The following is a 140,547-nucleotide window of genomic DNA, read 5'->3' on the forward strand; positions in this document are numbered from 1 at the left end:
CCCTCTAGTGGAGGATGCCTGCCACCCTCATCGTCCCCTCTCCCCCTCCCATCCAGACTTCCTGGGCTCAAATTCTAACTATAAAACTCAAAGTAAGCTACTTAGCCTCTTTGTGCCCTGGGTTCCTCATCTATAAAATGAGGATGATAAAAATACTTATCGCATAGAGCTGTTGTGTGGATTAAATGAGCCCATGAGTGTCAGGAGTTAGGGGAGGGTCTAACACCTGACAAGTAGTCACTGAGTGTCACCTGAAACCACCCGTTTGGCTTTCCTATAAGTTCTTTCCAAGTCCTCTCAGGCTACGGCCTAAACAATCATATGATCTGAGTCTTACGACACCAACAAGTCACAGTTGAACTAACCACTAAACATCATCTATTTAAAGAGTCCGCTTCCAGGGGCACCTGGGTGGCTCAGTTGGTTAAGCATGTGACACTTGATCTCAGCTCAGGTCTTGATCTCAGGGTCATGAGTTCCAGCCCTGCGTTGGGCTCCACACTGGGTATGGAATCTATTAAAAAAAAAAGAAAGAAAGAAAAAAGTCAGTTTCCCACAGCAAGGTGAAGGGAATAATGCTGTCCTCCAACCTGCCGAGTGCACAGCTGCCCCTGGCAACATCCATCCTCAGAGCAGCTTTGCTGGTGCTTCCTTCAGATCAGTTAAAAGCCTCTCAGTTGTACATGACGTGAAGCCAACGCAAAGTGGCTTCATGTCAGGGCTTAAGCAAAAGAGTGACGTCATCGGACCATGATATTTGTTATCGATTACTATGCAACAGATTACAGAATCTGAGAGCTTAAAATAAGCATTTGTTATCTCACAGTTTCTGTGGATCAGCAATCCAGGCACGGCACAGCTGGTCTCTCACAAAGTCCTCGTCACGTCAGGGTAGCCGCTGCCAGCCTCGCCCCCACGGCTCTTGGCAGCCTCAAGTCCTCATCAAGTGTTGGCAGACATCAGTTCCTTGGTGGGTTTTTGCTGGCAGGCTCCCTGGCTCCTTGTCTTGAAGCCTTTAGCTCACAACACAATACTGGGTCCCAGCAAAGGGAGCGGGGTTAGGAGAGAGAGAAACAGAGAGAGACGCGCACACACACCAAGATGGAAGACACGATCTTGCACAACCTAATCTCAGAAGTGACACCTTAGCCACACCTGCTGCCACATTCTACTCAGTAGAATCAAGCCACTGCACCCATCCCACTCTCAAGAACAGGTGACTACAGTTGACTACAGGGACGCCTGTTTGGCTCAGTCAGTAAAGCATGGCACTCTTTTTGTTTAAGATTTTTTTATTTTTTAAGATTCTTTTTTAAGATTTTATTTATCGATTCATGAGAGACACAGAGAGAGAGAGAGAGACAGAGACAGAGACACAGGCAGAGGGAGAAGCAGGCTCCATGCAGGGGGCCCTGATGTGGGACTCGATCCCAGGACCCCGGGGTCACACCCTGAGCCGAAGGCAGAGGCTCAGCCACTGAGGCACCCGGGCGCCCAGCATGCGACTCTTGATCTTGGGACCCCTACACCAGCCTGAGCAAGGGGAGGAGTCTGTGGTGCCAGATGCAAACAACCCTCCCCATCACACACACACGCACACGCACGCACGCACGCATGCTCACACGCTCACACACTGACACACACAGGGGTGCTGTGGTAAGAGCTTCCTCTTTCAGCCCGAGAGCTGAGAGCACATCATCATGGCGGGCCCAAAGAGACATCCGGGTGGCGGGGCTCCACGGCCCTTCTCCAGTAAACCACGGAAGAGCCAGCCTCATGCATTCTCTTCTTTTCTGTGGAACTCTCTCCTCTTCCTGTTCTTGGGTAAGTCCCCGCTACGGCCACCATCTCTCTGGGCTGGTCACGTTCTTATTGGTAAGATCAGGAAACTCCTCTCCCGTGGTAATTCCCCTTGGGTTTCACTTTATTCCCAGATGTTTCACCTTTATCCCCAGACTAGTTCCTCTCACCCTCACACTTTCCTACTAAGAAATGCTGAGTGATGAATTTGTTCTCTGGATAATGTGGATAAAATCCACAGAGAGATAGAGGGGAATCCTGATGACAGGCCACCCCCTCTTTCCCAGGGACACATAGAACTGTTGGAGCTTCTTTCTACGTCCTGCCATGTTTATCACACATTCCAAACTTCAGGCTTCCCTGCGGGATCTGGAGATGGTCTCATGGCCCTGGGCTAAGTGGCTTCTCTCTGAATGTCCTTTTCTCCCCTCATCCTACCTCTCCATCAAGGCCCAAGTCCTACAAGTTTTTGAGAAACATCTCTCAGCAGCATGGCCGATGGCCAATGGGCAGAGCTGACCCAGTACCCCAGGGAGGGTCTCAGCTATCTGGTACAGTGACATCTACTGTCCCTCTGGACTCCTGTTTCCCCCAGGACCTTGGAGGTTAGCACAGGTAGCATAGGGGCCTGAGAACAGTGGGAGTTGGAGAGGTGGGCAATGAGGGGAGTTCTAGAAGGACTCCCAGATGATATATGGGGCAGGGCCTAGACTCCAGGCCTGGGTTCCAGTATGACCTCTTTTCATTTTCCATCTTAACTTTGTTCCCACAAAAACATCACAATTATCACAGCTGTTTATATCTACACCCAGCTCTTGGGGTGCTACTTGGTTGCGTTGGATAAACCTGAAGTTACCCAATCTACTGTCACCCAAGCCTCAGCTGACCAACAAGCAAATTTCAAGTCAAAGAGGCACTTCCCTCTGACTAGCTCCACTGGTTGGGGTATCCTCAAGCTTCACTGTTTTGGTCTAGCAGGGAGTTTCTTTGATGTCTTGTGTCTCCAAGGAATGGTTTCAGGAACTTAGGAGGCAGAAGGGTGAAAAATCTTTCCACTTTAGTATGTCAAGGAGAAAGAATATCCCATCCCCTTTTAGGGGAGCAAGAATTCCTGTCCCTTTCAAGGTCCTTCTAGCCAGAATAAGAATCAAATTGACATGAAACAAATTAACAGAACACAATCAAAAATTTTTTTTATTATTCATGAGAGACACACAGAGAGAGAGGCAGAGACACAGGCAGAGGGAGAAGCAGGCTCAATGCAGGGAGCCCGATGTGGGACTTGATCCCGGAACTCCAGGATCACACCCTGGGTCAAAGGCAGGAGCTCAACCGCTGAGCCACCCAGGGATCCCCAACACAATCAAATTTAATAGCACATGGGAAACCACACAGACATGGAAATTCCAAAGACTGTTGGGGCAAAATGTGGTATATATGTCATCCCAAACTAAGGAGAAGGGGGCAGGGGTCTGGGACTTCAGAGCAAAGGAATGTAGTTTATAGGGTGGAGAAGAGCAGATGTTGGTAATTAGATATTTGCCCCACCATACAGATGGGTCACTCAGATAAAATTTATCTCTGCTAATAACCCTTATCTGGGAAAGACCCCGAATTTAGATTCTTCTGTGTGGTTAAGAGAGGGGCAAAAGTATCTCTTGAGCCCACAGGGTCTTGATCGCCCTCAGCTCAGAATAGTCCATGCTCCAAAGTGGTGGGCCTAGTATCGGAAACATTTGAGATCAGATCTTTGCTCCATTATTTCCTAGCCGTGTGAGCCTCTGTTTCTTAAATGTAGAAGGTGATTAGTAAGACGTATCATGCAAGACTCTCTTCGAGATTAAAAATGATTAAAAATGATATATATAAGCAAGCGCTTAGCACATAGTTGGTGGAAACGGATTGTTATAATAATCACTAAGTGCATGATTTGGAAACTATTAAAGGTGGGGAAGCCAAATTCGGTTACTGAGATCATTGAATAAATAACCTTTTATTATTTGCCAAATGGCATAGTTCAAAATAAGATGGCCAATACTGGGACTCCTGTCACTGTACTGAGAGTCCTATAGCGTTGTTCCCCGTGACAGTAACAGGATTGGACCTATAGGAACCACATCCCACTCCTATCAAGTCTGTGACCCTTTGCTTAGCTTTGATGTGAGGAGAAACGGGTGCAGTCACACGTGCCCAGCCACGACTCAGGACCTTCTGGCCTCCTAGGATGGGGGTGGGCAGCGCTCTGGGCCACCACATTCTGGGGCATCTTGTTAATGGAATCTGGGCTCTGCAGCTGACCAACTCTGTAATCTCGGGCAAGTGGCGAAAACTTTCGAAATGTTAGCTCCTTGTCTGTAGAAAGGGGCTAATTTTCAGATAATTTTGAGGATCGAATGAGGTGATTTCTACAGTGTTAACATGCCGTAGCAATCATAAGCAGTGTCTTCCAGAAGGGAAGAGCTCTCTTTCGGGTAACTTCAAACGAGCATTGCACCAACCCAGCTTCTGCCTTCGGACTCCCCTCAGAATCCACCTCAACTGACCTAGCCTAGCTTTTCCTAGGTCCCGAGCTTGGTCCTCCGTAGCCACCTCTCTACAAAGTCCGAGTGCTTGACCGATACCGGTAGAGAACCACCTTCCCGCCCCCTAGCCCCGCACCAATCTGCACCAATCTGGTGTCTCTTCTATGTGTCTGCAGAACCCTATACCCTCTGGGCCTTCGGAGCACACCTCAGCCTCTTTCCACCCCTCTAGGCTGTACTTTGCTTTTCCTGTTTCTCTAACATTTTCTATATATTTTTCCCACCCAGATCCCTGGAGTAATCTGGGTCCTGAACCCATCTGATTTGATCTGGAATTTTCAGAGGACTCTCCAGAGCCTCAGAAGCCCTTGAATCTGGGAATCCAGACTGGGGTCACCCAGCAGACACTCCCAGGGCCCCTACAAGGAAATGAGCTGCCTTGGACAGATGCCGGGCCTGTGGAAGCTGTGGTAACAATGTTTATCGGGGATCTTGGTCTTTCCCAAGATGAAATCAGGAGCAGAATCAATGCTACTTAACTATTCCCAACCCCGAACCTTGTTCCTAAGGACAGACCAGATTTCCCTGGCCAAGGCAAAGCCAGTCTGAGATCCCCTGAACAATGAAGTAAAAGAAGGGTGAGACAGAGATGAGAAGTGTTCTTTTTGTTGCCAACATTTCATTATGAAAATTCTTGAACACAGAGAACACTTGAAAGAATTTTGCACTGAACACTCATGTGCTTTGCACCCCAATTCTACCATTAGTGTCGTTTCGCTTGCCTTCTCATGCCCCTGTCCATCTACCCACCCTGCTAGCCATACATCAACCTATCTTATTTTTTAAAAGACACTCCTCTTTAACTTTTTTTGTTCTTTATGATTTACAGCACTCTGTTTTTATTCCGTCTCTACTATATCCCTAAGGAAAGATAGTATAGGTGTGAACGTTTCTGTCTTATGGATGAGTAAACTGATTCTCAGAGAAATGCAAAAATTCACCCAAAGTCACAAAGCTAATTCCCTTTCTGGGACAGAAATCTAGAAAGTCTGTTTTACTGATTATTGTACATGCGTTTGTGGGACAGAGTGTTTCTTAAGTGAGGGAATGAATGAATGATTCTGTTTAGGCAACAAGCCTAGAGGGAGGAGGGCAGGAATTTCATTTCATTTCTCCACATCTGACATTTCTTACTAGTGCGTCTTTATTGAATGAGTGAATGAAGGCTGCCTTGAGGAGTCCAGCACCTCCACCAAGTCCCTCTTCTGTCTCTGCAGGGCCAGGAGCCTCTGGAAAGGACTCAGCCCAAATGGAGGTGCCAGGGATTCTAGAGGGTTCGGTGACTTTCATCCTGAACATTTCAATAGACAAAGAGTTGGAGCACGTCACCTGGAGTCGTCCCCAAAAAGCTCTTGCTTTTGCAAATGCACAAAAAGATATTATCATTATGGACAAAAGCTACCAGGACCGACTAAACATCAGCTTCAACAGTTACTCCTTATCTCTCAACAATCTGACTTTGGAAGATGCAGGACCCTACAAAGCCCAGATAAATTATAAGAATGCTAAAGTCACCACTGACAAGGAGTTTTTCCTGCATCTCTATGGTGAGTTCCAGAGACTTCTGTGGGTTTTTATCATTTATTGAAGAATTTTAAAATTTATTTTGAGATGGGAGTGGGCAGGGGGAGAGAGAGAATCTGAAGCAGACTCCACTTGGGGCTCAATCTTATGACCCTACATCATGACCTGAGCTGAAATCACGAGCCAGATGCTGAACCAACTGACCCACCCAGGCACCCCTCATTTTTTTAAAGATTTATTTATTTATTTGACAGAGAGAGAGAGAGATCACGAGTGGGGGGAGGCATAGAAGGAGAGGGGGAAGCAGACTCCCCATTAAGCACAGAGCTAGACATGCTTGATCCCAGGACTCTGAGATCATGACCTGAGCCAAAGGCAGATGCTCAATCGGCTGGGCCATCCAGGCATCCCTGATCTTTTATTTACTTTTTTAAAAAACTTTATTTATTTATTTGAGGGAGAGAGTGAGTGAGCATAAACAGGGGAGAGAGGGATCCCTGGGTGGCGCAGCGGTTTGGCACCTGCCTTTGGCCCAGGGCGCGATCCTGGAGACTCGGGATCGAATCCCACATCGGGCTCCCGGTGCATGGAGCCTGCTTCTCCCTCTGCCTGTGTCTCTGCCTCTCTCTCTCTGTGACTATCATAAATAAATAAATAAAAATTAAAAAAAAAAAAAAACAGGGGAGAGGCTGGGAAAGGGAGAAGCAGGCTCCCTTCTGAGGAGGGAGCCTGACTTTGGGCTCCATCCCAAGACCCCAGGATCATGACCTGAGCTGAAGACAGTTGCTTAACCGACTGAGCCACTCAGGTGCCCCAATTTTTAGAAGCAGATTTCCCCCCCACCCCAGGTGTTTACCCCTCTGGGACAAATAGGACTACCATGTTGGTCCTTTACACCCAGTTCTATGAATATAGCTGCAGAGTGAAAACACAACCAAAATATGTTTAGGAAGCATTTGTACTATCTTTTCTACAACTCTGTTAGTACCCTTTACCCACCTATACTAGCTTGCTAGGGTTGCCGTAACAAAATACCACAGACCGGGTGGTTTAAACAACGGAAACTTATTTTCTCAGTTCTGGAGGGTAGAACTCCGAGATCAAGGTGTCAGCAGGTTGTTTTTTTTCTTGCTCCTAGGTTTGCAGATAGTCACCTTTAAGGGGGGGTGGGGGGGTATTTATTCGTGAAAGACACAGAGAGAGAGGCAGAGACACAAGCAGAGGGAGAAACAGGCTCCCTGTAGGGATCCCATGACCCCGGGGTCATGCCCTAAGCCAAAGGCAGATGCTCAACCACTGAGCCACCCAGGTGCCCCACCAGCGTTTTGATATGTCCTCATATGGTCATCCCTCTGTTTGTCCTGTCTGTGTTCTAATCTCCCGTCATGCTGGATTAGGTCCACCCTAACAACCCCATTTTTTTAAGGATACTTAAAAAGTCTTTATACTTGGGGATAAACTTTTGTAGAAGAGAATTTTAAAAAGAAATGAGAAGTTTAGGGGATCCTTGGGTGGCGCAGTGGTTTGGCGCCTGCCTTTGGCCCAGGGCACAATCCTGGAGACCCGGGATCGAATCCCACGTCGGGCTCCCGGTGCATGGAGCCTGCTTCTCCCTCTGCCTGTGTCTCTGCCTCTCTCTCTCTCTGTGTGTATGACTATCATAAATAAATAAAAATTAAAATCGTTTAAAAAAAATGAGAAGTTTAAAAGTGCTCTTTTAAATAGTTTTTATAAATGAATGAATGAATGAATGAATAAATAAATAGTTTACTGGTTAATATACAATCCATATAAGTCATTCTTCTTTTTAAGTTTTTTTTTTAATTCTGGTTAGTTAACATACAGTGTTATATTAGTTTCAGGGGTACAATATAGTGACTCAACACTTCTGTAGATGACTCAGTGCTCATCATGATATGTGTAATCCTAATCCCCATCACCTATTTCTCCCATCATTCCACCCACTATCCTGCTGGTGATCATCAGTGGGTTCTCTATGCTTAAGAGTCTGTTTCTTGGTTCCTAATGAATGACTCCATTTTAACTTAATTATCTCTTTAAAGGTTCTGTCTGCAGGAGCCCCTGGGTGGCTCAGTGGTTGATCCTCTGCCTTTGGCTCAGGTCATGATCCCTGGGTTCCGGGATCGAGTCCCACATCAGGCTCCTTGCAAGGACCCTGCTTCTCCCTCTGTCTGTGTCTCTCATGAATAAATAAATACAATCTTTAAAAAATAAATAAATAAAGGCTCTGTCTCCAAATACAGTCACATCCTGAGGTACCAGGGATTAGGACTTCAACATAGGCATTTTGAGTGGACATGATGAGACATAATAGTCTGCCCTCTGACCCCCCAAAACTTATTTCCTTCTCACATGCAAAATACTTTCACTCCATCTCAACATCCCCACATCTTAGCGCCATCCCATTAGTGCTAACCCATTCCGCCATCTTAGTGGAGTCCAAAGTCTTATCTAACCATCCCCTAAAGATTTTATGGGTGAGACCTGAGGTATAATTCATCCTGTGGCAAGATTCCTCCTCAGCTGTGAACCTTTGAAACCCGACAAGTTATCTATTTTCAATGACAATTTATAATGACAGGACAGGCATAGGATAGACATTCATATTCCAAAAGGGAGCAATGGAAAAGAAGAAAGGAGTCATGGGCCTTGCTAGGGCAAGTCTGAAACCTAGCAGGTCAAGTTCCATTAAACTTTAGTTTTCAAGAACAGTCCTTGGCTCTATGCTCTATCCTCTCGGCCCCCTTGGGGTGGCAGCCCCACCTCCTTGGCCCAGGGCAGGAACCCTGCCCAGGAGGACATCACCCCACCAACTCCCCTGGGTCTGTCCCCTCTGAGCCCATGGTGGCAAAGGCCGTGGCAGCCCTGTCAAACTCCGAACTGTTCTTGAGGGCTCTTCTTCCCATTTCTTGAAGGAGAAGGCATGATCTCAGCTGAATAGCTCTATTGGTCCATCCTGGAGAATCCCACAAGTCTGACAGCCTTTCCTCTTTTTGTCCCATCTCTGTTCCTCTGGTCCACGCTGGCGGCATTTCTGCTGGGATGGCTGACTTAACCCATGAGTCACGTTGTAATCTCTCTAGCAAATGTTGCCTCGCCACATCCTTAGTGTTCTCCCCAGACACGCTTTCTTAGTTTCTGTAATACGGATAGCCTGAGGATTTCCCGAATTTTCAAGTTCTGGTGGTTCTGTCTTGCTCAGCACTTCCTTCTGCAGTGTGTGCCTCTTCTCCAAAATTTTACTACAAGCAGAAAGGAAAAACCACACGGTGCCCTCAATGCTTTGCTTAGAAATCTCCTTGGCCAAATACTCGTTTACCACTTAAATGTTCTACTTTCTCCAAAACACTAAAGCACAATTTGCCTAAGTTCTTCACCACACGAGCACAAGTGTCACACTTTCTCCAGTTTTCAATAACACATCCTTAGTTTCACCTGATTCCTCACCAGAAACACCTGTAATGTTCATATTTCTACCAATATTCTGTTCATGATAATACATATATAACTCTAGGATAGTAGAAGCTTTCTCTAAGGCTCTCCTCTTTTCTTTCTGAGGCCTCACCAGAATCACTTTTAAAATCCATATTTCTGGGGCACCTCAGTGGCTCAATGGTTGAGCATCTGCCCTCTGCTCAGGTCGTGATCCCGGGGTCCTGGGATCGAGTCCTTTGCCTGTGTCTCTGCCTCTCTCTCTCTCTCTCTCTCTCTCTCTGTCTCTCATCAATAAATAAATAAAATCTTTTAAAAAATAAAAGATATGTGCTTAAAAAAAAAAACAACTCCTGTCTCCAAATACAGTCCTATATCCAAATAAAATCATATCCTGGGGTGCTAGAAGTTAGGGCTTCAAGATATGAACTTGGGGAAGACACCATTCAGCCTATGGCACCATCTTTCTATCAAGTAGTTTGACCTTCTTTTATTGATTTGTCGAGTGCTCTGCATGTGTTAAAAAAAATGGAATTCTATGCAGTGAATAGAAGTAAAGTGAATGAACTCAGTGTGTACTGACATACAACAATTTCCAAGATATACTGTTAACTTTTTTAAATTCCAGCGTAGTTAACATACAATGTTCTATTAATTTCAGGTGTGCAATATGGTGATTCAGTACTTTCATACAGCACCCGGTGCTCGTCATAATGAGTGTACTCTTAATCCCCTTCACTTAGTTCACCCATCCCCTACCCACCCTCAGGCAACCATCAGTGTGTGCTCTGTAGTTAAGAATCTGTTTTTTGAAAAAAAAAAAAAAATTCTGTTTTTTGGTTTGGCTTTTTTATTCTTTGTTCATTTTATTTCTTAAATTCCACATAAGAGTGAAATCATATGGTATTTGTCTTTCTCTGACTAACTTATTTCACTTAGCATCATACTCTCTAGAACCACATCCATGTTGTTACAGAAGACAAGGTTTCATTCGTTTTTATATCTGCCTAATATTCATATATGTATGAATGAATATACATGTATTAGATACCATATCTTCTTTATCCATTCATCTATTGATAGACACTTGGGCTGCTTTCATAATTTGGCTATTGTAAATAATGCTGTTATAAACACAAGGGTACGTATATCTTTTCAAATTAGTGTTTTCATATTCTTCGGGTAAATACCCAGTACTGGAATTACGGGATCATATATTCATTCTATTTTTTAATTTTTTTGAGGAACCGTACTGTTTTCCACAGTGGCTATACCAGTTTGCTTTCCCACCAGCAGTGCATGAGGGTTCCTTTTTCTCCACAGCCTTGCTAATACTTGTTTCTTGTGTTTTTATTTTAACCATCTGACAGGTATGAGATGATATCTCATTGTGGTTTTGATTTGCATTTCCTGATGATGAGTGATTATGAGCATCTTTTCATGCGTCTGTCGGCCATCTGGATATCTTCTTTGGAGAAATGTCTGTTCATGTCTTCCGCCCATTTTTTAATTGGGTTATTTGTTTTTGGGGTGTTGAGTTGTGTAAGTTCTTTATATAATTTGGGCACTAACCCTTTATCCAATATGTCATTTGCAAATATCGTCTCCCATTCAATAGGTTGTTTTTTAGTTTTATTGATTGTTACTTTTGATGTGCAGGTTTTTTATTTTGATGTAGTCCCAGTAGTTTATTTTTGCTTTTGTTTTCCTTGCCTCTGGAGACATATCTATAAAAATGTTGCTGTGGCCAATGTTACAGAAATCACTGTCTTTGCTCTTTTCTAGGATTTTTATGGTTTCTAGTCTCACATTTAGGTCCTTAATCCTAATTTGTTTTTGTGTGTAGTGTAAGAAAGTGGTTCAGTTTCTTTTGCATGTCCCCTTCCAGTTTTCTTAACACTATTTGTTGAAGAGACTGTCTTTTTCCTATTGCATATTTTTGTCTCCTTTGTCAAAGATCAATCACCATATAATCATGGGTTTATTCCTGGGAACAATTCTGTTCCATTGATCTATTTGTCCATTTTTGTGCCAGGACCATACTGCTTTGATTTCTATAGCTTTGTCATATATCTTGAAATCTGGAATCAGGATACCTCCAGTTTTGTTCTTCTTTTTCAAAATTGTTTTGACTATTCAGTTCTTGTGTGGCTCCATACAAATTTTGGGATTGTTTTTTTTAGTTCTGTGAAAAAACAACTAGATTGTTTTTTCTAGTTGGTATTTTGATAGGGATTGTACTACACCTGTAGATAGATTGCTTTGGATTATATGGACATTTTAATAATATTTGCTCTTCCAATCCATGAGCGTAGAATATCTTTCCATTTCTTTGTGCCATATTCAATTTCTTTCATCAGTGTTTTATAGTTTTCAGAGTACAAGTCTTTCACCTCGTTGGTTAAGTTTGTTGCTGAGTATTTTATTATTTTTGGTGCAATTGCAAAAGAGATTATTTTCTTAATTTCTCTCTGCTGCCCCATTATTAGTGTATAGAAGTGCAATGGTTTTCTGTATGTTGATTTTGAATCCTGTAACTTTACTGAATTCATTATCAGTTGTAGTAGTTTTCTTGGTAGAATCCTTAGGGTTTTCTATACATAATATTCATAAATAGTGAAAGTTTTACTTCTTTGTTACCAATTTGGATGCCTTTTATCCCTTTTTGTTGTCTTTTTTTAAATCTATTTATTTATTTGTTTGTTTGTTTGTTTATTTATTACTTGACGGAGAGCACAAGCAGGGGGAGCAGTAGGCAGAGGGAGAGGGAGAAGCAGGCTCCCTGCTGAGCAGAGAGCCTGAAGCAGGGCTTGAGCCCAGGACCCTGGGATCATGACATGTGCCATAGGCAGACACTTAACCGACTGAGCTACCCAGGCGCCCCTCTTTTTGTTGTCTGATTGCTGTGGCTAGGACACCCAGAACTATGTTGAATAAAAGTGGTGAGAGTGGATAAGGATGTTTATCTAACCTTAGAGGGAAAGCTCTCAGTTTTTCCCTATTGAGTAAAATGTTAGCTGTGGGTTTTTTCTATATGGCCTTTATTATGCTGAGGTATAGTCCCTCTAAACTTACTTTGCTAAGGATTTTTATCATGAATGGATGCTGTAGTTTGTCAAATGCTTTTCTGTACCTACTGGAATTATCAAATGGCTTTTATTCTTTAAATGTTTGGTAGAATTGATCTGTGAAGCTGTCTGGTCCTGGACTTTTATTTTGGGGAAGTTTTCATATTATTGACTCTACTTCATTGTTGGTAATCAGACTGTTCAAATTTTCTATTTCTTCCTGATTCAGTTTTGGGAGGTTATATGTTTCTAGGAATTTGCCCATTTCTTCTAGATTGTCCAACTGTTGGCATATATTTTTTCATAACATTCTTTTATAATCCTTTATATTTCTGTGGTGTCAGTTGTTATTTCTCCTCTTTCATTTCTGATTTTATTTATTTGAGTTTTCTCTCTCTCCTCCTCCTCCTCCTCCTACCTCCCCTCTCCCACCCCTGGAGACTGGCTAAGGTTTATTAATTTTCTTGATCTTTTCAAAGAATCAGCTCCTGATTTCATTGATCTGTTCTATTTTTTTAAGTTTCTATTTCATTTATTTTTGCTGTAATATCAATTATTTGCTTTCTCTTACTGGCTTTGGGTTTTTGTTGCTGTTGTTGTTCTTTTCCTAGCTCTTTTACATATAAAGTTAGGTTGTTTATTTGAGATTTCTTGCTTCTTGAGGTAGGTCTATACTGCTATAAACTTCCTTCTTACAACATCTTCTCCTTCATCCCAAATATTTTAGACTGTTGTGTTTTCATTTTCATTTGTCTCCATGTATTTTTTTATTCTCTCTTTGACTTCTTGGCTGATCCATTCATTGTTTAGTAGCATGTTATTTAACTTCTATGTACTTCTGTTCTTTCCAAATTTTTCTTTTTTTTTTTTTTTTTTAAAGATTTTATTTATTTATTCATGATAGTCACACAGAGAGAGCGAGAGAGGCAGAGACACAGGCAGAGGGAGAAGCAGGCTCCATGCACCGGGAGCCCGACATGGGATTCGATCCCGGGTCTCCAGGATCGCGCCCTGGGCCAAAGGCAGGCGCCAAACCGCTGCGCCACCCAGGGATCCCTTTTCCAAATTTTTCTTGTAATTTATTCCTAGTTTCATAGTGTTGTGGTCAGAAAAGATGTACAATATGACTTTGACCTTTTTGAACTTGTTGAGACTTGTTTGGTGGCCTAGTATGTGATCTATTCTGAAGAATGTTCTATGTACACTTGAAAATAATGTGTACTCTGCTGTTTTAAGATGGAATGTTCTGAATCCATCTGGTCCAGTGTGTCATTCAAAGCCACAGTTTCCTTGTTGCTTTTCTTTTTGGATGATCTACCATTGATGTAAGTGGAGTGTTAAACTCCCCTACTATTGTTGTATTACTATCAATAACTTCCTTTATGTTTTTTTATTAGCTGCTCTATGTATTTGGGTACTCCCATGTTGGCTACATAAATAACAATTGTCATATCCTATTGTTGGATTGTTCCCTTTATGATTATATAGTGTCCTTCTTTGTCTCTTGTTACATGTGTTTTAGGGTTTATTTTGTCTGATATAAGCATTGCTTCCCCAGCTTTCTTTTCCTTTCCACTAGCATGATAAATGCTTTTCCATCCCTTCACTTTCAATCTACATGTGTCTTTAGGCCTTAGTCTCTTGTAGGCGCACATAGATAGGTCTTGCTTTTTTTTTTTTTTTTTTTTTTTTTGATAAATTTATTTTTTGTTGGTGTAGGTCTTGCAAAAAAGCAAGATCCATTCTATCACCCTTTGTCTTTTGATTGGAGCTTTCAGTCCATTTACATTCAAAATAATTATTGCAATGTACTTACTGACATTTTGCTACTTGTTTTATTGTTGTTTTTGTAGTTCTCTGTTTCTTTTCTTACTCTCGTCTATCATGGTTTGTTGGCTTTCCTTAGTGTTAGATTCTTTTCTGTTTGTTTTTTTGCGTATCTATTACTAGTTTTTCATTTGTGGTTACCATTAGGTTTGTATATAACATCTTCTTCATATAGCAGGCTATATTAAGTTGATGGTCACTTAAATTTGAACCCACTTTTTTACTCCTTTCCCTCCCACAGTTTAGGTATATAGTGTCATACTTTACATACTTTTATTTTGTGAATCCTTTGACTGATTTATATAGACAAACTTATTTTTACTGCTTTTGGGCTTCCTACTTTTCTTACTCCTACTTATGATCTTTCCTTTCCACTCAAAGAGTCCCCTTTAGCATTTCTTGTGGGGCTGGCTTAGTAATCATGAATTCCTTTAACTTTTATCTGAGAAACTCTTGTCCTTCCCTCTATTCTAAATGATAGCCTTGCTGGATAGAATATTCTAGGTTGCAGGTTTTTTCCTTTCAGCACTTTGAATATACCATGACACTTCCTTCTAGCCTGAAAAATTAGCTCATAGCCTTATGGGATCTCCCTTGTATGTAACTGTTTTCTCTTGCTGTTTTTTTTTTTTTAAGATTTTATTTATTTATTCATAGAGACAGAGAGAGGCAGAGACACAGGCAGAGGGAGAAGCAGGATCCATGCAGAGAGCCTGACGTGGGACTCTATCCAGGGTCTCCAGGATCACACCCTGGGCTGCAGAAGGTGCTAAACTGCTGAGCCACCAGGGCTGCCCCTCTTGCTGTTTTTAAAATTCTCTCTTTATCACTATTTTTTGCCGTTTTAATTACTACGTGTTTTAGTGTAGACCTCCTTGGTTTGACTTTTGAGGGCTTTCTGTGCCTCCTGGATCTGGATTTCTATTTCCTTCCTCAGATTTAGTAAGTCTTCAATTATTATTTATTCAAATGAATTTTTTGCTCCCTTTATCTCTCTTCTCCTTCTGTGATCCCTATAATGTGAATGTTATTATACCTGATGGTGTCATTGAATTCTCTAAGTCTACTTTCAACTTTTATTACTTTTTTCTTCTCTCTTGTTCAGCTTGATTGCTTTCCATTATTCTGTCCTCCAGGTCACTTATTCATTCTCCTGATTCCTCTAGTCTATTTTATATTCCATCCATGTATTTTTTTTTTAAGATTTGTTTATTTATTTTAGAAAGAAAGAAGAAAGAAAGAAAGAAAGAAAGAAAGAAAGAAAGAAAGAAAGAAAGAAAGAAAGAAAGAAGAAAGAATGAGTGAGAGGGTCAGAGGGAGAGGAAGAGACTCTCAAGCAGTCTCTGCACTGAGCATGGAGCCCAAAGCCAGGCCTGGTCTCATGACCCTGAGGTCATGACCTAAGCTGAAACCAAGAGTTAGACAATTAACTGACTATGCCACACAGGTGCCCCTCCATCTGAGTATTTTTAATTTCAGTTACTGAGTTCGTCTTCTCTGCTTGGTTTTTTTTTTTTTATGTTTTTTATCTCTTTCTTAAAGGTCTCACTGAGGTCCTCCACTCTTCTCAAGTCCAGTGAATGTCTTTATGACCATTACTTTAAATTCTCCACCAGAGGCACCTAGATGGCTCAGTTGGTTAAGCATCTGCCTTCAGCTCAAGTCATGATCTCGGGGTCCTGGGATCAAGCCCTGTGTTGAGCTCCCTGCTCAGCAGGGAGTCTGTTTCTCCCTCTGCCTCTCCCCTGCCCCCATTCATGCTCATTTTCTCTCTTTCTCTCTCTCTCTCTCTCAAATAAATAAACAAAAATGTTTTAATAAAATAAATTCTCCGGGCATATTACTTATCTCCATTTCTTTTATCTCTATTGCCATGAGTTTGTCCTATTCTTTCATTTGGGACATATTCTTCTGTCTCCTTCTTTTATCTAATTCTCTGTGTCTGCTTATATGTGGTAGGAAAGTCAGTTGTGCCTCCTGCTATTGAAAGTAGTGGCCTTATGTAGAAGAGGTCCAGGAGTGCCCTGAAGTGCATTGTCCCATTACCAGAACTTGGAGCTTCAGGGGTGTCTACTATATGTGCTGTGTATGCATTGCTGTTGTGACTGACCTCTTTTGTCTTCAGTCCAGTCATCTGCAATGATTGTCCTTGCTTGTTGTGGGCAGGGTTTGATCCTCATGTTGTTGTTAGTGGGCCAATCTGGGGCTGCCTGGGCTTGAGTTGAGTCAGACTAGGCATTTGCCAGAGATGCAATAGCAGTGAACCACAGGGTGCTTTCCTTGTTTGGTTCCCTGGGAAGCTTTTCTTTGGTGGGCATGGCCTGCACTCAGACCAGATGTTTGCCCCTAGCCCATTGGTGGGGCCACAGTTGAACTCATGTGTGTGTGTGTATGTGTGTGTGTGTGTGGTTACCTTCCCTTCTCCCTGGGTCAGGAGTCACTTTGGAATGGTGCTGCTTACACACTGCCAGGCTTGTGGCACCACTTTGGATGGGCTTTGGTCAAGATCACATTGGAGGGGCAAAACCACAGGAGAACTCAGGGGCAAGCTGAGCAGTGTCATCAAGATCTGCACCAGTTGGCTGCAGGGAGGGACCTGTAGCAAATGGGACCCAAGCAAGCTGGGTTGGAGGGGGGGAAATCTGCAGAAGTGGAGGTTGGGGAGAGGTATCTGGTGTTAGCAAGGTTTGCGTAGGTCTGCTGTGGGAGGGGACCTGGAATGGAGGCATGGGAAGAGGCATGTCTACAGGAGAATGCGGGGGCGAGTGTGCTGTTAGCAAGTTAGGTATTGAGTGTTGGCACTGCACTGGTTCCCACAGGTGTCCGTATGTCTAGGCTGAGTGGCGGGGGAGGGATATGATACCCACCAGCTCCTTTGTTCTTGGAGAAATCTCCCAACGATCTCTGCCCCTCCAGCACATGCTCTGAGATTAGTAAACAAATCTCTCTCCCATGTATTCCAGGTGTTGTTCAAACTGCTGCTTCTATGCTGTTTCTGCGGGGCTGTTTGTTGTGCTGCCTCTTTAAGGGCAGGGACTATTTCTTCTCTTCTTCCCAGAGCTGAGCCAGCTGATTTTTAAAGTTCCAGATGTGAAGCCCAGCTGATTGTAAGAACTCATGAAATCAGGTGCCTCTGATTTTCAAAAGCAAATGTTACAGGGATTTGTCCTCCCCGTGTGAGAATCTGTTTCTGTCCCTGCTCTGTACCCACACCATCCCTTCCTCCCACGGATAGTCCTGTGGGTCTGTCAATTTCCAACTGCATCTCTGCCCTTCCCACCCTCTTTGATGTGACCTCTTCTATACATTTAGCTGTGGAGAATTTGTTCTGCCAATCTTCAGGTCATTTTCTGGGCTATTTACATTGGTGTGGTGTTATCTAGTTGTATCCATGAGGCAAGGTGTGCTTAAGGTCCTTCTCTGCCATTTTCCCCCAAAAATCTAATTTTTATTATTTTTTTAAAGGATTCAGGACTGTATATATAGTATGCTGCCATGTATGTATCTATACCTAGAATATTTCTAGAAATATCAACAAGAAATTCATAATAGTAATTCCTAGAGAGAGGAAATGGGTGGTTGGGGACAAGAAAGCTTGCTGTTTAAATTATGTACACCTTTTTGTATCTTTTCAATTTTATGTATTACCAGTTCCCCAAAAAATCAAACTTAAACACCTACACACTGTGAATAGAGGAAAAAATGGAACAAAAGGGAAAGAAAGGACCAGGAAGAAGGTCTGGAAGCACAATGGTCATAAATTTAGACCAAAAGGCAAAAGCAACTCAAATTCTAGAGGCAGAGCTCCCTGCTCCGCAGTGTTTGGGGCTGACTCATTTGTCCATTTATTTACCAAACATTGCAGAGTGACTTTCATGAGCCAGTAAGGTGTTAAATGTTCAGGCACAGGCCTTGGTCCTGTCCTTAAGTAATTCATATACTGATGGGGAACAGAGGAGTAACTAGACTATTGTCATGTTGACTCGTGGAGATAACACCCATTCAGGTTTTGCAGAAGCATAAGAGAGAGGCACTGAGGTCTAGTATGCAGTGGAAAATGAAGAGAAAACTTCCCTAGAACACGATTCTGGCTTCTTCCTTCTGTCCCTAGGTCTTCTATCATCATCACCTTATTCTTTCCTGTTGCAGAAGGGAGGGATCTGAGCAATCTCCTCATTGCTGTTGTCCCTACAGAGCAGGTGCAGGAGCCTCAAGTCATCATAAAGTCTGTGAACAAATCTGATAGTGGCTCCTGTAACATTACCTTGATTTGCTTTGTGGAGAAGGCAAGGACAAGTGTTCTGTACAGCTGGACCGGGAGGGATGCCAATGCTTCTGAATCCCATGAGGGCTCTACTCTCACCATCCAATGGACGCTGTGTCACCCAGACCTGCCATACACCTGCACGGCCAGGAACCCAGTCAGCCAGAATACTTCCAGCCCTGTCCACGTCCAGCAGTTCTGTACAGGTATGGGCTCCATGTAGGTCCTCCAGGGGATTCCAGAAAAGGTCTGAGCAGATATGGAGTCTAAACCACCAGGGTTTGGGCAGGACACAGGTGGAGTCAGGCTTGGAGACCTTTCATTCTCTACCCTCCGGGAACTTTATATCCCACAGGAGAAGACAGGCTTGGAGACCCTTTATTCTCTACCCTCCGGGGCCTGAGAGAGACTGTCAAGGCTCTTGGGAACTCCCAGGGAACTGTGAAGCTCTAAGGGTAGAGCAAGGGAAGGGAAGAGAATATGGATGAAGAGGTCCAGTTTGTTCTTTGTTTGGGTGGAAGTGTCCCCTGAGGTCTCCTCAGAAGGCCAGGGAGGGCAAGAAAGGCCTGAGTATGCAGAAGGCAGAGCCAGGTGCATATCTGTCCATGACAAGAGCTCAGCGGGGATGCTCATCAGAGGAAGGGAGAAGGGGTGCGGGCAAGAGAGCCTATTAGGCTTCAACCTCCTTCAGGCAGGCTGAGGCTTCAGGGAAGAGAGCCAATGACTGAAGCCACAATGTCTCATCTCTGACTGCAGCTCCAGGAGCCTCCAAAGGAGAACCAATGGGGGAGACGGTGGTGGGAGTCCTGGGGGAGTCGGTCACCCTGCCCCTAACATTCTCGGCCAGTCACCACATAGAGAACGTCATTTGGATGCTTAACACATCTATTATCAGCAAAGAACAGAAAGAAATGGCAACAGCCGATCCACCCATTAAGTTCAAGGATCCAAACAAGAACTCTAGCCAAGACTTCTCCCTGAAGATTGACCAGGTAAAGATGGAGAACGCAGGGCACTACTCTGCCTATGTGTGCTCAGAGGCCTCCAGAGTCATCAAAACAAAACACATCACCCTGCTTGTCTATGGTGAGTTTCTGAGCTGAGTGCTCACCATTAAATTCCTTCCCTGAGATGTTTCTCCTCTTTGCTGCTTTTCCTGCTTCCTTCCCCCACCCCCGAACCTCTCTTCGTACCAAAGTGCCTCAGATCACTAGGATAGCTATCGAGTCCAGACGGGTCAACAATAGGGCAACATCTACCTGCCAAGGTCCCCCTTCTGCTGGGCTTTCAGTTAGGTCTGCACCATCTGACCTTCAGTACTTGCCCCGTCCTCCTGTATTGCTTGTCAAATGGGTCTGGGAACTCTTCAACCTGTATTTTTATAGAATATTATCATGTAAAAAAAAATTTTTTTAAAGAATATTATCACGTATGAATAAGGGCACAGCTGGCTGGAGTGAAATCAGAGAAGACTCAGGAGAAAGCTTTTAGTGTCCAAAGACCCCATGACCTCCACGCAGGAAGGCTGCTTAGCTCTCCCAAGCATGAGGGACAGAACTTGCAGTCTTCCTCTTCAGGCTTGAGCCTCTCAGGTTCTTGACTTTACAGTTGGGTTTACATTTGCCAGCTCCTTCACCTGTACCATCCAGACATGGTCATCACATCCCCCGCTTGGGTTTGTTGGTGTCTAAGCATCTGTGAAGAGTCACCATCCATGGCCCTGTTAAAATATGCTGGAGGTCAGCTAGTCCACATTTATAGCATATTGTGACTCAAATATTTTTTAAGAGGCAAGAAGATTAAATAATAATAATAATAATAATAATAATAATAATAATAATAAAGTGGGTACAACTGGTGCAAATCATATTTCTTTTAAATTACTAAATTGGGGCCCCTAGGTAGCTCAGTAGATTGAGCATCTGCCTCCGGCTCAAGTCATGACCCCAGAAATCTGGGAGCAAGCCTCATGTCAGGCTTCCTGCTCGTCAGCCCTGCTCATGCTCTGTCTCACACACACACACTCTCTATCACATATAAATAAAATCTTTTAAAAAACAAAGCTGCTAACATTCATTGAGCACTAACTCTGTGCCATTGTTGCTCTCACCTCTTTACACTTTATCTCTTGAGTAAAAAACTTAGATGATGGAGCCTCCACATGGAAGCCTTGAAGAATCTTCAAAGCACATGGAACATTGTGCTTACCTGTGCCGCTAGTTCTACACAGGGTATTGTGTAGGATGATGCGGTATCTTTCTTTTTCCACTCTTCTTTAATTCTTTCTTTTAGCATCTAGGCATCAAAGGACCAAAGAGGTGAAATGATATGTCTGAGATTTCCTGGCTACCAAGGGAAAGGCCAGGTGCGCTCAGAATGCCTGTGGCTCCTGGAGGCACTTTCCCAGCCTTAAGGCAGTGCCAGCTCACAACTTCATGAGAATATTCTAAATGAGTGAAGATGTGGTGACTGCCCAGCGGGCAGGCCTGACTCTGCATTAGGTCTGTCTTTCTCCTTACACAGGGAGGTTGAAGAAGCCAAAGATTACCTGGAGCCTTGAGCTTGCTGAGAATGACATCTGCAGGGTCAGTCTGACATGTTCAGTGGAGGACAGTGGACACAACGTGACATACAGATGGACTCCCCTACCAAAAGGAACTATCGAGTCCCAAAGAGGACCTCACCTCAATGTCTTTTGGACAAGTGGTGAAAATCATCCCAACTTCACGTGCATCGCCAGCAACCCTGTCAGCAGCAGCTCCCAGCAGTTTCTTTCCGGCAACATCTGTCCAGGTCATCCTTTACCTCTGCTCAGCCAGACCTCAGGGCCTTGGATGCTTGGATCCAAGTATTTGCATTCTGAGCAGCTTTTTAGGAATACAGTGAGGGAGTATGGGCTAGGGAACTTTATTTTTTTTTTATTTTTTATTTTTTTGGTGAGGGTACTTTAGAGCAATGCATTCCAATAGAAATAGAATAGGAATCACACATGTAATTTGTATTTTCTAACAGCCACATTCGGTAAAGCGAAAAGAAACAAGTAAAACTAACTTTAATAAATGTATTCTACTTAACCCACCAAATCCAAAATATCACCATTTTAGATTGTATTCAATACAATTATACTTGAAATAATTTATATTTCATGTTCTACTAAGTTTTTCAAATCCAGCATGTCTTTTACACCAATAGCTCATCCCAATTCAGGTGGAAAGTACTTGATCTGTATTCAGATTTCATAAAAGTTACAGTTGAAAAGGTACATTTTACATATCCAAGCTGTTCCAAACCTACTTATCGATTTTTCAAGAAGAAATTGAATGCCATATTTCAATTTCGATTTTTTAAAAATTAAATTAAATAAGCAATTTAATTCTCCAGTCATACCAGCCACATTCCAAGGGCTCATACCACGGCCTGTGGCTACCACACTTGGACAGTACAGTGTCAGAGGTTAGTGGAGATGAGTTGATAGAAATTGATAGGTGAAGGGCACCCAGGTGGCTCAGTTGGTTAAGCTTCTGCCTTTGGCTCAGGTCATGATCCCGGGGTCCTGGGACTGAGTCCTGCATCAGGCTCCCTCCTCGGCAAGAAGCCTGCTTCTCCCTCTCCTGCCTGCTGATCCCTCTGCTTGTGCTCTCTCTCTTTCTCTCTCTCTCTCTCTCTCTCTCTCTCTCAAATAAACAAATAAAATCTTTATTTAAAAAAAAAAGAAAAGGAAAGGGAAAGAAATTGATAGGTGAAGGAATGCAGACCACAAAGAAACACAGACTGTGAGTGGAAACTTCTAGTTCCTTTCTAAGGAAGTCCTAGTGTCTCTTACTAGATGCCAGGCACTATTCTAGGTCATTTTAGCCCAATTAACTTCACAATAATCCTACGTAGCAGATACTGTTACTATTCTCCATTACATAAAGACTGAGACTCAGAAAGGGTAAGGGATGTGCCCAAGGTCACACAGCAAAAGTATGATTAGAACCCTGAGTTCTGTGCTCTCTCTGCTCTAGAAGGAAGTAGAAAAAAAGGAAGGCTTGCCTAGGCTGTGACAATGCTAGATCAGGCTGGAGGATGGATTTAGAGCCCTGTTAAGTGGAAATCTTGGCTCTATCTTGAGCCTAGAGCTACCCTTACACCGTTTAGAGAGAGGAGCAGTGGAGTGTGATGGAGAAGGATGTGTCAGGACAGGCAGCCTGCATTCAAATCCTGTTCAGTTATTTAAAACTCTGTGACGCTGGGTAAGGCGTAGATCTCTCTACCTAGGAACAGTGTCTGCCTTAAATACTGTTATAGCTTCCATCCCAGAACAATGCCTGCTCGATAAATAGTGGTAGAATGAATGAATGAAAAGGAATATTTTCTGCAATAGCACAAGATTTTTACGAGCCAGGTAGGATGGCCATAATGCTTGGTCCATTGTTCCAATCTCCTTGTTATTATTTATATTAATTCATCCTTCTTTTTCTCTTCAAAGGGCCTAAGAGAAGCATGAAGTTTTACATTGTGATCTTCACGGTGATGGCTGTCATCGTTCTGTGCTTTGTGACCACCTGGTGCATTTGGAAGCGAAAAAGACCGTGTGGGTTTCTGAGATCATGGACACCTGCCAGCATTAGACCATATTCCTACGACCTTTGAAGGCTTGTCTGCCCTGTCACGATCCCCTCCTACCCTTCTTTCCCAAAACCTCATTTCTTCTCAGAGTGATGAGGGGAGGGCTGTTAGTTGGGACTCTAAATTTAGGTACAAATCATTGAAACCCAACTCAAACTACTTTTTTTTTCTTTTTTTTTTTTCAAACTACTTTTAAAAGGTGCCCGAGGTGTGATTTATTATTTTGGAACTCACATAATCAATCCGTGGGGAAGACAGGGAAGGAGCTGGCCTTAAAAACAAAGGTTACCAGAGACTCAAAAATCACCAGAGCTCTCCATCTCTCACCCTTACTTTCCGCTTTGAGCTGAGGGGCAGGGGTGGGGGTGGCGTGTGCCACAACACAGCCTTTGGTAGCTGCAGACTCCCACCTACTAATAGGTAAGCCACCAGGAAGAGAAAAAAGATGCATCCCTCCAACTGCAACCCGAAAGATTTCTGATTGGCACAGTCTTGGGTCATGTGACAATTGATTGGCCCAATCACTGTCTAACCCAAAAGGGTTAGCTATTATGATTGGCAGCTCCCTCAGAATTTCATATCTCAGTGGAATTGAAATAGTTCCCAGGAAGTAGATATTGGTAAGGCCGCATGGGATCCCTGAACAATCGCTGCAAGCCAGCAAACCAATCTGATGGGTGGCTACCACGGGGGTGCAGACGGCCGACAGGAGGCTCCTCAGCTGAAGATGACCTTAGGATTCTGTTCACCCTTTCCTGTGCGCATCTACTCACTCCAGGGTTCACCTCCTCCCTAAAGCCTTTTCCTTGGCTTTGTCTGTTTGACACTCAGAATCCGCCGCCTCTCTCCTCACAGCCCTATTGATAAACCTTCTCTTCTTAGGTTTGTCAGGTTCAGCCCCAACCTCCTGCCCCAGCCAAGCTGAAACCCCAGTGGAGGAACCAGGTAAAATCACAGTGACACAGGCTGTGGGGTCTCTGGGCCAGATGGAAGCTCCAAAGCCTGGCTATTTGTTCAGTGTGGTCTACCAACCAGCAACCTGAGCATCCCCCAGGAGCTTGTTAGAAATGCAAATCGTGGGCACCTCCCCACATAATGAGCTCTAGTCTGCATCTCAAGGTAAATCACATGCCTGTTAAAGTTTGATTATCAATGTGGTTTAGAGAAGGAACGTGGTTTGGGGAACAGAAACCACAACCAAGATGAACCCTGGAAAGATGGTAACCAGAGCCAGGGAGGCAGCTGTCCTCTGGGGTCTTTAGGGTTCCCCCAGTACTGATCATGATCCCTTGAATGTGGCCTCTGATGAAGACGGAGATAGTTGCCTTACTCTGAGAAGGGAGAAATAAAGGCCAGATAGAATGGTAAAATCTGTGGCAGGAACAAAACTAAAACCTAATTAGAATTAAGACCCATGAGACTATCTAGGACGTCTTTTACCCAAGAACATCACTGAGGGAGTGATTTTCCAGTTTTTTGTTTTGTTTTTTTTTTAAGGTTTTGCTTATTTATTCATGAGAGACACAGAGAGAAAGGCAGAGACACAGGCAGAGGGAGAAGGAGGCTGGCTGTAGGGAGCCTGATGTGGGACTCGATCCCGGGACCCCGGGGTCATGACCTTTGCCAAAGGCAGACACACTCAACCCCTGAGCCACCAGGGTGCCCTGATTTTCCAATTTTTGAAAAACCTAAGGAATGCTTTCTTCAAACAAAATACTGTGCAACACCCCAATAGCACAAAGTGTATAGAAGTGGAGCTATCTTGATGGGTGTTGGAGTGGTGAGCGGAGCTGCCTGCATCTTAACCACCTCCCCTTCCCATCACTCAATGTCCTCAGTTGCCACCCTGAACTCTAAGCTCTGAAGTTCTAAGGAATCCCCAAATTCCACCCATTCGGACAGACTCTGCTTTAAAAACACCCATGTAACCTCTCACGGAGGAGATACCCCAAGGAGATGGAACAGGAGGAGGGCCTGGGTGGGAGGCCAGCAGCTCAACTAATCCAACAGTGTAGGCTTTTCCGATGGGAAAGTGTAGCCAGGAGAAAGGAATCAAAAAGTGAGAATGAGGCTAAGTGGGGAGCTTCCCACCAGCTCCCTCCTCACAGCTGGCAGGGCAGACCCTGGCCTCCCCCAGCCCACGCTCTTGCTCCTTGGTGCCCTGGGCACAGAAGGAGGGGTAAAGAAGTGCTGAGACACCACTGTCACCCCTGCTCTTCCTCCCTCCCGGTGCCTTTCCTCGGCTCCGAAGGTCTGCCTCCTTAACCTCCTAGTCTCCTCTTCTCTATTTATTTTTTCTAAGATTTTATTTATTTATTCATGAGAAACAGAGAGGCAGAGACACAGGCAGAGGGAGAAGCAGGCTCCCTACAGGGAACCCCACATGGGACTCGATCCCAGGTCTCCAGGACCATGACCTGAGCCAAAGGCAATGCTGACCCGCTGAGCCACCCAGGCGTCCCATAGTCTCCTCTTCTCTAGATCTTCTTTCACTACCGAGGTTCATTGTGTCACAAAATTTTTGTTTATTGAATAGTTTTTTTTTTAATTGAAAAGTCATATATTCACATGGTATACAATTAAGTCTCCTTTCAGGGCAGCCCGGGTGGCTCAGCGGTTTAGTGCCGCCTTCAGTCCAGGGCCTGATCCCGGGGTCCTGGGATTGAGTCCCCCGTCAGGCTCCCTGCATGGAGCCTGCTTCTCCCTCTGCCTGTCTCTGTGTGTGTGTGTGTGTGTGTGTGTGTGTGCGCGTGTGTGTCTCATGAATAAATAAGATCTTTTTTTAAAAAATGTGTTTCTAAAAAAAAAACAAAAAAAATGTGTTTCTAAATCCTTTTGGGGTCTTTAATGCATTGATAGGCATTAGATATATTTGTGAATGTGTAATGTGTGTGTGTTTGTGTGTGTGTAGGTGACGTTCTTTTAATTACACATATGGGAGCGATCTATAGCATTTTTCTGAACCTTGCTTTTTTACCTTAAGAGAATATCCTAGTAATATTAATATATGTAAGACTGACTCCCATTTATTCCATCCTACAGATGTGCCTTAATTTATTTAACCAGTCCTCATTACCAGACACTCTCATTCCTTGTTACTTCCTCCCTAAAATAGTATAATAGTTTCTAACTGGCCATTCCTTCTCCAGAGTTTCTCTTTTCTATCCCTTCTGCTCATCACTTTGCAAAGCTCAACTCTGACTGCTCTAAAACCACCAATAGCTCCTTGTGGACTTTGTCTGTTACTCAAAAAGCAATAAAACCTAAGGGCCGGGTGTATGTGGTCTGAGATCAGACAGTCTTGTGTTCGAATCCTGATTCTGCTCATTAGTGATCTTGGGCAATTCAGTCTCGACGCATCAGTTTCCCTACCTTGCAAAATAAGTGCACCCACTTCTTAGGGTTGCTGTGAGTACTGAGTGGGTCAGCGACAACAGTGTGCACTCAATAGGTGGTAATTACTGTTATATTATCACTCAGGATTTAGTCAGACCACCCTTTACCTACTTTTTTCCTACACAAAGCCCGTAGGGAGCTATTAGGAGGAGTAGTTAAGAACATCAGGGGAAAAAAAAAATCAGTGCGAAGTTTCCCGAGCATTCAAATCCTGACCCTACCACTTACTCGGGCAAATATTTAAACCTTATGTGCTACAGTTTCCTCATCTGCAAAAAATATAGTTTTTGTTTTACAGGGTTTCATCCAGATTGAAAAAGCTTATTAATGAAAAGTGTTTAGAATGGTGTCTGACACATACTAGGCACTTGGTAAATGTGAACCATTATTTCTACACTCAGAAATAGAGTGTAGGCAGGTAGACATGCACCTAGTGTGCCAACCAGTTGTTCAAAACCGACACTCACTTCTGATTGTCCTACACCCAGCCATTGCAGTTGTTAAATATCTTGAATGCCATCTTTTCCCAAAAGAGAGGGTTTCACACCTGCCCTTAATCGTGGTGCTTCTTCAACCAAGAATAATCCGTCCCTCATCAAAATCTTGCCCCTCCATCAAGGCCCATCTCTATCCCACCACCTTCATCAGTTCTTCTCTGCTTCCTAACCAGAGCCCGTGTCCTCACATTTTCCTCACTCTTTTCATGCACCCTTACCAGAGCTGGGCTTGCATTCATTGATTTCTGTATGGATCTGACCCCCAGCAGGACAGCATCCTCCTTCAAGAGCAGGTCTAATGACGTTTGTGCTTTCCCAGAGTACACATCACGGCACTTAGGATGGCTTATCCAACAGAGCCAGTTGGGCTCACAGAGAGTTGCTGGGTTCATCCCGTGCCATACTCCATGCATGTTTACCAAGTGAAAATGAGTGAATGCTTCAAAGGAGGAAGGGGGGGCACCTGGGTGGCTCAGGGGTTGAGCATCTGCCTTTGGCTCAGGTTGTGATCCCGGGGTTCTGGGATCAAGTCCCACACCTGGCTCCCCACAGGGAGCCTGCTTCTCCCTCGGCCTGTGTCTCTGCCTCTCTCTCTCTCTCTCATGAATAAATAAATAAAATCTTTTTTAAAAAGGAGGAAAGAGTGGAATAGAATCCCCTGTGGGGAGACAGAACAACCTCTCCTCCAGTTCCTTAGGCTTCACCTGGGGTAGAAGTCAGTGCAGCTTGGATCCTTGCACAAAACAAGAAAGAGGTGGGGGCTGCCACACTTTTTACCCAGCCTGCACAATGCGTTTGAAACTCACCACTGGCCGCACATTGTGCAATATGCTCTCCCAAGGGTATCAGGAGTTGGACACGCTCCCTCAGCCTGCCAAGCAACAGACTAGGTCCACCTCCGACGGCAGTGAAACAAGTGAGGAGGACCAGGAAAGGACTGACACACCCAAGGCTGGAAGACACCAAAAGTATGCCTTGGTCAACCAGGAGGACACTGAATTTGACTCAGCATCTGAGGGGCAAGCAGAGTATGATCTCGTCACTCCGGAACGCATGGTGCCTGCGTCTGTGGCCCAAAACAGCACGGTGTATACGCAAGTATTCCTCAACTCTCGGGTGAGCTTTTTTGATTAGTATACGTTCCCTCCTCCTCCTCCACTTCTAGAACCATCCAATATCCTGGATGACTAGTGCCTCCAGACTGGGGGCCAGGACCAGCAGCACATGGGCAGATAACTGTGGCTCTATCCGTGTTTACCAAACCTTGGGGTCCCTTGAAGTGAAGGAGCTCGTCCTCAGCTCCAAATCTTGGGCCACTAATAAGGGAGGTGTTCAGCAAACAGAAGCACTGTCCCCATTGCACTAAGGCAGCCACCATCGTCTAAGACCTGAACCTGGTACAGTGTCCCCTCTCCTTAAGGGCTGAAGGGTAAACTCCAGAAATCTCTCATATGGTGATTATGGGTAGTCTGATGTTGGTCTGTTACAGGGAAAGACCTCGGTTCCTCAGCAGAAAGAGAATTCAGCCACAATCTACAGCTCTATACAGACACCTCAAAAGGTGAGAACAATTTTCTCTGTATCCCAAGGCTCCTAAAACAAGGAATTATTGTGCAGACCATTTTAATTGAAAGTCCTACACCCCCATGGCAAAGTAGCGTAAGTTCTATCCAGTATGCACCCCCTTGACATACTCCATGGTCAACAGAGATGCTTTTTTTTTTTTTTTTAAGATTTTATTTATTTATTCATGAGAGACACAGAGAGAGAGGCAGAGACACAGGCAGAGGGAGAAGCAGGCTCCCTGTGGGGAGCCCTATGAGGAACTCGATCCCGAGACCCCAGGGTCACGCTGTGAGCCAAAGGCAGACGCTCAACTGCTGAGCCACGCAGGCGTCCCAACAGAGACGCTTGAACAAATATTTCTGATTCACATCTGTTTGGTCAAAGGCTGGACATTTCGAATTAATTTAATAATGTTTTATATTGGTTATTCTTAACACTGACCAGAATGAGAAGCTGTAAACACAAATACTGTATGATTTATGTGTATTTCTAAATCTACTTCTAAACCTAATCTTAATCCACCAAAATGGTAATTTCCCAAAACAATTAGAAATTAGCTAATAGGGCAGCCCCGGTGGTCCAGCGGTTTAGTACCGCCTTCAGCCTGGGGTGTGATCCTGGAGACCCGGGATCAAGTCCCACGTCAGACTCCTGCATGGAGCCTGCTTCTCCCTCTGCCTGCTTCTCCCTCTGCCTGTGTCTCTGCCTCTCTCTCTCTCTGTCTGTCATGAATAAATGAATAAAATCTTTAAAAAAAAGAAAGATGAAAGAAAGAAGAAAGAAAGAAAGAAAGAAAGAAAGAAAGAAAGAAAGAAAGAAAGAAAGAAAGAAAGAAAGAAAGAGAAAGAAAGAAAGAAAGAAAGAGAAAGAAAGAAAGAAAGAAAGAGAAAGAAAGAAATTAGCCAATAGTCCAATGTCAAGATTTTTTTGAAAATGTGCTATTAACTACAACACATTGGTTTTATTTTGGTGTTAAAAGATCCCTTAATGGTAGAATTTACTATTAAATAATAAAAATAACTTTTACATCACGTTCATAAAACATTAACAAACATATTCTCATGGGATCCTTAGGACACCTCTATAAATGTGTTGTCACCCACATTTTCCAGCCAAAGAAGCTAAGATTCGCAGAAGCTAATTTTGCCAAAGGTCACACAAATAGTAGTTGGGCTTTCGGTATTAAAAACCACAAGGGGGATCCCTGGGTGGCGCAGCGGGGATCCCTGGGTGGCGCAGCGGGGATCCCTGGGTGGCGCAGCGGGGATCCCTGGGTGGCGCAGCGGGGATCCCTGGGTGGCGCAGCGGTTTGGCGCCTGCCTTTGGCCCAGGGCGCGATCCTGGAGACCCGGGATCAAATCCCACGTCAGGCTCCCGGTGCATGGAGCCTGCTTCTCCCTCTGCCTGTGTCTCTGCCTCTCTCTCTCTCACTGTGTGCCTATCATAAATAAATAAAATTTAAAAAAAATAAAAATTAAAAAAAAAAAATAAAAACCACAAGGAAGGCACCTGGGTGGCTCAGTGGTTGAGCATCTGCCTTGGGCCCAGGGTGTGATCCCGGGGTCCTGGGATCGAGTTCCACATCGGGCTCCCTGCATGTAGCCTGCTTCTCCCTCTGCCTGTGTCTGTGTCTCTCATGAATAAATAAATGAAATCTTCAATAAATAAATAAAAATAAATACCACAAAGACTTTTAAAACAATCCTGAATAATCTTTTTTTTTTTAAGATTTTATTTATTTATTCATGAGAGACAGAGAGAGAGTATGTCTCTGCAGAGACACAGGCAGAGGGAGAAGCAGGCTCCACGCAGGGACCCCGATGAAGGACTCGATCCCAGACCCAGGATCTTGCCCTGAGCTGAAGGCAGATGCTCAACCGTCAACCGCTGAGCTACCCAGGCGTCCCCAATCCTGAATAATCTTTTTTTTTTTTTTTTTTTTTTTAATTTATGATAGGCACACAGTGAGAGAGAGAGAGGCAGAGACACAGGCAGAGGGAGAAGCAGGCTCCATGCACCGGGATCCTGAATAATCTTAAATAATTAACCTTGATCTGAATCTAGCTGCCTGTTCTCTTTCACTTCCCTGAAAACATGGGCTCATATATACTTTTATTTTCAAATCTCCCCCAGAATTCCCTCTTTGTTTTTCATCCTTGTTTTAAGGTGTTCAAACAAGATTTTTTTTAAATATTTATTTACTTATTTTAGAGGTGGAGAGGGACAGAGCGAGAGGGCGAATCTCAAGCAGACGCCCTTCTGAGTGTGGAGCTGGACACAGGGCTTGATCTCACGACCCTAAGATCCTAACGTGAGCCAGAATCAAAAGTCAGATGCCCAACTGAGTGAGCCACCCTGGCGCCCCCAAACAAGATCTTAAAAAAGAAAACCTCTCGAAGTTGTTCATTTCTACTGCTTCCCTGTGACTAATGAATCAATCAATAGATATTTATTGAACACCTTTTGTTTGCCCAGAACAAGGCTGAGTGCTTTGGGGATTCAGATATATGTTTAAGGCACCATCCTCAACCTCGAAGGCCTGTTACCTTATCTGGCTTTCAGTGGAGGAAAAGTGGAACCAATTCAATCACCTGGGAGGGAAATAAAAACACATACTACATACTACTTGTTAGGTGTGCGTTCCCAAAGGTTTTCCAGACATTGGAAGTAGGGGGACATCAGTGCACACTGCACTGAAGTAGACAGGAAAGGCTTCATAAAAAAAATAATAATTTGGATTGGACCGTAAAAGATGGATAGAATTTGCTCAGGAAATGTTTGTACAGATATACAGCTCAGCTCAACCATCATCTACCTCATGTCCTGTCCTGTGGAATGTGGCCTCTGCTTAGCCTGTAAGGTACTTCACCTGAGGCCTTGACACCACATCTACGCTTTTCACTATATTCCCAAAGCTGTTTTCTACTCTGACCTGGCTCTTTGTGTTTGGGCCAATACTGGTCAATCGTAGAGTCACGGACATCCGAGTTTCAGAATGGCCTCGAGTCACCTCTGGTCTGGTTAGTCCTGCACGGTTCCCACACCACCCCAGGAACTCCAGATCCCTGCAACCACCCTCACTCACAGTCTAGGTGGAAATCAGTGCGTTTCCCCAGCCAAAGGTCTTGACAGTATGTATCCCTTGCCTTCAGAATTTTCAGGACCACGAATCCTGATTCTGGATCCCTTAAGGCCATCATTGCCCACTTGCTCAGGAAATCCACACACCCACTTTAGCTATTATTTTCTGACACATGACATCTCAAAGGTTTATGCTATTCCCAAGCTACTACTGACACTCTGTCTCCTCTCCTCCCTGCGTCAGCTCACATCTCAGCTGCTCCTCAGGGCCTTCCCTGAACAGCGAATCCTCAGGACCCTGGGAACACGAGGGCCTAAGGGTCTGGGCCTGGATGCATCACTTGGATACATAACTTCTACCACCTGAAATATCTTTATATAGATGTTTGTCTCCACGTCTGGGTGGCCCAGTCTGTTAAGTCTCTGCCTTTGGCTCAGGTTATGATTCTGGAGTCCTGGGATCGAGCCCCGCATTCAGCTCCCAGCTCGATGGGGAGCCTGGTTTCCCCTCTGCCTCTCCCCCTGCTTGTGCTCTCTTTCAAATAAATAAATATAATATATTTTTTATTTATATATATTTATGATCTATATGTAATATAAAAGGCTTTAAGAGCAAGCCCTTTTATTGTCAGTTTTGTAATCCCTTGACTTGCTATACTAAACCTCTCTCTATCTTCCTTACAGAGAGCCTAGCCAACCTCCCATTAGGAGATTCTCCACTGGGATGCTCAGGTTGCTCAACGGTTGAGCATCTGCCTTTGGCTCAGGGCCTGATCCCGGATTCCCAGGATCGAGTCTCGCATTGGGCTCCCTGCATGGAGCCTGCCTCTCCTCCCTCTGCCTGTGTCTCTGCCTCTCTTTCTGTGTCTCTCATGAATAAATAAATAAAATCTTTATTAAAAAAAAAAAAAGGAGATTCTCCGTAAATGCCTGCCATCAGCTTGATGGATTGTCCCACCCCTAGACCAGTCCATATGACCTGACTCCTACAGCGTGGACCAGTCTTAGCCCAGCTTGACCTTCCTCTCTCACCAGATGCTAGAGCCTCCCAGCCTTTATTAACCATATTCTTATGTCTCTTGGCTCACAGGTGGTGCCACCACCACAACAGAATGATCCTGAATCTCCTGAAATCCCTACCTATGAAAATTTCACCTGAAAAGAAAAGCAACTGCTGCTTCTACCCCTGTAGTTGGAGAGGCTGCTGGACAGTATGGGGCCTGGAGTTCCTAGAGACAGAAACACTTCAGAATTGCCTTCAGTGTCTCTACAATGCCCGGATCTGACCCACCCCCTTCCTGCTACCCCTATGACTTCCTGAGCCCATTAATAAATCAGACACAGGTTCCATCTTGGAGTCCCCGGCCTTCAAGACGTCCCCGCTCCATCTGTCTCCAAGAGTGCTCATACAGTTTCCCAATTCAGATACACACCACTCAGAGCTCTGCCAAGACTGGTCCAGTGTTGTTGCAAGGATCCTAGACCTTCACACCATCTTCTAAACATCTGCTAAAACGAATCGAACAGACATTCTCACTCACGGACACAAAGATCTATGTAAAATCATGTCCACTGCAATACCTTTTAAAATAAGAGGACAGAAATAACCTAACAGTCCATTTAGTAGGAATCCGGCTAAATGCATGATAGTGTACCCATGCGACAGCAAGCCCTGCTGCTTTTGTAAAGACAGGAAAGATGAGTACCTGCTAATATGGAATGAGCTCTAAGAATGGAAAGAACAAACTCCAGGGCAGTGAGTATCACATGCTACCAGTTGAATAAAGAAGAAATGTGAATATATATACACATATATATATATACATATATATACATATATATATTTATATAGTTATACAAAATTTCCGAAAGGAAATACAAAATATGTATTAGTGGCTGCCTCCAGGGACTGTACTGGGTTGTTGTTTTTACTGCATACTTTTTTGTAGTCTGCATTTCTGCTTTTAACCATATATGTGTATCACTCTTTTGATGTATTTTTAAATGCTTAAAATGCCTCTTCCATATAAGCTTCCCTTATTTACCCCCAAAGAACTTCTCTCCTCATGTGGTCTGTCCTCACTTGTCTCCAGGAGATAGCCAAGCAGCCCCCAGGGGAGAGGGACCAGGCAGGGCATGAGCAAGTGCAAGCTGTGACTATCTGCCATGAGACTGAATGGCCTGGGATCTGGGGATCTGGAATCATCTGCTCCAGTGTGAAGAAGACTGGGAGACACTGATGGTTTACAAGGAGTCCAGACCTCTCTCCAGTAGGTTAAAGACATGGGTTTATTGATGGGCACAAGTGCCCTTCGGTTACTACAGAGAGGTAAAGTAAAGAATATGGAAGGGGCACATAAATTTAACTCAGAAAAGAAATTTCAATTGCCTTTGAATAACCATTTTATATTAGTTTTATATTAAACTCCTATGTTAAATACAGAGTGGGGCAATTGAAGAAGCAGGCTCCATGCAATAGCCACTGCTCGGGGTCTCTGAGTAGGACCTCTTCCAGTTCACACTCATCGCCTTCCTGGGCCCAGCCAGAGTCTCAGCCCCGGTCACCACAGCCTTGCAGAAGTCTGGCCTGAGGACTCAGGGGAGCCCAGCAGACTGTCTAGTTCCCAGCTGCTCAGCCAGCTGAGCCCTTCCTCCAGCATATGCCATGGGGAGCACTCATCAGGGCTTAGAACTTAAATAGAATATGGTTTCTAATTGTGAAGAATTTGCGAAGAAGCTAAAATAGATTTCTAACGATGAGTTCTTGTAAATCAAACCTCATACCGGAGACAAAGCTGGTCTCACTGTCCCATTATCAGGACGGCATGGGCTCGGGGTGATTTTTCCATTCAGAGGTCAGCTTGCTTTGCGCCATCTACTCTCACTCCTGCCCACTCTCCGCTGTGACCAAGTGGCCAGAGGTAAAGGTTTAATATGTGGGGGGAAGTTTTTCCCCTATATTTGAGTAAAACCCCAGCCTCCTCCATGGAGAACTGCCAGCAGCTTGTAGCTAGTTAGTCCATCCTCACAGAGGGGAGCTGTTTCTCTTGCTCTGAGTCACCATTATCTTTCCTCCCTCTTTGGAAGATGGGCCTGGGCAAGGGGAGGGTCTAGAAATATGGTCATTCCAGATTAGAGAGGAGGAAAGATGAGTAACACGTTAGAAAACCAGGGGAAGGGATCTTGATGCTAATAATAACAGCACCCTGCATTTGCATAGCACTTGATAAACTTGCTGTGCGGCTTTGGATTTGCTTTGCGGTCTTTTAAGAACTACCCAACCTGTCTACCCGTTCTTGTCCAGTCTGTAAGTTGAGAGATATTATTTAACAGTCCTGCTCTTATTAGAAATCACTTTCAAAACAAGATACAGACTATAAACAAACTCCCGTATCCTCTCTGGACTGCGCCCCATTCTGTAGACTCCTGTGGTATCATCCATTGCGCTGATTCCCCCAAGCAATGCTGGGATGTGAGAGAGGGAACAGCTGCAGCAATTAGGAATATATGCGAAAGTTCTCCAGCTCCTTGCGGCTCAACCGAGCAGGGTTCTGGGCGTTGAGTTGTCTCTTTCCAACCTGTGAAAGAAAAGGAGAACTTCAGAACCTCCCACTTGGAGATCTTCATAGCAACCTTGGGAGGTATGAATTATTATCCCTATTTTACAGATAAAGAAAATGAAGCTTGGAGTAGTTAAATAAATAACAGGGTCAATGACTAGTAGGAAGTAAAGGAGGAGCTTGAAGCCAGGTCTTCTGGCTCCAATTCTAGTGTTTTTTTTTTAACATGACCCTGCCTAGATTGCGTTGGCCCACGCGGTGTCCTCTACAACCGTAGTCTGTCTGGTTGGCTTTAATGTGAGGCTACAGCTGAAGTGCCAGGAATCCCAGCAGCACCCATCCACCCTGTCCCTTGTGACCACTGGCAGCCTCTTTATTGGGCCTTGGAAACTCTGGTGTATCATGAGGCTAGTGGGTGGGAGTGCCCTCCATGCCCTAATTTCTCTGGTAAAAGTGGGAAGTATTATACCTACCTCATGGCACTCTATGAGAATTAAATGAGATAATTCGCATGAAGCCACTAGCAGGCTGCCAAATACATAATACGCCCCTAATAACTGTTGAGTCCCTATTTTCCATTACTTAAATGGCCTGATGGGAATATATTCAGCTACCAGGCTCAATGGTCACTCTATAGTGTCTATCCCAGCAGCAGCTCAAGATTACCTATGCCCTAGAATGGTTCCCAATTACTTGCTAACTTCAGAAAATCATTTAGCTCTACTTACCCTCCCTTCTCTTCACCCTTGCCCCATACACCCTTGGAAGGGACAGATGTCCAGTGTACAGCCCACAACTGGAGACTAGCTGGAGGACAGCCCTAATTTAAAACACAAGCTCCCCACTGGGTATAATGTAAGACTAATGAATCACTGACCTCTACCTCTGAAACTAACAATACATTATATGTTCATTAATAGAATTTAAATAACAAATAAATAAATAAAAATCTTTAAAATGGAGATAATAAAACAACAAAAATACATTTAAAAAATAAAACTCAAGTTCCCCATTAAGAGTCCAACCCTAATACATGATATGACCTTGAATTAGACCCTTGCTTTCATTGGACCTCAGTTTCTTTATCTCTAAAATGAAAATGTGGGTAAGAAGATCCCTCGGGGATGCCTGGGTGGCTCAGTCAGTTAAGAACCTGCCTTTGGCTCAGGTCATGATCTCATCAGGGTCCTGGGATTGAGCCTCACATTGGGCTCCATGCTCAGCAGGGAGCCTGCTTCCTTTTATTCCAAAATAAAACAATTTATTTTGTTGTTTTTCTGCTCATGCACGCGCTCTCTCTCTCTCTCTTTCTAATGAATAAATAAATATATTATCTTTAAAAAAAAAAAGAAGGCAGCTCCAGAATCTTACCTCTTCATAGATAGTATGACTGAAGGAAGAGCTCTGGTTCTTCTTAGATTCAGACTGCAAATTCAGACAGTAAAGAGTGCTTAACTTCAAGTTGGGAAATATCCCACTTCTAACTGATGTGAGAGGCCCCCGAAGAGACACAAGGTCCAAAAAAATCTCTGGATATTTTAGAATAGAATAGAATAGAATCTCCTGCCCCAAGAGTAAGTAATGGAGTTTATGACCTCCAGAGAAGACACAAGACATACTTGTGTGTGACATGAACCTTCTGAACCAAAGTCAGAGGTTACTCTCCCATATCCACGTGCCCCTCAGATCCGCACATGCACACATTCCCAGCACACACACAAGCATACTCACACACACGCCTTCAGACAGGCCTGATACAAATACTGCTCAGACCATGCATCTCATCAACACAGAGCATACACACACACCCCTAGTGTAAGCAGTTCTGGACACACATAAGAACTGACCCTACCACATACCCTGACCACGGTGAAACCCTAGGAACATTGGAATTCAGAAGCACTTTCAGTAGAATGTAGAATCTCCTAAACAACACCAAGCCTGTGACCATCCCTATGGCCACGTATTGCAGCAGGTAACTTAATTATAAATGTCTCTCATGGCAGAATCTTGAGCGATTGAATAACTTATTGAAAGGAGGGTGAATAAAAAGTCTGAAAAATCTGTCTTAAATCTCTCCCACATTTGACCCTGACCTGCATGTACTCAACACTTCCACAGTTTGGCATATTCCTAACTTCTCATACTACCATGTTAAGTCTAGGTCTTCATACTATGACTCCAGCCTTGGTAATACCATTCTTCCAACCCCTCTCCCACCCAAGGGGAAAAGATGACTAATGAGCACCAGGTACACAAAAGACCTGTGAGCTCAGCTCAGAGCAGGATTTGAGGGGACAGTGATGGGTTGCCTCAGCCCCAAGGCCCCCACCAGCAGATGACTGGTCAGAACATTTCTCTGGTTCCCTGAAAGTCAACATTGTGTCTCTCTAGGTCTGGGCTACTCCTCTGGCTCTGGGCTATATTCCCCCACCTTGGAAACCCCTCTAGTATCTCTTGCCGTCACCTCAGTTGGCCTCCTAAGGACAGCTTAGCCTCTCTGCACAAAGCACCACTTTTCTATCTCTGATTGTTCTTGTCCCACAGAAACTCCTAGAGACTCCTTTAATCCACTGCTGGCTTAGTCTCAGAGCTGTTCTTTTTCTCCAAACGCAATCAGAAAGGCATTTCTTCCTCATTTAAATAGAGCCATTTAACCCAAACTGCTTAGATATACACAACGGAAGGCAACTCACGGAAGTTGCCCACGCACTCTGCAAATGTGGCCCTCCCGTGCACGTGCAAAATCCACATTTGCATTCGCAGCATGCCCTGGAGGAGGAGACTCACCTTCCGGGAAGGCTGTACCAATGCATACAACGTATTGTTTTCTTGTGATGTAGGAGCAGAAGACTAAAGAGAAGAGAAATAAAGTATTTCAGGAACATAGACCCAGCAGCATCCTAGGGCCCTCAGAGGCCATTTCTTCCACCCCTCCCCCCAGCCCTGCCCAAAGAGAAGCCCGAAGTATTAGCCACAGGAACCCTGGACTCAGGAGGTCAGACACCTGAATGCCAGTCCGGCCCTGTCCGCTAAGATGTCACCTAGTCTGTACACGCATTCTCCTCTGACCTTGATAACACACCGACGAGAGGAATGATCATCCTTGGCCCCACTCCACAGATGAGGCTCCGAAAGGATAAATAACCCAAGTCAGATGGTGTAGTCACAGTAGAAGCAGAATTGAAACCCCAGACTCGCCAGAGGTGTCTCCTCAACACCTTAGTACATCCCGTTGGCAACATGCCTTCCTTCTCTGCACCTGAGCCAGGTGTCCTCAAAGGCAGGTAACCACCCTCCTTCTAAGAAGGTCCAGAGGAGGAGGCTCCTTATCACTCAGCATCTCAGGCTGAGATGAGCTCTTCCCTGCATTTATTCAGATTCCTCCTGTTGGGATGCAATGTGGCTAAAGCTAGAAAACTGGCGGATATCAGCCACTCCTGCTCTCTCCCTAAGGCTCTTGAGCTTTGACCCCACTATCAGTAAATCTCAATATCACGGGGAGCAGAAGGAGTCAGTCCCCAACTTGGGAATTCCTGAGTGGCTGTAAGGGTTGAGCACTTCCCTCCCTCCTCTGCTCCTTCTTCCTCAGCTCCTCTTCCCTTCATTGCCCTCACTTCCCCCTCTGTCCCTTCACCCTCTCCTCTTCCTCCTTCTCTAGATCATTCCCTGAAACCTATCACCATTTCCCCAGAAATTTTCTTTGCCGGGCAGTTTAGCCACCACGTTGAAAAGTTTACTGCGTCCGGACTGAATTCTTTAAGAAATAAGTTATATTTATCAGAAATTGTTCATCACTGGCCACCAAGAGGCAGCGTTCCCCTCGAGAGAGATGCCCCAGTCTGGGTTAGCGATAATGTTATTTTAGCTGTCAAAATTAGAGGATGCTTCTCCAGTTTATGGTGAATTTCTATAATCCCTGAAAGTGAAAGAGGAAGGGGGCAGGTGGGGCGGAGGCCCAGAAGCCCTCTAGCTCAGCTTTGCCACTCCCTGGCTCTGCGGCCTGGAGCACATTAGTTAACCTGTGTCTGGCTCCTCATCTGAGAAATGGAGGTTGTGCTGGACCTACTTCGTGAGGCTGTTATGTGAGATTCGTTAGGAAAACAGACATAGTAAGTACCTAATAAATGTTATTGTTAAGTCATGAAAAATAAAAGAGAACAACCCAGATACCCTCTTTCCTGAAAACAGGTATAATGAGGAGCAGAGATCAAAAAAACAAAGACAACCTATAAGGGCCCCAAGTATTGGAAGTGGCAGGGAGGGAAAAACAGAAGCTGAGTCCCCTGCCAAGTTTCCTCCTCCTCCCAACTACCTGGGCCACACCTGCTGCCACGCACGGAGGGAGAGAGAAGGCCTATCTACGTCAGACTTCCCAGCCCTGTTCAGCTCTGCCAAGAGACTCCAGAGCCACACAGATCTTTTCAATTTAATGCAGCTGAGGCCAAGCTGTCCTCTAGACTCTAAGAGCCCCAGAGTCCTGCTATTCAGGAGTGTGAGCTTCCGGAAGGCCTCAGGGAGCCCTGGAGGCAGGTATGGGATGGATCCGAGACACGGAGTGGTACCTGGGACTGGATCACAGAGTAGATGGTGCTCCCTTCCCCGGGCGGATTCTGGTTCTGCTCCTGCACAAGAAATAGTAAAGGGCCACGTGGTAACGTGAGCGGAGGGCCGCGTCTGTCCAGATTTGGATGGGGTGGGGAGAGAGAGAGCAAACCAGAGGGGCTCCGGGAAGCTGGAAGGGAGGTGGTCATTAGTTGCCACAGGCTGGGGAGAGACCATAGGAGGAATGACCCACCTGCAGTAGTTAGTGTCCCACCTGAAGTAGTTGGTGTCCCACCCAAGGAACCACCCAGGTGTGAAGAGATGCACTGAGTGACCCGTCCAAGGGGAATCCTATCACTTGCTTTACTTTGGTAATTTAGAAACTTGCCTCTGCTGACTTCGCAGCCAAATTGGCCTCATTAATCACTGATAATGGGCCGAGCTCTGAGTAGGGCTGTGATCTGAGCCTTACCTCGCCTTGAAATTCAGAAGCTTTCATTGTTTTAAAGCCCCTTCTCTAGGCCCGGCCTTGGGGGCCAGTTTGCCCTGGGCCTCAGGCCTGCTGCCCCACAACAACCCCTGGACCTGGAGCCAAAGGCAGGGAGACCATCCCGGTCCTGGCCCCTCCTGACCACAGGAGCCCTGAGTGCACATTGCCAGGTGGGGCTCCGAAGGGGACAAGAGGAAGCCAGCAGGGTCCATTAGACAGGGAAGGAGCTAGAGGAGCAGAGAAAACCTCACTATCCTTAGAGGCTAGAAAGTCATAGACATCTGGGGGAAAAAAAAAAAAAAAAAAACAGGATTTTCCTGCTTTGCTTCTCTGCCCAGACCTGAGTGAAGTGTCTCCAGAGAGGTCAGAACTGAGCCCCCAGTAAGAACACATGAACTCGAGATCTAAGCCTTCAGACGCAACCCTGGAGCCGGTAGGGAGGAGCCCGCAAGGGATGAGGCCGCGCAGGAGGAGCTGGAGTCAGAGGCAGAGACAGGCCTGCATCCCCGAGTCCTTGTACTCTGGCTCCCTCCACTAGTCTTCACTTCCTGAACCTAAAACCGTCCTCCCTGTGTGGGAGGAGAGGCAAGTCATCCGGAGCATTCGGGCTTCCGCCGCTGCAGGTGGATGCACTTGCTCTCAGGAGTCTGTCCGCATCGGGTAGTGATGGAGAAAGGGTCTCCTTCGCCTGTCACCCCCGTAGTCCACCCCCCACCCCCCCACCCTACCCCCCCACCCCAGCCGGGTTCCCCCTGAGACCAGACCCGAGGAAGCAGCTTGTCCGCTCCACCAGGCCTCCCACGTGATAAGGTGGCAAATCTCGCCCCTGTGACTTCCTGCCTCACCTCCTCAGGTCGAGCACCCAGAATGGAGGTGGGAAGGGGCCCGTGGGCCCACGCCCCCCACTCCACGTTCAGCTAGGCTCTGCACCCCCCACGCCTGGACCACTTCCTGCCCTGCTCAGCCAGAGCAGCAGGGGGCACTCTGCAGCCCCCACCCCGCAGCCCCCACCCTGCAGCCCCCACCCCGCAGCCCCCCCTGCAGCCCCCCCCCGCACCCTCCCAGCAGCCCCCTCGCAGCCACCCCTGCAGGCCCCTGCAGCCGCCCCCCTGCAGCCCGCCCCCCCCCCCCCCCCGCAGCCACCCCTGCAGCCACCCCCCACCCCCAGAAGAGTTGGCCTCGCAGAGGCCGGAGCCTTGTGCTGACCCGCCTGCTGCCTCGAGCACCCCGGGGGACCCCGGCCTGGGGGGAGCACCCCGCGGACCCCCAGAGCCCCAGCACCCCCATGCCGCTCAGGCGGCCGTCTGCTGCAGCCAGGGCGACCAGCAAGGGACCCCTAAAGGTGAACCTGGACCTGCAAGGACACGAGAGGCCGTGGCCAGATACAAGGGAGCCGGACTGGGGGCCTAGTGCACCGGTGAGCCTGGCAGGGACGGTGCCCCGAGGGCTGCGCAGGGAGCGGGAGCAGCAACCCCCCCCCCCCGCCCCCGCCGCCCCGTGGGGGTGCTGGGCTCCCGCCTTCTCAGCAATTTCCCGCTTGCTGCTGCTCCTCCACCGCCGGAGCCAGGAGGCCATAGGGAGGGCAGGCCGGGGCTGGGGAGCCCTTTGAGAAGCCACCTGCGTGGTACCCGGTGTCCCCCGGTTCCTGCCCGCCGCCCGAGAAGCACCCCCAGGCTAGGAGACCGACCCCAGCCCCCGGCCTACTTGATTCCTCCCCATCTGCACGTGGTTGACATCTTCATAAACCGTCAGAGGCTCTCCCCGGCAGGCGGCTGTGGGAGGAAAGCAGCAAAGACAGAGCTGGAGAGACTTCCAGAGGGTATCCCATCCAGGCTTCTGCTTCCTCCAGTCCCACCTCCGTCCCAGGTGGCCGAGACCTTGAGGAAGGTTCTAGAAAGGAGGCAGATTAGCGCTCTCCCCAGGGTACCCACAGGGCGCGGGAGCAGCAACCACCCGACACACTGCACCGGGCAGGCAGGTCCCCCACAACCCAGCACCTGCAGCTAAACCGGCCCGTGAGGCTGTGGACATCCCGAGGGCCCCGAAGGTGTGACGTGGGAGCCAGGGCCCAGCATCTGCTGCTGCGGGTCCCCGAACATGCACAGCCATGTCCCAACGCTCCAGAGGCAAAGCAGGTGCTGTGCTCTCAGGCGCACGGCCCCGGGGGCGTCAGGTCAGCAGCAGCACCTCCTGGGGACCCTCCACTTACCTGACTGCCGCTTCTTCCTCCTCCACACACAGAAGCAGGTGAGGGTGACCAGGAACAGTACGAGTAGACAAATGCCGACAATCACCAGAAAGTACACGAAGTTGTCTTCTAGGGACCGGAAAGCACGAGGCTCGAGCTGTCAGCCCGCCTCCCTGCTTCGCACCTGTGCGAACCTGCACTCCCCTCTCACGCCCCACGAATTCATCAGGCCAGCTCTCTCTGCGGTTGAGTGACCTCCCCTGAGTGATGCTAAGAGCACGGATCTTAATATCTGGCAGGCCTGGCTCTGTGCCCTTGGGCAACTTCCTTAACCTCTCTGAGCCTCCGTTTTCTCACTTCTAAAAGGAGATGATGTTATCTGCACAAGGGGGTTGATTGTATGACCTAATATATGTAAAGCATCTGGCACAGCAAATGTGACAACTGTCCATCCTTTTAACTCACCAAAACCTATTGCACCCCACTCTGTGCCAGGCAAGCCCCCACTTTCCCCTTCCTGCCACTCCTCTGCTCTTCCTCATTTGAACTTCTACATTTAATATCTGTGTCACACATGTGGTCGTAGGAGCCCACGGACCGGGGAGAAGGGAAAGGAATTACGTGTTCCGAGTGCTAGCTGAGGCTCTTCACAAACAGAACCTCATCTAATCTTACCAGCAATCCTGGGAGGTACCTATTATCACTCCCATTTTACCCAAGAGAAAAATTGAGGCCCAGAGAGGGTAAGGAATGTGCCTGAGATCGCAGAGCTAGTGAATAACGAAACCATAGCTGACATGACCCAAAAGCCAGCGATCCTTGTCCCTCCAAATCGCTTCAGCTTGGTTCTCTTTTGCCCAGGAATGTCTGGTTTTGTCACCCCTATTTAACTGTAAGTTCCTTAAAGACAGGGACAGCAAGTAGGTTTTTCCCTGTAATGCCTATGCTGACACGTTAAGTATTTATCTCATAAAAATTGGTGCAAACTTAACTCGAGATAAGTCTTAGGATGAGCATAAGCAATAAATCAAGAAGTCTTCCAGAAACCCCTGTGATCATCCTGATGTTCCCACGACCCAGGGCACTGTTGTACACCATAGTTACCCCTTGGGGAACTACGTGGCTTGGGGGAGTTGTCCCTCTAGGAGGAGGAAGCAGGTCTCCAGCAGTCTCTCAGAGGAAGGAAGTGATGATGGTCAGTAGCCATGGCAGGGCTGTGACCCACCCACCAAATAACTAAGCCTTCCCTCCATGAAGAAAGACTCGCATCTCCTAGGAGATTCTTGATGGGGATAAAATTCTTCCCAGACTAAGACAGGCCTGGTTTATGGGAACCTTGTGCCCAGAGACCAGAACCACCCCAGGGAGGGGCGGCAAGGCCCTTGAGGAGGCAGCCAAGAGATCTTATACCCAAGTATCTCCTGAGCCTGATTATGGGGTCCAACACCTTCAACCCTATTAGTCCAGTGTCCCACTTACGCTTGCTGGCAGTCGGACAGCCCTGGGTGAGTCTGAGGGTGTGGTTTGCCGAGCTGACTGGATTGCTGACGTTGCAGGTATATATGTATGAGTCATTGACAACCTGCTCTTCTGATCTGGTGAGATTCATTTCTGTCTGGATCAGCTCACTCCCTCTATACCAAGCATAGCTCACGTTACCACTGCTCGAGACCGAGCAGGACAGAAACAGTTGACATGTATCTCCTTCCAGGACCCTCCACTCCTTCAGTATTTGGGGCATCTCTATATGATCTGGAAGCAGAGATTCTGATCAGAAAGGTGCTGGAGTAAGAGCCCTACAGGAGGCAGGGGGCAGGCTGAGCTGTCCTAGGGACTCACCAAATATAGAAACCTGGAAGTAGTGATTATCCACCTTCCCATTCTCATCAGTCACCTCCAGGTTGTAGCAGCCACTGTGGTTCAGCCGAACTGCCTTGATGAGAAGCGCTAAGTTCTCGGTTGTAAAACTGAGTTTACTGTCGAAATGATTACTAGTCTGCGGTACGTATTTGACATCAGACCCATTCTTCCAAGTCAGTATCACGGAAAATTCCGAAGCTAAGTACCACTTCACCTTCCATTGAGCAGAGTTTATGTGCTTTGTCGGCACCCCGAGGGGCTGTAAGAAGAGTTGCTGTCCTGAGAGTCCAACCACACGTTCAGCAGAACCTAAGGATTCCAGAAAAGAGAACCCAGGCTGGAGGTGCCAGGAAGGGTATCCGCCCAGAGCACTGCAGGCAGTTGGATGTGGCTTCCCTTGAGCCAAGAGGGTGGGTCTATGTTTGGGGAGATCAGAGCCTAAGAGAACCTGAAGGTGTACTTCGCTTTCCTGTCTCCTCTCTCCCCAAACTCTGTGTCCCTCATCTGAAGGAGCCCACCAGCCAGTAATAATAGCTAAAAATCTCCTGACCTCTTACTGTGGGGCAGCAGGTTTTAAACACTTTCTAGGTTTTAACCATGTTTAACTACGTATTTTAACAATGACCCTAAGGAAAAAAAACAAAAACAAAAACAAACAAAAAAAAAAGACCCTAAAAGAGTTTTATCCCCATTTTACAGGTGGAAAAAAAAAATGAGTAGAAAGAACTTGAAACTAACTAGCCCAAGTTACACAGTGAGAAAGATGAGCTTGAAATCCAGCCAGTTTAGCTGTAGAGGACGACTTCTTAACCACAATGGTTTGAACGTGGTATCCGACATTCCTCCCTCCCCGCAGTGCTGAGATGACCACTAGCGGCCTGTGGTGACTGCTGGAAATTCTGAATGGCCAACGAACCTTCTAACCTGAATTCATAGCTCCTTCTTCTGTCCTCCCACAGAACTAGATTCATAATCCTCTCTTGTAGCACTTAGCACATCAAACTGTGATCATTAGTCATTAACGTTTGCCAGCTTTTGAGTCACTAGAAAGTCTCCACAGGGATTGCTCCCTTAAGAATAATTAGAGAAAAATAAAACTACATGGCCTTGATATATCCCGCATTTGTCCTCTCTAGAGATCAAGATGTGTGCTAAAAAAATTAGGGTGTGATATAGAGCTGCTAGTTATTGCTTACCGAGGAAAGCCCAGTCAGTAAAGAAAAATGGAGGTTTCAGCGGCCATTTTTAGCAAGCAATAGTGGATGCAGGAAATACAAAGTTTTGCCAGGGAGCATCAGAGAGAATTTAGAAGAAGAATGGGAGATGGGGATTGTTATACAAACAGATCTGTTAAAATCGAGGACAGGACGTTAAGAGGATAGCAATGGAGAGAAGGATTTTTAGATCTTCACATGCATTATAAACGCGCTCACTCCCAACCACACCTTCATCCTGGCATTTCCTCAGAAGCCAGAGTAAATAATTAAGAAAATTATTTGGTTGATAGACTGTGTTTCTTTAATCTTGACTCTGAAGAATAAAACACATAGGGTTCCAGGGCACCTGGCTGGCTAGTCAGTAGAGCACGCAAGTCTTGATCTTGGGGTCGTACGTTCAAGTCTTACACGGGTGTAGAGATTACTTAGAAAAAAAATCTTTGAAAAAACAAACAAGAGCATCTGGGAAGCTCAGTCGGTTGAATGTCTGCCTTAGGCTCAGGTCATGATCCCAGGGTCCTGAGATAGAGCCCCCATGTCGGTCTCCCTGCTCAGTGGAGAGTCTGCTTCTCCCTCTCCCTCTGCTGCTCCCCCTGCTTGTCTCCTCTCTCTCTCTCTCTCTCTCTTTCTCTCTCTCAAATAAATAAATAAATTCTAAAACAAAACAAAACACATGGGGTTCCTATTCATATTTCCATGATTTGAACTGGCTCTGCCCTTTGCTAAACCAGAAACAGAGACTGTGTCTTTGTCTCCCATAGTTCTATATATATGAAAATAGGTCAACAGGCACAATCAAGCATTACACAAAGATCCTGAAAACAATCCCCACTGGTTACAATCCCCAGTGTAACCAGGGCCCTGAAGAGTTGTGGCCTCTTTGTGTACAAGACATGGTTCCCTACTCCAGAGAATTTGTGATCCAAAAGCAGAAAACACTTTTACTCCACAATATATACTTAATAGTTGAGATAGATAATCATCTAAAGGGGTGCCTGGGTGGCTCAAGCGGTTAAGGGTCTGCCTTCAACTCAGGCCATGATTTTCAGGGTCCTGGGATAGAGCCCCGCATGGGGCTCCCTGCTCAGCGGGGAGTCAGCTTCTCTCTCTCCCTCTGCCCCTCACCCCCATTCGTGCTCTCTCTCTCTCTCACTCTACTCTCTCTCCCAAATAAATAAAATCTTTTAAAAGATTTTAAAAACAATCATTTTAAAAAACAATCATTTAATGACTTCTAATTATGATAATGAAGACCACATTAAGACATGCTAACCAACCCTCCCATGGAGAATAACCAAAAAAAAAAAAAAATTGGCAAAATATAAAAGCATGTTGCTAAAGGCATCAGGGAGCTAATAAAGCAGTGAAATACTATGAGGCCAAGATCTGGAAGAAGGAAATTCAGAGAGGTGAGACCAGCATTTTTGACTCCTCTTCCCTGGAGGTTTGCAATAAACTCAAGAAACTAAAAGGACACAAAGTTCAGGGATCTTGTGTAAAGAAGTGGGTATATGCCAGTTAAGCGATGCACTCTTAATTTCTGCTGAGGTCATGATCTCAGAGTTGTGAGATGGAGCCCAGAGTCAGGCTCTGTGCTCACCAAGGAGTCTGCTTGAGATTCTCTCCCTCTCCTGCCCCTCCTCCCCTTCAAATAAATAAATGAATGAATAAAATCTTTAAAAAGAAAAGAAGTGGGTATACCTAAATCCATCAGATTTGGGGTTGGTATCATAAAGGGCTACACACTGAGGGTAAGAGCAAGCAAGAAATAGACCAACTCTCACAGGAACTGAAGCTTAGTTTTGAACCATCCCAACTCTTAATTGGATTAGAGTAATCTAGAATTTCTAGTATTTCTAACTTGGCTGCCTACTAGAGGCAAATATAAATTATTCCTGGAGGAAAATAACATCAACACAAGCATTAAATTATTTCTAAAATGTTGAGGGGTGCCCGAGTGGCTCAGTCAGTTAACTGTCTGCCGACTCAGGTCATGATCTCGGGGTCCCGGTATAAAACCTCACATTGGACTCCCTGCTCAGCAGGAGGGCTGCTTCTCCCTCTGTTCCTCCCCCCACCCCACTTGTGTGCACTCTCTCTCCCTCTCTCTCAAATAAGTAAATAATCTTCTAAAAAATTATTCCTAAGATTTTCATACATAATGTCCAAAATGAAATAAAAAACAAACAAGCCTAAGGAGAGGAGACATGTACAAAACTCAAAAAGAAAAAATAATAGAAATAGGCTTAAAGGGCATCTAGATAACTGTATAATTCTATTTAATGTTTCAAGGAATTAAAATTTAAAGTTTGAGAATTTCAGCAGAAAATCAATATGATAGAATGTAAAAATGGCCATGCCCCTTGCAATGTGGCTTTGTAGCTCCACTCATCATCGAGAGATGGGGCTCACTTCCCCATCTCCTGTAACTGGGCTGGCCTTCTAATACAGGGCAGCAAAAATGACATTATGCCAGGGGCGCCTGGGTGGCTCAGTCAGTTAAGCATCTGACTTTGGCCCAATTTCTGATCTCAGGGTCCTGGGATTGAGCCCCACCTCAGGCTCCACGCTCAGCGGAGAGTCTGCTTCTCTCTCTGCCTCTGCCCCTCCCCCCCATTCATGCTCTTTCTGTCTCTCAAATAAATAAATAAAATCTTTTTTTAAAAAGAGAGAGAAAGGACACAGAGATGGAAAATATTATACAACAGAGGATCAACAAGCCATTTTTTATTTTATAAAAAAAATGAAGTATGGTTAATGCATAGATTGATGAAAAGAAATGTGAAAAGATACAAATAAGCAATATCAGAATTTTTTAAAGATATCACCACAGATCCTACAGATACTAAGATTTTAAGATACAAGCATATAAGAGCGTATAAACTGCTTTCCATCAATAAATTTTAAAATTGAGATTAAATAGAAATTTTCTATTAAGTAAATTGAATCTATATTGAAAAACTTTCTCTCAAAGTAAACATCACTGGTTAACTCTACAAAATATTTAGAAAGAAGTAACTCCAATCTTATACAAAAGCTTTCAGAGATAGAAGTAGATAATACTTCTGAACTTGTTTTATTAGGTTAACATAGTTATTAGGTAGACACCAAAATCTGCAAGGTTGTCACAAGAGAAGAAAATTAAAGGCTCTTTCACTCAGAACCATAGGTGCAAAAATCCTAAGCAAAAGATGTACAAACAAAATAGAGTAAAATATATAAAGAAACAAGAAAGTGCAGCCTATTTACAAGGGAGGAAAAGAAAGTAACAGAAACTGCCCATGAAGAATCGTAAACATTGGACTTAATAGGCAAAAACTTTTTAAATTTATTTATTCATGAGAGATACACAGAGAGAGACAGGCAGAGACACAGACAGAGGGAGAAGCAGACTCCTCACAGGGAGCCCAATGTGGGACTCGGTCCCTGAACCTGAGATCATGCCTTGAGCTGAAGGCAGAAGCTCAAACCACTGAGCCATCCAGGCTTCCCTATTTTTTTTTTAAGTAGTCTCCATATCCACCATGGAGCCCAACACAGGACTTGAACTCACAACCCTGAGATCAAGACCTGAGCTGATATCAAGAGTCAGACCCTTAACCAACTGAGCCACCCTGGCACCCCTAGTCAAAAACTTCATATCAGCTGTCCAAAATTTAACAACACAACTACATCAATTAAAATTATTCAAGTTGAGGGGGATCCCTGGGTGGCTCAGTGGTTTAGTGCCTGCCTTTGGCCCAGGGCGAGATCCTGGAGACCTGGGATAGAGTCCCACATCGGGCTCCCGACATGGAGCCTGCTCCTCCTTCTGCCTCTCTCTCTGTGTGTCTTTCATGAATTAATAAATAAATAAAATTTTTTAAAAGATTATTCAAGTTGAGGAATAGAAAGAGAAAAGAATGAAGAAAAATAAGGAGCCTAAGAGACCTGCGGGATGCCAGCAAATATACCAACATGCGCATAATGGGAGCCCAAGAAAGAAAGGAAAGAGACAAAGGGGCAGAAAGAATATCTGAAGAAATAATGCCCCAGAACTTCCCAAATTCAATAATACATGAATATACATATCCAAGAAACTCAATGAATTCCAAATAAGTTAGACACAAGAGATCAATACCAAGATATAGTCTAAAATGTCAAAAATCAGGGATCCCTGGGTGGCGCAGCGGTTTGGCGCCTGCCTTTGGCCCAGGGCGCGATCCTGGAGACCCGGGATCGAATCCCACATCGGGCCCCCGGTGCATGGAGCCTGCTTCTCCCTCTGCCTGTGTCTCTGCCTCTCTCTCTCTCTCTCTGTGACTATCATGAATAAATAAATAAATTAATTAATTTAAAAAAATCTTTAAAAAAAATTAAAAAAATAAAAAAAATGTCAAAAATCAAAGACAGAGAATCTTGAAAGCAAGAAGAGAAAAGCAACTTGTCATGCACAAGGAATCCCCAGTAAGATTAACAACCAATTTCTCTTCAGAAACCATAAGGCTAGAAGGCAGTGAGATGATGTATGTAAAGCGCTGAAAGTTTGTGGAGGCCACCAACCAAGAATTCTATGTCCAACAAAATTATCTCACAAAAAAAAAATGAAGACATTCCCAGACAAACAAAAGCTGGGAGTAGTTGCTAACAGGTCTATAAAGCAGGCCTATCCTACCCTATAAAGCAGGACTAAAGAGATGAAGGCACCAGGCAGTAACCCAAAGTCACGTGAAGAAATAAAGAACAGTGCTGAAGGGAATTATATAGGTAACTACCACAGCCAGCATTATTACTTTTTGGTTTGTAACTCTTTTTTATGATATGGGGGAAAAAAGAGCTTAAAACAGCAATTATAAATCCACGCTAATAGGCACACATTGTATAAAAACGTCATTTGTGCCAACATAAAGTGGAGAAGAAAGAGTTGGTAGTAATTCAAATTAGCACCACTCCCTAACTTCCAGAGGGGAGACAGGGCTAGAGTTATTAACCAATCATGCTTATGGGATCATGGGATACTCTTGAGGAATCCTCCATAAAATCCCAATACCATAGGTTTTGGGGATTTCCAGGTAGGTGAACCCATCCCACTAGAACGACACACCCCAATTTCATGGGACAGAAGCTCTTGTATTTAGGACCCTCACTCCCAGACCTTGCCCTATGTATCTCTTCATCTGTACCCTTTATCACATCCCTTAATAAGCTGGCAAACATAAATATCTCCCTGAGTTCTGTGAGCTGCTTCCACAAATTAATGGAACCAGAAGAAGGGGTGGTCACTGGAACTTTTGACCTATAACCAGTTGGTCAGAAGCACAGATGACAACCAGGGCTTGTGACTGGCATCTGAAGCAGGGAGCCACACAGTCTTGCGGGACTGAATCCTGAACTTGTGAGATCTGATGCTATCTCTGGACACACAGAGTCAGCATTGAGTTGAATTATAGGACACTAGGACAATTATAGGACAATTATAGCTGGTGTCACAGAGAACTGCTTTCAGAAACCCCACACACTGTTGGTGGCCAGAGGTGTCAGAGTGAAGTGTTCCGCGTGAGTGGTAAAGGAGTCATACAGGAAAGGAAGGCAAGAGGGGAAACACTAGGTAGTGCGATACAGTTTTTTAAATGCAAGGGAAGTGAACTAAGTGTGGAAAGCCAGCAGAAAAGGAGCGGTTTGAAGAAAAGTCAGAGTCATCATCAGGGACAGAAAAGTCCCGGGCTGGCCTCGTGGATGAAGTAGTGATGTCCAGAGCATGCAGGAAAGGATGAGCCAAGCAGAGGTTAATGGGGTTGCTTATGGGAGCAAATGAGGTCGTTGACATTGGGGAACCCCTCACTGGTGTTTCTGACGTTGGGGAATGGTTGGTGGGAATCCAACCCAGGTGTCTGCTTTCCTGCAGAAGGTGGGTATAAGTTGATGGAGCCTGTGACCATGGAACTGGCCCTCAACAAGATGGTGAAGGTCTGGAATCATCTCTCTGGGAAATGGGAACTGCTGAGGGCCAAAAGCAAGGAATCCCAGGACACCGAGGGCCTGGCTGAGAATGGAGGCTCTGAACTGGTCGTTGCTCTTTGGTGCTGAATTTCCTCCCGCAGCCCTCACCAGCCTGGTGTGGGGAGAAAGATCAGAGTGGGGCAGGGCTGGGAGGGGATGGGGGCAGATGTTGTAGGGAAGGAACAGTGGAAGAGCAAGCAGGCAAGGTACTATGTACCGGGTGCTGGGACTCAGTCCTGTCCCAAAGGGCTTATACACCAAATGGAGAGACAAGAAACACTGGTATGAAAATAACTTTCATACAAGTTACCTCAGCCTGTGTGAGAGGTAGGAGAGGCTCTGACAAAGAGTCCTGGCTTGTTCGGAGGGGAGAGCCACAGCAGATTCCGGTGGTCAGGGGAGGCCCTGGGGCTGCCACCGCTGCTGTTGCTACTGTTCAGCAGCTTTGGGGCCCCTCTTCCGGTGGTTAAGAACAAATGGGATAAAACAGTAACTCTGCAGAGGGAGAGCAGACAGCACGGGTGGGGGGGGGGCCTGTCAAGAAGATCTGACCAGCAGGGAGTCCCACTCAGCCTGAGCTCAGGTGCAGGAGCTGCAGCCTCCAAAGCTGTGCAGGGTCCACAGTCAGCTCTGTTGACTCTGACCCACGCTGCTGGTGGAGGAGGGGTGAGGCCTGAGTGCCTGGGAGGAGGCGGAGGAGAGTCTCAGAGCAGCCTACTTCCACCAGCCAACAAAAGGATGTTGAGGTTTTCTCAGCTTGGGGTTGTGCCACTAGGCGTAAGGTGAAGGCAATAGAGGGAGCACCCGCTGGGGACTATGTGAGCAGAACCCAGTGAGATCCCAAAAGTGCTGGGGCAGGGCCCGCCTCAGTCAAAGCAAAAGCATAAAGCCAATAAAGCACCCTCCAGGGCCCACATCCCATTTCATCTCTCCTCTTCTTCTCCACTTAACCCCACACTTGGGGGGTTTCGCTGGCCATATTGACTCCTCTCCTCAGACAGTGCAACCCCTTATCCTCTATTGACCTTACTCAGCCCATGGCCCTCCCAACTCCTTGTAGCAGTTAGCTGAACCAGCTTCTTTATGCTCTTTCTCCAAGCTAACAGGTGGACTTGCTTTTCATTTCCCATCCAAAACCTATGGTTTCCCTACATCCGTTCCACTGTTCCCTCTACTCACATTATCTTTCTACCTCACCCCCTCTCCTGAGGAATTCTGCATCCCCCTAGAAGCATCCCACCTCCCCCTAGAAGGAATCTCCATTTTCACAGCTCCCTTTGTGCTCTAAATGGATCTTGCCTGTCAGTGACACTTCCTTTATAATTATTGCTTCACATACTAATTTTCCTCTAACTGTTTTAAAGATTCTTAAGGGTGCAGCCCCGGTGGTGCAGCGGTTTAGCGCCGCCTGCAGCCTGGGGTTTGATCCTGGGGACCCTGGATCGAGTCCCACATCAGGCTCCCAGCATGGAGCCTGCTTCTCCCTCTGCATGTGCCTCTGCCTCTCTCTCTCTCTCTCTCTCTGTGTTTCTATGAATAAATAAATAAAATCTTTTTAAAAAAATAAAATAAAATAAAATAAAGATTCTTAAGAAAGGACACCCAGGTGGCCCAGCGGTTGAGTGCCTGCCTTTGGCTCAGAGCATGATCCCGGAGTCCTGGGATCGAGTCCCACATCGAGCTCCCTGCATGGAGCCTGCTTCTCTCTCTGCCTGTGTCTCTGCCTCTCTCTGTATCTCTCATGAATAAATAAATAAAATCTTTTAAAAAATAAAATAAGGCTTCTTAAGGATACAATCAACATGTTTCATCTCTGCTTCATCAACAGAATCTTACATAGTTCTTGGAACATAGTAAAGGCTTAATGAAGTTAATTAATTAATTAATTAATTAAACTCAAGAATGTGTCTCAGCTAACTCCTAGAAATTAGTCTACTGCAGGAATTTTGTGCAGAATATCAGGGAGGCTGCAGAGATGCGGCTCCCTTGGTTTTGGCCTTAGCCTTCCAGACTCCACACTCCTGCACCTTCACTTCCCATTTTCAGGGCCTCAAAAGGAAAGTCAGCAGCCCTGAAGCATCATGAGGCTCTCATATACCGGTTGGTTCAATCACTTTGGCAAGCAGTTGGCCAGCATCTGCTGCAAGTCACACAAACCCCAGGATTCTACACCTAGCGATAAACCCCAACAGACATTCATAAAAGAAAAACATGTACAACAAGCTACTAGCAGCATTATTATAATGAGGGGGGGCAACCCAAAGATTCATCAATAGCAGAATTGATAAATAAACCTCTGTACAGTCCTACACTGAAGTGCCATGAAACGACCATGTGTAAGTAGTAACATAAATTTCATCAGATGTTGAGCAAAAGAAGCCAAACACAGGGCACATACCCTTTACATACAGGCCAAACTAACCTGTGATGGCAGAAGTCAGAATAGTGGTAGCATTTTTGAAAGAAGGAAAAGCTAATGCATGGAGAGAATGTGTGGTAGACACACAAACATGTCCATTTAACAGTAACACATAGAGATGTGTGTTTCTAATTTTGCATGCTTTTCTCTGCATGTGTCACACTTTTTTTAAAGATTTATTTATTTATTTATTTGTTTGTTTGTTTATTTATTTATTTATTTATTCATGAGGGACACACAGAAAGAGGCAGAGACATAAGCAGATGGAGAAGCAGGCTCCTCACAAGGAGCCTGATATGGGACTTGATCCGAGGACCTGGGATCATGCCCTAAGCTGAAGGTAGCCGCTCAACCACTCAGCCACCCAGGCATCACACTTTAATAAAAATGTCTGTTGGGGCGCCGGGGTGGCTCAGTGAGCGAAGCATCCGACTCTTGATTTTGACTTAGGTCATGATCTCAGGGTTGTGAGATCAAGCCCCCCCAACGGGCTTCAGGCCCAGCGTGGAGTCTGCTTAAGATCCTCTCTCTCCTTCTCCGTCTACCCTTCCCTGCTTATGCTCTCTCCCTCTCTCTAAAAATAACAAAATTTGGGACGCCTGGATAGCTCAGTGGTTGAGCATCTGCCTTCAGCTCAGGGCATGATCCCTGGTCCAGGGATCAAGTCCCACATGGGGCTCCCCGTGAGGAGCCTCCTTCTCCCTCCGCCTATGTCTCTGCCTCTCTTTCTGTGTGTCAAATAAATAAATAAATAAATAAATAAATAAATAAAATCTTTAAAAATAAATAAATAGGGGATCCCTGGGTGGCACAGCGGTTTGGCACCTGCCTTTGCCCCAGGGCGCGACCCTGAAGACCCAGGATCGAATCCCACGTCAGGCTCCCGGTGCATGGAGCCTGCTTCTCCCTCTGCCTGTGTCTCTGCCTCTCTCTCTCTGTGTGTGTGACTATCATAAATAAATAAAAATTTATTTTAAAAATAAATAAATAGGGATCCCTGGGTGGCGCAGCGGTTTGGCGCCTGCCTTTGGCCCAGGGCGTGATCCTGGAGACCCGGGATCGAATCCCACGTCGGGCTCCCAGTGCATGGAGCCTGCTTTTCCCTCTGCCTGTGTCTCTGCCTCTCTCTCTCTCTCTCCTCTCTCTCTGTGACTATCATAAATAAATAAAAATTTTTAAAAAAATAAATAAATAAATAAATAATTAATTAAAAATAAATAAATAAGATTAAAATAACAAAAAGTAAATTAAACTTTTAGATGTCTGTTTACGAAGACAATGGTCCAGCAATGCCCAGAGTCACTTCTATGGAACCAGTTCCCTCCAGGAGGGTGCTGCAGCCCTGAGTTCTCTGAGTCCCAGTCCGTTCCCTGTGCCCAGTGACTTCATCATTCACTTTGTTTCAGGGGAGATGCAGTAAGGAAGAGATGAACAAAAACAACTACAGTCTTCTTAGGATTTGCCTGGGTCCCCGCCAGAGCAGATGGAATCAGAGACTCCTTCCTGAGAAGTGAAAATTTCAACACAATCTGTAAGAACAGCCAGCAAGCATGCCTTAGAGCTAATCCATGAGATGCTGCCCTGCCCTTTTATGCTGTCTACTGCTCCTGGGTGTACACAGTCTCCAGTGTGTCCTTTGGGGTTCACTCAAAATGCACACTCAAACCTGAATTTAGAGCCCAGACCCACCCCTGGGCAGCCATTTGAAGGTCCCTGTTCCCCAATACATCTGACTTCAAAATCACCCCAATCTGTTTCTAAGAATGCCTAAAAATAATTCATTTTATTCACTCAGTTAGCATTTCGAGTACCTACTGTGTGGGCACGGTGTAGCTGTAATTATGTATTGAGTCCTGTAGTAGATATCAGCTCTGTGAAGGAGGGGCCCATGTATTGATTCACCATCGAATTCTCAATACCTAGCCCAGGGCCTGGCCCAAAGGTGTGCATTAGGGAAGGACTGGGAATCAAGAGGGAGATGTCCCTGTGAAAACAATTTGAATATTCTACATTATACAATGTAATAATAGGATTAAGTGTCTTGAATATGTGTTCTTTTAAGTTAAAAATATTGCATTCTCCCAAAAATCCCAGTTGGAACAATGAGAAAACCCTCAGAAAAGAGTCTCCATTTAAAACATCAACTCATGCAGGATTTTCTTTTTTTTTTTTTTTTTTTTTTCATGCAGGATTTTCTAACTCACTTTCAACTCAAGTGACTAGCCCACAAATTAGTCACTCTTCTTGCCTCTGATCACAAAACTAAGTGAAACATAGACCCTACCTCCAAAGAACTGAGCAACATGAGCAATCATTTGGAGAGACTTGGTGTAAGAACTTTCTAAGCATGTTATAATACCACACCTCACCTATGCTCACACATTCCTATGGAGCAGGCACCACTGTTGACTTCACTTTATGAATGAAAAATCTAAAAAATAAGAGGTTAGTTAGCTTCTTCAATGCCACAGAGGGAGTACGTGGCTTAAAATCTAGAACAGGGGATGCCTGGGTGGCTCAGCAATTAAGTGCCGCCTTCAGCCCAAGGCGTGATCCTGGAGTCCTGGGATCGAGTCCCACATCGGGCTCCCTGCGTGGAGCCTGCTTCCCCCTCTGCCTGTGTCTCTCCTCTCTTTCTATGTGTCTCTCATGAATAAATAAATAAAATCTTATTAAAAAATAAAATCTAGAACAGCTTCAGGGCACCTGGATGCTCAGTCCATTAAGTGTCTGCCTTCAGCTCAGGTAATGATCCCAGGGTCCTGGGATCCAGCCCTGCATTGGGCTCCCTGCTGAGAAATGAGCTTGCTTCTCCCTCTCCCTCTCCCTCTGCCTTCTCACCCCCTGCTGTGCTCTCTCTTTCTTTCTCTCTCTCTCTCTCTCTCTCTGTCAAATGAATAAATTAAAGCTTTTAAAAAAAAATAAAATAAATAGGATCCCTGGGTGGCGCAGTGGTTTAGCGCCTGCCTTTGGCCCAGGGCACGATCCTGGAGACCCGGGATCGAGTCCCACATCGGGCTCCCGGTGCATGGGGCCTGCTTCTCCCTCTGCCTGTGTCTCTGCCTCTCTCTCTCTCTCTCTGTGACTATCATAAATAAATAAAAATAAATAATAAAAATAATAAATAAATAAATAAATAAATAAATAAATAAATAAATAGGGCAGTCCAGGTGGCTCGGTGGTTTAGCACCGCCTTCAGCTCAGAGTGTGATCCTGGAGACCCAGGATCGAGTCCCACGTCAGGCTCCCTGCATGGAGCCTGCTTCTCCCTCTGCCTGTCTCTGCCTCTATCTCTCTCTGTGTCTCTCATGAATAAATAAATACAATATAAATAAATAAATAAATAAATAAATAAATAAATAAATAAAATCTAGAACAAGCTTCTCTCACCAATGAAACTCGCCATTAGACAAACTCTCACTTTCTTCTATGGATTAAAGTATCCACCCTTCCATTCATTCAATAAGTATTTAGTGAATTTTAATTGTGCAAGATACTGTTCCAGAGGCTGAAGAAACAGCAATGAACAAAACAGACAAAAGCCCTGGTCTTGAGGAGCTTACATTCTAGTGAGGTAAAGAGGAGCCTGGGAGACAGAAAAGAAATCAAAGGTGGAAACAATAGAGCATGTACAATGGAGATGAGGACTACAGAGAAAAATAAGCGAAGGGGGATAAGGCATTACAGGATAACGAGGTTGACATTTTTAGTGGAAGTCATCACCAAGAAGGTGGTATTTGAGCAGAATCATGAGGGGCTGAGGGAGCAGGCCAGGTGGCCAGCAGGGAGGTGGCATTCCAGGTAGAGAAAACTGGGTGCAAACCATAGAGTGCAGTGCTCTCCGGGAGCAGCAGGTCAGAGATGCTGAACTCAGGACATGCAAGAAAGGAGAGAGGAAGGGGAGGAGGGCTCAGGGAGGCCAGATCACATAGACCACTGTGAAATGTGTGGCTTTTACGCAACATGCAGAAGCCTTTTGAAAAGGCTCTGCAAAGCTCTAGAGTGATAGGAGCTTCTTACAAATACATTATGTATATTAAATTCTTCAGTAAGCCAAGTTTAAAAAAACAAGATTTCACTGCTGTCATATGCCCTGATGGGATGCCCTGAAATAGATACAGCATCCCAAAAAGCATAGCCCAGCTCACACGAGGAAACCTTACACAAACCCAGATTCAAAAGCCTTCCACAAAACAACTGACTTGTACTCCAAAAAATGTCAAAGTCATAAAAGATAAAGAAAGGCTGGGAAGTAGTTTTAAAAAACATAATAACAACAAAAAGGATGGCTGGCTGGGTCGGTTAGTAGAGCATGTGACTCTTGATTTTGAGGTTGTGAGTTCAAGCTCCACGGTGGATGTGAAAGCCTACTTTAAAAAAATTTTTTTCTAATAGGAAAATAAAAGACATAACAAAAAAAGGCATAACAACTGAAAGTAATACATGATCCTGATCGGATTCTGCATTGGGGAGGGGAGTGCCATAGAGCACATTACTGGGACAATCGGTAATATTTAAATACAGACCGTGTATTTAATCGTATCAATGTTATTTTTTTAAGATTTTATTTATTTATTTGACAGAGAGAGAGAGAGAGCACATGTAGAGGGAGTGGCAGATAGAGAGAGAGGAGAAGCAGGCTCCCCCCAGAGCAGGGAGCCTGATGCAGAACTCGAACCCAGGACCCTGGGATCATGACCTGAGCTGAAGGCAGATGTTTAACCAACTGAACCACCCAGGTGCCCTAATTGTATCAATGTTAAATTTATTAAATTTGATAATTGTGCTGATATGATATTTTATTATATGGGAAAGCCCATGTTCTTAGAAGATTCAGGCTTTAAAATTTAAGAGTAAAGGGACACGATGTCCGCAACTCACTCTCAAATGGTTCGGCAAAAATTAATATTATTATACTTTTTTTCTATGTTTTTTAATTTAAATTTTGTTAGCTAACATACTTCTTATACATTTATACCCACACACCTATATGAGGACAAAGAGAAATAAAGCAAATGTGATAAAATGTTAACAACTGATGAATCCAGGCAAAGAAAATATAAGAATTCTTTTGTGCTATACTTGCAACTTCTCTGGAACTCTGAAATTATTATTTTAAACTTTTTATTTTAAAAATTTAGGGTTAAAAATTTTTAAAAAGAAAAATAAAAATAAAAATTTAGGGTTGCCTGGATGGCTCAGTTGGTTAAGCATCTGACTCCTAGCTCAGTTCTTAATCTTAGAGTCACAAGTTCAAGCCCCATGTTGGGCTCCTTGCTGCATGTGGAGCCTACTATAAATCAATCAATCAATGTTTAAAAATTAGGAGCACCTGGGTGGCTCAGTGGTTGAGCATCTGCCTTCAGCTCAGGTCGTGATCACGGGGTCCTGGGATCGAGTCCTACACCAGGCTCCCCATAGGGAGCCTGCTCCTCCCTCTGCATGTCTCTGCCTCTCTCTCTGTGTCTCATGAATGAATAAATAAAATCTTTATTTAAAAAAAAATATATATTACTTATTTATTTATTCATGAGAGACACACAGAGAGAGAGGCAGAGACACAGGCAGAGGGAGAAGCAGGTTCCATGCAGGGAGCCCGACGTGGGACTCGATCCTGGGACTCCAGGATCACACCCTGGGCCAAAGGCAGGTGCTAAACCGCCGAGCCACCCAGGCTGCCCCAATAAATAAAGCCTTAAAAAAAAAAATGGTTTTGTTGGGCAGCCTGGGTGGCTCGGCAGCTTAGCGGCACCTTCAGCCCAGCCCGTGATCCTAGGGACCTGGGATCGAGTCCCACGTCGGGCTCCCTGCACGGAGCCTGCTTCTCCCTCTGCCTGTGTCTGTGTCTCTCATGAGTAAATAAGATATTTTTTTTTTTAAATGCTTTTGTTACAAATGCCGGTCCCCCTCAGTGCTCTGGAGCCTAGATTGTCTTGGAGGACACAGGACTGCCCACGGTGGGTCTACCTCGGGTTTGTACCGGGCCCTGGACACACCCCACCCTGTGCCCCCCTTTCCTCCCCTTGCACCGAGGGTGCCCTCCACTCACCCCTCGCCGCCGACCTAGAGTGCAGCCTCCCATCTCAGAGCCCCCTCGACGCCGGGGCTGGAGGAAGGGGGAGCAGCCCCCAGCTGAGCTGGTCCCTGCGGAGTTTTCCATGTGCTCTGGAGCTTCCTGCCATTGTCTCCCTATTCCCCATTCCCCGCCTCCTGCTCCAAGCCAGCATTTCCCTAATAATTTTCAGGTTCTTGTAGCCTCTGGGCTCCTGGAGGCCGCTGATGGAGGAGAGACGGGGCTATGCGGACAGTCGGCATCACCCTCGCCTCGTCCTCGCTGTCTCCCTGCCTCAGCGACCATCTGTCAATCTCCGATTCCAGAACCACCAACTTCCTTAGAGAAACCCGAGCCCAGGGGCCACTTCTCTCTTCTGGTCGCGGTACCAAGTTGAGGCTGTTCCCTTCGTCCTTCCTACAGCCAGCAGAGGGGCCGGCGTCTCCCCAGCGCCCACAGGGCCCCCGGAGCCGGTGGAAAGCAGTGCCCGGGCCCCAGCTGCCCGGGTGGCGGACGCTCAGCCAGATGCCCTCGGGGGGCCTCCAACCCGCCGTCTGACCTGCCCCCCCAGCCGTCGAGGCCCCAGTGGCCCAGTGCCAGCCCACCAGTAAGCAGCCCAATCCAGGGGCTCCGGCTTCTGATCTCCATGGCCCAAGTCCTTGCCACCCCCCCATGCTGGGCCGGGGCCCCTTACCTTGGCCCCGATGCCCCTGGAGGAGCAGGAGGAGGGTGAGGGCGAGAGCCTGCCCCAACATCCCCAGAGGACCGGGCGCTCCTCTCCCGCCAGACGCGCTGCAGGTGCACAGGCTTAGCAGCCGCCAGCCAGGGCGACGGGGAGCAGAACTGCCTCGCTCTTTGTCCGGCCACAATTTCCTCAACTCAAGGCTGTTCTCAACGGCTGAGAGCGAACAAGACCACGGAGAAAGCCCCAGTACCTGGACCTGGTCCTACAGCTCGCACGAGCTCAGTACTCAAACTGGGCCTCAAGTGGGCGGGTGCTGAGTTCACAGTGACTCACAAAACCAGCTTCGAAATCCTGTCCATTGCTCGGCCCCGGGCAGGCTGCCTGGTTCAAGGGACAGACGACCAAGAAATGCCCCAGGTCTCCCCATCCTACCGGCAACAAGGAGAAGGCTGCCAATGGGCAGGGGGGCCAAACAGCCCTATCCCAGACTATCCCATTCCAGCGAGCACCGTGAAGGTGGGAGGAGGGGGTTGGGGACATGTGGGCTGAGAAGTGGAGCCCTGAACAAGTGGGTGAAGTGTCAAAGCAGCGGGGGACACCAGAAAGATCTAAGACTGGGGGATGCTCAGCAAGTTGATAGCTAGATTTAACCACATGCAAACTATAAATAAAAATTAAAAAAAAAAAAAAAAAAAGAAGGGATCCCTGGGTGGCGCAGCGGTTTGGCGCCTGCCTTTGGCCCAGGGCGCGATCCCGGAGACCCGGGATCGAATCCCACATCGGGTTCCCGGTGCATGGAGCCTGCTTCTCCCTCTGCCTGTGTCTCTGCCTCTCTCTCTCTCTCTGTGACTATCATAAATAAATAAAAATTAAAAAAAAAAAAAAACCACATGCAAACTGAAATGTCTTTATATAGATTTGCTTTGGCTCCTTTCCTATCTGTGCTTCTATATCCCCTCCTTTCCTCTTTTTCTACTTTTCCATAATAGTTCTCTCTTCCTTCCCTTGCCTTGTCCCACTGAGACAGCAACCAAGCTCATCTTCGCTGTCCTCCCCAGCCCACCCTTCAATGCTACCCTCCATGAAGACCAGGCCGCTGTGATCCTTCTTATGACCCCATGGAGGGGAGAGGCCATGGCATCCCACCTTCCCCAGAAAGCGTTTGCTTTGAGGCTATACCTCGGGGCCCCATGACTTTTTTTTTTCTTCTGCTTTTCCCTTGGCAGCAAATACTTTCAGTTCCCTCAGGTCAGCCCTTCTTCTCTATTTCCATCCTTTGATCCATTTCCTATCACTCTGTCTGAAGCTGGACTCGGGAGCGGCAGGCTAGAGCCTCAAGTACCATGAAGGAAGCAGGGTACTCTGGACAGAGCACAGATTTGGAGCCTTGAGTGACAGTTCAGCAGTTTAACAACTTGTGCGGGGACACCTGGGTGGCTCAGGGGTAGAGCATCTGCCTTCAGCCCAGAGCATGATCCTGGAGTCCCGGGATCGAGCCCCACATCGGGCTCCCCGCAGGGAGCCTGCTTCTCCCTCTGCCTGTGTTTCTGCCTCTCTCTCTCTGTGTCTCTCATAAATAAATAAATAAATAAATAAATAAATAAATATTTTTTTAAAAAATTAAATTAAATTAAAAATAATAAAAATTTTTAAAAAATTTAAAGAACAACCTGTGTGATCCCGGCCAAGTGACCTTCGGACCTGTGAAATCAATCCTTGGCTCATGTTCCTCACAAGGTAGTTTTCAGGATCAAATCAATAACTATAGCTAAGAGTATGCATGAAAAAAACTCTGAACATAGGTAAGTTCCATTTTCTTTTTCTTTTTTTTTTTTAAGATGTATTTATTTATTGAGAGAGAGAGATAGAGAGCAAATGGGGATAGGGACCGAAGGAGAGAGAGAGAGAGAATCTCTAGCAGACTCCCTGCTGAGTAGGGAGCCCAGCTCTCATGACCCTGAGAACATGACCTGAGCCAAAATCAAGAGTCTAATGCTTGGCCAACTGGGCCACCCAGGCACCCCTCGTTTTTTTTTCTTTTTTATTTTTCATTTTATTTTTTCTTAATGTAGCCCTGCATGGCTTTTTTCCGCTGGATCAATGGTTATCAGCTCTGCTCTTCTTTGTCTCCCTCCCAAAGGGCAGCCCTCACCCTACAGAGCTTCCTCAGAGACAATCTGGCCATGCCCTTGATCTTGAGAAGTAGTGCTCAAGACATGATGCAACAAGGAAGGGTAAATTTCCTGCCATGAAAGATGGAGGACAAAGTCCAGCTGTTCAAAGCAACTAACCAACAACATTTACGAATCGGCTTCACTGAGCCTGACCCCAACACCAGCTCCATCCTTTCTCCACCAGTTGCATGGATGACCTACCATCCCCTGGAAACTGAATTGGGAGCAGACATAGTATTATGTCTTGTGGTCTTGTTAGCTAGAATGCAACGGGAAGTTACTCAAATAAGACAGCGGAACGCTATCTACAAAAGGGAGGAGGGGAAGGGACAAAATCAGGAAAGGACTGTGTTTTATTTTTTTTTTTTATAAATTTTTATTTATTTATGATAGTCACAGAGAGAGAGAGAGGCAGAGACACAGGCAGAGGGAGAAGCAGGCTCCATGCCCCGGGAGCCTGACGTGGGATTCGATACCGGGTCTCCAGGATCGCGCCCTGGGCCAAAGGCAGGCGCCAAACCGCTGCGCCACCCAGGGATCCCAGGACTGTGTTTTATTTTGCAGAACCAACGGTTCTAGCCAAAGAGATGCCCAACTAGTTGTTTCATCTGACAGCACTTGCTGGGTGTGTCTCGCCTGATAGCCCCTTAGGTGAGTCAGTGTGAGCTGGACTGGAGCTGAGGACCTTTGCAGAAGCCCCCCTGAGTTGTCCTGAAATTACCTTTAGCTCATTATAATACTAAGATCTCCTCCTACAGGTAGTTTTCTGACACTTTTTGGACATACGATGTATGCACTAGAATGTTGACATCCTAGGCATGTGCAACGGAACTGAAGCTCCTATGTAAGCTCCCCGCTCCCGTCTCCTAATACACTCCTAATACACTCCTGCACTAACCCCACGGGAGGCAGCACTTTGTGAGCTATCTCCCTTCTTCCTTACCTATAACCAGTAATGAAAAGTTCTTTGCTGGGGCCCCTGGGTGGCTCAGTCTGTTACGTGTCTGCCTTTGGCTCCGGTCATGATCTCAGGGTCCTGCGATGGAGCCCCGCATCAAGCTCTCTGCTTGTTGGGCAGCCTGCTTCTCTCTCTCCACTGCTTATGCTCTCTCTCTCTCTTTCTCAAATAAATAAGTGAAATCTTTAAAAAGAAAAAAGGTCTTTACTTTCAACATTTCCTTGTATTGTCTTTAATTTCATGCACCTTAAGCAGCAAACCTCTTGACTTCAGTTAGTCTCTAACGTACTCGACCACATGATAACTGCTATTTGTCTACACACTACCCTGCCTGGCCCTGAGCACTTCATCATGAAGTCTGTGCTCTCTCTAGTTAGTGTTTCCCAAGTCTGACCTTGTATCTGCTTCTTAATAGTTGGTTACAGAGTGTTGAGTGCCAAAAGAATGAATGACTTCCCTCAAGAAAGCATTCTGTTCCTCCTGAGAAATACTGTGAGCTAAGCCATGATAGTCCTGCCTATGTGGAGTTTATATCTTGCCTTGCAGCGTCCTTATAGAGAGGGCGCTTCTGTGCAATTCAGCCACTTTTTCATGAACACCCAAGACCCGACAAAATCCACATAAACTCAGAAACTCCCATAGCTCCACTTCCCATGCATATTCTCTAGGTTTCTGTAAGTTTGAGACATTGAAAAGTCAGGGGCCATTCCAGGAATTAAAGGTTCATCAAACCTCACCCTTTCATCCTTTCTTTTCTCAAACCATACTTACATCATATTTCATTGAGTCAAGGTTATTCTAGTACAGCCCAACTGCAAAGTTCCCAAGTCCCCAAGACCACCCATTTGTAAGACTAATTATAAGTTTGGAGTCCCTATGACTACCTTCAGTTCTGATAATTCACTAGAAGGCACTTTAATAATAATTAGTAACATGCGAAATACTCATGCCCTTTGACCCAGCAATACCCCCCTCCTTTGAATTTATCCAACAGAAATACTCTAACACTACAAAAATACTTTCACAAATGCCCAAAGATAGATAAGGTTCTTCCTTACACCACTGTTAAGTAAGAAACTGGAAATAGCCAAAATGTTCACCAGGAGGTAATAGTTGGGAAAAAAAAAAAAAAAGGTGTATGAATTCTATACTATAGTATATTAAGAAGCCTTTAAAAGAGTAAAATGGGGTACCTGGGTGGCTCAGTCAGTTAGGTGTCCAACTCTTGATTTCAGCTTGGGTCATGATCTCAGGGTCATGAGATCAAGGCTCATGTCAGGCTCCATGCTCGGCAGGGAGTCTACTGGAGATTCTCTCCCTCTATCCCTCCCCCCATCACTTGTGCTCTCTCACTCACTCTCTCCTAAATAAATAAATAAATAAATAAATAAATAAATAAATATTTCTCTTTTAAAAAATAAAATAAAAAGAGTAAGACATATATATGAATATATATGTGTACATATATATGATGTTCACATTTAAAAGCACTCTGAGACATTCACAAAACAATCTGCATAATATAATTCTGTTTAGGCAGACGAACTAAGTGTGTGCATTTAGGTTCTCTGAACAGTTGTAAATCCAGAGAAATGTACCTGAGGGAAAATAATCCTGACAGTAACCTTGATTAAAAAAAAAAAAAGATTTTATTTATTTATTCATGAGAGACACACAGAGAGAGGCAGAGACACAGGCAGAGGGAGAAGCAGGATCCCTGTGGGGAGCCCGACATGGGACTCAATCCTGGGACTCCAGGATCACGCCCTGGACTGAAGGCGGCACTAAACCACTGAGCTACCCGGGGATCCCAACTGCAACTGTTTTTAGAAATAATAACCCCTTTTTATTTTTTAATAATAATTTTTTTATTTTAAGATTCCATTAAATTTTAAAATATCCCTACCTGTTGACACAGTATTATCCAGTGTTCCCAGTCCAGGGCTCATCTCACTACACAGTCGGCTTTTTCTGGTTCTTTAGAAAAAGTGAAATATGCTAATCCACTCAGGACATTGATCTTTGCTTGGCCTGTCAGAGTTTTGGAGTCCCACATTCCCCACTTTCCCTGAGGCAGCTGGCCTCCCAGCTGTTACTCTTAGAACTCTGAAGGATGTAAGTAGTGGTGTGGTCTCAATCACCAAAAGTATTACAGTCGCTACCTGTGGGGTGCAGCGGTAGAGGAGGATGAGGCCAAGGAAGAGTATAAAAGTTCGAGGGCTGCGGTGTAAGAAAAAAAAAATTGAGCCCAGGGCACCTGAGTGACTCAGTCAGCAAAGTGTCTGCCTTCGGTTCAGATGGTGATCTCAGAGTCTCGGGGATCGAGGCCCGCGTTGGTCTCCACGCTCAGTGGGGAGTCTGCTTCTCCCTCTGCCTCTGTGATTTCTCTTGTTCTCACTCTCTCTCAAATAAATAAATAAAATATTTTTAAAAATAGATAGGTCAATCAATAGATAGATAAATAGGCTTGAGCCTGCTGGAATGGAAACCAGAGAGAAAGGAATACATCAGCTAAAAGGTGGTAAGGGAAGAAAGAAGGCTGGAGGAAGGCTGGTGACTCCAGGGAGCTTGGAGCCTGGGTCTGCACTAGATATGGGGCAGAGAGCAAGGCACTTCCATGGTTCAGAGAAAGATCTAGCATATGTAGAGGCTGTAGGAGGAAAAGATATGAACCACACGTGACAAAAACTGGGTCCTCATTATCTACCGGACGCTCCATGTTAATTATTTCCTTTAATCCTCACAACAACCCTGAAAGGTAAGTACCAGCAATATCCCCATTTTTCAGATGAGAAAACCAAGTTTTGGGTAGAGCTGGGACTTGTTCTTGTTTTGTTTTTTTAAAGATTTTATTTATTTATTCATGAGAGAGAGAGAGAGAGAGGGAGAGACACAGGCAGAGGGAGAAGCAGGCTCCATGCAGGGAGCCCGACACAGAACTCGATCCCGGGTCTCCAGGATCACACCCTGGGCCGAAGGCGGCGCCAAACCACTGAGCCACCTCGGCTGCCCTAGAGCTGGGATTTGAACCCCAGACTGAGTTCATCGCCGGAGTGCTGAATCCTTAGTCATGCAAACTGACCACATCAAGGGAACTGCTTGAAAATAAGAACAGAAATAAGAATATTTCTGCTGAGAGAAGCAGGGGAGAGGAAGGGAAAATGAGAGCAGGAGGCCTGAAGGGAGCCATGCATTATCTTCCAGGCTTCTGGCAGGGCTTCCCAAGTGCAGTGGGCCTGCGGTGCTCACCATCAGGAGTAATGACCCCCCTGCGAGAAGTCACGGCTTCCAGCCTTGCTGAGAATCTCCACCAGAACTAGAGAAAACTCCTTGGAATCTGTGGGTGAAATGAAAGCGTGAATCTCCGAGCCAGCTCCGGCTGAGCTGGATGCAGCTCCAGGCTTGTTTCCTGAGGACCCAGATCCGTAAATCAGAACAGATGCCAAGCTGAGATCCAAAATGAAACTATCCCGTGGGCATCGAGGAGACAGAGCAGTAGGGCACCTAGGTGGCTCAGTCAACTCTTGGTTTTGGATCAGGTCATGATCCCAGAGTGGTGAGAGCAAGCCCCACACTGGGCTCCGTGCTGGCGATAGAGTCAGCTTGAGATTCTCTCTCTCACTCACCCTCTCCCTCGGCCCCTCCCCAACCCTCTTTATTTTTTTTTTAAGATTTTATTTATTTATTCAAGAGAGAGAGAGAGGCAGAGACCCAGGCAGAGGGAGAAGCAGGCTCCACGCAGGGAGCCCCATGTGGGACTCGATCCCAGGACTCCAGGATCACGCCCTGGGCTGAAGGCAGGTGCTCAACCGCTGAGCCACCCAGGCGTCCTCCCCAACCCTCTTTAAAAAAAGAAAAAAAGCAAAGGAGACACAGCAGTAAACACTCCAGGTCAACTCTAAGGTGCTCCAGGTCTAGGGGGTGACCGACCGGCCACGAATCAACGCCTGAGGCTCCATAAACAATGAGTAATGAAAAAACTTCATCTTTGATCAGCACTCATCTGAGCCCTCTGCGGACTTCCTTCCCTGGATGCTGGGCCATCCGGGAGCATGTCAAGGGGCCTGGCTGCAAAGAAGGGATTGGAAAGTGTGTCCAAGGACCACCAGTGACCAGCCAGTGAAAGGGGAAGTCCTACTCTAGGTCTCCAGGAAAACAGGAAACATTCTCATTTGAAACTGCATTAAAAAAAAAAAAGCAATAGTCACTAAATGAGAACTCGTTGTCTTTATCTCCCAACTACGTGCACACTGTCTGTGCTTCTGAAATCATGACTGGCTTCTTAACAAGCGCAGCCACTATTCTGGGCCTTTTTCTAACGGTCCTTCTCAGAAAGGCTAGAACATTGCTTCTCCTTCTATGTATGTTTATCTTCTTGGGCCTTCACTTGCCAGAAGAAAATCAGCCAGCTCTTGTTTATTTGTTGGGTGTGATGACTTTCAGGTCCAGGTTAAATTAGAGGCAGGTGATATTCCCACCAAGAAGAACGAGCCTGGTAAAAGCAACACACAGGACAGCAAATAACCTGGTGGAGCCCCATCTGAGTCAAGGACTCAGGAGCCAGAGTCCAATCCACATCAGGGCTCATCTCAGGAACCTGCTAGTCTGGCTTCAGGATGGAGAAATAGCTCAAACGATCAGAGAACTGGAGGCTAAGTCCCCGCCACCAGCCATCTGCTGTAGGAAATGGGGCTCAACCTCTGCTTCTCTGCCCTGGAACAAGATATTTCTACAGGAGCATCTGGCTGCCTCAGTCCATGGAGAGTGCGACTCTTGATCATGGGGTTGTGAGTTCACGCCCCACGCTGAATATGGAGATTACTCAGAAATCAAATCTTAAAAATAAAAAATAAATAAAGATAAAATCTTTAAAAGGAGTTCCTATGTAAGAGAAAAAAAAAAGAATGAAGACATTTTCACAAATTGAGGGAGAAATGTATCCATGAATTGCTTTATACAGCTGAGAGATGACTAAATATAAATTTGTCTCCTACATTAGTATGTTTTGATATATAGTATAAATCAGAATCGGATTAGTATCAAATTATATGATGAGATTTTTATATTTGATGTATTCATATATCAAGTGCTTTGTGAAGAAGAAAAAGCAAGCCGGACGGCTCCCAGGTGCCCTGCCACCTAGTTTGTGAATTATAATACAGGACATCAAAATCGAAGCTTTACCCATAAGGTGATTCGTGCAAGCCTCTGTCCCCTCTGACTTTGTCCTGCTGCATCGGCCCGTCTGAGAGCCAGTGCACGTGCTCAGGGTCAGTATTAATCTGCAACTCACAGCCGGGTTGCCTCATCCTTTTAACGGAAGGAACATTCACAACTGACCATAAGTAAAGTAAAATTGGTTTGACATGGACAAACTTCATCCTGGGAGATTTTATTCTACTTCACGTTATTGTCTGTCGTGTCTAACTTGTGTTAGTGTCAGCACTTTCCCAACCACATGGGTTGCACGTGCCTACACACCGACCCAATACTCCGGCAAAGATGAAGAGCCTTGATTGAATTTCCTGTTCCCCTCAGCATTTCCCTTTTTATTCCCCGACCCAGCCCCTCCCCACACACCCCCACACACCCCCACACACCCCCACACCCCCGACCTAACTATCCTTGCAGAGTTCTCTCAGTCCCCCTGGCACACCTGCCCTCCAGGGTGTCTCTGGTGTCGCTCCCCAGGGCTCCTGGGTGCTTGCTTCTTGCTACAGCAGAGCCCTGGGATCACACGCTCCACCTCCCCTTGCTCCACTCTCTGCCCTGACGCTTCTTTCCTGTCTTCCGTCCCTGCTGTACCACCCAGCACAAGCTCAGGCACTTAGATACGCCACTAAACGTCGAAAATAGATCAGCTTCATTCCAACGGAGGCTTTTAAAGCATGCTTTCAGGTTTATAAGTCCTTAGCAAAGACTTCTGTTACCTTGTGCTTTAATTTTAATAATTCTTCCCAGCCTAAATCAAAGGCCAACTTAGGGGTCTTGGACCCTAGAAATTTACTCCCAGCCCCTTCTTCAGGTCTTAAAAATAACAGTTTATCTTTTGCTTCTAGCCATTTGTCTTTTCTAAATGCAGTGGTTGCTCCTGCCCTGTTCTTTTTTGCTCTTAATTTGTCAAATCTTTGAAATTTTGCCTTTTCTCCTGGCTGCAGTTCAGTTGTCAATTTCACATACGCATTTTTTTAGCACAGTCACACTTGCCATGTATGTTAAATGCTTCTTTGTACATACATAGTGTGTACTGGTCAGCATATATGCTGTGTGTATGCTAGGTCAGACACAGCAACACTTGTTTTCATTACTCATAGATTTTATTTATTTATTCATCAGAGAGAGCGGGGGGGGGCAGGACACAGGCAGAGGGAGAAGCAGGCTCCATGCAGGGAGCCCGACATGGGACTTGATCCCAGGTCTCCAGGATCACACCCTGGGCTGAAGGTGATGTTAAACCGCTGAGCCACTGGGGCTGCCCAATAAATAAAATCTTTTTTTTTTTTTTTGTAATACATAAAATCTTTTTTTTAATAAATAAAATCTTAAAAAAAACATTAGAGTTCTTGTTCCTCAAAAAATACCATCAACAAGTAAAAATAAAAGATGTACATTGAGAGAATATATTTGCAACACATATAACTAACAAAGTATTAGTGTCAATTAATACTAATATATAAAGCATTTCTATTAATCAATAAGATAAGAAAAAGATGATCCAATAGAAAATTTTGCAAAATGTTTGAATAAGCATTCCACAGGAAAAAAAAAAAAAAGCACTCCACAGAGAAAGAGACGCGTATAGCCAATAAATACACGGAAAGATATTCAATCTCCCTAGGAATGGAAAATGCAAATTTAGAGCATTTAATTGGCAAAAATAAAGAAGCTTGATGATACCAAATATTCAAGAGCATATGGATCGATGGAATAGTTATATATTGCTGATGAAAGTGTAAATTGGTACAGTTTTTGGAAAAAATGTGATATTATCTTATAAAGTTGAATATTCATAAATGTTAATGAGCCAGCAATTTGACTTCCAGTCACATACTCAAAAGAAACTTGAGTACATGTGTACCTAGAGACACACCCAGCCATGGTCCTAGCAGCATTGTTCTTCATTGAGGGAAAAAAAAAAAAAAAACTGGGAACAAAACAATTGCTCAAAAACAGGAGAGCAGAAAATACAGTGATATATATAAATAGTATTGAAAATGAACTTATGAGGAGCATCTGACTCTTAATTTCAGCTCAGGTCATGATCTCAGGATCCTGGGATAGAGGCCCATGTCGGGCTCCACGCTCAGCACAGAGTTGGCTTGGGATTCTCTCTCCCTCACCCTCCGCCCCTCCCCGTGCTTATGCTCTCTCTCTCTCTCTCTCTCACTCACTCAAATAAATAAATACAAATCTTTTTTAAAAACAACAAAGTAAAAACATTTTGTCAAATTAAATATCTACCATCATTATCATCTTATTAAAAAAGGAAATTTTGGGATCCCTGGGTGGCTCAGTTGTTTAGCGCCTGCCTTTGGCTCAGGGTGTGATCCTGGAGTCCCAGGATTGAGTCCCACGTTGGGCTCCCGGCATGGAGCCTGCTTCTCCCTCTTCCTGTGTCTCTGCCTCTCTCTCTCTGTGTCTATCATGAATAAATAAATAAATAAATCTTTAAAATAAAATAAAATAAAAAAGGAAATTTTAACAGCAAAATAGGAACGTGATCATCTCAGAATAAATATAAACCTTCAGCTGAATTAAATTTAGCTTCATAAAAAGATCCTACTTTGTCCTTAATTTCCTCATTTTGCCACAAGCTAGTGAAAATCCACTACAGATGAGCACCATGCAGGAGATTGCATTCAAGAATAAGTTAGTACAAACCGCCCCCAATGCCTCTAGGCTCCCCCCACCATCCTCCCTCAGCTGCAAGGGGATTGAGTGCTCCCTTCCCAGTGATACCACATACCTAATACACGATGTTATTATAGCACTAATAATACAGCAATTCTTAGGAAAATGTCTCTTTTTTCCTAATGTATTATTTTTTACCTTTGTAGGCTCAAAGTACTGATTTACACAAAATACTCAAGATACATTGATAAATGAAAATAGAAGAGCACTCAAGAAGAAAAGCTCCCAAAAAAAAAAAAAAAAAAAAGAAGAAGAAGAAAAGCTCCAAAGAAAATTTATGCCTTTTTTGGTACTTTCTTTTTTTGTGTGATTCTAAGACACATTTCTTTCATATTTTGACATCTTTAATATCATTCTGCATTTCCTCCTTAGTGGTACAGCTTTGGAACAATCCACATGGACAGCTGATGGTGTCTAACAGTCCGGGAAAATGTTAGATCTAACCTTAGGGATATGACCCCTCTGATCACTATCATCCAGCCACAACCTGTCACTGTCACTGTGTCCCATTGATCTTCCCTCCTATTTCCTCTTAAAGCAGCTCCCCACCCTTGTTTGGCTCAGGTCTGGATCAGTTAGGATGCTTTCAGCTGTGACTAATAGAAATCCCATCTCAAAGTGGCTTAAACAAAAAGTAAACAAATGGCCTCATGAGATGGGCAATCTAGAGGCACGGGAATCTAGAGACATGATCCCCTCACCAGCATCATGGTATCTTCAAGGACCCTTTCATTCTCTCTGCCCTGGCTTCACCATCTGGCTGAGCAAGACGTCTGCCAAGTTCCAAACATCACCTACCGATCATTTCGCAAGAGCTACCCTAACAAAATGCCCAGATTGGGAGCTTAAACAATAGAAATGTATTTTGTCGCAGTCCTACTAGCCGGGAGTCCAAGATCAAAGTATCAGCAGGTCTGGTTTCACCCGGGGCCTCTCTCCTTGGCCTGCGGATGGCATCCTCCTCGCCATGGCCCCGTATGGACTTTCCTCTGTGCACACATCCTTAATGTCTCTGTGTGCCCACATTCCCTCTTCTTAGAAGGACACCAGTCACACTGGATTAGCACCCACTCAAATGGCCTCACGCTAACTCAATCTCTTCTTTGCAGACCCTGTCCCCAGATATAGTCACATTCTGACATACAAGGGTTTGGGATCTGACATATGAATTTGGGGGAACACAGTTCAACCCGTAACAATCTATATGTCAAATCAATTTCCAGAGGGATGAGGGATCCTCTCTTCCTGTCACTCCTTTTTAGAAGAGGGGAAGCATTTTTCAAAAGCCCTGTATACTTTTCCACCTGTCTCATTGGCGAGAGATGGGTCAAATGCCCATTCTTGGGGCACCTGGCTGCCTCAGTCAGTGGAGCACGTGACTTGATCTCAGGGTCCTGAGTTACAAGCACCAAACTAGATATAAAGCTCACTTAAAAAATGCCCACTCTTGAACCACCCACTAGCCAGGATGGTGGAACTACCCTGATCGCCTCAAATTAATCATCTGCACATGGGATTGATGTTGGTGAGCCCTAGAACAAGGCCCTCTGGTGGCCTCCATTTCTAATCCTCTTCTGTGTCCAGTACTGGCCCACTCCCATCCCTTATCCGTATAGCTGTCAACAAAGATCCTTATTAAACACAAACCACCTCCGAAAACATTTACATCATCTATTGCTGCATAACAAACCACTCTAAGACTTAATGGCTTAAAACAGCATTCATTTCTTTCTTTCTTTCTTTCTTTTTAAGATTTTTATGTATTTGAAAGAGAGAGAGCACAATGGGGGGAGGAAAAGGGGGAGAAGGAAGAGGGACAAGAGACTCCCTACTGAGTGCAGGCTGGATCCCAGGACTCTGAGATCACTACTGAGCCACCAGATGCCCCAAAACAGCAATCATTTCTTTTTGTTCATGATTTCTCTGTTACTGCACACACATACCATCAAGTTTTTTGCCTCAAGTACATTTTGAATTATTTTGATATGAACAGGCCATTGGTGATAAATCTAAGCCCACAAAAAGCAATACTCTATCAAAAGCAATACTTTATTCCATCTTTTACATTCTTACCAACCCTCCCCCACGTCCCAACAATTTCCAACTTGTCACCACACACAGCCCAGCCCTGCCACCGTTGTGTAGTGGAAAGGCAAGTTGGCTACCATTGCTACCACTTAACCTTTCCCTCACTCCCTCAGCTCTTCACTGCCAGTGCTATGACATTCCTTGCTGGTTCTCCTGTTACCCCCCTAACTTCTCTCCCTGATTCCCATTTTCTGGTGCATATAGAAGTTCGGTGATCAGAGGACTTGATCTAAAATGCATAAAAGGCCCAAAGTGGGGAAGAGAGATGGTGAATCTGCAATGTGAGCTGAGCTCAGTGGGATGGCTTGTTTCAGGGACATATGAATAATTCCCTTTTCTTCAGTCACTTCTCCATCTTTCTCTCCTCCCTCCATGAGCCTTCCCCTTAGCACCTCAACTTTGCCTCCCTTCCCTTCCTCTTTTGCTTTTCACTTTCTTTATCTGCTGACCCTTCCCTCTGTCACACCCCTTCCTCTCTCTGCCCACAGTTCCTCATATGCAGCCACTCTCTCCCAGGCTGGAGAGTGCACCATGGGACATGGGACAGATACTTCTCAGTTCTCAGCCTCCACACCTCTCAGAGAATCAATCGGTGCAAAGAGGTGGGCAGAGTGATCACACATCACGTGGTTTCTAATCACTTCTCGCATCTCTTCCCTTCTTTCCTCATCCCCACCTCCCAGAATTTGCTCCTCTCAAGTTATTTCAGCACCTTAATCTTTGCCACAGACTTTTCTTTGCAAAGGACCCAGGCTAAGACAGATAATATCAGAGATGGTTCTGGAAACAGGCTGTCAGGGTGGAGTTTTGGAGTTGAACTGCTCACATGTCCAAGAGGAAGAGTGATTCCATTGCTGCTGGTCGGTAGAATTGCTTTAATACCTGAGATGCCTCAGTTTCCCTTGCATCCAGAATCAGAGGTAGGTGTCCACGTTGTGATGTCATTGCTACAACTGCTATAAGAAATTAGAATTCCGGGCAGCCCCGGTGGTGCAGCGGTTTGGCACCGCCTGCAGCCTGGGGCGTGATCCTGAAGACCTGGGATCGAGTCCCACGTCAGGCTCCCTGCATGGAGCCTGCTTCTCCCTCTGCCTGTGTCTCTGCCTCTGTGTGTGTCTCTCATGAATAAATAAATAAAATCTAAAAAAAAAAAAAAAGAAAGAAATTAGAATTCCATTTACAAGCTCTTGACAGGGATGCCTGGGTGGCTTGGGTCAGTTAGATGTCTATCTTCAGCTCAGGTCATGACCTCAGGGTCCTGGAATGGAGCCCCACGATGGGCTTCCCTGCTCATCCGGGACTCTGCTTCTCCCTTTCCATCTGCTCCTTCTCCTGCTCATGCTCTCTCTCTCCCTCTCTCTCAAATAAATAAAATCTTTAAAAATAAAAAATAAAATAAAAGCTCTTGACAATCCTCAATTCTTTTAGTTAAATAGCAAAACAAATGTGCTTGTCATTATGGTCAAGATCTCTGAGCCGTCAGTGCAATGGCGCTGACTTTTTTCCTAGTTTTCCTCAATCTAACCACCGTGTAATGGCCATTCCATCCTGCACCTTTCCCCGGAGGTATTAGGTGTTCTTCCTCCTTTGTTTCTATCCTATTCACCCTGACAACATTTTTTTTAAGATTTTATTTATTTATGAGAGACACAGATTGAGAGAGGCAGAGACACAGGCAGAGGCTGAAGCAGGCTCCATGCAGGGAATGTGGGACTCGATCTCGGGTCTCCAGAATCACACCCTGGGCTGAAGGCAGGTGCTAAACCATTGAGCCACCCGGGCTGCCCAACATTTTTACTTGCCATTAAACATCAAGGTCTCCTGAATCTTTGGATACTGTCCATGTTTATCTTTGCCAATCCTTAAAAAACACTTGGGTGGCATTACGTTTCCTGGATACTCTACGCTTATGTCCTATGTAGATGGCCTCAGCCTCTAACTCAACACAGGCCTACCAGCAGGACTCAGTCATTTTACTCACCTCTCATATAAAGGGGCCATCAGGTTTCTAAGGAAAAATAACAATTTTGTTTGACATGAGTCTATTACTTGTGCCACGTCTTTTCACAAGACACCGCACACCTCCCAGGAGGAGCCATTCTCAAGGTCCTGGGGACAAGTGCATCCTCACGGTGATGCACCTTTGAGACCTGGCTGCCTGTTACTAACAATGACACTGGCTAGTCTTCATTGCTGACTTTGTAATACAAGTGAATGGAGCCTGGCTGCTGGCAGTGGAAGAAAAGAATTCTCCCTCCTCAAACAGGGCTTAGCCAGGTCTTCCCTCTTTTATCAGGAGAAAATAGAACTGCCTTAGGTGGGATAACGCTGGGCCATGGAGACAAGCCAAGACCTATGGGACAGCCTCCCTGCCCGCGTGCTGTCGCCACAGCTATGATTCTGGAAGAGAGGGCATTCGCCTCCGTAAGTCTCTGTGTAGTCGGGCTCCTCATTAGCTGGTATCCATCAAAAGACACCTTGACCTCAACACTTGAAATAGGATCAGATCATTCAAAACAGCTCCAGCTCTCTCCTTGCTTAAGATCAAAAACTGAACTTGCTTAAGATCAATACTAAAATTGACTCAAAGACAAAAATAAACAAGTAGTTGAACCAGTTGACTGTGATGTTTTGAACAATGACAAATTCCCAAGATGTTTCAGGGAGACAGAAACTTCTGGATATGAACTTAATTTCATAAGACAAATGGAGACATTTCTTTTCTTGATTACAAATAACAGTTTGCACCCCGAATGAGGACAGGGATTCAGGTCAGAAAATGACATTTTTTTCCAGCTCGTCACCAGCACATTCTCTCAGAGGATCTTTGCTACTTAATCTATGCCTCTGAATGTGCTGAAGACCTCTTGTAGTTCCAAATTGTATGATAACAAAGGTACAGCAGTGGTTATCTCTGGGCAGGAGCTCAGGTATGTGGGGTCAGCCTGTGGGGGTGCTGCTGGGAAAGCTTGTGGGGGCTGCTATGGGGCAGCCACCTCCCACCTTTTTGGGGAGGCTGTCACAACAGGTATCCCAAATTTGTGTTGGCCTCCCAGGTTCCAGGGAGGTCGGACCCTTTTTGCCTTGCTGCCCACCCCTACCTCTTAGGGTTCTGCCACAAGTGACAAAACTGAGTAGCTGGAACACAGCTCGGCTCCTCTGCCACAGAGGCTAATGTGCCACCTTGTCGTCCAGCCCCCCTGCCTGTGCTGTCCTGGGGAACTTGGCAGAGGAGATGCTGACACCTTTGCGGACCCTTCTGCTGTCCATGTGAGTAATCAACTATCCAACCTAAACCAAACTGGGGCTCCCCGCATGGAGCCTGCTTCTCCCTCTGCCTGGGTCCCTGCCTCTGTCTCTCTCTCTGTGTGTCTCTCATGAATAAATAAATAAAATCTTTAAAGAAAAAAAAAGGGGGGGATCCCTGGGTGGCGCAGCGGTTTAGCTCCTGCCTTTGGCCCAGGGCGCGATCCTGGAGACCCAGGATTGAATCCCACATCGGGCTCCCAGTGCATGGAGCCTGCTTCTCCCTCTGCCTGTGTCTCTGCCTCTCTCTCTCTCACTGTGTGACTATCATAAATAAATAAATAAAAATTAAAAAAAAAAAAAAAGGGCAGCCCGGGGGGCTCAGCGGTTTAGCGCTGCCTTCAGTCCAGGGCCTGACCCTGGGGTCCCAGGATGGAGTCCCGCATCGGGCTCCCTGCATGGAGCCTGCTTCGCCCTCTGCCTGTGTCTCTGCCTCTCTCTCTCTCTCTCTGTGTGTGTGTCTCTCATGAATAAATAAATAAAATCTTTAAAATAAAATAAAATAAAATAAAATAAAATAAAATAAAATAAAATAAAATAAAATAAAATAAAATAAAATACAACAAAAAGCTAGCTGGAGCACCTGGGGGGCTCAGCTGGTAGAGCAACCGACTCTTGATTTCCGCTCAGGTCCTGATCCCAGGCTCCTCGCTCCGCATGGGGCCTACTTGAGATTCTCTCTTTCTCCCTCTGCCCCTTCCCCTGTTCATACTCTCTTTCTAAAATAAATAAATAAATAAATGAATGAATAAATGAATAAATGAATAAATAAATAAATAAAATCTTTTAAAAAAAAAAGGAAGGAAAAGCAGATTTTGCATCTAAAAAAATAATTTTAATTTTTTTAAAAGCTTGTTGTTTCTCTACCAGCCCAGCCGGCTGCTGGACGTGAGGACACTTGGGGCGACGACGGGCGCCCCAGCCCCAGGTCAGCGCCCTCCCTGCGACCCTTCTGCTCCGCCGGCCAAACCTGCCAACGGGTCAGCAGGCCTGTGGGGAGAACTGGGGAGCCCGAGCACCCAGCCCCTCTGGGAATCGTGGGGCCGAGGCCGCGGGAGCAGGAGTGCAGGGGTGGGGGCACCCGTTCCGCTGCCTCACCCGGCCCCGCACAGCCACGCAGCGGCGCAGAGCGAGGCCGCGGGCACCCACATGCCCGAGCCACCCACACCCCGAGGCTTCCCCGCGACGCTTCCCACGGGAGCCGGCTGATCCATTGGGCTGCGGGGCGCAGCTTCGGTGCCCTCCGCGCCTGCCCCTCGGGCCCAGGGCTGCAGCACCCAGCCCCCGCCGCCCCTGCTCTCCCTGCACCCTCTGCTGGAGGACGGCACCCAGCTCCCCCCGCTCCTGCTCCCCCCTGCACCCTCAGCTGGAGGACAGCGCCCAGCTCTCCCCGCCCCTGCTCCCCCCTGCACCCTCAGCTGGAGGACGGCACCCAGCCCCCGCCCCTGCTCCCCCCTGCGCCCTCAGCTGGAGGACGGCACCCAGCCCCCGCCCGTGCTCTCCCCTGCACCCTCAGCTGGAGGACGGCACCCAGCCCCCGCCCGTGCTCTCCCCTGCACCCTCAGCTGGAGGACGGCACCCAGCCCCCGCCCGTGCTCTCCCCTGCACCCTCAGCTGGAGGACGGCACCCAGCCCCCACCCCTGCTCCCCCCTGCACCCTCAGCTGGAGGACGGCACCCAGCCCCCACCCCTGCTCCCCCCTGCACCCTCAGCTGGAGGACGGCACCCAGCCCCGGCCCGTGCTCTCTCCTGCACCCTCAGCTGGAGGACAGCGCCCAGCCAGCCACTCCCCGCCCCTGCTCCCCCCTGCACCCTCAGCTGGAGGACGGCACCCAGCACCGGCCGCCCGGGCTCTCCCCTGCGCCCTTAGCCGAGAGAACCGCGCAGCGACCCGTCTGCACTGCACCCTCTGGTGACCCCAGGGAGGAACAGCAGGAAGCCGAATCTGGCCCTTGTCCTCAAAGGGAAAAGGAGCTGCGCAAGGTCGCTGGCAGGACTCTCTTTTCTCTTCCTCTCATCCTTTCGGCGATGGTTGTACATTTTTTACAGTGATGCAAAAGCCAAAGCCATGTTTCTACAACCATTTAAATTTTTACTTCAATCAAAATTATATTGGATCAGGGACGCCCGGGTGGCCCCAGCGGTTGAGCACCTCCCTTCAGCTCAGGGCCTGACCCCGGGGTCCTGAGATCGAGACCCCCGTGGGGCTCCCTACATGGAGCCAGCGTCTCCCCCTGCCTGTGTCTCTGCCTCTCTGTGTGTGTCTCTCATGAATAAATAAATAAAATCTTTTTAAATAAATTAATTAAATTAATAAATAAATAAATATAAAAAACAAAGTTGTATTGGATCATTATCTGTATGGCTGTCTCTGTATACTCCCTAAATTCACTTATTATTTTCTTGGCAGAAGACTTTAGTCGTAACACCCACCACCAGAGAGTGTTGTCTATGGGCTACACCCAGGAGCACCTCTTCCAGGGATGCCAGGGGAATATCATCCTTTTCTGTGTGGGCCAGGATGCAAAGGTTTGGAAGCACTGACCCAGCAAGATTCAAAAAAGATTTTTGTTTTTTTTAAAGATTTTATTTATTTATTCACAAGAGACAGAGAGAGAGAGAGGCAGAGACACAGGCAGAGAGGGAAGCAGGCTCCACACAGGGACCCCGATATGGGACTCGATCCTGGGGCTCTGGGATCATGCCCTGGGCCAAAGGCAGACACTCAACCACTGAGCCACCCGGGTGTCCCAAAAAAAAAGGGTTTTAAATTAAACCATGAATGAAGTAATTAATGAAATCAAAGTACTTGCTTTGCCTCTTAGTAACTGCAAATTATCAGCCTTTCCAAGCCTTGATATTCCAACTGTAAAAAGAGAACAGGGGGATCCCTGGGTGACTCAGTGGTTTAGCACCGCCTTCAGCCCAGGGCTGATCCTGGAGTCCCGGGATCCAGTCCCGCGTCGGGCTCCTGCATAGAGCCTGCTTCTCCCTCTGCCTGTGTCTCTGCCTCTCTCTCCCTTTGTGTCTCTCATGAATAAATAAATAAAATCTTTTAAAAGAGAGAGAGAGAGAGAGAACAGGGTTCATTTTACAGGATTATGAGAATTAACAAGGAATTACATAAATAAAAGCTATAAAACATTATACAAATTTAATTATTACCACCTTCAACGTGAACAGTTACACTATTGTTTCCCTAACTGACCACTCTTCAGCCTCACCTTTCTGCCATTTACCCTGGTCTCTTCAACAAAGTATTCTTCACATGCTGCTCCCCCAGCCCCAAATCACTCTCCACATTACAAATGTCAGCAGCTCCCCTTCACCTACTCAGTCAAGTCTAAAGTCACGCTACAGGGATCTGGGTCACCAGGCTATCACTCCCTGTTTTCTATGACCCAATGGAATGGAGGAGAGGAGGTGGTGTTGTCCAAGTGCAATCTGTCAGGTACACAGTCACTAAGGGGTGTAAGGTCCTGGGGTCAGGCTATATTAGGTAAAAGTTTAACCAGAGATGCCAGAAGCAATAGCACAAAGGGGCAGGCAGGCCCAAGTCCAAGAAGTAGAAACAGCATCAGAGTTGGATGTAGGCAGGGCACCTGGGGGGCTCAGGCGGTTGGTTACATGGCTGACTTTTGATCTCAGGGTCATTAGTTCATGCCCCACTTTGGCCCCCACAATGGGTATGAAGCCTAATTTTAAAAAAAGAATTGGATTTAGGGGCAAGGGAAGGACATAAGCCATGTATCTTAGAAGGATGGGCTCAGTTACACTGTCCTAACAAACAACATCTAAGCCCTGTGGCTTCACACAACAGAGGTTAATTATTTGCTAATGCAAAGTCAGCTGCAGGTCTGGTGTGAGTGACTCAAGGTGATTGTCTTCCATGGGGCGGTCTTGGTTGCGGAAGGGAGGATACATCTGGAGGATGGTGCATGCGGGCCTTTCTTTGCTTCAGGCTGGATGCAAACCTGTCACTTTTGCTCAGATCTCACAGAACACAGCGGCCCACATTGTTTCAAGAGGACTGGCCAATGTGGCTCTGGTGGATAGAATCCACAAATGTCACCCCCTGGGAGCTGGGCTAGATGGGTGATGGGCATTCAGGAGGGCACTTGTTACGATGAGCACTGGGTGTGGTACGTAAGTGATGAATCCCTAAATTCTACTCCTGACACCAGCATTACACTATATGCTAACTAGAATTTAAATAAAAATTTTGAGAAAAAAAAAGTCACCCAGAACCCTCCCCTCCCTCTACATGGAGGTCACCCCTTCCATCAATAGCACAGCTTACTTCCCCTGTCCCTAAATCTGGACTGGCATTGTGACCCCCTTTGACCAAGAGAATGGAGCAGAAATGACAAAGGTGCAGCCCTTAAGCCAGCACCTTCTGTTTTTGTTCTCCTGGAACCCAGCCTCCGACGTGGAGGGGGCGTGTGGAGGACTAAGGAGATCCCCCGGAGTTCCCAGCTGAAGGCCGGGGCATAAGTCACCTGTCTGACGGCTGGTGATGGGCATTGCTCTGTCAGCACGCAGAATCCAGAGAAACAACCCAAATGTCCGTCTGTTACCAGAGTGGCCCTTCAGCTGGCGAAGCAATAGGAAGTGACTGACAACAGGCCTGGGGAGCCCGTCGGTTGACTCTCGATTTGGGCTCAGGTCATGACCTCAGGGTGGGAGCACCCAGCACAGCGTCCTCTTGAGAACTTAGCTGGGGGCACCGTCCCTTCCAGTGTCATTTAGGAAGGACGTTGGGTTCGAGGTGGCGCTGAGGAGAAGAACCACTAGGACTTCCGGCGCTTTGAGGACACCTCAGGTGCGAGGCCATCCGGCCGAGGGCCTGTGAGTTCAGGTGCCGGGAGCACTGGCTGCATCTCTGCGGGCTGCACTGGCTGTGAGTTTGCTGCGGCCGAGCCAAGAAAGAAGGCAAATGCAGGTTTCTACAGAAATTATGACTCCATGAAAGATTGTGAGGAGATGAAGAGGCTGGTGTCCCTCGGAGTGCAAAGTGATGTTGGAATGTGAAGAATTTCTTTGGGTTGAGTTCCATGGAAGTTTGTCACTGACCTGTGCTCCTGAACAATGAAACCTGAATATTGGGTTATGGAATAGTTTGTCTTGGTTAATAAACAATTAACAAATACTGTGTGCAGAAAAGAAAAAGAAGAAGGAAGGAAGGAAGGAAGGAAGGAAGGAAGGAAGGAAGGAAGGAAGGAAGGAAGGAAGAGAGGGAGGGAGGGAGGGAGGGAGGGGGCAGCCCTGGTGGCTCAGTGCTTTATTGCTGCCTTCGGCCCAGGGCGTGATCCTGGAGACCCGGGACTCGATCCCACGTCGGGCTCCCTGCGTGGAGCCTGCTCTTCCCTCTGCCTGTGTCTCTGCCTCTCTCTCTCTCTCTCTCTCTCTGTCTCTGTCTCTCATGAATAAATAAAATTAAAAAAAAAAAAAAGATCAGTGGCCTCAGCCTGAGGGAGACGGGGTGGGGGTGTATGTGGGTATAGTGATGGTTTGGGGGGTGATAAAAATGCTCTAAAACTGACTATGGCAATGGTTACACGACTCTGTGAATATACCAAAAACCATTAAATTGTACCTTTTAAATGGGTGGGTTGTTAAACCCAATAAAGCTGTTTTTTTAAAAATCAAGATTGGGCTGGCTGGCTGGCTCAGTAGAGTGTGTGACTCTTGATTTCAGGGCTGTAGGTTGGAGCCCCACATTGGGTGTAGAGATTACTTAAAAATATAAAAATAAATTTAAAAGTCAAGGTAATGGGACACCTGGTTGGCAGTCACTGGAGCCTGTAGCTCTTAATCTTGGGGTCATGAGTTCGAGCCCCATGTTGGGGGTAGTGTTCACTTAAAAAAAAAAATCAACATAATTGATAGACCCTCAGAACTCTTAACAAAAATCATCCAAAATTTGGAAATAAGGTAAAAGAGGACTGGGTGTCCTCTCAATGTCACACAAAAGCACAGCCCAGGAGGGCTCACCCAAGGATTATCTAATTCTCTAGTTCTAGGCTGACCACTGCTGCAACCATGAGCCACAGTATGTCTACTGAGCATAAGCAAATGTTTAATTTTATGCAATTTTAATTAATTTAAATTTAAAAACTGGTTACTTTTTGAGGTGCCTGGCTGGCTTAGTTGGTAGAGCATATGACTCTTGATCTTAGGGTTATGAGTTCGAGCCCCACGTTGGGTGTGGAGGTTAAGAATAATTAAATATTTTCTTAAAAATAAAAACAAAAAAATAAAAATAAAAATAAAAACAAACAAAATTAGGGACATCTGGGTGGCTCAGTGGTTTAGCGCCTGCCTTTGGCCCAGGACATGATCCTGGAGTCCCTGGATCGAGTCCCACATTGGGTTCCCTGCGTGGAGCCTGCTTCTCCCTCTGCCCATGTCTGTGTGTGTGTGTGTGTGTGTGTGTGTGTGTGTGTGTGTGTCTCTCATGAATAAATAAATAAAATATTTTAAATATATATAAAAATAAATAAATAAAATAAAAACAAAGTTAAAACTGAATAGTTTTCAGTTACTAGGGAAGTCTTTTTTTTTTTTTTTTTTTACTAGGGAAGTCTTAAGTATGTTTTTAACTATGTTTGAAACAACTTCTTCAACTATAAATTTTATGAAATCTTAATGCGGATCAACATTTTCTGGTAAATATTTAGCACACAAATTGAGCTGAGCTGTGAGTGTTAAATACACACTGTATTTTGAAGCATTATCAAGAAAATAAATTTTTTATATTGACTATGTGTTGAAATGACAATATTTTGGCTACACACACAAATGTATTAATTTCACATGTTTCTTTTTTATTTCCTTTAATAGAGTTAATATAAGATATTAAATATATAAGTGGTTTGCATTATGCTTCAGTTGGACAGTGCCCCTGTAACGTCCACACATTGTTTGATTTGCTCTTCACCATTAATTAGGGCCTAAACTCTAAGTCACATGTTAACTTTTGAATTTTCACCCAGTAAAAACACAAATGACTAAAGACTACCCCAAATGTGTATTGTTCAGTTTGTCTATAACTTAGTTGACTTACTCCATCATGCCCTTCTTGACTCTATCGATCTCTCTTCTGCAAATGCTCTTCGGTTTTGTTTTTTTAAACATCCTATGTATTTATATATTTATTTAGAAAGAGCAAGAGCATGTGGGGGGAAGGAGGAGACACAGAGGGAAAGAGAATCTCAAGCAGACTCTAAGCACAGAGCCCACGTCAGGGCTTGATGCCCGACCCTGAGATCATGACCTGAGCCCAAATCAAGAGTTGGACACCTCACTGACTGAGCCCCCCGGGGCGCCCCTCTGCAAATGCTTTTTTTTTAAATTTATTATTATTATTATTTATCTATGATAGTCATACAGAGAGAGAGAGAGAGAGAGAGAGGCAGAGACATAGGCAGAGGGAGAAGCAGGCTCCATGCACCGGGAGCCTGACGTGGGACTTGATCCCGGGTCTCCAGGATCACGCCCTGGGCCAAAGGCAGGTGCGCCAAACCGCTGTGCCACCCAGGGATCCCTGCAAATGCTTTTTGAACCAGCCCTACTACTACAGGCCAGTTTCCTCACTGAGTTGAATAAACCTCTGACGCATGTTTACTTTACAGTTGTATGAGTCATGTCTTAAGTTTTCAAAATTATATTTTGACCGAGCCCACTAGCACAGTCCGACATTATCAGAACACTTCTTTAAAAATTATAACAGGGACGCCTGGGTGGCTCAGCAGTTGAGATTCTGCCTTTGGCTTAGGGTGTAATCCCAGGATCCAGGATCCAGGATCCAGGATCCATTCCCACATTGGGCTCCTTGCGGGGAGCCTACTTCTGCCTGTGTCTGCCTCTCTGTGTCTCTCATGAATAAATAAATAAAATCTTTTAAAAACATAAAATAGGCATCCCTGGGTGGCGCAGCGGTTTAGCGCCTGCCTTTGGCCCAGGGCGCAATCCTGGAGACCCGGGATCGAATCCCACGTCGGGCTCCCGGTGCATGGAGCCTGCTTCTCCCTCTGCCTATGTCTCTGCCTCTCTCTCTCTCTCTCTGTGACTATCATAAATAAATAAAAATTAAAAAAAATAAAAATAAAAACATAAAATAAAATTATAATACTTCAAATAAAATGTCTAAAAGAAAAAGCAATTCACAACTTTGCTACCCTAAGAAAGTTTTGTATTCATTCTTAGCATCTCTCAATTTTTGACTATAACCTTTTTCACACAGATATAATTATAAAGGGGATCCTATTTTGCATTCTCAAAAGGTATATGTGTAAAAATCATAAACATTATTCGTGTTTTTACATGTTCTTCATAATTATCATTTTTAATAGCTGCATAATATTTCATTGGCTTTTGTGTTCTAACTTAACAACTTACTGATTGTTGAGAATTTGGTTGCTTTCCAATTTTTTATTCTTACAAAGCATGCTACAATGAACATCTTTCACATATACAGGTATATGAGCTTTTGCTTCTGTTTAATTATTTCCTTAGGGCAGATTCCCATGAGAGGGATTACTGAACTTCAAGGTGTGAACAATTTTATGGCCATTGAAAGGTGCTGCTGTAGGAATGCATTCAAAAAGGTTGTGACCATGGACATGACCACCACCAGTTCATTAACATGCCCGTTGCCCAAAGTGTCCGTGCCCTGCTGTAAGAGTGTAATTTTGTTTGTGTTTTGCTATAAACTAATAGATGCAAGATAGACTCTCAGTTTACAGGCTGCTTATCATTTCCTGTTTTCTATTTGAAGAAAAACAGGCGTTTCGGGGCACCTAACACAAGCATGATCCCTCAAGGGGAGCTCCCACGCTGGAACTGAGGGACCGACCTAGTGGAAACGCAAGCTGCAGACTTCCACCACAAACAGCCTTTGCTGTAGAGAAACGGCTGAGCCCGAGCAGGGTCTGACTCCAAAACACAGGAGTGGAGCGAGACACCGGCGTGTGGGTGAGATCAGACTGAGTTATGAGTCAGGGATGAATGGAAACATGGCATACAGCCAGAGGATTTTTCCTGTAGAAGTGAAGAAGGTGTTCCACGGGCACCATCCTTAAACACAGGCGCACTAGTTTGCTAGAGCTGCCCTAACAAAATACCACAGACGCTGGAGCTTGAGCAGAACCTTATTTTCTCACAGTGCCAGGGGCGGAAGTCCAAGATCATAAGGTGTGGGCAAGTTTGATTTCTACCCACGCCTCCCTCCAGGGCTTGCAAAGGGCCCCATCTAGCCCTTGGGTCGGCCTTGGCTCTGCATCTAGGTCCTGATCTCCCCTCCTTTTAAGAACCCGAGTCACACTGGGTTAGGGTCCACCCTAATGACTTATTTATCTTAGTTTACCTCTTTACAGGACCCATCTCCAAATATAGTCATGTTCCACAGGTCTGGGGGTTAGAACTTCAATTTATGGATTGGATGAGCCTGGGGGGGGCGGGGGGAGGGGGCGACACACCCACAATGTAATCCCACAATATTCAGCAATAATATTTGCTGCAAGTCTGTAGACATAAAAAGCTTAAAAGTAGGGGACGCCTGGGTGGCTCAGCAGTTGAGCATCTGCTTTCAGCCCAGGGTGTGATCCTGGAGTTCCGGGATTGAGTCCCGCATCGGGCTCCCTGCGTGGAGCCTGCTTCTCCCTCTGCCTGCGTCTCTGCCTCTCTCTCTCTGTGTCTCTCTCACGAATAAATAAATAAAATATTAAAAAAAAAAAAAAAGAAAGAAAGAAAGCTTAAAAGTTGGTAAGGTTAAGGCTCCTGGAGGGATCATGTTTAGAAAAATCACAATCATTAGAAAGAAAAATCCCTCTTTACAATTGTGCTGCAAGGAACATGCAAAGAGGATGAAGCCTTAATCTCAGCAACTCTTCCCCGCACCTGCCCGCACCTGCCCGCACCTGCCCGCACCTGCCCGCACCGCCCTCCCGCCTGCAGAAGGCCCTGCGCCCCGAGCTCCCGGCTGCTTCCCGGCGCCGCCGGTGGATCCAGGGAGCTGCTGGGCTCCCCGAGCGCCCTTTCCGCAGCGCCCAGCGCCCAGCGCCCAGGTGCCCCTCCCGGCGCAGGTGCCGCGAGCGCGGGACCCGATGCGCCCCGGGGCCCAGCGCCAGGCAGCCGAACGGCCCGGGCGCTCCCCACGCCCTCCCTCCGGAGCCCCCCCCCCCCCCACCGAGGACGGGAGACCCCGAGCGCCGCTAGATGTCACCTTTGCCTCATCACAGGTGCGCGGGGCGGGGCGCGGCCAGCACCCGCCCCCCAGTTTCATCCGTCCCCGGGGCCTCCGGGACGCGCGGGTTCCCGGGAACAGGTTTGGGGCGAGGCGTCCAGCGCGGGAGTTGGGGGCCCCCGCGCACCCCGCCGTGTGGCTCTCGCCGTCGGAGCTGCACTGGGGGGGCTCAGGCTTGCGTCCCCCCAGGGCCCAAAGATGCGCACCCCGGGTCCAGCCGAGGGGCAAGGCGGCAGGGTCTGCAGCCCCCTAGGTTGCCCTGATTCTGGCCTTTCATTCCTGAACTACGTGCCCCGGTGGGACTCCTGACCCCCGGGTGGTGAGTTCGAGCCCCAGGGTAGGTGTGGAAGTTACTTAAATTTCAAAAAAAAAAAACTTTAAAAATGTTTTACAAATAATTAAATTTACTTTCCCTATTCTTTTTAAAATATTTTTATTTATTTATGCATGAGAGACACAGAGAGAGAGAGAGAGAGAGAGAGAGAGAGGCAGAGGGAGAAGCAGGCTCAACGCAGGGAGCCCGACGTGGGACTCGATCCTGAGACCCCGGGGTCACACCCTGGGCCGCTCCCAGGGTCACACCCTGGGCCAAGCGGCGCTAGACGGCTGAGCACCCCCCCCCCCCCCCCCGGGGGCTGCCCCATACCTTCTCTATTCTCATTTGAGCCGGTTATAATGCCTGCTTGATTCTCCCCTATGAGCAAAATAAAGTCTTTGACCTTTATATTTGAAGGAGATTCATGATTTTACCTTTTCTCCAAAAAGTATCTTTCAACAATGGTAAAAGGCAGGTTCACTGTAATGTTTAAAGTTTAAGCTCCAAGGCCCTCTACCTACTGCTGTATTTTTCTTAAAGAACACCCCCCCCCAACTTGTGTAATCTTCAGGCCCACCAAACCTATATCCACCCCTACTGCTGACAGCCAGCTCCCTCAGAACATATTAGGTAGTTGAAAGATTTTTATATTTTTTAATTATCATTTTTTAAACTAATCTCTACACACTCAACGTGGGGCTCAAACCAAGAGTTGCACGCTCCCTAGACTGAGCCAGCCAAGTGCCCTGAAAGAGGCTTTTTGCTTTTTTAAGATTTATTTATTTATTTATTTATTTATTTATTTATTTATTTATTTGAGAGAGGGACAGAGGGCAGGCAGAGAGAGAAAGAATCTCAAACAGACTCCCCGATGAGTCCGGAGCTGGTCACAGGGCTCAACCCCAGGACTCTGAGATCATGACCTGAGCTAAAAATCAAGAGCCGGCGGTTTAATCGACTGAGTCACCCAGGCACCCTGAAAAGATTTTTTAAGGTAAAATCATGACTCCCATAGAAATATAAAATGGACATGTTAACAACTAGTCATTAATTAGTCCTATAGAGCAAAAATGTAATTTATGGAAGTCACCCCTTTTCTTTTCTTTTTTTTTTTTCAGTCACCCCTTTTCTACAGAGAAACCAATCAGATGGGTACCAGACAGGAATCACTTGCATTTCTATGAACATGGATCATCTGCTTCATCATCAGACTTCTGGGTTAACTACTTTCTCTACAGAGTCGCAAAACACTGAAAGATAATGAAGAATACAACCCTCTACAGAATCCAAAAACTCCGGGACACCTAGGTGGCTCAGCGGTTGAGCATCCACCTTTGGCCCAGGGTGTGATCCTGGGATGTGGGATCAAGTCCCACATTAGGCTACGGGAGCCTGCTTCTCCCTCTATGTCTCTGTCTGTGTGTGTGTGTGTGTGTGTGTGTGTGTGTGTGTGTCTGTCTCTCTCTCTCTCTCATGAATAAATAAATAAAATCTTAAAAAAAAAAAAAAAAAAAGAATCCATAAACTCCAAGGGAGGTCCTCTAGTCTAGACAAATCCTGGTATTCCACTGGGAGGGATGCTCAGTATTCACCATTTCAAAACCCTTCACAATTTTTCCCTTAACTGACAGCAAGAATTTGGGTAGCAAAACTCACAAGCTGTTTGTTGTTATGTCCTAAGTGTATTGCTTCCTACCGAGCCTCCCTCCAAGCGCTGTTCTTCGCACCGGTGGCTGGCAACTTGTGGAACTCCTTCCCAAGGCCCCCAAAGCAGTGCTTGCTTTTGGCTGGTGGCTAATGCAAGTTATGAAGGGGGCCATGAGTCCTGTCACTGTCCACCCACCACGTGCTTGTTCTGGGGCCTCGACACAGCACTACCCACAGTGCCAGGTGACAAAGACTCTCTCCTTGACCAGACTCTACTGTGAGACACAACCAACCCATGGATTACTTTCTAGTGAAATAAATGATGAAGGAGCAGGACTAGCTGAGGACAGAGCACAGCTGATATCCCACAAACCACCCCACCCAGGGTGAGATATGTGTGACACTACAGGAAGCTTCCAGCTGTCTCAATGTTAAGGCTTTGCTAAAAAGAAAAACAATCTTTAACTTGACAATGGCAAGGCCTCCAGTATCTTGTAGCATATGAAAATGCTTTTGCAATCTCCCTTTTTGCTTGCTGGGTATATAATGAGCCACTCCTCACAGGCCCGGGGCAACCACTCTTCCTGCCCACAGGTCCTGTCTCTACTTTAATAAGACGTTTCATGAATTCTTTCTTGGTCGTCGGCTCCAGACCTCACCTATATTCCAAAACTTCATCACAAGGGGCATCGAATTCATTACTAAATTGTGTTTATTTTTGCCACTTGACACTCCTTACTTTCTAGTTTTCTGCTTCTAGAGACTTCTCCTTTTAATCAATCACTGAGCGATTTTTAGGTTTGACTCTTCACCCAGCACATTCAACAGTCCCTAGAAATACCTCCTTCCAAAATGTGCAGCCTTGACTTGAGCCCTTTGTCATGCTATCTATGTTCGATTTGTCTCTTTAGTACTGTTTCAAGAACTATCCTAGCTCAAGCTTGGTCAACGCCCAGCTCCTTTGCGCCATTATGGGAGTCTCTTGGCAAGCACTCCCATGTAATTCCCATTTATTTCTCACGGATTTATTTTTTTATGAGCAAAACATTAACATGGTTCTGTTAAAAAGAAAACCAGAGGCCCCATATGGTGTCATTTACCTTAAGGTCCCAAGTCAGTAGACCAAGACTTACTGCCTACCCTGACTGTAATTTCAACCCCCCAGAAATCTAACCTTTAACCAGTTAACAAGGGATTTCCTGGTCAGCGTTAGAAATTTTAGTGATAGACCTCACCATTCCTCTTAGGAGGACAACCTTGTCTAAAATAGATTCTTTGTTAATAATTTCCTTTTCCCCATTCCTTCCCCAACTTTTAAAAACCTTTCCCTTTCTGTAGCCTTTTGGAGCTCTCCTCTACTTACTAGATGGGAGGCTTCCTGATTCATGAATTGATTTTTTTTTTAAGATTTTATTTATTTAGGGGATCCCTGGGTGGCGCAGCGGTTTGGCGCCTGCCTTTGGCCCAGGGCGCGATCCTGGAGACCCGGGATCGAATCCCACATCGGGCTCCTGGTGCATGGAGCCTGCTTCTCCCTCTGCCTGTGTCTCTGCTTCTCTCTCTCTCTGTGTGTGACGATCATAAATAAATAAAAAATTTTAAATAAATAAAATAAAATAAAATAAAATAAAATAAAATAAAATAAAAAGATTTTATTTATTTATTCATGAGAGACACAGAGAGAAAGAGAGGCAGAGACACAGGGAGAGGGAGAAGCAGACTCCACGCAGGGAGCCTGACGTGGGACTTGATCCTGAGACTTCAGGATCACGCCCTGGGCCAAAGGCAGGCACCAAACCGCTGAGCCACCCAGGGACCCCCCATGAATTGATTAATAAAGCCCATTAGTTCTTTAAAATTTACTCAGTTGAGGGTCACTTAGGTGGCTCACTCAGTTGATCATCCAACTCTTGATTTGAGCTCAGGTCTTGATCTCCAGGTCAGGGGCTCCATGCCCAGCATGGAGCCTACTTTCAAAAAAATTAATTTTTTAAATTTACTGTTTTTTTTTTTTTAATTTACTGTTATATTTTTGTTATTTAACAGTTCCAAAAGTCAAAACTAGACAAAACAGGACACTCAAGAGAAGTGCCACTCCATATCTTCTCTCTTTCACTCTAATCTTAACATCTCATTTATGAGATAACCATTCTTTTTTTTTTAATTTTTATTTATTTATGATAGTCACACACAGAGAGAGAGAGAGGGGCAGAGACATAGGCAGAGGGAGAAGCAGGCTCCATGCACCAGAAGCCCGACGTGGGATTCGATCCCGGGTCTCCAGGATAGCGCCCTGGGCCAAAGGCAGGCGCCAAACCGGTGCACCACCCAGGGATCCCGAGATAACCATTCTCATAAATTTGATCTTCTTTCCTGTATGTTTCTGCAAAAATAATATAATAGGCGTTCTTATTGAATCTCCTTTTCTTCCCAACAAGGTAGCCTTGCTTTTTTTCATGTAGCAAATATATCCTGAAAAATACTTCAAATCAGTTAATACAAATTGTAGGGGAGGAAAATTTTTTACTTTTTCTCTTCTAGGTTCTTTGGCTGCTCTAAAAATTAAATTGAGGGGCACCTGATGCCTCAGTGGTTGAGCGTCTGCCTTTGGCTTGGGTCATGATCCAGAGGTCCCGGATCAAGTCCCGCATCCGGCTCCCTGCAGGGAGCCTGCTTCTCCCTCTGCCTATCTCTGCCTCTCTGTGTGTCTCTCATGAATAAATAAATAAAATGTTTTTTTTAATCTTAAAAATTAATTAAATTAAAATTAAATTGACATAAGACCAATTAACAGGAAAAAAATCAAACAGAAATTTAATGACATGTATACCTCTTGTACACAAAGGAACAACCAGGAAAACTCCCTGAAATGGCTGAAGCCAGGGCCTTAAAGACAAAAGGTGTTGGGAGTGAGGACTCAGAGATGGGAGGTCGCCTGTGGGAGCAGAATAATCCAGAGCAAGGTTGTTATGCAGATTTACCCCAACACCTTTCCATTGAGAAGCTCACCCCCCTCTTCCGGGTACAGTGAGGAAGACACCCTTACAAATGGAGATTTCCCTTAAAAATGCAAATATCTCTTACAAAAGGGTTACTTTTCAGTTTTCACAGCTTCTCCTCCGCCTGCAATTTCTTCCCCCCCGCCCCCTGCAATTTCTTAATAATAACCACTTTCAAATAATCAGTACGCCAGAGGCCTGTTTTAGGGTGGTGTAGGTTGCTCCCTTCTAAAAATCTTCATTATTTTTTTACAACTGCATAGTATTTCATTGTGCGACTATATCATAGTTTATTAAACCAAATGCTTATATAGTTGAACTTTTGGAGGTAGTTTCCAATATGTTGCAATTACAGATAATGCTGCAATCAAATAACGTTGTGTACATGCATTTTTGTGTTGTTAGAGCTCACGCTTCAGGATCAATACCTAGACGTGGGGTTGCCAGGTCAACTGTTAAATGCTTGTCATTTTGTTAAGATATTGTAAAATTGCTCTCCACCAGCGTTATACCGTTTTGTATTCCCACCCACAATATCAGAGTACTTGTTCCCCCACAGCCTTGCCGATCAAGCATATTATCAAGTGAAGGGAAGCAGAAAGTCACCCAAAATATGCCTCTTTGGCAAGAGGATTATCTTGAGCTGGATGTTTTAGGGAAACAGTGTCTGCAGGAAAAGCTCTGAACGCCGGGTACAAGTGACCCTTTGTAAGAGAAATTAGCATTTGTAAGGGAAATGTCCTTTTGTAAGGGTGTCACCCTCACTGTACTCGGAAGAGGAGGTGACCTAATCTCTAGCAACCTTTATGATGGAGAAGGGAAAGCTTAAATCCGCATAACCTCCTCACCCTGGTTAACGGTGCTTTACCGGAAAACCTCCCTGAACTGACTTTCCTCCACCCCCAACATCTTTCTCCTTAGCTAGCGGCTGTATTTAAGATGATGGCTCAGACCTTTTGGGGAAATTACTCGGTTCTCCTGGGGTTCTCGTGCATACAGGAGGTAGACGTGTTATCAGACTTTTCTCCTGTTAATCTGTCTTCTAAAAATAATAATAATAATCTGTCTTCTAGTAAGAGGGGGGAGGGTCTCTGCCAAGAACCGAGAAGGGTAAAGGAAAATTCTTTTTCCTCCCCTACACAAACATTTTGAACTTTTGTCACTCTGATGGGTGAGATGAACTAGGTTTAATCCCTCCTGCTTAGCTATCTCCGGCAAAGCCCACCTGTAATCTAGCTTCACCTTTGGAAGCGCCTTGCTGGAAGGGTCTAGCTCCACCTGCTGTTAGCCTCTAGTTGCAGGAAAAGCACCCTTTCGCCACAGGTATCTGCCCTGGCACTTACTTTTCCTTACCTATTAAATTTCCAGCCCTTTCCTCCTTAATGAGCCTGCATCTTAAACTCTTCCCTTCGGGCTGCAGCACGTCTCACGCTCCACAAACTTTTTGAGTTGAGTACTAAACCCATCCACACCTGATGAAGGAGCAGAAGGCCAACAGAGGACAAAGCACAGGACAACACCCTGCAACTTACCCCACCAATCCCCAGGTGGGATACGTGTGGCCTTCCTCGGCACTCCTGACTTCCCTAAAGACAAAGGAAGGAAAAAAACAAACGGATAATTTAAAAAGATTACAGTCCAGCAAGTTGGGAGGCTCCCTCAGTTTACAAAATGTCTTAGTGATTTACAAGAAAAAAGCATTCTTATCAATAACCTGACTTCCAGAAGGAAACTCTCAACTGTCTTAATGCTTTCCTAGCAGGAAAAACAACCTTAATGTGACAATGGCAAGGACTCCAGTATCTTGTAGGCCCTCTTTAGCATACAACAGTTCTTTTGAAAACCTCCCTTTTTCCTTACCCCCAACTCCCAAGTATGTCATCAGTCACCCCTGACAACCCCAGGGCAGCAGCTCTTTCTACCTACGGGTCCTGTCCCTGGGCTTTCATAAAACCAGAACCATGTTTGCATCAAGAATTCTTCCTGGGGGATCCCTGGGTGGCTCAGCGGTTTAGTGCCTGCCTTCGGCCCAGGGCGTGGTCCTGGAGTCCAAGGATCAAGTCCCACGTCGGGGTCCCTGCATGGAGCCTGCTTCTCCCTCTGCCTGTGTCTCTGCCTCTCTCTCTGTGTGTCTCTCATGAATACATAAATAAAATAAAATCTTTCTTTAAAAAAAAATTCTTTCTTGGCGGCAGCCCAGTGGCTCAGCGGTTTAGCACCGCCCTCGGCCCGGGGTGTGCTCCTGAAGACCCGGGATCGAGTCCCACGTCGGGGTCCCTGCATGGAGCCTGCTTCTCCCTCTGCCTGTGTCTCTGCCTCTCTTCTGTGTGTGTCTCTCATGAATAAATAAATAAAATCTTAAAAAAAAAAAAAAAAGAATTCTTTCTTGGGACACCTGGGTGGCTCAGTGGTTGAGCGTCTACCTTTGGTTCAGGGCGTGATCCCAGGGTCCTGGGATGCAATCCCACATCAGGCTCTCACCTGCATCTCCCTCTGCCTGTGTCTCTGCTGAGTTAGGGACAAATGGGGCTAGGCAGGGCTAGGTAGGGGGCCATGGAAGCAGGCTCACTAAAATCCAAAAAAATACTGAGATGTAAGGAAATGAGAGATAAAGGATCAGGTCAGACCACCCTGCCCTGGGTGTGGGTGGGGAGGGTGTCTTTTTAACTCATCTGGGACCAACAAAGGATAACCAGACCCCAAAGAAGAAGTAAGGCATTAAAGCTGTTATCACTAGTACTCAATGGTGATGTCAGTAAATAACGTTAAAAGGATTTAGGTTCCCTGATTAGGCTTCCAATAAAAGACCAACCCTACATGCCCTCAGGGGCAACCCTGCTGGGACCCCTCTCACTTCTGAGAGGTCTCTCTGTATCTTTACCTAGAGACTCCTTTACCTTTGCTCACTCTCCTGTGTCCGTGAGATTCATTCTTTTTTTTTTTTTTTTTTGAGATTCATTCTTTAACTCCGTGAGACAAGAGCCCAGCTCTCCCATATCACTGCCTCTCTGTCTGTGTCTCTCATGAAGAAATAAAAAGAATTCTTTCTTGGTTGTTGGCTCCAGACCTCACCTCACCACACCTCACTTAGATTCAAGAACTGTATCACAGCCACACCGTTTACCATCTACATTAGGTGGCTTGTCTACAAGGAAGGTCTGCATTATCCGACTTTACTATTGCAGAAAACTCTGCCCAGAAGATGAAGTTGCAAGTACCTAGACATCCAACTAAGCCTCGTTAGAGTAAAATGGCTCATCAGACAAGGAGTAGTTAGGAAACCCTGTTACCTGCTTTTCCTAAATCATCATCCTACAAAGGCCTCCACAAAATCACTTAGTTTAAGCCGTAGACTCCTTTGCCCGCCCCCACTCAGGCTCTACTTTCTCAATGTCGGTCTCCCCCTAACTACAGCAGACAATCCACTAGGCTTCGCCTTGCTGACAGGTGATTTTGGTAGTATTGGCAGGGAGCCAGCATTCAATTTAAGACAGCAAGCAACGAAAAATAAGGTGAAATTAAATTAATTTTTTAAAAATCGGGGATGCCTGGGTGGCTCAGCGGTTGAGCATCTGCCTTCGGCCCAGGGTGTGATCCTCTTGACTTCAACTCATGATCTCTGGGTCCTGAGATGGAGCTTGGGATTCTCTTTCCCTCTGCTCCTTTGTGCATGCTCATGCTCTCTCTTGCTCTCTCACAAATATATAAATGCCTAAGTAATCAAAAATCATTTCAAAAAAATAATAAAATAAAATAACTTAATTAGAAAACAATTAGGTTAGCTGCTTTCTTTTAACTTCACCTATGAGTACCAACTCTTGGCCTCTCACACGTTTTTGTGCAGCCTCGGGTCTAAGAATAGTTTTACATATCTAAATGATTGAAAAAAAATCAAAAGGTCATTATTTCATGAATATGGAAATTCTGAAATTCACATTTCAGTGTCCATAAATGAAGTTTTAATGGAACATGGCCATGTTCATTCACGGTCTACGGATGTTTTCTTGCTATGCCTGTAAAGTTGTTTAGAGACTGTATGTCTAAAAGTATAAAAAAATCACTTCGAAGGCATTTTTGAACTTGCCGGGTAGACACTCACCCCGAGTTGGAAAAATTCATGGCCAAGAAGTTATTTTTGAAATTAAATGATAGCAGCTATGTCTAAGGAATATTGTGATTTGACCTCTTTATGAATCTTGTGATGGACAAGCGCAAGTGGTGGCCAGCGGGCGACAGAGTAACACTGGCCTGGCGATAATAGTAGGAAAAGGTATCATCCTGGTGGAAGCCTTTGAGAGAGTATGAACAACAAAACCAGAATATAAAGCAGAGAAATCGGGATCCCTGGGTGGCGCAGCGGTTTGGCGCCTGCCTTTGGCCCAGGGCGCGATCCTGAAGACCCGGGATCGAATCCCACGTCGGGCTCCCCGTGCACGGAGCCTGCTTCTCCCTCTGCCTGTGTCTCTGCCTCTCTCTCTCTCTCTCTCTGTGTGTGTGTGACTATCATAAATAAAAAAATCTTAAAAAAAATTTAAAGCAGAGAAATCCCTGGTTCCATGTCTTCTCTCCACAGTGCATCTTATAAATAAAAAATAATATAAAAATTAGGTCACGTACATCTTATTGAACCTTTTTATTAAAAAAAAACTTTTGTAATAGAAATAATTTCTATTTTTAGAAAAAATAGAAATAATTTAATTATTTTAAAATAATTTAAATATTTAAAATAATTTTAGAAATAATTTTCTATTTTCTTTTTATTAAATAAACTTTTGTAATAGAAATAAAAAATTTATTCCCTGGTTATTTACTGTAAGTTTGCCAACCCCTGGCCTAAGATGTCCAGTTTGAAAGCAATCATGGACAGCTTGCTCTTTTTTTTTTTCTCATGGACAGGTCTTATGTGAGGTGACATAAAGCACTTTCCAGATCTTGCCTCATTTGTTTTTTTTGGTTTTTGGGGTTGTTTTTTGCCTCATTGCTTTTAAACACTTCATAGGGCAGGTATTATCACCATTTGTTAGGTGACAAGACACTGACAGAAAACTTTGCCAACGTCAAAGGCTGGAGTCAAACAAGGTCTGTGCCTCCAAAGCCGGCCGTCTTTCTAGTACACAACACCCTCCCGAGAGCTCTGAAGGGCATTTTCTGAATTGTGTCCTCTTTGGACATCCATCCATTGGTCCTAATTTTCTTCCTTGAGGCCATTCATACAGAAACCCATAAATATCTGCAGGCTATAATTTTGTCTTCCTGGAGACTTTGACTCTGAACTTGGCATTGACCCTTTTAGTTAAGTCTCTTTACCATCCATACGGCTTCTATGAACAGGTTCCAGTTGGTCTGTAGTCCAAGACCTTACAGTGTGGCACCTAAACAACCTGATACGGGGGGTCTAATGCCACCAGCAGACCGCCTCTTGAGTTTTAGATGTTCTACATCTTTCTCATCTTTATAATGATCCGTTGACTTTTTGGACCTAAAGGCAGTCTTACTAACTATTGAATTTTGGTCTATGAGATGGAGTGTATCATTCCTACTGAGATTTGTTTTAATTCCAGTGTAGTTAACATGCAGTATTATATTAGTTTCAGGTGCACAATACAGTGATTCGGCAATTCCCTTTTTTTTTTTTTTACTTATTTATTCATGAGACCCAGGCAGAGGGAGAAGCAGGCTCTCTGCGCGGAGCCTGATGTGGGACTCGATCCCAGGATCCCAGGATCCCGCCCTGGGCCAAAGGCAGGCGCTCAGCTGCTGAGCAAACCCCCCCCCCACCACCGTGTCCCAGGGTAAGTGAACTTTTTTTGGGGGGTGGGGGGTAAGTGAACTCTTGATCCCTTTCACTTACCTCACCCATACTGCCCACGCCTCTCCCCTCTGGTAACCATGTTTGTTCTATTGAGGTATTTGAATTCTCAGTCTGCCAGCTGAGGGCACTGTCCTCCTCATTGCCATCCACAAATATGATACGTATGTCTTCTGGTTTTCACCTGTCACTGGCAAAAAATGCAGTGGCTTTATCCTTCATTCCAGAAGGTGGCACTCATAGGCCACTCTGTCCTGTAGAGCCTGTTGGGATGGCAGGCCCACTCAAGTGACAGTCTCAGTTAAGAAGGTGGGGAAACCCAGGTGGACATCATTACTTTCAAAGTCCTCCCTCCAAACACCCACACAGACACCTTTAAAGAGAAAGTGAACTTGTTTGCAGCTCCTCCTCTTTTTGGCTGCTCTTGCATTCAGGAAACTTCTCTCCCCAGCTCTCTTGAATCCCAGACCGTCCACTTGCCTAATACTGGTTGTGAATTTCGACAAGTTACTTAGCATTTGTGCCTCTTTTCCCCATCCGTGGACTGGAGAAATTAATAGCACTCAGTAAATTAATGGATGATAATAATCATTCGACAAGTTACCCCTCGAAAAAGAATTTTCCTTTCATATTAGATTTTTACAGCCAGGGACGCCTGGGTGGCCCAGTGGTTGAGCGTCTGCCTTCAGCCCAGGGCATGACCCCGGGATCCTGGGATGGAGTCTGAATGGGGCTCCCTGCATGGAGCCTGCTGCTCCCTCTGCCTGTGTCCCTGCCTCTCTCTCATGAATAATTAAAATCGTAAAAAAAAAAATTTACGGCCAATAAAAAAAGGGTAATAAATCAGAGGAGCTACAGAATCAGAACTTCTTTCCTTAAAATTGTATTTTCTCCATTTATTCTCCTTAAGTTGTCCCTTTACTCCATAAAATATACTTGTCCCTTCAATAAATAAATAAAATCTTATATATAAAAAAAAAGGAATGGACCAAGCCTATTTCCCTCCCCTGTCCTTCATCTGTACATTCTGTTGTGGGTTTTTGGTTTTGTTTTAAAGATTTTATTTATTTACTCATGAAAGAGAGGCAGACACACACACAGGCAGACGGAGAAGCAGGCTCCCTGCAAGGAGCCCGGTGCGGGACGCGACCCTGGGTCTCCAGGACCACACCCCAGGCTGAAGGCCGCGCCAAACCACTGAGCCACCGGGCTGCCTTTTTTTATTTTTTATTTTTTAGGTAGGCTCCACACCCAGCATGGAGCCCAACGCAGGGCTTGAACTCACAACCCTGAGATCAAGACCTGAGCCGAGATCAAGAGTTCGGAAGCTTAACCAACTTAGCCCCCCAGGCACCTGTGGTTTTCTGTTTTGTTTTGTTTTGTTTTTTAAGATTTTAAGTAATCTGGGGATTCCTGGGTGGCTCAGCAGTTTGGTGCCTGCCTTCAGCCCAGGGCGTGATCTTGGAGTCACGGGATCGAGTCTCACGTCAGGGTCCCTGCATGGAGCCTGCTTCTCCCTCTGCCTCTGTCTCTCATGAATAAATTAAAAAAAAAAAAAAAAAACTTCGGGCAGCCCGGGTGGCTCAGCGGTTTAGCACCTGCCTTCATCCCAGGGTGTGACCTGGAGACCCTGGATGGAGTCCCAGGTCGGGCTCCCTGCATGGAGCCTGCTTCTCCCTCTCTGTGTATTCTCAGGAATAAATAATAAAATCTTTTTTAAAAAAATCTTTTAAAAAATGATTTTAAGTAATCTTTACACCCGATGTGGGGCTCAAACCCACAACCCTGCGACTAAGAGCTGCTTGCTCCTCCAACTGAGCCAGCCGGGTACCCCAATCTGTAGAACTTTCAAGACAGAACACATCCTTGACAATCATTTTATCCCCAATCACACCAGGTTTGTATCTCACAACCCCCATCTCCCTAGAACTGCTTCACCCAATTGTCACTTCGATGTATAAAACGTCCACTTGAGTCATTCCCAGTCTTTTTTTTTCTTTTTGAGTCATTCCCATCGAAGCACAGGCCAACAGTAGGCCTAAGAAACACCAGGCTCTGTCCAAGGATACCTCAAATCTCTTAATAAGACTATCAGGAAGATCTTGAACATCCACACCACTCTGGAAGTCCCTATTCTTTTGACATAGACCCTCAGGATTTAAACAAACTCAATGTGAAAAATAAACATTTATTACAAAAATGAGTTTTGACATTTCAAGATGAAAACAGACAAGGTGTTTTCCAACTCCAAGGGGCTGTGGGAAGCTGCAGAGGTGAATTCCAAGGCTGGTAATAAAGGACTCCTCCTCGCCCCAAGTGACTGAGGGAGTGAGGAACCATTCACCTTGGCCAAAGGAATGCTGAATCACTTCTGCTTCCCTGTGGGGTTTTTTCTCCGTCCCTCCCACCCCATCTCCCAAGCAGGATCCAAAGCTGAAACATACTTTTAAAAATCTCATTCTTACTGAACCGTTTCATAATTTCTACTTTTATTGTTTCATTAAATTTTATTTCCATCTGGAATATTTATTTTCTTATTGGAGCATGACCCTTAACTGATGGTTTGGTCGGTTTGGGTTTTTCTTCTGGATTCTTAATAGACCACTCAATCCTGTTAGGGCTTTCCAGAAAAGGGAATAAAACATGGCAAAGTGGGGCTTAGCGTCCTCCACAGAAAGAAGCAAAAATCAACCCTAGAAAACGCCTTATTTGCCGTCTTGCTGGTTAATAAATAGACCGGGGGTCTGTGGCAGATGGGGAGACAGAAATTTAAAGGCAGAAAGGGTCCAGGTGGAGCGAGGAAGGCAATGAAAGGCAGGTGCACCTTGCTTCCTCCTGTGCCGGCAGCCTCACCACCTGGTCTCTGAGCATCTTCTCCTTCGACAGCACCTCACCCTGCTCGCACCCGCTTAAACTAGCGGTGACCACTGTACTACGAGAAGAAGGAGTTTTCCAAAGGCTTAGAGGCATCCTCCTGCCTCGGGCTCTGGAGCAGTTTCCCCACAGCCTTGGAGAAGTCTTAATGCAGCCGGTTGGCGGCGGCGGGAGGGTGGGCACCCACTTCCTCCTCTCGCTGGGTGGGATCCTCCTGCCACCAGAGGGCTCTAGACTGAGGGACCACGGTTCAGGCACCACCTGAAGCCTGGAACCAGGCTGGGGTGGCCCGGGCAGCCAGGACCAAGCCCAGGCTGCAGGGAAACTGGGCTTCAGGCATCTTCTGTTTGTACAAAGGCACCTCATCCCCCTCTCCACCTTGCTCCCCCCACCTCCCCCACCTAGAAGCTTTCACAAACCGAGTTCTTGTTTCCAGCAACATCAAACTACAGACAGACACACGCCAACAAAATCTCACCAAGGAGCTCGGAAGCTCCAACACCACACACTGGATCAAATTCGGCAGAGCTAAGACACCACATGACAGGCTGTAATTTTGTCTTCCTGGACACACACACACACATGCACACAAGCACACACACGCTCAGCAAAGAGCAAAGAGCTAAGACCTATTACCCATGTTCCCACAGTCCCGCAGAGGCCTCTCCAAGGGGTCCGTCCAGGTGTTGCAGCCAAGGGAAGGCCGATGGCCTGAGTATCCGCTCCAGCTTCCCTGAAAACTCTTCTACTCCGTGGCCCCTGGAAGCTCACGTGCTCTCCGTAGCGAAAGCTCCTGTTTGGGGTTTGTTGTTTGTCTTCTTTGTGTTTTGTTCTGTTTCCTACAGACACAGTTGGTATCAGTCTGGTTGTGCTCAGGACGGTGCAGGAGGATCCCAGTGGCACTTCCCGTGGGAAGACAGAAGAAAGTGGGCTGCAGAGGTGGGAGGGACTGGAGGTTGTCACCGAACCACCTGCTCAGTCTCCAGGTCTCCAGGCTCCGTTCTAGAATGGCTGGTACCGCCTCAGCACAGGAGAAAAGGACTGAGGGCCTGAGCTCGAGATCACTACACACAGGGGGTGGAGAGGGCCTGCTGCCTCGTGCCCCAGTCCTCACCCACCTACTTGGAAGGAAGTCAGCAGGTGCCACTCGGGACCCCTGCTGGATCCCTCACAGGGACGGGGACTGAAAGCTTTACACAAGTGGCGAAAGGAGGGGAGGGACGCAGGAGGAAGGGGCACACAGCTGACAGTATCTTAAAAAACACATCCTAACTAAGATAAAAGTGGGGACCCAGGTGGGGGCTAGATGACGCATAAGGCATCCTGCGGAAGTACAGACATCACGGGCCACAGTCTGGTAGCACCAGAGTAAGGCAAGCGTAGGGGACAGGACAGGAGCCGGACCAGGGTCACACCAGGAACGACGAGGTCTGCCTGAACTCCCCCTGGGGAGATAAAAACACGCAGGTCAACCCTCTGCACGCTCCTTCAGCTGATAAGCCCCCAGGGAGGGCCCAGCGCCCAGGCGGCTTGCTTACCTCGCTGCGAGCGGCGGGCTGGCTGTAAATCACCTTCTTACTGGAGGTCCTGCAGATAAGCGAGAAGACGGGGATGCTCAGGGCCCCAGTGCTGTCCCTAACCCCTGCCTGCCAGCTCAAGAGGCCACACGGGGAATCTCACAGAAGCACAGAGTCCTCAGTAGGGACGTGTGGGCCGAGGGAGGCAGGACCAATGCAAGGCCCCGGGCAGAGGGAGAAGTAGAAATCCAGATGCCCGCCCAGCCAGGGTTGCCTCTGCCTCCGACCCCTTCCCCCAGGCCCATCTCAGCTTCAAACCACACGCATCCATGGCCTCCACCTTGGAGATCCCCAGGACAGCACCTCACTCACCCTTTCTTTGCTCCTGAAAGAGAAGAAACGGGACCATGAGTGTGAGCAGGAGGGAAGAGGGCCGGGCGCAGAGGGATGGGGGGGAGTAGCACGCAGTAGGTAAGGGGTGCTCACCCGGGAGGTAACCCCTGCACATGTGGGCTCACTATCAGGTCAGTACTCAGATGGCACCCAAGAACCGTGCCCTGAAACGGGGACGATAAAAAGGAGAGCCTTTGAGGGCAAGTACTCACTGTCAAAGTAGCCTCGTCTATAGGCGAACCAGATGCCCAAAATCAAGAATCCAAGGAGAATGAGTGTGACAAGGACAGCTGCCACGATGCCCCCCACATTCAACTCCGCTATGAGACACAAACAAGAGGTCAGTCCTCTGAATGCTCACTCACATTGCCGACACCACCACCAAAGCCAGGATGACAAGCGGACCCCGATCCTCACCCCAGCTGAGCTCAAGCCCCTGCTACATCCTCCCCTGCTCACCAGCTTCCATGCGCACCGCCTCTGACCTCATGGGTGTCCCATACCCATTCTGTGCCTGACAAATGTATTCTCCAGTATCAAAAGCTGACACAGGATCGAAGACCTGGAGGGAAGAAAGCCCGGAAGGGAAGAAAATGGGCTTCGTGCCAGAAGAAGCCAAGCACCTATTTTCATTTTTTTAAGTAAGCTCTACCCCCGACAGTGGGGCTTGAACTCATGACCCCAAGACCACAGGTCGCACGCTCCACTGACTGAGTCAGCCAGGTGCCCCCCCCCCATTTTTGTTTTTAATTGCAGTGTAGTGACACAGAAGATCACACTGCTTCCAGATGTACAACATTCCTTGATTCCACAGTTCTATACATTGCGCCGTGCTCCTCCTAGTGAGGGTCCAAGCACCCATCTTTTGTCTCCTGACCCTAATGCCAAATTCACCTTGTTGCTGTTCTCCTTCCCCGACCTTCAAGGGCTCTACAGACCCGTGCCCCCCGCAGCTTTCCCTGCTACCCATCCCTACCAGCTCCCCTGTCTTGTGATCCAGGCTATAGGAAGAGTTGCTGAAGGCCCGGCTGCTCTTGGGCTCTGTGGGCATCAGGACCCCGTCCTTGAACCAGTAGAACTCAGAAGGGGGAGAGCCATCTTTCTCCGAGCAGGTCAGCACTGCCCGATTCCCGATGGTGGCAGAGGAGGGGATGTTGACCGTGGGCTTGGATGGAGGTACTGTGAAGGGACAGGAGGGGCCGAGCACAAGGTCAGGAGCGCTGCCTAGAGGCTACACTGCCGACACCCCCATCCATCAGCTCTGGCCTCCGTTCCTTACCATGCCCTCAGCTTCCCCCACCCCAGGGGCTCATTCATCCCCTCCCTCCTGGCACCGTGACTCTGAATTCCCCCCACCCGGGGGCATTCTCGCCATCGATGAGCTCCAAAGCTTTGCAGAGCCAGGGAGGGGTTAGGGACGCCACGAACTCCAAGACCATACAGAAAAAGGGTGGCACATACCAAGCACAATGAGCTTGACGGTGACCTCCCCATAGGTGTTGCCACCTTCATCAGAGACCATACAAGTATACATCCCCGTGTCCTTCCGGGTCACGGAGTGGAAAGTGATGCCACTGTGCGAGAAGGTAACTCGGTCCTCATAGGAAGCTGGCAGGAAAGGAAGGAGGGGCTGGATGAGCTGGATGAGCTGGATGAGCTGGAGAGCGCAGAGAAGCTGGCGGTGGTGGCAGGAGAGGCGCCGGGACCTGGGCCCCAGGGGGCACCTCTCCCCAGGAATCCAGGCCCATCAACCCTCCACCACCGAGGCCGTCAGGAAGGAAGTGGGGGGAACTCACCCGTGATCTTGTTGTTATAGCAAACGAGGCTGGTGATGTCCCCCTGGGCAAACTTCCACTCCACGCGGGGAGAGGAGAAGCCAGAGTAGGAGCAGGACAACTTGGCGGCTGCAGAGGACACAAATGTCAACGGGAGGAAGGAGCAGCAGCAAACGGGAAAGGGGAAATCGGTCCCCAACTTCAGTCTGCACTGCATGCAGTCCCCGGGGGCCTGCACCTGCTCCCGCCCGCCCCGGCCTCCCCCTTCCACAGCCGCCCGGACTCACGTTTGTTCTCAGCGACTCTGACTTCAGGTTCCGAAGTGTACACAGCACCCCTGCCCAACGCCAGGGAGCCTGAGGAGGAGGAGCCCATCAGAAGGGGGCTGCCCGTGAGCTGGGCCGCGCCCAAGGCTTCTCCCCGGTGAAGGGACCCGGGACACCCGGGCTCCTCTGGTCTCACACCCCCTCACCGATGTCCTGAAGCGTTTCTGGGGACGCCCAGGCGGCTCAGCGGTTGAGCACCCGCCTTTGGCTCAGGACGTGACCCTGGGGTCCTGGGATCGAGTCCCGCATCGGGCTCCCTGCGAGGAGCCTGCTTCTCCCTCTGCCTGAGTCTCTGCCTCTCTCTGTCTCTCATGAATAAATACATAAAATCTTTTTAAAAAAGTTTCTTTAAATGCTTTTTGTCACCATTGCAGGCCAATACTTCCATTATCAATGACAACAAAACATTTCTTTCCAATGTAGTTCTTTCATCTTTTCAGTGTTTCCCTCTTCAACTCCCAATAATCTAATCCGATTCCGAGTCCAAGAACAGCTCCCCAAATGACATTTCATGGTTCAGAGAAAGCTTCTCAACAAGTAATTAATTGCAACCACTTGTCAGGCACTCCTGGCAGGAAGCCAGCAAGGCTGGAGGCCAGAGAGGGAGGCTGGAGGCCACAAGGCAGGAGGGGAGGCAGGGGAAGAGCAGTAACGAGGATAATAATAACACTTGACATTTGTAGGGCGTTTTGTGCTTTCTAAAGTGTTTTCACGTCCATTATGTCGTTTGATCCCTGAAACAAGCGCGACAGATCAGCAGGACGAGTGTCATTATCCCAGTTTTACACGAGGAACCAAGCGCATGAGGAGTAAAGGCTCATGCCTAAGATCAGAGCCGTCCGAGATGGGGTCAGGACCCAATGGGGCTGGGTCCCCTCCCGAGGACGCCCCCCCTCCCCCTGCGGAGAAGGAGCCGGGGAGGCGGTGGGTGCTGGGGTGCAGAGGCGCCGGGGAGCGGCAAGGGCGCTGGCAGGAGGGGCCCACGCTCCAGGATGACCGGGACCCGGGGAGCCAGGCTCTGCCCCCACCTGCACTCGCACCATCATCACCCCCGTTCATGTTTTCCCAGCTCAAGTCCACCAAGCGAGCTTTCTCGCTGCTTCCAGGAGGCCCGTCTTCCTTGGGCAAACGCCAGCACGTCTGCTAAGCGCAAGCACGTCTGCTAAGCGCAAGCACGTCTTTAGGTAAGAACTCGCGGAGCTGGGCTCGGTCATGTGACCGCTAGGCCTCCCTTTTCTTTTCTTTTCTTTTCTTTCTATTTTTATTTTTTTTTTAAGATTTTATTTATTTATTCATGAGAGACACAGAGAGGCAGAGACACAGGGAGAAGCAGGCTCCCTGCAGGGAACCTGATGTGGGACTCGATCCCTGGACCCCGGGGTGACTCCCTGAGCCCAAGGCAGACGCTGAGCCACCCAGGGGCCTGTAGGCCTCCCTTTTCTCACTTGAAACACGCAAGGTTTGAACTAGATGTTCTGTAAAGTCCTTTACGGTTTTTGTTGTTTTTGTTTTGGCCTCAATGTTTAAAGATACAGGGGCGCCCGGATGGCTCGGTCAGTTAAGCACCTGACAGGTTGTGACCTTGTGGGTTGACAGATGGAACCCCGAGCCAGGCTCCTTGCTCAGTGGGGACTCTGCTTCAGATTCTCTCTCTCTCTCTCTCTCACCCCTCCCCTCCCCATCTGTGCTCTTTCTCTCCAATAAATGAATCTTTAAAAAAAAAAAAAAGTTATTTGTATCAACTTGACACAACGTGGTAAATTAATGTAGATACGTATTCTTTCTCCCACTTTACATATGAGAAAATTAAATGTCTAAAAAGTTACAGGGCTGGCCCGTGTTTTCATAGCTACAAAATGGCAGAGCTCAGATTAGCACACAGGTTCCCTCACACTCTCTTTTTTCCTTTTTTATCTTTATTTTATTTTATTATTTTTATTTATTATTATTATTTTTTAAAGATTTTATTTATTTATTCATGATAGACACAGAGAGAGAGGCAGACACAGGCAGAAGCAGGCTCCATGCAGGGAGCCTGATATGGGACTCGATCCCAGGACTCCAGGATCACGCCCTGGACCAAAGGCAGATGGTCAGCCACTGAGCCACCCAGGTATCCCTATTTTTTTTTTTTTAAGATTTTACGTATTAATTTTCTAAATTTATGTATGAGAAAGAGAGAGGCAGAGGGAAGCAGCAGAAGAAGAAGAACAAGCAGAATCTGACAAGCAGCTGGAAGCCTGATGCAGGGCTCAATCCCACAACCCTGAGATCATGACCTGAGCTGAAACCAAGAAACCAAAAGAGTCTGACCCTTAACTGACTGAGCCACCCAGGGCTTTTTAATAAGTCACACTGTTTCTCAGAAAAGCCATGACTTAATGGGGGCAGACTATGTAATAAATGTCATTCTTTTAAAGGTCAGGTCCATTTATCTGTGAATCATTCCTAATAGTATTACGGTGTATCTATATATTTGGCATTATATTTTAACGCCAAGTTTATAACCAAACGTAGTAACAGATAAGAAATCAAACAGCTCTTACTTCATCGAAAACTGAGCACATGGGTGTCTCTTACTCAGCTGTTACTCTTACATGGGAATGCTGATAAGGAAATGCTTCAATTTGGGCCCCGGTCACCTTTCTCTGCTTTGATGATGGGAACTATTATTTTTAGGGCCGTCAAATTCTACAACTTGCTCCCTGTGGTGTGCAGCGTGATGCTCAAACCAGATGTCCCTTAGGAATGAAGGTCCTGTTACCCATCTGCTGGGACCTGTGCCAGGTGAAGGCCCTCAGCTACCGGCCTTCTGCAGAGGGCCCGCACATGGCCCGGCCCGGGGTACGCCCTCCACTAGGGCAGGGACAGTGGCAGCTGGCATCCACTGAGGACCCGGGCAGCTCCAGGGAGCCCCGGGGCCCCAACCCCCCATTCTGGGGCAACACAGAAAGGCTAATTCTGCCCCAAAGCTTCCTGGGGAACAGCTGAGGCTACAGTGCAACTCAGCTTCTCCCTCTGCCCAATCCTATTTCTTTCCCCTTCCCTGCCCTTCCTGAGGCGTGGATCCCAAGAACACTCCCTAATAAACGTCTTGGTACAATAATTGACCTCTGAGAGTCAGCTTCCTTAGGACCCAACCTGTGACACGACCCAAATAAAGAGGAGCTTCTAATTAAACTAACAACTAGTGTCTGAAATATAAGGCCACCAAAAAAGAAATCACAGCATATGCATTTGGGGATTGTTTCTGCATCACTTCTGACTTTAGCTCAAGTTCTTTTGACTTCTCAATGTTCAAATCTAGAACATTCAAGGAGTGGGGCACCCAGGTGGCTCAGTCAGTAGAGCTCACGATTCTTGATCTCAGGTTTCAAGTTCCAGCCCCACATTGGGTGTAGAGATTACTTAGAAAAAATATAGGGGTGCCTGGGTGGCTCAGTGGTTGAGCATCTGCCTTTGGCTCAGGTCGTGATCTCGTGGTCCTGGGATGGAGTCCCACACTAGGTTCCCTGCAGGGAGCCTGCTTCTCCCTCTGTGTCTCTGCCTCTGTGTATGTGTGTGCCTCTCATGAATAAATGAATAGAGAATGAAAAGAAAGAAAGAAAGAAAGAAAAGAAAAGAAAAGAAAGGAAAGGAAAGGAAAGGAAAGGAAAGGAAAGGAAAGGAAAGGAAAGGAAAGGAAAGGAAAGGAAAGGAAGAAAGGAAGAAAGGAAGAAAGGAAGAAAGGAAGAAAGAAAGAAAGAAAGAAAGAAAGAAAGAAAGAAAGAAAAAAGAAAAAAGAAAAAAGAAAAGAAAAGGAAAGAAAAGAAAGGAAGAAAGAGATATATATATATATATATATATATATATATATTTTTTTTTTTTAACTTAAAATTAAATCCTCAGGGAGTGCCTGGGTGGCTTAGTTGGTTAAGTCTTTGACTGGATTTGGGCTCAGGACATGATCTCAGGGTCCTAGGATCCAGCCCAGAGTTGGGCTCCAAGCTCAGTGGGTAATCTGCTGGAGGCTCTCTCTCCCTCTCCCCCTGTCCCTCCCCCTACTACACTGTCTGTCTGTCTTTCTCTCCCCCTCTTAAATAAAAAAATAAATCCTTAAAAATCAAATCCTAAAAAAAGAGAAGAATCCAAAAAATAAAACTAAATACAACACCCCAGGAATCACATCACATAGAAACACAAGCATGCTGGGTGACAACCATCCTCCCCAGCTCCCTAACGGTCCTGATCTCCGTTGCCCAATTCAGGCTTGTCCTGTTTAAAACACAGGGCTGCCCCCCCAGTGCTGTCCGGCCTCCCTTGGCCTCCCTCGGAGGCAGGATGGCAGCTGACTGCCAATACTGAAGCTGTACTGGGCCTGCGAGTCCCTGCGTGCATCAAGCCCAGCCTCACCAGCAAGCCCTCCTTGCACCTCGCCCTCCTTGCACCTCGGCCATCGTGGCCCCCGTTCCCCCTGCCACCCCAAACAAGCATCTGGAACCAGGCTCCCTGACCCGGGCAAGCGACCTGAGTCACTTTGAGCCTCAGTTCACCCATCTGTAAAACGGGGATAATAACAGTTTCTACATCAAAGGCCTGTGGTTGAGAGTTAAACGAGCTAATACAAACATAATGTCTACAACAGGAAGCACCAAATAACTATTATGTCTTCTTATTCTTACGGGATCATCATCTGCCCATGTCCCTCTGTACACTTATTTTTCTGACTTCAGTTTTCTTCAATAAGACATATAAATAAATATAAACTCTGCCTGAAAACAAATGCTTATATCCCAGCTCACCAAACCATCTCAACCTTCTGCCTTGGAAAGGCTAACTCTTTTCTAGAACTTTCATAGACAGACCAGCAGGATGGAGGGCTTTCCCTGTCTCCAGCAGGACATCCACAGCCTCTCTGCAGTGCACACTGCTCACTGTACACACACACGGAGGTCCCACGAATGCACGTCGTAAACCACAACAGAAGGAAAATTCATGTTTTTCACCATGATGCTTGATTCACTCCAAGTTCATAATGAGGAAAGCCACAAAGTCAAAGGCATCAATAGATTTTTGGCCTTTCGTGTACAGAGAGCCTGCACTCAACCTTGCACTCCTCTCTAGCAGGACGCCTCCCCTCCTTCCTCTGCAAACTTTTTTTTTTTTTTTTTTTTTTTTAATGTAGGCTCCTTGCCCAGCGTGGAGAACAATGCCAGGCTTGAACCCATAACCCTGAGATCAAGACCTGAGCCGAGATCAAGAGTCAGACGCTTGACCCACTGAGCTCTGCAAACTTCTTAAAGTAGTAGTCGGTCTACACACAGTGTTTTCAGCCCAACACATTCATTCACGGCTCAACCTACTGCAGTAGGTCTCTGGCTCTCACCTTAGAATTAAAATTGCTTTTACTAAGATCGCCAGGCATTGCGTCCCTCAATTCTAAAATGCCCCGATTATATGATATACATCAATTAAATAATAACTTCTTGGGAGGACAGGATATTAAATGTATACCTAGGCTGAAAGTCACATCCCAATTTTCAAAACATCGAAGTAGTCTTCGAGTTAAAGTTATACCCACAATTTGCTTTTTCAGTTCCCTTCAGTGGCCCCTTTAAGGCGTCAGTGGCCCCGCAGACCACTCCCTTCCTCCGAAGTTACTCTGGGGGCACCTGGGTGACTCAGTTTGGTTGAGCACCTGGCACCTGACTCTTGACCTTGGCTCTGGTCATGATCTCAGGTTGTGAGATAGAGCCCCATATTGGGGGTCCACGCTCAGCGCAAAGTCTGCTTGAGATTCTCTCTCTCCCTCTCCCCTTGCTCCTCCCCCTGCTTACTCTTTTTCTCTCTCAAAATTAAAAAAATAAATAAAATAATATCTTTTTTAAAAAAAAGACTTATTTACTTATTTATTCATGAGAAACACACAGAGAGAGAGAGATAGGCAGAGACACAGGCAGAGGGAGAAGCAGGCTCCATGCAGGGAGCCTGACGTGGGACTCGATCCCGGGCCTCCAGGATCACACCCTGGGCTGCAGGCAGCGCTAAACCGCTGTGCCACCAGGGCTGCCCAATATCTTAAAAAAAAAAAAAAAAAGTCACTCTGTCCCTAGGTTTCTGTGAGTCACCTTTTTGGTAGTCCCCACCTCCTCTGAGTTTTCTCATTCTCCTCCTTGAAACTTGCTTCCTCTTTGATCGCTAGCATTCCATCTTGGGCTTTTTTCCTCTCCACATTCTCTCCAGGAAATCTCAAACAAAAGCCTGAATTTTATCTGCACCCACCTAGGGCTGGCTCCAGTCCCTGTCTCCCACCAGAGCTGCAGACGCCCATGGCTGAGCCTCCTCGCACCCTCTCCACCAGGTCTCTCCACACCACTCCCTGCATCTGCCACCACCTGTCCTCCTGCTCCCCTGTCCAGATCGGTGCTATCACCATGGACTCGCTCACACACAACTCCCTCACTCTTGTAAATCAAACAGCAAGCATGACATCATCACCTCCCAAATCTTCCTCCAAGTTGGGCTACCACTTGTTAGTGCCATCATATCTGAAGAATCGCAACTGTCGTTCAATTACACTTGCTTTCTCTGCCTTGTTTAATCTTGATCCATTCAAATCCATCCTCCATCCCGCTGCTGGAGGAAGAGCTTGTATTTATTGAGCACTTACTATGTGCCAGACACTGCTGCAAGCGTATTATATGGACTGTCATCTATCCCTACAACAACCTTAGGAGTTGGGTGATACTGTTATTATTATCTTTATTTTTTAAAGATTGATTGATTGATTTGAGAGAGAGAGAGAGAGAGAGAGCGCTTGTGTGATGGAGGCAGGACCCAAGGGAGAGAATCTCAAGTAGACTCCCTGCTGAGTGTGGAGCCTGACCCGGGGGCTCCATCCTAAGACCCTGAGATCATGCCCTGAACTGAAACCAAAAGTCAGCCACTTAACTGAGCCAACCAGGCACCCCTATCATCTCTATGATCTACACAGGGAAACTGAGGCCCAGAGCAGCTAAGTTGTGGTACAGAATCAAATCAAGGCAGCCTGCTTCCAGAGGCGGTGCTATGCTAATCACACAGCCTTCCTAAAAAACGCAAATCTAACACTTGCTTCAAGCTTTCAGTGATTTCACGTTGCCTCTCAGATAAAATCCAAATTCTTCATCGAGCAAGAGGTCCAGCAGTGCCTGACCCCTGTGATTAGTGACCTCATCAGCCTCTCTACCCTTGCAGCTTCTCCTCTAGCAGTATAGATTACTTAAATCTCCAGCAAAAACAGTTTCACAACTTCTGCTTTGCTCCTGCTATTCCAGCTTTGTGAAGCACCCTTTCCCCTCTTTCTTAACTGGTCAGCAGCAATGCATCCACATCATTTTCCAGGAAATGGCCTACCCACCCCCAATCCTATCAGAGCCAGCTTCAGACCTCTTTCCTAGGCTTTAACTAAACCCCATCAAAACAGGGGCGATGTACTTCCCACGGTACAATGACATCATCTGTGCGCGTGTAGGTCTCCCCTACCAGACAGTAAACCCCCAGGGAGCAGCGACCGTGTGTTATTTATTATTCTGAGTACTCAGCACTGAGCATAATGCCTGGTACAAGCTGACATTGAACAACATGGAGACTTAACAAACTAAGTCATCAGGCCGTTCACTACAATATCCAGTTCTTAAGGTTTATCTGCAAAGATAAGCCAATTTTTAAAACTGGCAGATGAGGCACGGCCTAATGAAGAAAAAACAAACTTGATCCACAGTTCAATCTTTTAAAAGTTTTAATAAACTGTTCTGCTTTCAGGGGGGGAAAGATGACTATTCCACTAATCTTTTTCTTTCCTTTTTTTTTTTTTTTTTTTTTTTTTTTACAGAGTTATTTATTCACAAGAGACACAGACAGAGAGGCAGAGACACAGGCCAAGGGAGAAGCAGGCTCCTCGCAGGGAGCCCAAGGTGAGACTCGATCCCAGATCCTGGGATCACACCCTGAGCCAAAGGCAGACATCCAACTGACTGAGCCATCCAGGTGCCCCTCCATTAATCTTTTTCTTAAACTTAGCTTCAGAGCTTAAAAAATTAAGTGGTTTTTTAAAAAGAATTTTTTTAAGATTTTTATTTATTCATGAGAAACACACAAAGAGAGAGGCAGAGACACAGGCAGAGAAGCAGGCTCCATGCTGGGAGCCCGATGCAGGACATGGGACTCCAGGATCACGCCCTGGGCCAAAGGTAGACACCCAACACTGAGCCATCCCAGGCATCCCTAAAAATATTTTTTAAAGTAATCTCTATATCCAACAGGGGGCTCAAATTCACAACCCCGAAATCAAGAGTCACACATTCCATGGACTGGGCCAGTCAGGTGCCCTTCAAAATCAAAATTAAGTGTTTTTAAGTTTGCTTCATAGTTTTGAAACAAAGTCAAAGTTCTCTGCACAAAGGCAATTTCTAACTGCCATTTTGCAACAGGGACTGACTTCTGCCCCTGGGTTGCAGTGTGCCTACAGGTGACTGCATGCACAAAGGTAGAGGCTGCTTTCCTGCATCCACGGAAGCGTGCAGAAACAAAAGTGGGAGTGCCAGGGTTTTTGATGCAAGGTCTAAAGCAGCAACAGAGGCGTGCCTAGGTGGCTCAGTTAAGCATCCAACTCGTGATTTCAGCTCAGGTCATGATCTCATGGGTCACGGAGATCAAACTCTGAGGCAAGCACTGCCCTCAGTGGAGTCTGCTTGAGACTCTGCCTCTGCCCTTTACCCCTGCTCATGCTCTTTCTCTCTCTCAAATGAAATCTTTTAAAAAATAAATTTAGGGCAGCCCAGGTGGCACAGTGGTTTAGCACCGCCTTCAGCCCAGGGTGTGATCCTGGAGACCCAAGATTGAGTCCCACATCAGGCTCCCTGCATGGAGCCTGCTTCTCCCGCTGCCTGTGTCTCTACCTCTCTCTGTCTGTGTCTCTCATGAATAAATAAATAAAATCTTTTTTAAACAAATAAATAAATTTTTTTTTAACTAAAAAGAAAGTAAATTACTGTTGTTCAAGCCCCAGTCTGTGACATTTTATGATTCATCCAGGCAGATGAACACACAGGTCTAAGCTGGGTATCAGCATCGGGCATGTTGGCTGAATTCCCAGTGACTACAGCCTTGACTTCAGTAATTATGATGACATTTCCACACAGTGAAAGAATCAACATTCTGCACAGCAAAGGAAACCATCATCAAAATGAAAAGGCAATCTACTAAAGGGGACAAAATACTCACAAATCACCTATCTAATAAAGATTAATATCCCCAAAATTGAGAACATGTAAAGAACTCACTACTCAATAGCAAAAACCCCCACACGATCCACTAAGAAATGGGCAGAGGGGCAGCCCAGGTGGCTCAGCGGTTTAGCACCGCCTTCAGCCCAGGGCATGATCCTGGAGACCCGGGATCGAGTCCCACATCAGGCTCCCTGCATGGAGCCTGCTTCTCCCTCTGCCTGTGTCTCTGCCTCTCTCTCTCTCATGTTTCTCATGAATAAATAAATAAAATCTTTAAAAAAAAAAAAAATAAGAAATGGGCAGAGATCTGAATTGACATTTTTTTCCCAAGAGGACATACAGTCAGCAGGCACCTGAAAAGATGCTCAACATCACTCGTCATCAGAGAAATGCAAATCAAAACCACAATGAAATGTCACTTCATGTTATTATCAAAAAGACAAGAAGTAACAAGTATTGGTAAGGATGTAGAGGAAAGGGAATCCGTGTGCACTGCTGGGAGGAATGCAAAGAGGGGGACGCCGGGGTGGCTCAGCGGTTGAGCATCTGCCTTTGGCTCAGGGCATGACCCCAGGGTCCTGGGATCGAGTCCCACATCGGGCTCTCCTCATGGAGCCTGCTTCTCCCTCTGCCTGTGTCTCTGCCTCTGTGTGTCTCTCATGAGTAAATAAATAACATCTTAAAAAAGGAAAAAAAATAAAAATAAAAAATCTGTGACTATGTATGGGGATGGATGTTAACAAGACTTACTGTGGTGATTATTTTGCAATATACAGAAGTATCAAATCATTATGTTGTGTACCTGAAACTAATATAATACTATCTCAATTAAAAAAAAAAAAAAAAACAGGGGCGTCTGAGCCAGTCAGTTGAGTGGCCAACTCTTGGCTTCAGCTCAGGTCACAATCTTGGGGTCCTGGGAACAAGACCCATGCTCGCCCCACACTCAGCAGGGGATCTGCCTGAGGATTCTTGACCTCTGCCTTTCCCCTTGCTCACCAATAGGTGAGCATGCTCTCTCTCCCCCACCCCTAAAATAAAGAAATAAATCTTTAAAAAACAGAATAAATTAAAAACTAAATAATTAAAAGGAAAGAATCAACAGAACTCCTGAGCATCTTTGGAAGACCTGTCCTATACTTTTAACTACATTTGTCCTTTGAACGACGCAAGTTGAACTTCATGGGTCCACTTACACACAGATTTTTGTTTTCTTAAATACAGTACAGCACAGTAAATGTATTTTCTCTTATGATTTTAAGATTTTTTTTTCTCTAGCTTAATTTACTGTAAGAATATATCACAACACATATAACAACAAAATAGGTGTTAGTCAACTATTCCTGAGTAAAGTTTCCAGTCAACAGTAGGATATTAGTAGTTTTAAGTTTTTTTCAGAGCCAAAAACTTAGATTTTCAACTGCATGGGGTTGGCGCCCTTAACCCCCTACATTATTCAAGAGTCAACTATAATCATATCTTATTTTTTTTTAAGATTTTATTTATTTGTTCATGAGAGACACAGGGAGAGGGGCAGAGACACACACAGGCAGAGGGAGCAGCAGGCTCCCTGTAGGGAGCCCAATGGGGGCCTCGATCCCAGGACCCCGGGGTCACGATCTGAGCCAAAGGCAGACACTCAACAACTGAGCCACCCAGGCAACCCAACTATATCATGACTGAATACTAGACACATGTTCTTGAGCATGATCAAGTGAATAAAATAGGAGCATAAATAAAATAATAGCCGTTAACATTTCCTGAATACTTACTCGTCATGTCAGGACTCTCTGAGCCCTTTACACAATTAATTTATTTGATCCTCACAATAATGCTATGAAATAAATATTATTGTTGCTCCCATCTTATATATGAGTTCATTGGGACATATAATGTAATTTTCTCAAGTCACAAAGGTAAAAGGTGGTAGAGATAGGGTTCTAACCCAGGCAATCTGGCTCCGGTACATCATACAATTATGTAAAAAAATACATATGGACATCCCAAAGGTCAAGGTAGATCGACTTGTACTAGCACAGAAAACATATCCAAATTGTAAAAATAGGGCAGCCCCGGTGGCTCAGTGGTTTAGCACCGCCTTCAGCCCAGGGCGTGATCCTGGAGACCCGGGATCAAGTCCCACGTCAGGCTCCCTGCATGGAGCCTGCTTCTCCCTCTGCCTGTGTCTCTGCCTCTCTCTCTCTGTGTATCTCTCATGAATAAATAAATAAAATCTTTTTTAAAAATTGTAAAAATAGGGATCCCTGGGTGGCGCAGTGGTTTAGCGCCTGCCTTTGGCCCAGGGCGCGATCCTGGAGACCCGGGATCGAATCCCACGTCAGGCTCCCGGTGCATGGAGCCTGCTTCTCCCTCTGCCTGTGTCTCTGCCTCTCTCTCTCTCTCTCTGTGACTATCATAAATAAATAAAAATTTAAAAAAAAAATTGTAAAAATATGTAGACTATGATCCTATCTTTATAAATAATAAAAATAATCTGACTATATGCATAACAAAATCTCTAAGAATAGACCCAAGCACATGACTATTATCTGAGACCACAGGCAGCTTTTCTTTTCTATGTTCTATATAAGTGTTTTAATTCAGAGAAAAAGGAGGGGGGAAAGGGGAATGAAAATGGGGATAAAGAAAATCAGATCACAAGAAGGAGGGAAGAATAAAACAAAGCCAGAAAGGAGAAGCAAAAACACTGATTGGGTGGCTCAGTCGGTTAAGCACCTGACTCCTGATTTTGGCTCAGGTCATGATCTCAGGGTCATGAGATGGAGCCCCACACCTGGCTCCGGGCTCAGCACAGTGTGCCACAGATGCTCCCTCCCTCTCCCTCTGCCCCTCCCCCCATGTGTGCTCTAGGTAAATAAACAAAATCTTAAAAAAAAAAAAAAAACACGCACAGAAGAAAGAAAATATGAGGTTACTCTACCATCAAGATGCTGAAGAGTAGGAGTCTGATAAATCTCAAGCACAGAAAAAGGGCAGGAGGAAAACACAGCGCAGGTGACCTGGAGATAACCACGACTGACAGTAGTAGGAAGGAGGAGTGGCACAAGGGGGTGGGAGTGGAAACAAGAGAAGGTGAGCTGGGTAAAGAGATGCGGAGGTGGTGATTTAGCCATTTAGTTATTAATCGATCCCTACACACTTTCATCCACTTCAGAACAGAGCTGATGGTGTAGAAATCTGTAAGACTATGTAATTCTTGAAAATCACTATGCATCTGAATAATAAAACTGTGGCAAACTGGACCTTCCAAAATAGACATATAGATCTATATGTTTATTTCATCCCACATGCTTTTCTTACACTGTGACTGAAGGATTGTCTAGGCCTCCCCTTGAATCTGGGTCTTGCGACTCCTTTGACAGATGGCAAGTCGTGGCAGAAATGACACAGCAAGCCCTCACATCCAGCTTGGTGCCCATGCCCTGTCTCCTTAGATTCTTATCACAAAAACACCATGAGACAAGTACTATTGTTATCATCCCATTTCATAGATGGGAACACTGAACTTAGAATAGTTACCCGAAATCACACAGCCAACAAGGTGGGAAGGGCATCTTTTTTTTTTTTTTTTAATTTTTAGATTTTTAGATTTTATTTATTCATGAGAGACAGAGAGAGAGGCAGAGACACGGCAGAGAGAGAAGCAGGCTCCATGCAGGGAACCCAATGCGGAACTAGATCCTGGGACCCTGGGAGTTGACCTGAGGCAAAGGCAAACGCTGCCCCCCACTTTGTTTTTGTTTTTTTGTTTTGTTTTTTTTTTTTTTTTTAAGTAATCTCTACACCCAGTGTGGGGCTCAAACTCATGACCTGGAGATCAAGAGTCTCACCCACTGAGCCAGCCAGGTGCCCCATGCTGGGAAGGGAACCAATCTTAACCGAAGTCTGCCTGATTCTGAGGCTCCAAAATGATGATGCTGCAGAGCAGAGCATCTCCATCAGACAAGCAGCGAAAGCCCATTCAACCTTCAAGATCCTGTTCAAATGCCCCCTTGATCCATTATGACCTTCCCCAGTCAAAATTAATCTCTTTCCAACATCTAGGAATGTGGTCTAAGAAAATAATCAAAGGTTAAACTTAAAAGATGAATGAATGTACAGGGACAATTTCATATTATTCAGCATAGCAAAGCAAAAGAAAACCTAAAAGCCCAACAAAAGGTGAACATTTCATTATAATCTAGCCATGCAGTAGAATACTATTGAAGGGACTTTGTTTTTTTGTTTTGTTTTGTTTTTGTTTTGGACTTTGTTCAAAGCACATTTCACAGGTGGCTCAATGACTCAGCATCTGTGTTCAGCCCAGAGCGTGATCCTGGGGTGCTGGGATCGAGTCCCACATTGGGCTCCCTGCACGGAGCCTGCTTCTCCCTCTGCCTGTGTCTCTGTGTCTCTCGTGAATCAATAAATAAAAGTTTTATAAATAAATCAATAAATAAAGCACATTTCAGTTAAAAAAATTCATATAATATATATAAAGTATATACACATATAGATGACATTATTCATACAGGAAAAGACTTGAATTAAACACCAGGACTGTTTATCTCGATAATAGGATTACATGTGATTTTTATTTTCTCTGTATTCCTTTGCTTTCCCATTTTTCTACACTGAGTACACATGGTTTCTCAATAAAAATTTATCTTTTAAAATAATGCATCTCTTTCCTTCTATGCTCCCAAAACATTTTGTACTTTGATGGCAGCGCCTGGCACATGCTGCTCTGTTTTCTGCTTAGTCAGCATACATCCATGGTTCCCTGAGGAGAGAATCCAAGTTATTAGTATATCCTAGCACTGTGCTTTTTTTAAAAAAATAAAGATTTGGTCAGCCTGGGTAGCTCAGCCGTTCAGCGCCGCCTTCAGCCCAGGGTGTGATCCTGGAGACCCGGGATCGAGTCCCACATCGGGCTCCCTGCAGGGGAGCCTGTGTCTCTGCCCCCCTCTCTCTCTGTGTGTCTCTCATGAATAAATAAATAAAATCTTTTAAAAATAATAAAATAAAAGTAAAAATAAAAAAAAAAATAAAGATTTTATTTGAGAGAGAAGAGAGAGCAGATCAAGATAAAGAGTACATGGGGTGTGGGAAGGAGGCCGAGGGAAGAGGGAGTAGCAGACTCCCTGCTGAGCAGGGCACCCTCCACGGGGCTCGATCCCAGGACCAAGATCAAGACCTGAGCTGAAGGCAGACACTTCACCCGCTGAGCCCTCCAGGCGCCCCCCCCAGCGCTGTGCTTTGCCCAGAAAAGTGCTTCAGGACCCCCCACCGGAGCTCACTGTGATGAGGTGGGCGGGGAGGGGGCATCCAGACTTGACAGAACCGACGAGCCACCGCCCCGTACACGCAGACCAAACCCACCACAGAAGAGCTACTTCCTTTTACTGCTTTATTAAAGACCTTTGTTTCCTCTATACATCCTGTTAATTATTAGAATGCTCCTTAGGTTGCTTTTGTACCATGAGTTTGATTTCCATTTAAAAAAAAAAGGGGGGGGGGGGGAAAGGAAGGAAACCAGCCAGCCAGCCAGACTCTGGTTTTCTCTAAGAATTCATCTAAACTTCCCCTCTAGGCATCTGAGCATCATAGGACCCTCTAGCCGCAAGGGAGCTAGAGCTGCAGAATGAGGAGGGTGAGCTAGGGCCTCAGTTTACCTAATGTGGACTAATTGCTTCCAATATCCCTGGCTACTTACTTACTTATTTGAGACACACAGAGAGAGGCAGAGACACAGGCAGAGGGAGAAGGAGGCTCCTTGCAGGGAGCCTGAGGCGGGACTCGATCCCAGGACCCCGGGGTCATGCCCTGAGCAGAAGGCAGACGCCCCACCCCTCAGGGCTTCTTGATAGCAGGTATTATTCACTGCTTTATCCCTAATCTTTAGCACAGGGCTCGGAACTCTGTAGACACCAGCGTTTCCTGGATTATCATGCCGAGGCCGCACCCGGAGAAGCTGGGCCCAGGGCTTCCACCCCAGTTTGCCCCTTCCTCCCCACCAGTCACCCGGTGGAGACTGACCTCCTCGGGGAGGTGAGGGTGGGACAGATAAGGACTAGGAATGCGTGGGCAGGAGGAAGGCTCGAGGCGAACAGGCGGGGCTGAGGCTCAACAGGCCTATGGGCTGCGCCCGGAGCGACGTCAGCTGGCTCGGCCCCCAGGACGGCGGCAGGTGGGATGGGGGGACAGGCCAGCTCTCCCTCCGTGGCTCCCTCCTGCCCTCTCTCCGCAGAATTTCCAGTTCGACCTGCCAGGCCCCTCCCCTCCGCACCCATCTCCCCAGTCCCGGGAAGGCCCCACCCGGCGCGCCCTCCGGGGCCTGGCATCAGGCTTCCGGTCAGCCAGCTGCTTCCTCCTGGCCTCCCCCCAACATTGCGAAACTCCTGCCGCCGCCGGACTTTAGACAGAAACCCTGCTTATCGGGGAGTCGCAGGCAGATGAACTCTGGGTTCTCCATGCCTGGAAAGGCCCAGTAGGCATCCACTCACGAGGCTCCCCCCCCCCCCGCCCCCGCCCCCCGCGATGCTGCACCCTCTCCCCCAATTACATCTGACTAGTGGTCATCCAGGTGTTTCCTGAACCTCCGAAAAGGAAGCGAGGCTGAGTTTAGAGGGCCCCAAGGTCGCTCCTCGACACCAAAGAGGAAAACAAGCTCCATTATTTCCTAGTCGATCACACAAACTGTGTATGGCTTCCACATCCACCCTCGAGCAAAGGGCTCAGCCCCTTCGGTGGCCGCAGAACAGGTGGCCCTTGACGGGTGACTTGCGGGGGGGATCCTAACGACCAGGGCCACCACCCGTGAGGGAAACGCACAGGAGCCCCGCGCGGCAGGGGGTCTGCTGGTGCAGGAGCTCCACCCCCAAACCCAAACGAGGCCGGAGACCCCACACCCCAGACGAACCGAGACCACAAAGAAACCGGAGAGAGACATCATCGCAAAGTGAAAGTGTCCTGGGCCAGGAGGCGAGGGCACAGCGCTGGAGTCCACCTCCCCCTCCGCTCATTTCCTCCTCCCGCGGCCCCCCCTCAGTCCCCGGGTTTCAGGTTTCAGGTTTCGAGGGAGCAAGTCTTTCCTGGGAGTAATTCACCTGGCGGCTAGGAGGGGAAAGGGGAAGCCACTGGCCTCCGTGCAGGGGAGGCAAGGCCAGCAAAGCCCAAGGGCAAAGGTGGAAGGCTTGCGCCCCAAACACCAGCAGAGAACACGGGCGCCCGCCGACTGACCCAGCTGCCGCCTCCTGGAATGCCTCAGTGGGGCCACGCCACCCCAGTGGGATGGGGTGGGGGGTAAGAACCAGGGTTCCAACCCAGGTTCCCCCTCCTTCCCTGTGCTTTTACACCAAAAGTCATCCATTCTCACGTGGCCTTGCTAAGCAGAAATGCCTCTCCCTGCCTGGAGATTGCTGGAAACTTTTTCTAAGGCAGGCTCCCCCGGGAGAGGGAGACTGTGCTTTTGGTCACTGGTTGTGCTTTTCCCAAGCCCGGTTCCCTTGGTGTTTGGGCTCTAATCCCTGTCCCAGCGGCTCAGGCTTTCCTCTCCACTAGGCTTCCCAGGATGGGCCTGGGCCTTTGCTGGACTTGATCATACCCACCCTTTCTTCTTCCTCCCTGATGGCAGAGCCCACGGCGAGAGGCAGCCCCGGTGGGAGAAGAGAGGACACGAGGGCACCCACACATCCCACCCATGCTCCAGACATCCCAGAGCCAGAAGACAGACCACACCCAAGAAGAAGCCCTTACCTTTTCACCTTTGCCATTTGGGATCTAGCAGGGGAGACCCTCCTTCCTTTGACCAACTGTCCTGGGGCAGCATTCTTTCCTCCTCCCCAAATCCAAAGGGGTTAACAGCTGCCCAGTAACAGTCATCCCTTCGTGTACACGTAACGTAGCCATTATCCTGGTCGACCCACAGGCCAAGCCTTAGGACTCCTGCTCCACGGATGGAGAGACTGGGCGCTCGCCTAAGATCACAAATAAGGCAGAGCCAAACTAGAGCCCGGGGAGGTCATCTGGCTCCCATTTCCATCCTCTTTGTACTAACCAAATCACTCCCCCCCAGGTCTGGCCCGATGTAAATGTGACAGGGTCAGGTCCCCCATGCCCTGGGCACGCCCCATCGCCTCAGGCTGCCTCCAAACCATTTGAATCCCTGAACAGACTAACTAGAGGACATCCCCAAGCTCTGGATGTGGCTATCCCAGCCCCTTCGGCACCAGTATGTGCTTATTGGGGGATGTCACAAGGCAGAAAATGAGGAGAGGAAAAGGGGAAAAGAAAGATGTTGGTTTTAGGAAGCTTGTAAGCCCGACACACATGGCCAGATAGCGTCACTGATGAGAAACTTCTGGGTCCTGAGGGGGAAACACTGGTTCAGCGTGAGGTTGGATATCAGCAGGAGCAGCACATGGGACCAAAGGACCATGGGTGTCATGAGCAGTTCTAAGATTCAGGCAGAAGTAAGAAACGTGGGGAATGCCTGGGTGCCTCAGCGGTGGAACATCTGCCTTCGGCTCAGGGTGTGAGCCGGGGGTCCTGGGATCGAGTCCTGCATCGGGCTCCCTGCATGGAGCCTGCTTCTCCGTCTGCCCGTGTCTCTGCCCCTCTCTGTATGTCTCTCAAGAATAAACAGATAAAATCTTTAAAAAAAAAAAAAAAAAGTAAGAAAGGTGGAGAACAGGAAAATGGAAGCTGAATCAAAGAGAGTGGAGGCACAGAATGAAGGGGACAAGTATAAGAAGGTAAGAGAGTGGACCCCAGGAGATGGGGGTATTATCCCCCACTGATGTTTGAGAGCACGGTCCCTGTGCCACAGGGCGCTTGATGCTGCATCCAGTAGTGGACAAAGAAGGGGCTCAGGAGACTTTGGTTCCATTCCCAGATCCTTTGGTCAATCTGGAAAAGTCATTTCCCCTCTTTGGACCTGTTTCCGTGTCTGTACAATAGGGAGAGGATTAGACTGGCCTCTGGTCCAGTTCACCCCAAGGGCTTATGTTTTTTTCGATAAGGGACAAAGGAGCTGTCAATCCCTCCGTCTAAGGGCAGGGACTGCACCTCCACCCTTCAAAACTGAGCAAAATGAACTGCCGAATAACCCCCGATGCCGACTCTAACTGTTCAGCTCTCTTACCCCTTCCTGAAGCACCGACCTCAAGGGGAAACACAAAGATCCCCACACATCGCACACTGACAACGATCCACAGAAGCACCCGGCACCCGCCGGCACCCGGGAACCCGAGGGACGGCCGTGGGCTGGGGACACAGGGTGCCTAACTAGGTGGCCCAGACCGAACTCGCAGCCCAGCCCAAACCTATCTCTGGACGGCGCAGGCCCCAGCCAGCGAGCCTCATTGTTCCACAGGAAAGGGAGTTTACAAAGGAAACAAAACCTCTCAGAAGCGGCGGGGGAGGCCAGAGCCCTGGCTCCAGAAGGATCCAGCCAACCAACAGACAGGTCCTGCCCCTGGGAATAGGCGCTCAGTCAACAACATTTTTTAAGGACTTTCGAGGTAGCCACCCCAGAAAGGAACTCGACGTGCTGTGCTCTGAGAAAGGGGAGACTTCGCACTTATTTCCTCTAAGGACTCTGCACCCACTTTCCCCAGAGCAACCACTGCCACCCAAAGACGGAGGAAAGCTACGCAAGAACACCCCCTGCAGCAGATGCCCCCCCGGGCCCCCCCGCCCCCGCCCCGCGTCACCTCCACTCGGTTTCCGCCGAGCCCCTTAGGGAGCAGGGCACCAGGGGCCAAGGGAGGGAGCGAGGGGCGCGGGGGCGTGTTGGAGGGCAGGAGGGCCCTTCCCGGGGGCATGAGGAGGGGCCCCCCCGGGGGGGGCTGCAGGGCGCTCCCAGGCGGGGAGGCTGGGGGAGGGGACCCGCGGAGGAGGGGGGCTGGGGAAGGGGGGCTGAGAGAGGGAGCCTGGGGAAGGGGAGCCGCGGAGGAGAGAGGGCCAGGGGAGGGGAGGCTAGGGAAGGGGGGCTGAGAGGCGAGCTGGGGGAGGGGACCCGCGAAGGAGAGGGGGGCTGGGGGAGGGGAGGCTAGGGAAAGGGGGGCTGGGGGGACGATGGAGGGGGGGCTGGGAGAGGGCGCCCGCGGAGGAGGGCCAGGGCTGGATGGGGACTAGGAAGGCGAGGCTGGCAGCCTCCCGACTCCTCCCCTCCCGCGGGCGAGGGGCGCGGGGCGCGGGGGGCGCCTCCCCCCGACCTGGGACCCGCCGCGCCGGCTCCTCCCGAAACCCGGGGAGCTTACACAGGATGACCGATGCGAGGAGAGGGAGCTGACTCGTCCCGCGCGTCGCCTCGGTGCCCATGTCGCCCAGGATCCCGACCCGACGCGGCCGCTGGAGCCCGGGGACAGACGCCGCCTGCCCCGCCGCCGCCCGCCGACTGCGCCGCGGCCGCCAGGTTGGGCCCCGCCCGGCCCCGCCCCCCGCGGCGATTGGCCGGCGCCCCGGGCCGCGCGTCCCGATTGGCGGAGCGAGCCGCCGCTCCGCGGGGTGACTCACCGTCGCCAGGTGCAGCCGCGCCCCCTGCCGCCCGCCCCGCGGCCCCGGCGCCCGGCCGACTCCAGCCGCCTCCGATTGGCCGGGGCCCCGCGGCGTCGGCGGAGCAGGCTCACCTGCGGCAGGTGAGGGCGCCCTGATTGGGCGGCGAGCCTGAAGCAGGGGCCCGCGGACTGGCTGCGCCCTGAGCTCCCCCCGGAGGCCGAGGGGACCACCTGCACGGAGGCGGGGGCGGCGCCGCGAGACCGCCCGGGGCGTCGAGGGCTACCTGGCCGCGACCGCGTGGGCCCCGCCCCCGCCCGCAGCGCGGAGCCTCGGGGGGGGGCGCCGCAGGGGGGACGGGGCGAGGGGAGGGAGCCCTCTACCCCCGAATGGGCGACGCAGGAGTCCATCCTCCCAAGAACTTTCAGCGCCACCCCGCGTGTGCACGGACGCACCCAGGTGGTAGACGCCGACCTCCGGACGGATGCCCTGTGACGTCCCCCGGCGGGGCTGGTCTGCCTCCCGCTCCGCACCTTCGATCCGCCGCGGAGCCCTGCCTTCCAGAATGGTCTCTCCTCTCGGGGACTAACGGTTGCGTGTCAAGCCCCTCCGGCCACAGACTGTTACTCCTCGAGCTTCCTGTTAGCATGTATAGGATCGTCTCCTTTTTCATCGAAACGCACGCTCGTCACCCTACTGCTAGCCTTAACCTACAATGATTCCATTTCAGCTGCCCTTGCCTGTGGGGAAAGCTTCCTGAACGTTGTTATCTCATTGCAAGCGAGGAGTCCGCTCCTTTATGCAAAACGGTAGTGTTCCTGGACCTCGGGGTTCTCGCACTTTCGCTCTCGGTCCTGGGTCCACTTCTGGGGGCGCCTAAGGCCCGCTTCTGGTTCCGCTCCGCTTAGCGGGCCGCCTGGGCCGCCTGGCGGTTGGGGACCTGCCTGCGGCTCAGGTCGTGATCCTGGGGTGGGAGATGAGTCCTGCATGGGGCTCCCTGCTGTGCACTCCCCCCTCTCGAATAATTACATAAATCTTATAAATAAATCTTATAAAAATAAATAATAAATAAATAAATAAATAAATAAATAAATAATAAATAAATAAAGCGATGGCTATCAAGCACCTGGTGGTGCTGCTGGGGAATACAGATGAATGGAAACCATAGTCTCTGACCTCAGAAGGCTTCTAATCCACTTCCAAGACTAATTCAGGAAACGAGACAATAGGTAACCGAAAGAAACTTCGTGTTACTAAATGGAAACAAGTACTTGAGTACCTGCCATGTGCAAAGTTCTGTTCTTTACCCTCAAGGGAATGTAACACCTTGAAGAGAAAGGCAGATACCAGGGGAAGGAAGAGCCAGGAGAAGGAACAAATCACTGGGGGCTGTGAGTGTCAGAGAAAACTTCAAGATGGGGGAGCTTGGGCAAGAGGTAAAAGGAGCTCCAACACTGACCAGAAGTCTTTTAGGTGAAAGGGTTATCTTAGAGATTATTTAGATCATCCTCTTGCCCTACAGCCTCCTGCCCTACATGTGTGTGCCGGAGGTCCACACAACCACAGAGAGATGAGACAGCCTCTGTTGAAACTCTTTTCTTTTTTTTTTTTTTTAAGACTTTATTTATTCATGAGAGACACACAGAGAGAGAGGCAGAGACACAGGCAGAGGGAGAAACAGGCTCCACGCAGGGAGCCCGATGTGGGACTCAATCCCGGGACTCCAGGATCACGCCCTGGGCCGAAGGCAGGTGCCAAACCGCTGAGCCACCCAGGGATCCCCCCATTCTGCTTTTTGTACAACTCTTTAACTGTTAAAATATCCTTTCTGGAATCTGCTTCTTGGTTACCTCTGCTCTCCAGAGTTACACAAAATAATCTCATTATCCTTTGCCAATGACAGCCCTATCTTTGAATATTTTAAGATTCTTATTATGAGCCTTCTAAGTCTTTCCTTCTCCAAGCTAAACATCTTTAAATCCTTCAAAGAGGGATCCCTGGGTGGCGCAGCGGTTTGGCGCCTACCTTTGGCCCAGGGCACGATCCTGGAGACACGGGATCGAGTCCCACATCGGGCTCCCGGTGCATGGAGCCTGCTTCTCCCTCTGCCTGTGTCTCTGTGCCTCTCTCTCTCTCTCTGTGACTATCATAAATAAATAAAAAAATTAAAAAAAAAAAAATCCTTCAAAGAGTCTTCATCTGGTATGGTTTCACAAGCCTCCCACACCCCCTTCACAACCCACCCTCTGCCCAGAGATAATCTCTTGTTTTTTACTGAACCAAGATCTGAACCAGGCACTGGATAAATCATCTCTCCATGAGATGGACAGATCTGAATTCAAATCCTGTCCCCCTAGTTTCTAGTTTCTAGCTAGTCCTTGGCCAGCTCACATCTCTCTGAAAACTTCTGCATCCAGAAGGTAGTTATGATGACAGTAATACCTTCCAGCAAAACAAGGCCTAAATAATATAACACACATCATATTCTTAGCATAGCACCTGGTCCATGTTAAGCACTGCCATGATGGCTGTTTCCATCAATCTGCATTTATAGCACAAGAACGCATTCACAGATACAACAGCCATATCACACCACTGAGTTAGTTATAGTCACCTTGTGGCAAACGAAAACCCACAAGCCTTGGGCACCTGGGTGGCTCACTGGTTGGGCATCTGCCTTCGGCTCAGGTCCTGATCCCTGCGGTCCTGGGATCAAGTCCCGCATCAGGCTCCCCATACCGAGCCTGCTTCTCCCTCTGCCTGTGTCTCTGTCTTTCTCTGTGTATCTCTCATGAATAAACAAATAAAATCTTTATTTTTTTTAAATTTTTATTTATTTATGATAGTCACACAGAGAGAGAGAGAGAGGCAGAGACATAGGCAGAGGGAGAAGCAGGCTCCATGCACCGGGAGCCCGACATGGGATTCGATCCCGGGTCTCCAGGATCGCGCCCTGGGCCAAAGGCAGGCGCCAAACCGCTGCGCCACCCAGGGATCCCAATAAATAAAATCTTTATTAAAAAAAAACCCACAAGCCTTTATTTTCACTCGTACTACTATTAAGTCAAGTCTCTCACATCCTGTATTTGTACAGTTTTTTCTTAACTAAAGTGCATTTGCTTTTAACCGTATTTAATTTCATACTTTTTGCTTTTTTTTTAAGATTTTATTTATTTATTCATGAGAGAGAGAGAGAGAGGCAGAGACACAGGCAGAGGGAGAAGCAGGCTCCATGCAAGGAGCCCGATGCAGGACTCGATCCCAGGACTCCGGGGTCACGCCCTGGGCCGAAGGCAGGCGCTAAACCGCTGAGCCACCCGGGCTACCCTTACTTTTTGCTTTGAAAGTAAAATATTAACATAGAAAAGTGAACATCAAAATAATGTCAATGGTTAATATTAAATGAGAAAAAGTAAATACAGATAGTATGCATCCTAGTTATTTCTGTACAAAATATTTGTGTATACAAGTATGAAACATGAAAGTAATTTTGGAGCATGCAAATGATTTGATATTCTCCAGGTTCCTTTTCCCATAAAGTTGCTTGCGTAAGTGGTAAGTTTATAAATCCCATTGTCATTGACATTTATTTCTTGTAGTCTTTGTGTGTGTGTGGGTGGGTGAGTGGGTGGGTGTGTGTAACCCAAGTGGGCACAAATCTTACAGGTTTTTTTTTAAGATTTTATTTATTAAAAAAAAAGAGTATTTGAGAGAAAGAGCACCAACGGTGGGAGGGGGGGAGGTGTGGGCAGAGGAAGAGGGAAAAGCAGACTCCCTGCTGAGCGGGGAGCCCAATGTGGGGCTCCATCCCAGGACCCCAAGATCATGACCTGAGCCAAAGGCAGGCACTTAACCAACTGAGTCACCACCAAAACCTAGGGTCACCTATATCTGTTGACTAATTCTCATGTGTCATTCATGGATTTTTTTTTCTTTTTTCTTTTTTTTTTTTTTTTCCATTTATGGATTATCTTGAAAGAAGTTTCAGGACAGCCCCGGTGGCGCAGCGGTTTAGCGCCGCCTGCAGCCCGGGGTGTGATCCCAGGGTCCTGGGATGGAGTCCCACATCGGGCTCTCTGCATGGAGCCTGCTTCTCCCTCTACCTGTGTCTCTCGCTCTCTGTAAATAAATAAATCTTTAAAAAAAAAAAAAAAAAAAAAAGGAAGTTTCCATGGAGTAGTGGGATAGGCAATAAAACCTGCATGGAGTAGGGTGAGAGAATATAAATTAAGGAAATAAAGACAGTGATATAGGGGCACCTGGGTGGCTTGGTCAGTTAAGCACCTGTCTTCAGCTCAGGTCATGATTCTGGGGTCCTGAGATCAAGCCTTGCATTGGGGCTCCCTGCTCAGCAGGGAGTAGGCCGCTCCCCCTCCACGCCTGCTCTCTCGATTTCTCTCTCTCAAATAAATAAATAAAATCTGAAAGGAAGAAAGAAAGTGACTACAGACGGTTCAACCCAGATTTTGCTGGGAGGACAACAGAGAAAAGGAGCAGCAGCCCACAGGGTAGTTAGAGGAAGTCAGAGTAGGTGTTTTGTTTGCATGGAAACACTGTATGCCAGCCAATAGCAATGATCCAGCAAAAAGAAAAAAAGAATCATGAGAAAGAGGGGACAGTTGCAATACCAAGTTCTTGAGGAGAGAGGAGATGGGACATTCAAGTTGAACATTAAAAGGAGGCAGAGCTAACCATCCCATCCTCTGCAACAAGAGGGAAGTGCATGACACAGCTAGTTCCTCTGTTCATGGGAAGCGGATTGATTTCTGTTCTCAGGGAAATGTAAGGCAAAGTCACTAGGAAAGAGTGAAGAGGGAAAAGGAAGTTCAGGAGATTGAAAGAGTGGGGAGAGCCTTCTGCACAGATAGCACTCTCGCAAATATGAGCATTCCTAGAACCTGCTAGACTTTCTGTGACAAGTGTGATGAGCACCAGCCCACAAAGTGACACAGAGTGAGAAAGGCTAAAGATACTCCATAGGCTCAGGGAAGCAGCATCACGCAGGAAGCAGAGTGGCCATGGAGGGCAGATGAAGCTCATTTTCCAATAAAAGCCTTCTACAAAGATCCCACCGAGGCTTGAATGTGTTGAGCCCAACTGCAGATCTCAGAGAATGCTGGCTATTAGGAGATGGGAGCATTTTGAATTGGGAGATAAGAAGAGGAAGAGGCCAGTGATCCAGGTCTAAGTTTCCTATTTTATTTTATTATGAAGACAATGAAATCTTGAGGTTGTGTTAAAAAAAATAAATTCAGGGTGGGAAGAAGTGGAGGTGAGAATTGAACACAGTAGGGGGACACCTGGGTGGCTCAGCGGTAGAGCATCTGCCTTTGGCTCAGGGCATGATCTCCCTCCCTCCCTCCCCCCCCCCCCCCCCCCGCCCCCTCATCAGGCTCCCTGCAGGCAGCCTGCTTCTCCCTCTGCCTCTGTGTCTCTCATGAATAAATAAATAAAATCTTAAAAAAAAAAAAAAAAAAAAAACTGAACACGCTAGCTAGTGCTGGTGAGCTGTGTAAACAATGGATATAAACTTGGGGAAAGGCCAAACTGGTGCAAATTTTATCCCGTAGCTGTTTGATTGCATGAAAGAGTAAGTGGTTAGTTGGGTTTGACCATAGTTGGGTTTTTCCTAAGTAGGTAGAGAAAGCAGCAAGGACGCTAAAGAGGTTTGCATCTCTTAATAGTTTTTCCTAGTTCTCTGTCCTTCCAGTGTTTCTTTTTTGCTAACCATAAGCAATTATAAATAAGTAAGCAAATACATAAATAAATGTGTGGATATACAAACACACATCTCCATATCATCTTGCTTTTTTTTCTTTATGCAAAAGATAGCACAGTACATTTTTTTTTTTTTATCATGTAACTGTGCATCTTGGAGTCTCCTCCTGAGGACATGGAGAACTTCCTCATTCTCTTCTACAGTTACCTAATGTTCTGCTGTATGCTTATAATGTTTATGTAGCCAGTTTTAACTTAGAGACACCTGGATTGCTTCCAGTCTTCTGCTAACATAGGTCATGAAATGAATAAACATGCACAGCTATCATTTCACATCAATGGAAGCTGCTTCGTAAGATAAATCTCCGGAAACGTGAATACTGGGTCAAGGGTAGTGCAGATATTGACAAACAGTCCCCCGCTCCCATTTATATTTACATGATCTATTGGCATATCTACTCTCCCATAGTCTTGCGAAAGAGTGCTTATCAAACATTTCAATTTTGCTAATCTGATTAATGTGAATTAAAACCTCAGCTTAGTTGCTTAGTTTTATTTTTGAAACTCTGTGATGACTGCAAAGAACTATTCATTGTAAATAGGGCATAGTCAACATCAGAGTTTCTTTGTTTTTTTAAGATTTTATTTATATATGTGACAGAGAGAGAGAGAAAGAGCAAGAGCATAGTCACAAAAGCAGAAGTGGCTGGCAGGAGAGGGAGAAGCAAGCTCCCACAGAGCACAGAGCCTGAGGTCATGATGCCAGTCCTCATCCCAAGACCTGAGCCCAAGGCAGACGCTTAACTGACTGTGCCACCAGGCGCCTTCGGATTAGTTTTGTGTATCTCAAACTGATCACCCCCTAACTTTAAGTCCTGTGTATTCTGTGAACTGTCTCTTCCTTTATTTTGCTTACTTTTTATTGGTAGTTGTCTTTTACTTATCCATTTGTAAGGGCTCTTTATATATTCAGGAATTAGACCTTTGCATATACTCTCAGTTGATTTCCCCCCAGTTGGCTATTTTTGTCTTCTGACTCGATTTGTGTGATATTTGTCTGTCTTTGCCACGCAGGTAGAAGGCTTCCAATTGCCTGTTTTGTATTTATCAGTCTTTTCTCTAACGGCTTCTAAATTTTGACTCAAAGTTAAAAATATGTTCCCCACTTTAAGATGATGAAAGAATTCTTTGTATTTTTTAAATTGATATGTACTTGGCATATAACATGTTAGTTTCAGATGTATAACAATGATTTGATATTTTTCTATAGTGTGAAATAACCTCAAATCTAGTAAATATCTATTACCATATGTAGTTATACATTTTCTTTTTCTTGTGATGAGGATTTTTAAGATCCACTCTCTTAGGATCTTTAAGATCCACTTTTTTTTTTTTTAAGATTTTATTTATTTGTTCATGAGAGACACAGAGAGAGAGAGAGGGAGAGGGAGGGAGAGAGAGAGGCAGAGGGAGAAGCAGACTCCATGAAGGGAGCCTGATGCAGGACTCCATCCTGGGACAGGGATCACACCCTGAGCTGAAGGCAGATGCTCAACCCCTGAGTCCGCCACCTCCCCCCCCCCCCCCCCCCCCGCTGGGGCCCTATATTTTCTTTTTAATATGACACACATTCCCACAACCTGTACAAGTCCCCTTCCACCAAATTTCAAAATACCTACACTATTATAGATACCTCCTTGTGCTTATTACTCACACATCTGTGTCTCTAAATCCATACATTCTACGTGGCACATCATTTACATATGTTATCCTAATAAACTTCCACAACTACCCAAAGAGATGTCTTTTCTTTTTTAAGATTTTATTTATTCATGAGAGACAGAGAGAGAGAGAGAGAGAGAGAGAGGCAGAGACGCAGGCAGAGGGAGAAGCAGGCAGAGGGAGAAGCAGGGAGCCCGATGTGGGACTCGATCCCAGGACCCCAGGATCATGCCCTGGGCGGAAGGCAGGCCCTAAACCGCTGAGGCGCCCAGGCATCCCTTAAGAAATGTTTTTTAACCCTCATTTTACAGATAAAGTGAGAGTTGGAATAGCTACGATGTAACTGGCGGTGACCACTATGTACTTGTTACATAAGAACATGCTAGCCTTCGCCAGTGTTATTCTCAAATTTCTCCCCTTGCATTTTTCCCCCTGAGAGTTACTAAATACCTCAACAAAAATTCCACCTCTGTAGGAGTAACTCTTCTAAGCCAGGTTCTGGTTGAACTGTGGGCCATAGAAAAATGAAATCAAGAGACGAAGAGCCACTGAAGTTCTAACACAGCATGCTAAGTGTGTACCTTGTCCCCTGCTCTCCTGGTTTTCGTGTCCTTCATGAAATTCAGTTATATAACATTATCTGGTTATTTTTCTCCATTTTTCTTCAGTTTAAAAGCCCTCTGGATGAAGACAGCAAGTGTCCTGCCAAATACATTCTTCTAATTCTTGTGAAAGTCAGAGTAATAACAAAAAGAGACTGGAAGCTTCCCAAACAGGGGAAATGGTGAACAAATGCCAGGGTCAGGAGAGAGTCGAGTCTACTTAGGCCACTGAAGAACCAGCCTGGTGGAGGCAGACACTGAACGAGACGTTTGGAAAGACAGGGTGACGCCAGATTCAGGCTACAGATTGCTTACAAGACCAGGCCAAGACATGTGCCTGAGCCACTCACGAGGCAACAAGAACTTATAAATGATCAACTCTGACTGATAAGATTAAAATGTTGTTTTTATTTTTTTTTTTTTTTAAGATTTTTATTTTAGGTGTGCCTCGGCGTCCCAAACTACTACCCTAAGACTGCTCAGGCAGTGATGTTTCAAAAAGACTGAAATTAAAAGATTCTGAAAGATGGCAGACTGGTGAGGCTCAACCAACACCTCCCAAGTTCGTGCTGTTCCTCTGGGGCCCTGCAGGTCAGTGACCACAAGCCAGTTCCTGTCTTTGAGGAGCTCAAATTGACTGGGAGGGGTACCAACAAAAGTGTAGTGTGGTGGGTATGACAACAGGACCTGCTGCAAAGTCTGGTGGGAGAGAAGAGCCCAACGTAGTCTGGAAAGAAAGGCAGAAGGTAAAGGGACAGAAAGCTGGGAGACTCTGTCCCCAGCCTCACCTGTGGAAAGTTAGCTATGAGGAAAGGGAAGAACTTTACAGGGCAAAGCAATGAGCTGGAACAGCCTATCAAGATTATGAACCAAACAGGGATCCCTGGGTGGCGCAGCGGTTTGGCGCCCGCCTTTGGCCCAGGGCGCGATCCTGGAGACCCGGGATCGAATCCCACGTCGGGCTCCTGGTGCATGGAGCCTGCTTCTCCTTCTGCCTGTGTCTCTGCCTCTCTCTCTCTCTCTGTGACTATCATGAATAAAAAAAAAAAAAAAAAAAAAAAAGATTATGAACCAAACAGTTAATGAGGGAGAAAAGAGGAATGTTCTCTTAACGATGATCAAGCCCAAGGGCACGGTCGGTCGTGTAGCAGGCCAGCTGGATTTACTTCCAGGACCCTCTCTGGCCCCCATCGGCTAAACAGAAGAAAACAAATCATGTAGGTTGGCAGGCCTGGGAAAGGAGCTAAAAAACTAGTTTATGGTGATAGAAGATAGAAATCAGGAAGGATGGAACTGAGTGGGAAGGGGCCCCAGAAGAATCCTGGGGACTGCAGGGTTCTAGATCTTACTAGAAGAGTTGTTACCAGTGAGCATACAGTTGTCAAAACTCAATGAACTGGACACTTAACTATGCATTTTATTATACATTTTATTGTATAAAGAAATGCTATAATCAAATTAAAATACTTGAAGGACGGGGGGGGGGGGGGAAGACTAGAACAGTTAAGATACAAACTAAGAGGGAAATTAGACCCCAGGAAGAACTTCGAATCAGTCTGAGAACCAAAGGGATGTAGGTATTGGTTTAAGATCTTATTTATTTATTCATGAGAGACAGACAGAGAGAGAGAGGCAGAGACACAGGCAGAGGGAGAAGTAGGCTCCATGCAGGGGCCCAACGTGGGACTCGATCCTGGGTCCCCAGGATCACGCCCTGGGCCGAAGGCGGCGCTAAACTGCTGAGCCACCGGGGCAGCCCCGGGATGTGGGTATTTGAAGAAAAAACAGACACCTACCATTTGCCAAACCTTGGCCTAGACTCACATATTTCAATTTATCTGCAGACCCAGCCCTACCCAGCTGAGTGTAGACAGTAATGTGTTGTAGTTAGTGCAGGGAGAGGATGGGAGAGCCGTGACGAATGGCAGATTTTGTGGCAGTGCAGGGTAGGCTGTGACATAAAAGTTGTGAGGCCTCGGTCCAGTGCAGGAGGCAGAAGGGGAGAGAAAGGCAAGGAATGCTGGACATGTCTGAAGGGATTTCTCCAGAAACTTGAAAATTCAGAAAACTGGGTCCATCTGTGACTCAACTTTCTCTTCCACAAATAAAGGAATGGAATTTTTATTGATTTACTTATTTTTAAAAGACTTTATTTGTAAGTAATCTCTACACCCAACATGGGGCTCAAACTTACAACCCCTGAGATCAAGAGTTCCATGCTCTATGGACTGAGCCAGTCAGGCACCTCAAGGAATAAAAGTTTAAAATACCAAATAAGGGACATCTGGGTGGCTCAGTGGTTGAGCATCTGCCTTTGGCTCAGGGCCTCATCTCGGGATCGAGTCCCACATTGGGATCCCTGCAGGGAGCCTGCTTCTCCCTCTGCCTGTGTCTCTGCCTCTCTCATAAATAAATAAATAAATAAATAAATAAATAAATAAATAAATAAAATCTTAAAAAAAAAAAACATAAGATCACTTCAAGGGCTCATAAAACCACTCTACCCAGATCCTACCCCCAAGATTCCAAATCTGAGAAGCGGCACAAACACTCTTTTGTTTTTAGGTACCAGGTGATGCTGATGTGTATCCTGGGCTGAAAACAATCATTTTCAAAGGAGAATCAGGGGTGCCTGGGTGGCTCAGCGGGTGAGCATCTACCTTCAGCTCGGGCGTGATCCTGGGGTCCCAGGATCAAGTCCTGCATCAGGCTCCCTGTGAGGAGCCTGCTTCTCCCTCTGCCTGTGTCTCTGCCTCTTTCTCTGTGTCTCTCATGAATAAATAAAAAAAAAAAATCAAAAAAAAAAAAAAAAACACCAAAAACAAAAGGAGAATCATAGTCTCAGGAAACTGCTGGGATCTAGGGTTGCACCGGGTAGGAGGGCACCAGACAACGCTGGAGAAGGATTCAGGGCTGACCTGAACTCTAGGTTAGGATTAGAAGTATTCGCAGCCCACCTGACAAACTACGTGCTTCCAATACTTTGATTAAGTGCTCTTTATTTGATGCTTTGCGTTCACAGCGCTGTAAGGCCTGCCCAACCGAGGCGTCCGGCCGGTCACCGGTCAGGCGGCCTGGGGTCGAGGGCAGGGGGCAATCAGCCTCCTACCTAACCTTCTTTCTGGGACCATTCTCTGTAGGCCCCTGCGAAGTTGCGAGCCCTGTGGAGACAAAGCGACAAAGCGGGTGGGCAGGCGGGCCCGGGAGGCGCCGCGTCACCCCCCAGCGGGCGCCCCGTGCCCCATACCCTGCGTATCCCAGGCCTCGGGCCAGCTGCGTGGCCTGCAAGCCCCGCTTGCCCATCTGACAGAAGAAGATGAGGTTCTCCTCTTGCAGCTTCGGCTTCTCGGCGGCGTACAAAGCCTGGAAGGCAGCTGGCTCCATCTGCAGGGCGCTCTCCAGCTCGGACACTGGGAGGCGGCGAGGCAGGGTCGGAACCGGCGGTGGGCGAGCTCAGGTGGGGCCTGGAGGCACTGGGGCCGCGGCCCCAACCGATCCCCAAGGGACCCCCCCCTCCCCGGCCAACCTCGAGGCCCCGATAGGCCCAGCTGCCGGGAGGGGCCGGGCGGCTGCACCGGGGCCACGTCCGCGGCAGCGAGGGGGAGCGGCGGGCGGTACCCGGTACCCGGTACCCACCCCGCAGCCGCCAGCCCGCAGCCCCGGGGAGGTCAGGCGCCGAGGAGCGGGTCCTCCCCCTCCTCGCCGCCGCTCTCCCCTCAAACTGGAAGGGCCGGTTCCGCGGCCCGGATCCGCCTCCCGCCAGCCCTTCCGGGAGGCTCGGGGTGGGGAGGGTGGGGAGGCTGGGGGCCCTCAGGGGAACAAGGACCCCCGTACCCGTGCCTCCCCCCACGCCGCCCTGGGAGCCCCCCCAGGCCACCCGCGCGGGCGTCCCCGGTGTCCCGTACCCGGGATGTTGAGCGCCCCCGGGATGGTCCCCGCTGCCGCCTCCTCCCGCGATCTCACGTCGATGAGCCGGGCCTGGCCCGCGGCCAGCAGCGAGCGCAGTTCAGGCAGCGAGACCGTGGGCGCTGCGGAAGGAGGCAGCAGAGCCTGGGGCGGCGCGGCGGCGGCCCCCACCTGGCGACGCCCCTCCACCTGGCGGCCCCCTCCTGGCGACGCCCTCCACCTAGCGGCCCCCACCTGGCGACCCCCTCCACCTGGCGACCCCCTCCACCTGGCGGCCCCCTCCACCTAGCGGCCCCCTCCACCTAGCGGCCCCCACCTGGCGACGCCCTCCACCTAGCGGCCCCCACCTGGCGACCCCTCCACCTGGCGGCCCCCTCCACCTAGAGGCCCCCACCTGGCGGCCCCCTCCACCTGGCGGCCCCCACCTGGCGACCCCCTCCACCTGGCGGCCCCCTCTACCTATACCGGCCCCCACCTGGCGACGCCCTCCACCTGGCGGCCCCCACCTGGCGACGCCCCTCCACCTGGCGGCCCCCTCCACCTAGCGGCCCCCTCCACCTAGCGGCCCCCACCTGGCGACCCCTCCACCTGGCGGCCCCCTCCACCTGGCGGCCCCCACCTAGCGACCCCCTCCACCTGGCGGCCCCCTCCACCTAGCGGCCCCCACCTGGTGGCGCCCCTCCACCTAGCGGCCCCCTCCACCTGGCGGCCCCCCACCTGGCAGGGGCCTGCGAGCCGCGCGCCGCCGCTCCCCCTCGGCCGGGCCGCGCGCTCCCGGGGGCCGCGGCGAGGACGGGAGGGCCCCGGGGCCCCGCAGGTACCTCCAGCCATGGTGCGCGCCGCGACGGCGAGCTGCAGGAACGCGGCCCGGGGCCGCCCCCGCGGAGCCGCCAGCATCTCGCCCGCCCTCCGGGAGCCCGGAGCCGGGACCGGAACCGGAAGCGAAGGCCCCGCCCCGCCCCCCGCCGCACCTGTTCCGCGGGGCCGTGAAGCCCGCTCGCCAGTCTAGCGATTGCCCAGCGCGCGGGCGGGCGGCACACGGGGGCCCTGGGACCCCTGGGACCCGGCCACGCCCCACCCTAACCTTGGCCCAACCCTCCCGGGCAGAGTGCAAGGCGCCTCCCTTCCCTCCGCCCCCACCGACCAGAGGAGGAAAACCACGAGACAACAGTGGCTCTGAACGTTTTATCTTTAAAAAAAAAAAAAAAGAAAGAAAGAAAGAAAAGGAAGAAAAAGAAACACCATCCCCACAAGGGGAAGGCCCCACGTGGGCCCCTGTCTTCTCCCTGGCTCCAGAGGCTTCCGCACAGGCCCTGGCCGCCCGCCGGCCCATCTCCTGTTTCTGGGGCAGGAGCCGCTGCTAAGCATCCTTTCCCCCACTTCTCGCGAAAGCCTGTTCCCGAGAGTCCTCGAGTGCACACCTGAGCTCCAGGGTGAGGAAGACCCGGTGGGAGCGCCAGAGTCCTGGGGCAACCAGAGCGTCACTTGTCAGCAGACCCTCTGCTGGTTCTTGAAGCAAGCACAGGGCAAGCCCCCACGTTGTGTCCGGTATCCAGCATGGAGACGGCACATGCATGTGAAGAGGGACACGAGGGCTCAGGGGCCGCGCGGTGGGACTGGACGAGGCTGTCAGCGCACACCCACGTGTGTTTCACACCACTGCACGCTGCTGTCACCGGGCCTCAGTTCAAAGCCATGCTTTCTGAGCTCCCCCTGGTCCCACGCCAGAAGTGGGTGGTGAAGGAAAGGGGCACGGGTGAGCCGTTCTCCTGGACTATCTGCAGTTCTTGGAAAGGGGCTGTAGGGCCTAAGGCCCTCGAGTCCCCACAGTTAGTTGCTGTCATTCTTGATGACGACCTCTACTCCGTGGTGCCGCAGCTGAGCCCGTAGCAGCAGGTTCTTGTTTTTAAGATCTTCCACCTGATGTGGGAGGGAGGCCATGAAGACAGTGAGTAGAAAAGCGGGCACAGCGAAATCCCTGCATGTACAGAGACATCCGCTAGGGAGGGGGAAAAGGACGAAGCCCTCTACGGAAAGCAGGGGCGGGAGACCCCAGCTGGCTCGTGGGCCATGGAGTTGAGGAGGGCCGGACCGCAGAGGGGTCTGACCTGCTGTCGGAGCACATCGTTGTCCAGCTGCAGTTGGTCGAGCCCCTGCAGTTCTTCAGACAACCGGTGGTTACTCTGTCGAAGCTCCTGGATATAATCACAGGCTTTGGACAGAATCCCACCTTTACTCTGCAAGAAAAGGCCAACGAAATGAGGACTAAAATACGTGATACGTGGCTTACCTTCCAAAAGCACACCCACACTCTAGACCTCAGTTTCCCCTAAGTGGGAGAACATTGCACAAGGATACAGGAACCTCAGAGAGAGAAGCCACGTGTGCCCTCTCTACCATTTCTGGAAACAATACCAGGAGACAGAATTCAGGCATCCTGCCCACTACAGGGTCTTTCCATGACCTGGCCAGACTTGGTGCTCTCCATGGAGCAGTCTGGGATGATCTTGGACAGCTGCACAATCCAGTTGTTAATCTTGTCTCGGCGGCGGCGTTCAACTGTGGGGCACAGGGGGGGACAAGGTGACTCCGGGAGAACTCCCCACAGGCCCTGTAACTCCACCTACACTCTCCCACTCAGACACCCCTGCTGTTCCCAATCTCAGCTGACAGTACCTACCTTCATTATGCTGAGCCCTGCGTTTCTCATCCCGAGTCGTCCTGGGAGCTTCTGACTTCCTGACAACAGAGCCCAGGGTGGCCAGAGTCCGGGAAGATAAAAAAAATCAGATTGGAGGCTCGAATAAGGAAGGACACGGAGTTGGCAGGGATCAAGACCACCGTGGTGGGCGGGGGGTGGGAGTGAAGGGAGTGAATGGGTGACGGGCACTGGGTGTTATTCTGTATGTTAGTAAATTGAACACCAATAAAAAAAAAAAAAAAAAAAAAAAGACCACCGTGGCAACTGAGAAAGACCAGGGGTTACTCACGGGGAATAAGGGTGAGTCCTGGGGGCAATGGAGCGCTGGCTTCCTCCCTGCAACACTTCCTGTGGCGACATCATCACAAAGAACTGTCCTGTGAAGACGCAGGGTCGGTTGTGTCAGGATGTGGGACTTAGGAACTTCATCAAGCTCTGAGGCCGAGGCCCTAGGATCCTCCTCTAAAAGAGACCTCCTTCGTCCTAGAAGGTCAGTCCCAGACTCACTGCCTGCCCAGGTCTTAGTGATCATGAAACGGTCCTGGGAAGGGCCCACCGTGCCCAGCCATGGCCCCCAGCCTATCCTAGCCCCTCCAGCCAGCAGCACCCGCACGGAGCTCACCAGTGCCAGGAGGGGTCGCCTGCCCCAGCAGTGCCTCTGAGCCCTGGGTAGTAACAACTGCTGCTGTACTCCCCGACGTGGTCCCCCCTGCCCCATCTCCCACTGCAGTGCTGGGGAAGTAAGTATAGTGCGTTTCGGCGGCCGTCCCCTCTGTGTCAACTGCATCGTCACTGGTGAACGCACCCTGGATCACGGCCTGGGAAGGGGCACAACAACACAGAGTCCAGTGTCAGGCACACTTCCCACTGAACCATGCTGCAGCTTCTGTCCCTAGGGCGGGGGAGAACGGAGAAACATCCAGAAAGGGAAAATCTAGTGCCTTGGAACAAGGAAGCCCCAGATGCCTCGCCACTCCTAGCCCCGCCCCTATCTCACGGGTTCAGCTGCACCTTGCTCTAGTCCCCTGGGCAGCCCAGGCCCGGGTACCTGGGTCATGGATTGAGTGGCAGGATAGCCACTGATGGCGCCAGTCCCCTCAGTCTGGCCATCCAGCTGCCCCTCAGACACCTGGATCACCCTGTACAT

At 47.2% G+C, this 140,547-nt stretch overlaps 5 protein-coding genes and 1 long non-coding RNA gene across 16 annotated transcripts in view; 2 read left to right on the forward strand and 4 right to left on the reverse strand.

The window, feature by feature from the left end:
* Positions 1–1,612: 1,612 nt before the first annotated feature.
* On the forward strand, positions 1,613–33,474 carry LY9 (lymphocyte antigen 9). 6 transcript variants are annotated; one of them, XM_077887080.1, is made up of 11 exons: positions 1,668–1,824; positions 4,611–4,792; positions 5,600–5,929; positions 18,404–18,724; positions 19,275–19,604; positions 21,042–21,311; positions 22,990–23,094; positions 24,012–24,074; positions 27,864–28,138; positions 28,512–28,583; positions 32,760–33,474. In XM_077887080.1, the coding sequence occupies exons 3-11, from the start codon at positions 5,632–5,634 to the stop codon at positions 32,826–32,828; spliced, it is 1,803 nt and encodes a 600-aa protein (XP_077743206.1). In that variant the 5' UTR covers positions 1,668–1,824; positions 4,611–4,792; positions 5,600–5,631; the 3' UTR covers positions 32,829–33,474. The 6 variants fall into 6 exon arrangements, with proteins under 6 accessions (XP_077743205.1, XP_077743203.1, XP_077743207.1 ...); XM_077887079.1 differs by lacking the exons at positions 4,611–4,792; positions 32,760–33,474 and adding an exon at positions 32,354–32,561 and having other exon boundaries at positions 1,613–1,824; XM_077887077.1 differs by lacking the exon at positions 4,611–4,792 and having other exon boundaries at positions 1,614–1,824.
* A 466-nt stretch (positions 33,475–33,940) lies between these two features.
* Positions 33,941–61,102, reverse strand: CD244 (CD244 molecule). Its single transcript, XM_077887084.1, has 9 exons — positions 60,674–61,102; positions 44,292–44,621; positions 43,932–44,204; positions 42,474–42,581; positions 41,969–42,036; positions 39,795–39,854; positions 38,020–38,082; positions 36,601–36,654; positions 33,941–35,247 (listed from the first exon to the last, which is right to left on the reverse strand). The coding sequence occupies exons 1-9, from the start codon at positions 60,732–60,734 to the stop codon at positions 35,167–35,169; spliced, it is 1,098 nt and encodes a 365-aa protein (XP_077743210.1). The 5' UTR covers positions 60,735–61,102; the 3' UTR covers positions 33,941–35,166.
* Positions 61,103–100,286: 39,184 nt separating this feature from the next.
* On the reverse strand, positions 100,287–124,666 carry F11R (F11 receptor). 2 transcript variants are annotated; one of them, XM_077887053.1, is made up of 10 exons: positions 124,517–124,666; positions 104,965–105,033; positions 104,699–104,806; positions 104,364–104,510; positions 103,879–104,081; positions 103,362–103,464; positions 103,115–103,222; positions 102,882–102,894; positions 102,531–102,579; positions 100,287–102,437 (listed from the first exon to the last, which is right to left on the reverse strand). In XM_077887053.1, the coding sequence occupies exons 1-10, from the start codon at positions 124,575–124,577 to the stop codon at positions 102,402–102,404; spliced, it is 897 nt and encodes a 298-aa protein (XP_077743179.1). In that variant the 5' UTR covers positions 124,578–124,666; the 3' UTR covers positions 100,287–102,401. The 2 variants fall into 2 exon arrangements, with proteins under 2 accessions (XP_077743179.1, XP_077743180.1); XM_077887054.1 differs by lacking the exons at positions 100,287–102,437; positions 102,531–102,579; positions 102,882–102,894; positions 103,115–103,222 and adding an exon at positions 102,996–103,066.
* A 354-nt stretch (positions 124,667–125,020) lies between these two features.
* On the forward strand, positions 125,021–133,209 carry LOC144307145 (uncharacterized). The gene is made up of 2 exons (XR_013374076.1): positions 125,021–125,560; positions 132,860–133,209. It is a non-coding gene; the product is annotated as an uncharacterized LOC144307145 (long non-coding RNA).
* Positions 133,210–135,775: 2,566 nt separating this feature from the next.
* TSTD1 (thiosulfate sulfurtransferase like domain containing 1) lies at positions 135,776–137,658 on the reverse strand. Of its 2 annotated transcripts, XM_077887002.1 has the most exons (4): positions 137,521–137,658; positions 136,699–136,821; positions 136,041–136,203; positions 135,776–135,954 (listed from the first exon to the last, which is right to left on the reverse strand). In XM_077887002.1, the coding sequence occupies exons 1-4, from the start codon at positions 137,594–137,596 to the stop codon at positions 135,903–135,905; spliced, it is 414 nt and encodes a 137-aa protein (XP_077743128.1). In that variant the 5' UTR covers positions 137,597–137,658; the 3' UTR covers positions 135,776–135,902. The 2 variants fall into 2 exon arrangements, with proteins under 2 accessions (XP_077743128.1, XP_077743129.1); XM_077887003.1 differs by lacking the exon at positions 136,699–136,821 and having other exon boundaries at positions 137,521–137,627.
* A 212-nt stretch (positions 137,659–137,870) lies between these two features.
* Positions 137,871–140,547, reverse strand: part of USF1 (upstream transcription factor 1) — a 6,142-nt gene continuing 3,465 nt past the window's right edge. For all 4 annotated transcript variants that reach the window (XM_077886996.1, XM_077886995.1, XM_077886998.1 and 1 more), the window contains 7 exons: positions 140,449–140,547; positions 140,023–140,218; positions 139,690–139,777; positions 139,380–139,438; positions 139,164–139,258; positions 138,808–138,936; positions 137,871–138,619 (listed from right to left, as the gene is read on the reverse strand). The exon at positions 140,449–140,547 is cut by the window's right edge and continues 3 nt beyond it. In XM_077886996.1, the coding sequence (XP_077743122.1) occupies positions 138,530–138,619; positions 138,808–138,936; positions 139,164–139,258; positions 139,380–139,438; positions 139,690–139,777; positions 140,023–140,218; positions 140,449–140,547 (756 nt within the window). In that variant the 3' untranslated portion in view covers positions 137,871–138,529. The remainder of the gene's footprint in view (positions 138,620–138,807; positions 138,937–139,163; positions 139,259–139,379; positions 139,439–139,689; positions 139,778–140,022; positions 140,219–140,448) is intronic.

This window comes from Canis aureus, chromosome 38 (genome assembly GCF_053574225.1).
Source record: "Canis aureus isolate CA01 chromosome 38, VMU_Caureus_v.1.0, whole genome shotgun sequence".
Classification (NCBI taxonomy): domain Eukaryota; kingdom Metazoa; phylum Chordata; class Mammalia; order Carnivora; family Canidae; genus Canis; species Canis aureus.

Excerpts from the sequence above, each read along its gene's own strand:
- LY9 (XM_077887077.1), top strand. The coding sequence starts at position 1,701 with ATGGCGGGCCCAAAGAGACATCCGGGTGGCGGGGCTCCACGGCCCTTC. Across the intron at positions 21,312-22,989 it reads TTCCGGCAACATCTGTCCAG|GGCCTAAGAGAAGCATGAAG; the intron begins GTCATCCTTTAC and ends TTCTCTTCAAAG. Across the intron at positions 24,075-27,863 it reads AACCCCAGTGGAGGAACCAG|GGTATCAGGAGTTGGACACG; the intron begins GTAAAATCACAG and ends TGCTCTCCCAAG.
- CD244 (XM_077887084.1), bottom strand. The coding sequence starts at position 60,734 with ATGTTGGGGCAGGCTCTCGCCCTCACCCTCCTCCTGCTCCTCCAGGGG. Across the intron at positions 42,582-43,931 it reads CTGTCCGACTGCCAGCAAGC|AAGACAACTTCGTGTACTTT; the intron begins GTAAGTGGGACA and ends TCCGGTCCCTAG. Across the intron at positions 35,248-36,600 it reads GTCATACTATCTATGAAGAG|GTTGGAAAGAGACAACTCAA; the intron begins GTAAGATTCTGG and ends TTTCTTTCACAG.
- F11R (XM_077887053.1), bottom strand. The coding sequence starts at position 124,577 with ATGGGCACCGAGGCGACGCGCGGGACGAGTCAGCTCCCTCTCCTCGCA. Across the intron at positions 105,034-124,516 it reads CCTCGCATCGGTCATCCTGT|GCTCCCTGGCGTTGGGCAGG; the intron begins GTAAGCTCCCCG and ends CCTCCTCCTCAG. Across the intron at positions 103,465-103,878 it reads ATCACAAGACAGGGGAGCTG|GTCTTCGATCCTGTGTCAGC; the intron begins GTAGGGATGGGT and ends TCTTCCCTCCAG.
- TSTD1 (XM_077887002.1), bottom strand. The coding sequence starts at position 137,596 with ATGCTGGCGGCTCCGCGGGGGCGGCCCCGGGCCGCGTTCCTGCAGCTC. Across the intron at positions 136,204-136,698 it reads GGGGGCGCTCAACATCCCGG|TGTCCGAGCTGGAGAGCGCC; the intron begins GTACGGGACACC and ends GCCGCCTCCCAG. Across the intron at positions 135,955-136,040 it reads CGAGGCCTGGGATACGCAGG|GGCTCGCAACTTCGCAGGGG; the intron begins GTATGGGGCACG and ends TTGTCTCCACAG.